Raw genomic sequence first — 130050 nt, forward strand, 5'->3', positions numbered from 1 at the left:
TGCAGAAAGCAGCTCTTGTATACTACCTGGGAAATTGGATAGTCAGGAGGCGAAGCTCGACTCGGTTACGATAAAATTGAAGTTGATGGCACGCAGATTGAATTCGATGATGCCCAGAATAAAAGATTCTCTATAAAGAAACAGACAGGCAGCCACACGGAAGGAATCGAAGCAGACGCTGGAAAGCGCTCCCCGCATTCTAAATAAATCAGAGGACGTAGATATCACTGCCATAACACTCAAGCCGCATACCTTATTAGTCAGTGAAACTCGGCTCCTCTTCGACATTAGCGAGGACAAAATAATGCCACCAGACTACAAAATTTATTGTAAAGTTAGAAATATCCGAGGCGTTGGAGTTACGATAATAGATAGATAGATAGATAGATAGATAGATAGATAGATAGATAGATAGATAGATAGATAGATAGATAGATAGATAGATAGATAGATAGATAGATAGATAGATAGATAGATAGATAGATAGATAGATAGATAGATAGATAGATAGATAGATAGATAGATAGATAGATAGATAGATAGATAGATAGATAGATAGATAGATAGATAGATAGATAGATAGATAGATAGATAGATAGATAGATAGATAGATAGATAGATAGATAGACAGACAGACAGACAGACAGAAAGACAGACAGACAGACAGACAGACAGATAGACAGATAGATAGATAGATAGATAGATAGATAGATAGATAGATAGATAGATAGATAGATAGATAGATAGATAGATAGATAGATAGATAGATAGATAGATAGATAGATAGATAGATAGATAGATAGATAGATAGATAGATAGATAGATAGATAGATAGATAGATAGATAGATAGATAGATAGATAGATAGATAGATAGATAGATAGATAGATAGATAGATAGATAGATAGATAGATAGATAGATAGATAGATAGATAGATAGATAGATAGATAGATAGATAGATAGATAGATAGATAGATAGATAGATAGATAGATAGATAGATAGATAGATAGATAGATAGATAGATAGATAGATAGATAGATAGATAGATAGATAGATAGATAGATAGATAGATAGATAGATAGATAGATAGATAGATAGATAGATAGATAGATAGATAGATAGATAGATAGATAGATAGATAGATAGATAGATAGATAGATAGATAGATAGATAGATAGATAGATAGATAGATAGATAGATAGATAGATAGATAGATAGATAGATAGATAGATAGATTCAGCGTTTCGTGCTGCATAAACGTACTAGTTAAGTTACAGTCTAGCTCACGGCATGGATGCGAACCGGCGACCTATGTTAGGTGTGTTAGCGCTCGATTTTCGACCGCTGCCTGAGTGTCGGCTTAATTTTTAATTCTTATAACTGAAAAACATCACCAAGCAGCATTTAAGATAAAGATAATTTAGAAACACTACAGGGAAGAAGACATCGTGAAAGACTAAAATGCGTGCATCTAATCTACCGCAGTAAGCTAAAGCTAAAAAGAGATCTATATATTGAACACGTCAGACGACGCCCGACACGATCGCATCACTCTGAAAATCGATAAAGACTTTGCATGTAGGACTTATAGTTCAGGAACTCCTTACCACGATGTGTTCGGGAAGGAAATAGCCTGAGCCGGGATGCGATGGAATCTTCAGCACTCCAGTATTTTTCTGATATGCTTTGAAATACTCTGCTACAAACACGGCATGTACTCTTCTTTACATTTTGATTTCTTCTCAGCTTTTATACTTGAATTATCTTCCTTTCTTTATCTTGCCTGGATAATTTCACCGATTTCTTATTTTGCTGCTACCCGTGCGCGCCCGCATTCATAACGTATATTGAAATAGCGCAGCGCTTTATGGGCTCTCTGTCGTACACGCGCTTTTGTGCCTATGCTGTATGCATGAGAAGTGGTAATCTTAATTGTGCACATTGGCCGTTTCACTCGTGCACAAGGCCTAGCCCTGTGGGAGGCGATATTTTCCACTTTTCATGTATGCTGTTTGCTGGTGTTCTGTTATCGCATTTTCTGCTTTGTTATTGGCTTTGATAGTGTGCTCCTTTCAATTTGCTTTTTACGTAATCCCCAATGCTGTCAAAGGCCGGCGGTATTCCTGAAAGAGGTCAATATTTAAAAATAAATAAATGGTACAGGAAATCCCAGCCATAGCAAGAAGACTAGGGCGACGTCATAACGTGGCCGTATAATGCTCATAGCAAGCCGTGCACTGGCAATTTAGACGATCATATACATGTCATTCGTCTGGCCAACCTCAATGTGGCGCTAGGTATCCCGACAACAAGCGTGCCAAGGGAGAGAAAGACGAACGGAAAGATAGGGAGGTTAACCAGGCAGTGCCCGGTATTCTACCCTACACGTGAGAAAAGGAACGGAGGGAGAGATAAAAAGGGGAGAGAATAAATAAATAATTCAATAAATAATTGGTTTTTGGGAACAGGAAATGGCGCAGTATCTGTCTCATATATCGTTGGACACCTGAACAGCGCCGTAAGGGAAGGGATAAAGGAGGGAGTGAAAGAAGAAAGGAAGAAAGAGGTGCCGTAGTGGAAGGCTCCGGAATAATTTCGACCACCTGGGGATCTTTAACGTGCACTGACATCACACAGCACACGGGCGCCTTACTGTCCGGACCCGTAGAGTATCTGTTACGGGTCCAAGTTGGACTTATTTTTGGAAATGTGGCGGTGAGTTTGAAGGATGCTTCACTCCCGCCACCGGTTGGCCCGGTATTGCACTACCTCCGGGATCGGCCTTGTCTTTAGCGCGTCTTTACTATCCTGTCTTTCTATCCCATCTTTCAACTCTCCTACTCTCTGCACGAGGTAGCGATTGTGGCTCGGCTTGAGCCAGTGAGCAGGCCTGTGCACTTTCCTTTCTTTCTTCTTGGCAGTAACAGACAGACAGCGTTTTGCCTCCATAAAAACGCAGCGGCCGCGGTCGGGCTCGATCCCGGGAGCTCCGTATCAGTAGCCGAGCGCCCTAACCACTGAGGCACTGCGGCGGGCAAAAGAACAAAGGCAGATGATCACTTTTCCACATGTCCGTTGGCCATTACTTGCAGGGTGCACAGGGCACACACTGATAGTGCACAACGTTACACTCAGTCCCGAGTCCTTTAAGAACTTGAAAAGTGAAAAAATATAAGGTAGCCAAGTGTGGTACAGCATTCCTGGTGGTGTCACACGATTTCTCTTTGCATATAGCTTACATGTGTTAGTCATGATGTAGGATAGTTTGCTACAGAGATTGCGACCGAAAAATATGCACTTAATTTATATGACTTCCCAGCGTTTCGTATCGAAATTGTCATGCGACCATTCGTAGTACAGCGTTCCGGGTGTATAAGGGTGTAAGTAGTCAACGGCATTCAAAGACAAACGCAGCCATAAGGCTACAAAGGAAAGCTATACAGCTCTCTCAGAAACTTCGCAGTTAAAGACCAATTCGTCCTGATCCGGGCTCGTACCTGGGGCCACCACTTCAACGGAGTAGTCGCTCTGCCAACTGAGCTAAGCGGCATGGAAAGCTTATGGTAGGGCGAGAGTGATATGATCAATAACTCGAAGTGGGAACACTGTTGCTAAAATTTATGGTTTAAGAGAGTTTAGCTTCCCTTAGCAACTCAGGCTATGAAGGACGCCGTAGTGAAGGGCTCCGGAAATTTCGACCACCTGAGGTTTTTTTGACATGCGCTGACATCGTACAGTACACGGGTCTCTAGTATTTTGACTCCATCGAAATTCGACTGTCGCGGCCAGGATCGAACACGCGTCTTTCGGGTCAGCAGCCGAGCACTACAACCAATGAGCCACCGCGGCGGCGGTCAAATTCTCTGTTGGTTTAACACTGTTGGTGCGTGCGTGCGTGCGTGTGCACGTGTGTATGTGTTGGTGCGTGTGTGTGCTTGTGTGTGTGCGTGTGTGTGTCCGTGTGTGTGCGTGTGTGTGCTTGCGTGTGTGTGCTTGCGTGTGTGTGTGTGTGTGTGTGTGTGTGTGTGTGTGTGTGTGTGTGTGTGTGTGTGTGTGTGTGTGTGTGTGTGTGTGTGTGTGTGTGTGTGTGTGTGTGTGTGTGTGTGTGTGTGTGTGTGTGTGTGTAAGCGCGCGCGTGTGTGTGTGTGTGTGTGTGTTAATGCACCCGGGGACAGTAATGCTTTCACATACCTACACGTGTGCCTGCCGAATTTGTTTCTTCGGCTCCCTAGGCGCACATGTGGGTCCCCTTGTGTGCAGAAATGGTTAAAATTTCCCCATCTCCGCTCTGCACACCTTCTGGAGCTCTCCCTAGTTTTTCCAAAGTGCGTCGCCGAAGATTTCGTCCTGGTCGGCAAATATATCTATTCTGGATTCCTTGCGTACATTTGCGCCTCTTCAGCGTCACGATAAAAACGCGCATACGCGTGCCGCACCTTCTCTACGGCGCATTAAGGAGGTCAAGGAGTAGTGAAACCAAAAATTTTAATGCACGTTTTTCCTTTGAAGTGATGCGCTGGACCATGGTGTACGTGAGACACGACACGGAATTCACCTCCTCTTGGTAATAATTTATAACTGATTTTTTTCTCCCGTAGCTTCGGTTTCGGTTTCAAATGCCAAACGATGGCTGTGACGACACAGATAATACGAGGTTACTCGAAGCATTCAGAAACTGCGATGCAATGGCTGCTTGTTCATTTTTATCAGTCCAACACTTCGCGAGGCTTGCGTAAGAGTTTATGGAAACGAAAATGACCAAAGCAGCGACCCTAATGCAATTTTTATTGTAATTGCAATTCGGTTGTCGGCTGGCAAGAAAATTTCTGGCTTCTTTGTCATGAAATTTCCTGATTGGTCGTGTGGGCCGTGACATCATTAGCACTGCCAAATTTGAAATTATGAGAACCTTAAACATTGAAACCTGGCCCACTCCTTACCACTCCAAAGAACCCCTAAAGCTTTGGAATATTGTCCACCCTAGAAAATGAACTGAAGTGGATTACTGTAAGTTAGCGCTTGGATTAAGGTGGATTTGCGGTTTGGAATAATGCAATCCCATATCATAATCCAATGCAAGCTACTCAAATATTCTTGAAGCTTACGCCTAATGCATACAATATAAAGAGAACGGAACGGGTCCCTACCAGAGTTTTGGCGCCAAAATCGCAAGAACACTTGAGGCTCATTCTGGACAACATAGCAACCTGCTTAAGCGCTATCGTAATTTCTTCTTTAAGATTTGGGTTGGGAAGGCCCACAAGTTTTTATAGCGTCACGTGACCTGAACGCTTCTTTTACGTCCCAGCTGTCTTTGGCTGTTGTAACCAAAATGGAAACAGCATGAGAGCTAAAAATTCAGTTAAAAATTGTTTTGCGCTTTTTGGTGCAATTCACCTTACAGTCTATCGTCCAATGCGCTGTGCATCATTCTAAAGGAAGAACACAAAGTTTCGTGTCTCCCTTTCTTTTAATGGTTTCAGTGATGCGTTCGCATACGAATTGGGGTTAATAAAAAGAATTTCGTCAAGCATACTGTATTTGCTTGTTATACAAAGAATGATACCCACGCAGTGCTAAGCAGCTTGAAGCGTCACCGTGATATCGAACAGAAGAAACGGCAACGCATTTTTCCGACTCCAAACTTCTGATGCAGACTGCAAATGCATGGTATGACTCGCGTGGAGGCCTCTAGACAGTGCGAGGACTGGCTCCATGATATATTGATTTTAGTTTCTTCCTTCCTTTATTTCTTTCTTTCCTTGTTCCTTTCTTTCCCTTCTTCTTTTCTTCCTTTATTTCTTTCTTTGTTCCTGTATCTCTCTTGTCTGCACTTTTTTTTCATGCCTGACATCGTACAAAACAGTTCTGCTTTACGAATAAACCGAATATATAAGGCTTTTTTACTGTTTGGGGCGGAAAATTTAAAACCTACCACAGAAAGTAAAAAAAATTGCGCCCATAAATCTTCAGTGAAGGAAAGAAAAGAACTGGCGGGAAATGCGACACCAACCGCTTTGGCGCGTGTGCAGCCCAACGCGAACGTCACCCGACAATGCCTGCCGTGCAGGTGCGATTACGCAAGGTAAGAGAGCGAGGCTCAGCAATTGAACAGAAATGGCCATTGAAATACGATAAGTGCCAAGGGTAAATTTCCTCCTGTAATTCTGTCCGGAAAGGTATTGCGAAGAGAAAGAAAGAAACAAGTGGGCACAAGAGATTCCACGCGATGATTGCCCCTGCAAAGGCATGCCGATTCTTTTAAACTTGATTCTCGCGTAGAACTTATTGGCACGGTGCTAAATATGTCCAGATGATTTCTCAAATATTGTTCTTTGCTTTCGTCAAGCTCCACAGAAAAAAAAAATACCTTTAACTTTTGACATATATAACTCTGCTAAAAATCCCAATGACACTGAATGCGTCATTTAATGATGAGAAAGCTCATGGAAAAACTGACCCTCTGCCGCTACTAATCTTAATAATAAATAAATACAATTCTGCTTTGGGGATTAAAAGAAACAGGCGCAAAGCTTCCTTCATCCGAGAGTGCTAGAGGAAATGGAATCGGGGACATTTTTACAAAATAGATACCCAGGAAATGGGACAAGGCCTGGAACCGTGTGGAGATATTTACGAAACTGGGCTTTCGTTAGAAGGATGTTTCTCAAGCCCATTACTTTCTGAAAAAGCATGACATGGAAGTTTTAAGGTTCTTACGTAATCACGGCTAAGTGCATTTTCGAGTGAGTAAAGTTACAACACCATTGTTGCAACACCAGGTTGCAGTACCCCGCCGCTATCACCTAGTGTTTCTATTGATTCGGTTGGAGTATTGCACCCCGCTGGCCTGGACCGATGTCCTGAGCCAGGTTCCGGTGACTACGTAGGAAAGTGGTAGGGAAGGTTGCGCGTATACTCTTTACCAGTAGAGCAGTTTATAGTATTAATTTAAAAGAACTGAAAGTGAGATACACAAGTACAACAAAGCGCCGAGGCATAGTAAACTTCATTGTAGCATACGCGCATTCCTGCTTCATTCCCTGTCCTTTTCAAGAGAGATTGAGGAAGAATATAAGGTGATGTGTATCGATAGATTAGAGCACCTCCTTGACAAATACGCTACTTTCACGGAACTCGCTGTTTTGAAAGAGAAAACCTTCCTTGACTCATGAGTGGAGTGGACGGAAGTTGTCCGCGAGCGTGGCTTAGAGGGAAGTTGTAGACAGAGCGGTCCGCAAAAGTGTCCGCACTAACTGTCAGTCATAATTTGTATGGTAACTAGTATGAAATGTAAAAGGTGATTATGCAACACTTGATAAGCAACGTTCGAGTAATGATAGCAGTGATAGTTACTAAATAATAAAGTAGTGGTAGATAGTGATAAAGATAGGACGGATAGCGACCGTGCTAGAGATAGATAGTAGTAGTGATGGTGATAATGATAACTGCGGATAGTGATAGTGCTAGAGATAGTGGAAGTGATAGTAGTGATAGTGATGGTATTGATAGGAATAATGACAGCCGCCGATAGTGATAATGATAGCCGCCCATAGTTATGATAGCTGCTGATAGTGATAGTGCTAGAGATAGTGATAGTGATGATAGCGATAGTAATGGTGGTAGCGATGATAATAATAGTGATGATGGTAGTTCGCGATGGTGATAGTTTGTGACAGTGGTGGTGTTAGTGGTGGTCGCGGCAGTTATTAGGATGAAAGCGGTAGCAGTAAAGGTCATTGGTTCGAGTCCCGTCAAGGTCGTTGGTTCGAGTCCCGCAAAGGTTGTGGGTTCAAGTACCGCAAATTGCATTAGTTCGAGTCTCGAAAAGGTCGTGGGTTTGAGTCCCGTGAAGGTTCTGGATTTAGAGTACCGCGAAGGTCATCCGGACGTCACGATAGCCATAAACGTAGGCATAGTTAGCCCGTCTCTGCAACAGATGTCACAATAGCCATGGACGTCGACATAGTTAAGCCTACTCCCCATAGCATAAATGTGAGAAAGGGAGGGAGGCAGGATACAGAAATACTTTCGCATTTCCGCTCTTAAGCAGACAAATGCAATGCTGTCGTTTTTATGAGCTAGAAGGTATACATAAATGAAATACAGGTTTCCCCACGCCGGCCGTTCCAGGAGTAAACTGCGGTCCATCAAAACATTTTTTTTTTTGATCGCGGGACTCTGAGGCTCACGTGCTTATAACGGCATTTAATTTCCTACGGATTTTTTACGCGGTGATTTTTTCGGCGTTGACGTCACGTGTTTGAACACACTGGCGAGAAGATATGTAAATGCAATTTTCTAAGCAATATATTCGTGTCTTTCTCCCAGACCAACATCTGCATAGCCATAAAGAAATAGGGGATCAATTTTTATTTAGAAAGAAAACGGGATAAAATACCTATTGGGGTTTCTTTAAAGTGGCGATATTATTAGAAACACTATAAGTGCGTAGCAAGAGCTAGACGCAGCCGTAATTGGTAGAACTTGACTTGTTTTCAACGTGCTTCAAACACTCAGAAGAAATGGAGAACACCAACATACAAAGCGGATACCAAATCGGCCTCCTTTCGTGAGGCAATATCTCACGGCACTGGTGCTAAAAGCACAACTGGAACCGAGTGATGGAAGCCAAGAGGCGGCAAGGTGCTTGTGCAATAATCTTGCGCGCAGAATTGTGAACAATGATTCAGTCCGCTCTTTATCTTCAGTGCATTTCTTCGCTCCGTTTTTGTTTCTCCTATGGTACACAACACTTAAAAAAACCGTGTCTATTGAGTTCACACCAGCGCATAACAACGTCTACACTCTCATCACTGGCCATACCACACAAAGTAGGTGACCTCGGGTGTAAGGAGGACGCTGTCATCATCTTGGAGTGCAGAGGATGCAATGATCTCCAAATGCCTGTTAATATTGTTACCGCCTCTCCGGTTGGTCACAGTGGCCCAAGACTCCGGGAACACCACCTTGGAGGCTTACTCATAAATTGCGCAGTTCGTAGTCTGTGGTATGCGTACGTGTTTGAACGGCGGCGTTTGTCGCTGCACCTAGTCTAATAATGAATGTTTTTAATGGCCTCACGCGATAATACAAACATTTAGAATAGGTGTCCCCAAGGGCCGGACCCTCAAATACTTTGGGCTTCGACATACGGGTGAGGCCATCGTCATGCAGAGGACGTAGATGGGCTGATTATAAATGCACATGCGCAGAACCCGAAGTACTCCTTGGGTTACCGTTTGCGAACTAGCATACGCCCCAATCCGCGTTGTGTTTTTGGCAGCATGGCGGCGTCCGACGAAGCAGGGACCTCTTTCCCCAGCAGTGCCGTTGCCGCTTTTAGTTTTTCTTGGTTTTAGTTTGAGTTTTTAGTTAAGTTTAAGTATTCAGTTTATTGAACAGGTTTTTGTTTAAGCGGTTTCTTTTTGTTTTTATTCACGCGGATGTAAAGAAAACAAAAAAAAAATAAATTTAATTTGTGCGACTTATCATTGTGCGTTTCTAGCGAAATGACGCTGCACGTGGCACAGAAACCAAAGAAGTTCAAAGGCATTTCTTCCGTGTGCGGTGTGTTTGCGTTATTCCGCCCAATGAATGCTGAAAATATTTAACCGAGAAAAAACCTTTTTAGACGTTCATTTTTATCTACTTAGCATTTCCATTCTTAGCCGCAGTGATCTTGACGGCTTTTTGAGAAACAGAATACAGTACTTAGGACACTAATACAAAAGAGTGTAGTTAGATGTTAGAAAGAGAAAGAGAAATGCCCGGGGAATTAAGCAGACGTGGAGATTTTAGTTGCAGCATAATAGAACGGCGGCGGGACGGCTTGCCGTAACGTAGAGTACTTTCCATCCCACAATGTTGCAAAAGTGAAAAAAAGAAACTGGCTTCTTGCACAAGGCTTTCGCATCGCACTAAGCCCAGGTGTGCTTATGTATAATGAGAAGCCTTGAAATCAGTCTAATGATAAGAAAAATAATTGTTTGTATCATTTAGCGTGAAATGACTAAGCTGCAGAGCATGAATGAATGAATGAAAAACTTTATTGGTTCCTTTAGGAAGTAGTAGCGGTAGAGGACGAAGTCTTCGTCTTGAAGCTTTGGTCCTCCTTGGCGGTGGGTGGGCCTCTAGTCCAGGGCTTCACTGAGTCGGGCCACCTCGCTTGCGTGTGCTATGAGGGCCCTTTGGACCCCTAGCTCGCAGCTGGTGAGCCGGCTCTCCCATTGCTCCGCACTTGGTGTTTTGTGTTTGTGAAATGCTTGATTTCTTCCGCACTCCCATGTGACATGATATAATGTTGGTTTTGCTCCGCACCACGGACAGTTGGCGCTATACTGTGTGGGGAACATCTTGTTTAATATGTATAAGTTTGGGAAGGAGCCTGTTTGCAGTCTTCGCCATCCTGTGGCTTCCTCCTTGGATAATGCTTTATGTGGTGGGGGGTATTGGAATCATAGCCCCTTATATAGGTTTAATAATTCCTAAAAGCTGTCCCCGCAATTAATCTGGGGCCCCTCCGGGGTTAATGACGTTCCTGCTCGGCTGGTCATTCCTCGAGCTAGGTTGTCTGCCCCTTCGTTGCCCCTGATCCCTGCGTGACTCGGTATCCAGATTATGTTGTGTATTGGTCGTCCCTCAGGGAGCAAAGCTGTACTGAGGATTTTGAGTGCCGTGCTGCTAATTCTGCTTCTAGTATAGTTCCGGTACGCCTCTTGTGAATCCGTTAAAATGTTAAGGGATCTCCCTGTCCTATATCCTTCATTCGCTGCCAGGGCGACAGCAATCTCCTCTGCCTCCGTTATGTTAGATACTTCGGCTTTGAGGCTTGTGATGTGTTCTCCGTGGTAATTTACAACTACTGCTACCGCGCTATTTTTGTGTGTTTGGGGGTATAGGGAGGCATCAGTGTAGACTGTGTTGTCCTGATGCCCCATGTTCCTCTCATAAAATTCTGCCCTAACCTGTCTCCTGTTAGCATGGAGGTTTGGATCCATGTTTCGGGGGATAGGTTGTATGCATAGCTTCTTTCTTAGCGGGTCAGGTATTGCGGCCCTGCTATTTTGTGGCTTTTCTATTTCCCGACCTAGCTTTGTCAGGAGCGCCCTTCCAGTCGTTGTGTTGCTAAGTCTTCGTATTTGTGCCTTGAGCTGACATTCTCTTAATTCTTCGAAGGTGTTGCTGATTCCGAGTTGCATGAGCTTGTCGTTGGATGTATTTCTTGGGAGATGAAGAGCTGTTTTGTATGCCTTGCGGAGTATTGTCTCCGCTTGCTCCTTCTCTGCTTTGATAGTCACATGGTACGGTAATTAATATGTTACACGGCTGACCACTAGGCTGTTGACTAGCCTGAGTGTGTCCTCCTCCTTCCTGCCATACCTCTTGTGCGCTACTCTGCTAATCATCCGGCCTACTTGTCCTGCCGCTTTGCTTAGCAGGCTGAGTGTATGACTGCACTTCCGGCTTCCTTGCAGCCACATGCCGAGGATTCTGATCATCTTTTGTTCCGGGATGTTCTGGCCCTCTAGTTTTATTTCGAGTGGAGCATCCGTAGGGTGTCTACCCACTCTGAGGAGCTCAGATTTTTCCGTGGAGCATTTAAGTCCTCTTTGTTTTGTGTATTCTTCAATGCAGGTGGCAGCCTCTTGTAGCGCCTCCTGCTTCTCCCCCAGTGAGCCTTGGGTGGTCCAGATGGTGATATCGTCTGCGTACATTGCATGACTAATCCCCTGGACTTGGCTGAGTTTCTTGGCGAGGTTGACCATCGCTATGTTAAAGAGTATTGGCGAGATTACTGAGCCTTGCGGAGTGCCCTTGCATGGCGTTTGAAAGGTGTCACTCCGCAGTTTTCCTAGGCCTACCGTCGCTGTTCTGTCCGTGAGGAAGCTTCTAACGTAGTCATGGACCTTCTTCCCGCAGTTGGTGGTGTTAAGGCGTTCCATAATGGCGACATGGGATACGTTGTCAAAAGCCTCTTTAATATAGATGGCCATGACAACGTTCTCCCCGTTCTTTGGCATTGTTTCGAGTACCTCTTCTTTTAGTTGTAGCAAGATGTCTTGGGTTTACGAATTTGCCCTGAATCCGAACATGGTGTTGGGGTACCATTCTCCGTCTTCTAGAGGCGTTTGTATTCGTCGGGTACTAATTTTCTCGTACAGTTTGCCTAGGCATGATGTTAGCGAGATCGGTCTGAGGTTTTCAATTTGGAGTTTCTTGCCGGGCTTGGGGATCATGACGGCTACGGCGTGTTTCCACTCCGCTGGGACCGTCCCTTCTTCCCATTGTTTGTTTAGGTATACGGTGAGTTGGCTGATTGCTTCGTCGCTTAAATTTCGGATTAACGAGTTATGAATCTTGTCCGCCCCTGCTGCCATATTTTTCGTTGTTGCCCTTATGGCCTCGACGACTTCTTCTCTTGTAATGGGTCTGTCCGTGGTTGGGTTTTCTTCTCCCTGGTAGTCGGCTTGGTAGTCGTCTACCTGGTCCTTCCCGTAGCATTTCTCTCGTACTGCCTGGAGCAGCTGTTCTTCTGTACCTTCGTACTGATGAATTAGCCTTTGGATGGATTTGCTGCTTTCCGCCTTGCTTTTGCTCGGATCCATGAGTGTTCGGAGGATCTGCCACGTTCTAGCCATGCTGAGGGTTCCATTCAGCGAGGTACTAAACTGCTGTCACCCTTGTCTTGCCAGCTGAGTTGCATATTCCTCTGCTTGCCTGGTGATTTCGGAAATCTTCTTCTTTAGCTTTCTGTTTAGCTTTTGGCGCTTCCACCGCTTGGTCAGGCCTCGTCTTGCCTCCCAGAGCCTGAGGAGTCGCTTGTACACTTCTGGTGCTTGTTCTGTTCGATCCACTTCTTTAGTGTAGAGATCCCTGATTTGTCTAAGGTGTTGTCTCCAATCTTCTGCCGAAGTTATGTCGTCCTTAAGTTGCTTGCAGTGGGTGCGAAAGGCATCCCAGTCAGTTAGGTTTGCCTTGCCGATCTTCCTTTTGATGCTTTCTGCCTCTGTGCTGACCCTAATGATGTAGTGGTCGCTGCCGAGATTTTCTTGCAGGTTCTCCCATTCGACTTGCTTAGCGCCCCTGACAAAGGTTAGGTCGGGACATGTGTCCCCGCTTACGCTATTACCCTGTCTAGTAGGCTGACTTTCATCTGTGAGTAACTCGCAGCCTATGTTTTCCGCTGCTGTGCAGATGCCGCGCCCCTTTTTATCTTCGATCCTGCTGCCCCATTGTGGGCTTTTCGCATTAAAATCCCCTGCTATTATTAGGGTATTCTGCCCTGCAAGCTTCTTTGCTTCCGCAAAAAGCTTAATGAAGGCTCCTTAATTTTTACGTGGGCTGTACAAATTTACTACAAAAGTGCTTTTAGCTTTTCTTTTTCTCTTGGGAATCACTTCAGTTATTATGAGTTCTAGCTGTGTGTCTTCAAACTCCTTATGAGCTATGGTTGTGATTTTGTTGCTAATGAGAGTTGCTGTTCTTCCGTTCTCCTGACATGAGTATCCTTTTAGGGTTGGAGTGCAATTTGTCTCTTGTAGAAGTATTAGATCTGGTGGTTTTCCTCTAGTGTTAATGAATTGCTGCAAGAGCCCTTGCTTACGCCTGTAGCTCCGGCAATTCCACTGCCATATCTCTAGTTGTTGTTGTCCTGCCATGTTATCGTATTGGTACTGTTGTTTGTTCCCTGGGATTCTGATCCAAACCTGCGCTCATTTTAGAGGCGGTCCCTAGCGTCATTTACTGTCTTCTGTGTGTTTTGACTCTTTACATAGTTGCGGAAGCTCAGATCATGCAGGGCTATCTTTTGATTTAGTTGCTGTATCTGCTGCTGCATCTGCTGCATTTGCTGCTGCATGAATGTCTTTAGATCGTCTATTGTTGAGTTTCCTCCTTCATTAGTTTGTAAACTTTCTACACTCTGTTGTGGGGGTGAGGGTGCCTTGACAGGCGAGCAGCCTGCCTTTTGCATCTCTTGCATTTCCGCTATTAATTCGCTTACTTGTTTCTTAAGCTGTCTGTTTTCCTCTCGGGTCTGCTCTTGTTCCTTCCTGATGTTATTAATTGCGGCAGTAAGCCTTTTTTGATTTTCTGTTTGTGTGTTTGTGTTGTTGCGCGGAGCAAAAAGCGTCTTGGGAGGGCCGGCTCCCCAGCTCACCTTGACTCCGCCGCTCTTCTGTTGCTGCTTCGGCTTCACCCAGGACTGCTGGCCGCCCAGGGGTGGGTAGGACTCGTCCCGCTCCCGGCTCCGGCCCTGGCCCTGGCTACTGCTGCGCCCCCGGCTGCGACTCCTGGATTCGCTCCGGTAGTCACCTTGCCGCTCCTGGTACTCGTTCCGGAACCAGCGCGGTCTCCGTGCCCCGCCTCTGCTTGGGCTGTGGCCGCGTCGCTGCTGGCTCTGGGGTCCCCATCGCAGTTCGTTGATTGGCTTCAGTCGTTGTGCACAGTCCTTCGTGCCCGCCGCGTGGGAGCCCCCGCATAGCAGGCACTTGGGTGTACATTGATGTCATTCTTCCGGATCTTTCTGGCCGCATTGTCTGCATGCCCTGATTCCCGGGTTTGGACAGACGTCCGATCGATGTCCGTGTTGGCAACAAACGTAGCATATTTGCCGCGTCAGCCTATAGGGGTAGCACCACATCTCTCCCCGTAGTACAAGACTTGCTTGGGGAGGATGGGGCCATCAAAGGTGATAACGGCTGTGCTCGATCGGCCTAGCATCCTTGCCGCCAGGATGTTCACCCCTTGTGTGCGGGTTCGTAAATTCGCCTTGAGTTCTTCGGCCGGGATCCCTGGGTCCACTCCATGGATGACCCCGCGCAGCGTTCCCTCCGGCGCCGCCACGTGTGCGTTGATTCCGTAGCTATGCTCTCCAAACTTCAGTTGCGTGATGCGCCTGATTTGTTGAGCAGCGCTTTCGTTATCGGTACTGATTATTATGATATTCGAGCCGGTGCGCAGTCGGATGATGAGATCTTCTGCTTTGCATCCGTGTCCGGTAGCCGCGGCCACCGCCCGCGCCACTTGGTGCGTCTGCAGGTTCTTCACTGCCAGTCCTTTCGGCCGAAGGACTACTTTTAAATCATCCCTGGGAAGCGGAGGCAGCCTTCTCCTCGGCGCTCCTTCCCCCTCTCCTCGTTTAGGTGAAGCTGGCGTGCCACCTGTGCTCTTCGCCGCGCCTAGGGAATTTTCGTTCCCTAGCGCTTTTCCCGCCAAGTCTCCTGCTTGGCTTCCACGTTGGCGTTTCTTTTGCCGCTTGGACATGGCTATCTCCCAGTCCGCGTCCAAAACGTTGTTCTGACTTGCCTGTAGCGTTGTTGTCGCTGGGGTGCTGCTTTTTAGGGCTTGAAAGGCTGTCGCTGGTCCGTGGGCGAGGGTCTCCCCGGTAGCGTCTTGATAGTCTTCGTCCATATTTTCTTGGGTTTCCGCCATAAAATTCGTCTGGTCTTTTAGCGGCGCGCGTTCTACGCTGGGATTTAGTGCATGGGTCATCGCTCCGTCGCCTCTACCGCTGGCCGAGGCCGGGAGGGCCGCAGAGCCCCGCTACTGTGTTAGGCCTAATAGGCCTAGCTTTGGTCGGCCACGTGGGAGATCTTCAAAACCGTATAAATCCAAAAATATTGGACCCACCGGTTTGAAAGAGGTGTCCTCGTGGCCCGCTTCGCTTTCGGCGTCGCCTCCCACCAAAATTTTGGCAGTCCAGCCGAGTTAACCGGGTCAAAAGTCCCGAAAACTGCAGAGCGCATGTGAAGTGAGTCCGCTCTCCTCGGCTGCTCGCAGCGCCCTCCGCAGAGCATGAAAGACTTGCTCGTCGATTAACAGCATGAAGGCACTGCATCGCATCTCTTTCTCTTCGCGTAAACTGCTCCTAGGTGCAGTTTTTCACTCACGAATAGCGGTGCTTCTCTGCAGCATGCATTGCCTAATTTCTGAAGTCTTCTCCGGATGGATGTATGGGAAATAGGAGCGTCCTCTTTTAAACGGGTTGGTGGCAGTTGCCTCCATTATCGACTTTTTTCTTTATTTTTGTTTAACTGTGTTGTAAATTTGTCTTAAAATTCGCCATTTCTTTTAAATTTGTTTCCATTCCTACACTTCTACCTAATGTCACCTTTCTGTTTTTGAGCTATAGACCAATCTTCCAATCGCTTTTCGCTACCTTCAACCACAGATTTATTTACAGACATTGTTATCTCTACACCCTAAGGGCGCAGGGAGAGTAACTGGGCCTGCATCGACATCCGGATGGATACCATCACATATGAGCACAAGGTGTTCAATTGTTTCCACATATTTACTATATACAGTACACGAGCCATCTTCTTGGTTACATTTTTTATAGCTACGCGTTCTACACAACCTGATCGAGCTTCAAGGATTAGGGCACTGCCTCTTGAGTTATCATTGAACGATGTGTCTGGAACTGTTATTAAGCGCCATTAAGCGGATAACCTCGAAGCATCCACCCTCTTCGCGGCAACCGCATTTCGTATTTCTATGGAGGATGAATGCAGAATCACCAGAGGGCTTTGTGATATTGTTGACGTTAAATACCTCCAGGTGATCGAAATTAATTGGACCCCTCCACATATGGAGTCCCTCATAGTTCATGTGTAGCCTCGGCACGTTAAACCACACATATCTAACAACGTACATATGCCACTAAGTGACAGCGTGACGAGCTATCGACGTCGTTCTCGAACACTATTTCTCCATTCTGAACCTGTTGCCAGGCGTTAGCTGGTGAAAGCCACAGTCCTTGCATAGAATTTGCAATTCCCAACTGCACCAGCACTGCTATCAGATAGCTGCTACGAAGGAGTGTGAAAGTGGTGGGTGAGTGAGCACCTGTGGAAAAGTGTCTCCTCCAGAGACGTTCACCTGGGAAACTCCGTGAAATAGCAGCTAATAATAACGGTGATTAAGCGGGAAAGAAGCGACAGTTACAAATCGAACGCTGCGATCGTGCTGTTGTGTTAACGCAATATCGCGCAAAACAGCCAAATTACACTTTTAGGTAACTAATAGCCCGCCACCTTTTGCATTTGCCAGCCGTCACGTTTTAACGTATTGTGAAGTATCGCATAAATGTAACCCTTATATTATCTCGGCTAAAATTTTGCCGTGGATATGCATAACAGGTAGACGACTGAGGACTTGAGATATTAGCTCAAAGAAAGTTTATAAAACGGCCTAGAACACTCGAACCTTCTCTTTTTTCTGAACTGGCAGACGGTGGCAATCTAGGCTAATTGCTTCATTTGAATCAATGGAAGAAAGCAGTGCAACAGGCGAAGAAAAAGGAACAGCCAATGCGAGCGATCAGGTCTAGTTGGTTCATTCTCTATCACTTTGCGCGTTTTTTTCCCATTGCTCCTTTGTCCACTCACGGGTAGATTCGCCGTCACGCTTTCAGATAGATCACGCATTTTTGGATCATCCCAGCGTCTGAATTTTTCTTTATTCCGATGAACCGATTCCTTTTAACTGCCTGGACAAGTCCGCTCAGCGCCCAACGTGAGTAGTACTCCAGTGTTCTCGGCAGAAGTTATTCGCGGCGAGATGGAAGCAGCAAGCCTATGCATACGCTTCCACAAGCTCGCTGCTTGCACGTGTTGGGTGCCAACCTCAAAGGACTGGAAGCCTTCCCTTCGTACCATGGCTTGCATTCGACTGCCAACTATTTGTGAAGCGGAGTTCATCTTCCGAACAACGCACATATCAACATCCATGAACGGATTCTGCTGAAAATGGCAAATGCAGAAAACTTTATATAATGTTTGCGCTCAAGTCGCCAAGAACACGAACGTATCTAACTGTTATGAAAAACAAAGCAAAGAAAAGACCTGTGCATGTTATCTCGTACAATTACTGCACGATGTAAGTAGTCAGCTATTAATAACAGACTGAATAACAAGGCTTAGAAGTAGCGTACTTGAAATCTGGACTAGTCATGATGGATTCGGACATATCCAACCATTTGAATTATTGTTTAGGCTTTGCTTATAATCTTCCTAGTGCATGCGTTTAAACTTCGAGTGATAAAGTTCCGTTGTACTGCGTAGAGCCTCAAACGAAAGGTACAGCTCGTAATTCAGCCTCAGGCAACTAAAACGGAAGCACTCATGCGAACATACCTAGCACGAAAAACTGACTCTAGCGTATACTGGGCACGTCGGCAGCGTCGTCCTAACGGACGCATGGGGAGCCGAACTGAGCATAAAGCAGGGCACGCTAAACAATGCAAGGGCAAAAAAAGGCGACGAACGGGGAACACGGACCTCACCCATACGACGCGAAGTGCATCTAGCCTGCGCGGAAGCCGGGTGCGTGGCATGCAGGTATTGCATGGAGGCTGGCGGGCCCGCAGGAAGCTGTGGTGGGCGCGCAAAGTGAGCGCTTCTGCATGGGTGCCTCGGATGGTTCTTCGAATCATCGCTGCACGACCGGCGACGTCGCCTCCGCGTGCTGAGCATGCAATTTGCGAGGCAGTGTGGACAGCTGCGGTGAGGACGTGTCTCGCATGCGCCATCCCAGCCATAACTTGGCCAGCGGGCTTTCCAGTGCGGCTCAGCTCCTACTCGGCGTCGGGAACGCGCGGATAGTCGGGGTCTGCAGATTAAAACTGATGCAAAAGTAATATCGTGTCGAAAAGTTCGGGGAAGGCGGACCACACAAATCTGGTGAGACGACGTAGACTAAAGCTTCCTGAACCTTTCCACTTGCCTGAAGGGGCAAAGAACTGGGAGCGAAAAACCTACACTCACCTCCCACAACCGCACCGCACTCTCTACAGAAGTGGGGCTTCTAGATAACATCACCACAAAGCATATATTATCCAGTGCGTCAATCCCATCCCGAGCCGACTTGCGTGGACGATATTATGATTATCTCCATATGCTGATGCTCGCACATACCTGGATTTTGTAATTTTGTTTAATGGGGTACTATTAAGGCAACGTCAGTGCACTGGACCCTGCAGCACCACTACCACCCCTCAACCTCGTGTACTCTGATCAATTCGTATTCCGATAATGTTTTGCGCGAAAGCGCTACTTCGCTAGCAATCCTGGAAACGCCGACTCCTCTCTGAAGCCTCTTCGATACCTGCAGAAATAAAATACATATTGTCGCGACTGGGTTTCGACCGCAGAACGTGTCATTCGAGGCAACAGAAGATATTCTATCGCCACCCCTACTGACGAGGGTGGTGCTAGTGAGCAAGGTTTGCTTACATGCAGCAAGAGTAGTCCCGAAAGAAGTAATGGATTCGGATCCCACTGGTGACTGTGGCGGCATTCTAATTTCTTGTCAGTTGTAATTAGTTTTAGCCATAAAGTCTTTATACTCTTAACTTCCCATTACTAAACAGTATATTACAAAAACAATTTTATGCTTTTCTTAGTTTTCATGGCTGTGCGCTTCCTTAATGCTAGTGTTTCATTCATTTTTCCGACTAGTTACGTGCACTTGGGTGCTGCTTTGCCTGCGCGCTGTCGAAAGCTTATGTATTTTTTAACGATGAAGCGAAAATTTTGTCGAGCCACTGCGGTGAGGGTACTCGCGTTTTCGAAATTCTAGAAACTGTAATGGCTATTACTAACGACCGGCTACATGTCTCGAATTGCAACCAGTAGCCTAACCGTTATAGTTAAATGGGTAATTATCGAAAATTAGTTCAACGGCTAACTAGTTAACATTATTTATATGTTTTTGATGTCCGTCAAAGAAAGTGTTATTGTACCGTAAAAACCGCCCGTATGCCTGGAAAAGCCTAACTTTAAAACAATTTGTTTCACCTTCGCTTTAAACTCCTTGCGCACGCACGCACGCAAACACAAACACACACGGACGCGCGCGCACACACACACACACTATATATATATATATATATATATATATATATATATATATATATACATATATATATATATATATATATATATATATATATATATATATATATATATATACCACCAAGGATGATACGGGAAAAACTATTTACATTTATTTACAAACGTCATGGGTTCCGAGCAGGGAGCACCAACGCGAGCAGGGAGGCACGTCAATATCTCCGCCGTTTTTCCTTTTCATGCGACAGGCCACTTCGTCTTCTTTTTCTATGGGGCCAGTATATATATATATATATATATATATATATATATATATATAAAATCCTGTTTTCACATTCTGGTGACTTTATATTACATATATATTTAGTTACAAAAGTAGGTTCCGTTGGCTTCCGCAGGAACAATGTTAAGTTCAGTAGGCACTTCTACAAAGGCACATTTATTGAGCACGTTTCGACCGCAGTGCTGTCTTTTCCAGGACTGCAGTGGTATCGCGTCAGATTTACGTGTTAAGTTTGTGAGCTGCAGAGGAGAACTGAAAGGAATGCAACATGGAAACAGCGGCAACAGTTGAAAAGCTTAATTAAAAATTGGGGGGTGAGGGGAGCAGACAGTTACATGATTGGGGGAAAAAGGAAGAAAAGAGGTGGCGAAACGAGAGAAATGAGGAGGAAGGCGCTGCGGGGGACGTGGGCATAGCGGCAACGACGAGCGTAAGAAAACAAAACGGTGCCCGTGTTTGAGTTTTGTTTTTGTATTTTACTTGTATGTTACAGCGTCTGTTCGAGCTGAGCCTACGGCGTCCGCGTCCGCTACCCAGCCGACTTTCAAGTCTACGTACAGACCTCAACAAGGACAGCTGCGTGTGACGCGTAGCTTTGAAAGGAACCATAGAACAACAACTCATGCAAGCCCTGCATGTCAGTGCCACTGGCCGTACCGTCATCGCAGCCAGCGGAATGGGTAGGACTCATTCCATACTGATCAACTTTGCGCACGAACCAGTCCCCCATAACATACGCTACATGAGTATATTGTACAGACACACGCCATACAAGGAAGTCCATAGGCGTGCACGAACTGTCGTCGGCCGGGCCACAGGTATGACGTGTGCCCATATCCCAAGACTGGTCTCTGCACGCTGTACGGATAAGCAACCGCAAGACGTGCCCTCCTGCACCCCGACCTGCATTCTCTGTGGCGGTCAGCACCTCACGGCCACGCGCTCGTGCAAGGCAAGAAAACCTATCGCCAAACCACGCAATCCACCGGCCCAGAAGGCAATGCCCCCTAACAAGAAGGACTTTCTCCCGTTCCAAACGACCCTCCGATCTACTGCAACATGGGCCTCCAAGGCTGCCGGGACGAACGCCAGGGCCTCCCAGGAATGGGACGTGAATGCTCTGTACGTGGGAAGAGGTAAACCAGCTCGGGGCAGTAATCTGTACCGCCACCTCTGCTTTTTCTCTCCATCCCCCACCCCCGTCCTCTTCCGCCACTCAAACAGGCCAACCTCCCCCGAAAAAAAGGAGGCCTGATGAGAGCCAAGTCCATCATATAGAACTGGAAGCCAAATTTCAGGACTTTGCCCAAATCTTGAAAGCCAGGCTCACAGAGCGCCTGACTGCGCAGTGCCAGCTTATGATTGAAGCTACCATTACCCGCTTAATGGATAGTGTCATCCCTAGTATCATGTCCAAGGCAAAGGAGCGTTTAACTTACCTCATTCCTGGACTATCAGCGGCCTCTCCTCCAGCAGTCTTCACTCTCGACACCCTTTTTTCGTCTCACTACCCTACAATGTGGCTCCTGCGACGGGCCGTAGTTTTTTCCAGATTATTCAATGCAACTGCAGGGGCTTTTGCCTAAAGCGCGATCCTCTGCAGTAAATTATAGCCAGTTCGTCATCTTCACCAGACATCATAGCTGTTCGGGACGGCAATGTTTGCAGGAAACTGCCACGATACGCTTTTATCCCCTCAGACACAACTGATATTCCTCGGGTGATCACATACGTCTGTAAATCCTTGCATTACGTAGAACACACAATTAGCTCCCCTATCGTTCACAACCTTATTGAAATTTTACTGCCAACCCCTGCAAAATCCCCCCTGTTCCTTCTTAACTCATATCTTCTCCCACGTGAGCCAATTAACAACTCCCCTCAATTCTCAATTCCGCAACCCAATTGGCCGGATCAAACCCCTTACTCACTGCTGGTGATTTTAATTGCGCTCACGTGGACTGAGGCTATCGCCGCACCAACAACAGAGGCACAGTTTTATGCACTGAAATGCTGGTGCTCCACCTGACCATATTTAATCATTACAGCTTACCTACACAGGTTGGTAACAATGTTACTGTCGATACTAGGCCAGACCTCGCGCTTGGTAGAAACTTGGCCCACCTACCGCGGGAAAGAATGCTATTCAGATTAGGCAGCGATCACCACCTCATTCGCATAACCCTAAACTATTGCCGATCTTAGCGCAAATTTACCGTTAAGCAAACTAATTGGGACGAGCTCCACAACTTTAGGCAAGCGCAGCCAACAGAGGCCCCCTTCTACCTAGACACCTCGATTATCCAGTTGCAGAAAGACATTCGCCAACACACTCAAACGCTATACTCGACCCCAGACACCCCTGTTATTCACAGTAAGCTCGCCAACATCCTCCAAGCACAAGGCAACATAACGCAATGGTGAAAACCTGGAAAGCACGATCGGAAACTAAACTCGAACTTGCCGAGATTCAATCCCAACTAGAATGCTGTATGCCACTCTTTCCAAAGCTAACGGGGCACAGGTTGGTGACGGCCTCCACGGCAATCTCTCCATAACCAGCGCTTGGCACCTGTTACGGCACATGCTATAGATCCCACGCAATCCAAATCCCTGACGCGCCTTAGCATTCGCCGCCTCACTCACAACCATCGACAGGACACCGATGCCTTCATCGCGCAGGTAAAATCCACTTATGCCAACCCCGGTCTCCCTCGCAATTATCCCGATTATGTGGGCCCACACCAGCCCTTGCTTGATGCCCTTACTACAGGATCATAATTTCGCCCTGCCCTAATGAAATTGCGCAATACTGCCCCCGGATACGATCAAATTACCAATGCAGCTATCCGAAATCTTAACAATGCTTCCATTTCTAACCCAGTCAACCACTTTAACAAATGTTGGGAGGCAGGTACTCTCCCTGCCTACAGGAAGTACGGAGAAATCATCTTTATTCCACAACCCCAAAAGCCTGTCACCCTAGTAAACATCCTCCCCATTTCTCTTACATCCTGTCAAGGCAAGGCCTTCCAGCAGATAATTTTTTCCCGGCTAAGAACGTACATGGAAGACAACCATCTTTTCCCCACAGTATGCCCGGCTTTCGTGCGCATTTACCTGTGAAGGATGCCCTACTCCAAATCACGCATTACATGCTTGATGATAGCATTCCGCACCACACTAAAGGTATCCTGGCAGTTCACCTCACCAAGTCATTTGACAGGATTCGACAAGATGCCGTCTTACGGGAACTGCAGGCGCTAGAAGTAGGCCCTAAAACCTAAAACCACGCTCACGCCTTTTTCTCGGGCGGACTGTCTCCCTGCACATAGATTTGCTTAGCACATCCCCTTATAAACTCGGAGAGCTCGGAACCCCTCAGGGCGCGGTCCTTTCTCCCCTATTCTTTAGCACTGCTGTCATCTCCTTGGCTCACGAACTGTCTATAATCCCACACCTAAAGCATACCCAGTACGCTGATGATATTACCACATGAACCACTCATGTTGCTGGCGGGGAAATTGGAGAAACTCTTCAGTTAGCAGCAGACACCATCTCCGTGCAAGAGTCATCTATGGGGCTCGAAAGTTTTCCCTATAATTCCGCGCTCTTCCTAATTAGGCTGTGGCTGGGAGTGACGTTCACAAAAGCCCAATCCCACTTAATCGCAATGGCAGATCCTGCGTGTGAGATCTGTGGGTGCGACGAAACTGTAGAACACCTGCTTTGTAACTGCCCTCAGTTTCAGCGCGAGCGTGCACTCCTGGCTGCAACACTGCGCCGTTTAGATCCTCGGCCCCTCACTGAAGCCAAGATTCTGGGTCCTTGGAGTAAACCTTCATCGCAGAGGACAGCTTTGAAGTCACTTTTCAAGTTCTTGAAAGATTCGGGACTGAGTGCGCGGTTGTGAACTATAAGTGTATGCCCTTTGTACCCTGTAAGTAATGGCCAACAGACATGTGGAAAAGTGATCATCTCCCTTTGTTCCCTCCCTTTTCAATCTCTCCCTCCGTTTCCACGTCTAGGGTAGCATACAGGGCGCTGCCTAGTTCTGACTGCTTTCCGTTTGTCTTTCTCTCTCTCCTAATTAGACCAAAATGTGGCGCTAACTCCTGCATCCAAATCGCTTTACAAGGATTCCCTATCCCGATTACACCTGCCCTCCGCAACCTTGGCCTCCACATGCAGGATTCTGGACGAAATGAACATAACCTTAAAACACTCGAGGCCTCCAAGCAATCCGTGTTGCACCTTCTACGCCGAGTATCCTCCCTTAACAAGTGTTTAGACGAAGTGGACAACTTCAAAGTAGTGCATGCATTTACGCTTAGCCGCATTGTACACGCTACTCCATACCTGAAATTAAAAAAAACACGGAAACCGAACGCGTGAACGGCATGATCCCCTTTTTGACTAAGGCAGCCCTAAATCTAGCAGGTAGCAATAGCACAGCCAAACTCCTTGCACTAGGCATACATAACACGCTTCAGGAACTAGTTGACGCGCACCTTAGGACACAGTACCTTACACTTGCCATGAGCGCCACTGGTCGCCATATACTCTTCTTCGTTCGCATCAACATGCCCGCTAACCAGTCAACCCTTATAGCCATCCCTCGACACATCTATACACCTCCCGTTGTGAAACCCCCTCGTCGAAACGTCCATCCCAAAAATCGTATCCCTCGCCGCGTAACTCGCGCTAGTGCCCTTCATAAGTGTTACGGGCAAGACAACGATGCCATTTGGGTAGACACCACATGCACAGCGCACGAAGCGGTAGCAGTTGGCTACAGTCCAACCCTATTCCACCCTCTAACCGCCTTCCATCGGGCTCTACGCCTGAGGAGGCAGATGAGGCCGCCCTCGCCTTAGCGCTTGCACATTCGGACGCTCAATACATCTTTAGCGACTCCAAAACGGCTCTGTCCAACTTTGCCAGAGGCAGGATTCACACCCCTGCCTGGCACTTGTTGAACACCCCTACCTAAAATTTACCGCGCAGGTTAGAGCTCCAGTGAGTGCCGGCTCCTTATGGGAACCATGGAAACTAGGCTGCCGATAATCTGGCCCGAGGATTGATTTGCCGGGCTCAGGACAGTCTCGATCCAGGTTTCTTGAGGGAGCGGGCGCACACCTTTCCAGAGCTCACTCAAATACCACGTTCGGACCATCGGACATACCCCGTCCCCACCCCTCTCTTACGCACTTTCAACAGATCCGCTTCAGACGCCTCCAGACCCCCTCTCAATCATCCCCTGAGCTATTATCCCATTACTGTGGTACGTCCCCTTCATGCTCCCTATCGGGTGACCCTCACGCCACCCTCTCCTACATCCTTTACTGCTGCCTTGCTGATCCTGCCCCGCAAAGACAGCACGCCATCTCGAACTGGGAGGACTGGGAGGTCCTGCTCACGCCTGCAAATCCGACATCGCCGCTTGCTGCTGTGACTCGGGCTGCCGACGTCATGTCCAGATATGACCAAACTGAGGTAGTGCTGTACCGCGGAACGGCCAGTGGCCCAGGGACCCAGCAGGCTCTAAAACCGATTTGCCAAAATTGATGTTTTTCTGTTTGTCTGTCAAGATGGTCGATATTATTCAGGAACCCTCCACTACGGCACCTCTTTTTTCCTTCCTTCTTTGACTTCCTGCCTGATCCCTTTCATACGGTGAGGTTCTCGTGCCCACCGAGATAAGTGAAATAGTTACTGCGCCATTTCCTTTACTCGAAACCAATTTTCAGTTTACATTTTTATATTATAATCAAAACCAGTTACAATCGCTGGAGCGTTGCAAGAATACGCACAAGTAGCAACGAGGTTTCACTGCCAATGGAAACTGGAGGGTGAATGGCCCACGCACACGCACACACACACACTGCACGCACAAGACACCAAAAATTCGCACAATACGCCGAGGACCGCTCTGTAGCGCACGCCGTATTGAATCACTGGTGAACGAGCAGCGCGAATGCACAGAAATGAACAGCGTTGTCTCCCGACGGCGCAAAGCAGTGCCGCAAATAAATACGAGACGTCCGTGCGATCGTTGTTGCCGAGCGCGTTTAAATCAGTGCACGCAACGACGAGAGTTTCGCACTGAATTCCACCTTGAGAGTTGAGTGAACGGCGTGAACGTCAGCGTGTGAGCACAAACTCGAGAAGTTAACGAAAGTACAGCTACGGTGCCCTTTTTGATTGGTACGCCGCGGCCCGCTTCTGCCACCCTGTTTATAAATAGCAGCTATGACGCCGTTGCTAAGATGCGCCGGGCAAGATGGTCTGCCGAGCGAGAAAAACCACGTGATATCTTCCACACTTCTCTCCCAGGGTGTTTTAATGCGCAGGGACTCTCCTGAGTTTTCCTTCCTCCATGGTTTCGAATCTCGAAACAGGCTACAGGGCTTTCACGCTGGAGCCTCCAGCAGCCCGCCAATTCCGATAGTGAATATGGTATATTACGAGTGGCCAAATTATGGGTCATTCTTGCCAGGGGCATTACCATTTGAACCATGTAGTTGGACAATTCTCGTCGAAAAAATGAAGGCAGCATGTTTGTGCCGTGGACAGAATGAAATGCAGCATTTTATTGTGTAAAATTTCTTGCTTGGAGGGGGGGGGGGAACAGTCTCGGCTGTACTCCATTGTTAATGCAGAATAACAGCTTCCTTCTGAGTCGTCACAACCCTTAAGCGGTTGTAATACAAAAGCAAAACATTCCACGCACCTTAAGCCCGTACCGTCACACTGATGTATGCTTTATGCACAGAGACGTAATTACCAGTAGTTTGTTCGAAAAAGGCATCAGTTAACAAACGAGAGCTCTACTGGTCATATCTGTGGCTTCCGATGTCAGCTCTCCACAGTCAACACACTCAATGCGCAGTGTAGTGCGGCAAGACACTGAAGCAGCTGCCGCCACCATCCTCTAGGGTGCATAGTCCTTCGGGGACAAGGGAGACTTGACGCTATTGGAGCGCTGTTTCTGCGTTACCGTCGGAAAGATCGCCGCGAGAGGCGCCCTCTTGAGAGGAGGCCGTCGCGCGGCCGGAGAAGTGGCTTCACACTATGCTTTCGGCGGCCGCTTGCTTGCCGCTAGAGGCTGCGATGTCTGGCACTGGCGGATATATGGCGACTGTGTTCATACTGCTGCCGCCCGTACCTCCACTCTTGGAGTCATCCGTAGTTCCCTCATTGGCCTTGCCAGAGGGGGCGTCCACTAAGGTCGTGGGCCAGGCAAGTGGGCTGGAAAAAAAAGCTAGGAGCGTTCGCTGAAACACTAACTTTGCAATTAATAACACTATATGGACTCGGCCAGACAGTTACAGCAATGGTCACTATACAGAAGAAAAAAATAATGCTACACTGTTTTATATTAAGCGCCGGATGTTTGTTACTTGCCGTGTTCTTTTTTATTATCTGTCGGGCACACAGTCTCTGCAGCGCAGAAGCGAGCATTAAATTTCTACATATTGAATAATGCCATCAGTTTGACTGACAGTCTTTCTGGCCTCAAGGATACCTTCAGTTGCCAGAGATTTCAGAGATTTTCTTACCGTTTGTCTATCACAACGGAGTTCATCAAGAGTCTAGCAGTACAGCGTCATCTCACCGCGCGCACAACTATGTAAGAAAGCCCTTTTGCGCGGATATACAGAACTCTGCTGGTAATGTGGAAGGAGCTATGAACAAGGGTGACGCTACAGAGGAACAATTTAACCCATATGGAGCACAGGCATTGAAATCTCAAGACCGGCGTTACAAGAAGATGCGAAAGCTTGCAGACCTAATTCAAATCCAGGCCTCTTTGATGAACTAACAACGGCAGTGGCTCGATGAAAATGGATATCCACGAGACATCCTTTTTGTCTGAGTATTTCTGTGAAACTGGGCGGTTCAACGTTGCAACTTTGCATGCTTATGGTAGTCAACCAATTGTGCTCGTTATACCACTTCGAAGAGACCTTTGGTAGCACTGATGCTACAACGAATAAAGGAAAAGTTGCCCCTAATACTCGACTGTTGCTTTGGAAAAACGAAAGAGTATTAATTAAGCCACGAGATCATACGAGGCTTGCGCGAAAATTTTCCTGTATAGACATTCCGTATTCTGCTGTCGGTTGAAGTGATTTGGTCGATCCCCTAGGCACTCGGTCCCGTTTGGTTAGTCACTCTGTTCCTAGAATTCGCAAATATTCACCTGCAGGGGCAAGGAACAAAGATCACAAGCGCTCGAGTGTCCTCAGTTCCAATACAGTGCCTGCTCGCACTAGGCAAGGCGACATTTCGCCTTCGCATGGAACATCGCGTGATACCTGCCAAATGTGACAGACTACGACCACAGCTCTAGTCCTTTCCAACATATGTCTCGTCCTGCCGGCGGTTCTTGTACACCGCCTCTGCGCCGAGCAGCGCGCCAAGCGTCAAACCAAACTGCCAAAGATTCTGTAGTTTTGAAATTCGGCTGCCGGATGTAAACTAAGTTGATAGAAGTTTTGGCTCCCGCTCCCTACCGACTGTCTGGTGAAGAGACTGCAAGCCAGCGAGCAGGGCAATGGACAAGCATTTTCCTATTCTCGATAGTAAAACTGATTTCCATATTAATTTACTCTGTTTGCGCACACATGGAGTTACATGCTTTCTGGCGCTAGCACACACCGGCGCTGGACGCTTTCAACCCGCGGCCTGGGCTATATATTTTGGGAAGATCATTTAATACGAAAGCATCAGGAGGTCAACGAGGCGTCGGTCCCCGCGCCTGCGTGGAGCCTCTACCTACCACCTTACAACCGTCCCGCAATCCCTGCGCCCGTCTCCTCCTCCCCCTCTCCCCTGGAAGTAAGAAAGATACATCGGACAAAGAATGATTTAGCACAAATTGACGCAGGTTCGTCGCTGTTGAGCCGACATTAAAGCAGAGCGAACGCTGCTTTTTGAAATTGTTTTTGCAATTCTTTACACATTTCCCCCCCCCAGGAATTCTTTCCGCAATTTCCTTCTGCAATTATTTACTCTTATTACGCGACAGCGTATATAGCTCGTTCGGTCGAAAAACCGTTGGCGTAGTAGTAGTCGACACCGCATGTCATAACTGTGGGCTGCGTAAAGCAAATCGTATCATGGTAATTTGTGGTTCTAGTGATTGATGACTTATTGGTGTGTGATTGGCGATGACTAGTTAATGGGATCATTGCAATTGACTAATTAAAGAAATGAAAAATCCGTTCATAGGTGTTTCCAACGGAAAAGGCGTCGCGCCGAACGGGCGATGGCGTTCCGTGGACTTCCTGACAGCGCTGCAACATACGGTCCCGTTCCACTTTTAACAGCGAAGCTTTAGCGTCCTCCAAATTTTTCAGCTGTTTATGACCGGACGCTCTCCATTCCCCTCAACAAACAGCCCGGGCTGCTCGTCCTACTAAGACGCCACCAGAATACGCTCGAAGGTCTCGTCTGACTAGCCTGGACGCCCATCGAAACCTCAGCAAAGCTTATGCTCGTGCGCAGGCGTCCCCTAAGGCGGCTCGCTCAATTGTCTCTTTTCACCACGGCGCCAAGCTGTTGCGTCGATACAGGGGCCGTTACCGCATCGTCGCCCGGCATGTTTCGCACCTCAAAGGATGGGTCTCCGGCGCCCACGATTACTGGTCCGCTACCAGACCCACATTATCGAATGCGCCGTCGCAGAACCCGTCCAAAGATTGACACCGATCAGCCCACCCATCTTCGTCTTCATCGGCGGTACTGCCTGTTCGCTGCGTCATGGCGACCTCCAAAGATGTCACCACGATCACTGCCGGGAAGTCTGTGTAGTGATGTGACGTGAATGTCCTCACCTGTTGTACAATTGCTGCCTGTCTTTGTGCCACAAGTACAAGTACACACAAGCTTACACAAGTATATACAAGTGACGCAAGCTGTGTCAGCATGCCTGGATTGTGCAACGCGTCGGGATCTGATTGTGTGCAGCTCCTTATTTTCCCAGTGGTCCATTCGTCTTCTTGCATTTGTAAAGGTGGTCCCACCCCTTTAATCAGCCAGTTAATTGTGCACCTGCCTCCCTCCTCCTCCTACTACTACTACTGACTAGGTCGGACTGCCACGCCAAACTGTTTCATACGTGACCATAGACTTGCAGCCCCTGCTTGCCGCACGCTGAGGAATCGGCTTTCCACAGCCGCACCCGCAGAGGACCTGCTATCATCCGGTTTGTCTTTTTGGCTCCAAGCAAGCTAGGCGGTCTTTGCCGAAAAGTGATTTGCAAAGAACAAAAACGCTCGTCCTGGACCAAAAGTTACGGAACCCGCTATGTTCCTTGCCAGAAAGGTGTTATTTACGATATGAATGTGGTCACGCGTATGTCGGTCAGAAAGGACGTTACCTTAATGATGGGCTGCGTGAGCACGGTAATTCAATGAAGGCTAGCACAGGAAGCAATATTCCGATCCACTGCAAGCGGTGTGAAAATTGCGGCCCGAAGCTTAATCAGACGCGCGTTCTAAGTTATCTGGAAAAACAGCCAGAGCAATTGACCCACCGTGTACACGAGGGTAACCAATTGCGTATGCACGCCTTCCATCGCCCTTTTGAATAAGGAACTGTGCTATCTCACCTCTCAAGTCCTTTAATTTCTGCAACAGAATCATTTTAGTTCTTGCGACACGTGGCGTTTGTAGTCATTTCCTTTTTCCCATCGGTGTATATTTACGCGAATAAACCGTGCTTCAGTTGGTAGTAGTAAGCGCATGTTTTTGTCTTTTTGTCATTCTTTTGTTTGCACTGCTGTGGTTTCGCTGTGATGAACGAACTAGCTCAAATTTCCACTCTTTATCAATCCTGACATTGCCTACAAGTTATATGCCGATGAAAAACAATTGTTACACCTGTGGCTCCTCATTTGGCAAAAAAGTGCTCTCTAAACCACAATACAAGAAGTCGAATTCACCGTCGGCAGAGGAATAAGCTGCGCACCAGTCTGATCTGACATCACACGCATTCATTGCCGCACCTACGTCGGCTCGAGCATTTTGACCTCGAAAAACACGGCCACCCCATAGTCTAAAGTTCTATCATCCGCATCCTCGGCTTATGGGTTCAACATGATGAACACCCCACACACTAAACACAAATCAACCCAGATGGGTGTTTTTGGCTTGTCCTCTAGCGTCCTCCCAAATCGAGGATCGATATACACCGTCACACTCGGGGTAGATTTCAGCACCAAAAAATACGGAGGACTTACGGTTTGCGAAGGGAGCAGATTGGGTGTAAATTTTTGCACCAAAAAATACGAAGGACTTGCGGTTGACTATGGGAGTATATTTGGCGTAGATTTTTAAACCAAAAAATACGATGCACTTCCGGTTTGCAATGGGAGGTTTCAACCGCGGCGATACGCTGAGCTGTGGCTGCGGTGTCGTGTTTATGCAGGCGCCGATTTTGCCACGCCGGCATCTAGGAGGAGGAGGTGATGACAGCGCTCCGTTTTTCTATATTGCATTTTTTCTCTTTCTTACAGGTATACTAGAACTGCTAACTATATAGACGGAACGGTGCTAGTTAGTTAATCACAATAATCAGGTTTGAATGCGCTTTGTAATCATGAACAAAGCCCAATGGAACTTCAATTTTGAGATATAACAACGAGCCCCGTTCCGTCCATGCCGATACGAAGTAGTACTGTAAGGAACAGGGCAAGAACGCTGGATACAAAGTGCATCGGACCGCTGTCTTCACCTCCTCCTGGATGCCTGCGTTGCGCGATCGTGGCGCCATGCATACACAAGACGTCCCAGTCACGTCGCAGCGTACTGCCGTACATCGCGGAAACAAAACGAGACCAGCGGTGGCGGCAAGGAAACGTCTTTAATCTGACTCCGCTGAGTATACGGCAGTTCTGTAAAAAATACACAAACCATGGCTCCGGCGCTAGCCGAAAGTATCTTGACGGGGTGGTTCGCAATGGGCAAGAAAAGCAGTTGGAGAGACGACAGGCAATGAAACTGAAAACAAGACGTCGTAACGGATCTACGTGCCAAATTCCTGCAACACATTTTTCTTCTCGTAAAAGTATACCATCTCTTCACTGTGGTATAAAACCGAATCCCTGAAGTTAAAGAACCTGAATGGTGCACAAGCCACTTGCGGGCAGCACCACATTGGACAAATAATGTTTGCCATCTCTCTGCCTTTAGAAGTTTTTAAAAAGAATGCATTTGTATATTGTATCCTTAAAATCCGTTCATTACTGTTACTTATGATTCCGGAGCCCTCCACTACGGCACCTCTTTCTTTCACTCCCTCCATTATCCCTTCCCTTACGGCGCGGTTCAAGTGTCCAACGATATATGAGACAGATACTGCGCCATTTCCTTTCCCCCAAAACCAATTATTATTATTATTACTGTTGCTTATTTTTGCAGCCCATAACGGACGTTTTTAAAGAAAATTTTGAATTCCGTGCTCCACTCGCGCATAGAAAATATTTTTCGAGCCCTATTTTCATCCAGTCTATAAATCCTCAAAGTCGATATAAGCAGGATTCGCAGTAAGGATTACACAAAGACATTGCATATAGCTTGTGCTCCGTGGTTTTATTTTCGAACAAAAAATATACAGTTCTTGGATTTTACCTTCATAGTGCAAGGTAGGTGTGTAAGTTTAACAAACTTTTTTTTTCGAGACTGCAGTTTTAAGCACTTTACAGAACATTGTTACTAGCACGTCCTCAAAACACTGCTCGCCATTTAACTTGCACATGCGACTTACATTCATTCCATTGGATGTTCGAAAATACTGAATTACGCAGCCCACAACTACAAATAGCACTGGATTATCACAAATGTCAGTTACTAACCTACACACATATCTGAAATATTAACACCAGCAGCATTAAAAGGCTGCTTAACATGTCAAGCTTATTCAATTGAAAAGAAATTGAAGAGCCTGCGTAAAGTAAAAAAAGGTCACAAAGACCTGTAGATTAATTTTATTTTTTAAATGGATGACAATAAACAACATTTAAAACCACAATTCTTGGACAGATATTAGAGATAAGGACTAACTTGAAATCAGCACCTAAATGTAATCGAAACTATACAGTAGCAAATCTTGAAAATCAATGCAGAGTTGACTTGAAAACTTCTTCGCTACGCTTCAGGCTGACTGGTGCTGTCAGATAAGATTAGCTAAAAAATGTTATGCACCAGACAATTCCCAGTGGCTAATTCCAAGTGGCTAACTTCAAGATGCAGATTACAAACTACAGTAAAAGAAATACTGAACAGACATCCTAAAGCAGCCCACTAAATCTACAGTAAAATATCCCAGGTATCCAACCTCTAATGTTTGTGTTTGTTCTTGAGAAACACATAGGATGAACATAACCTTAGAAAACGTATACAATACATTCAATTTAGCACAATCACATAAAAAGAACACAAAACAAAATTTTACCCTCAATATATGGAGGCCTAAGCTCTAGAGAAAGTTTACGTGCCCCGAAAGATATGTTAGCCACCAATTTGAAGGAGCCTGTCGGATATAAAATGCAGCACTCATAACTTAGATGGAAAAAAATTAGAATACAGAAACACATGCACACATGCTTTTCAATCTAGCTAACAATGACTAATGCTGAAACACAAGGAATTAGTCAACCTGGTATTACGTGGCTGTGCACACTACAAGCAAAGCAAAAGCACATGGGCTAAGGTCAAAGCCCTCAGGGCACAGGCATTCCCTTTGATCGCGAGAAAGGTATTCATCACCTTCACTTAAGGACGAACTTAAGAAAAATTCCAGAAAAGTTCCCATTGCAACTGATCAGACTAAGGACTATTCACTTTGTGATTAAATAAGTAATTGAATTTCTGAAGACCTGTGTCTAAGCACATATTTGCTTGAAAACTTAATTGTTCACCAAATCCATTGTCACCATTATTTTTTTTCTAATTAAAGGTATGTATAAATGCTAGCAAATGTGTCATGTGGCAGAACGGGAAGTCCATTAAAAAACAAAAAACTTACAAAATGCTGACAGTGCTCCCAGGAAGCTGTCCGAGCTAGATGCAAAACGATAAAAACCATGACTAGCCCATGCAGGGAGAAGAAACCAGTGGGGTGATGAATCTTAGGGTCAACGAAATGTTGCTATTCCTGTTTGTCACGTCTTTCCATGCTGTCACATAATGCGAGTACAGCATTTATCGAAGATTAGAGCCCAAGGAATTCGCTTCTGAGCCTTGTTGTGCATCGCTAGCATTCCAGATCTCTTGAAGGTACAGAAAATGTTGCCCTGACCACCGTGAATGTTGGACATCCATGGATGCTCAGAGGCCTTATTACATGGCTTAGAAGCCAAACCGTTTGGCTCTGTACTTTTTGACAGAGGCTATACATCAGTTTTCTTACAGATTCATGCTGATATTGTTTTCCTTTTTCTTCACTCTGGCCAACTGTATCATGTTAACATAGATAAGTTATAGCAGCACAGTTTGTGTTCCACTACCAGTATTCCAAACAGTACTAAAAAACTAGACATGTAAAACCTGTACAGGCAGATAGAAGAGGCTACTGTGAAGGAAAAACACTGGCAGCGCGTAGTTAAGAAAAATGCGCTAATGTTTTGCTCCATTCCGCAGCACAGTGCTTCAGCGCTCCACACAAGCCTGCTCACGCCTTTATCGTACAACGATATTTAAGACGCAAAATCACTTACCATGACGGCGAGACGGATGTGAGACGGCAGGAATTCAAATATATCCTTCCGGGCAGCAGTGTGGAGGTAGAAATTTCTCTCCCGCTGGCCAAGGGCGCGGCAAAGCCAGCGCTTGTCTCAATTCGCTCGCAACGGCGCCATATCGCCATTCGCAAACCAGAGCGAGGGGCAAGCTCAGCCGTCGTTTACGATATCCACTTCGGTGAACTCGGTTAAGCATCCATCTTCCCTTTCTCCGTCGCGCATCGAAAAGCAGCAGCGGCAAACGCACAGTCGCCGCTCACGATATCCGTTCCAAGAGAGGCTACAGACAACCCGCCGCGCTCACTTCTGCAACGCAATCCGAGACGTCCCCGCTGGCGCTGCTAGGCCTAGCGCCTACGCCGCTTCGGTCACAGTATAGTGAACTAGAATACTTTCTAGTGGCGCGAACGGAAGGGAAATGGGCGCTCTTGACACGCCGGACGCCACTGACGGACGCTGGTGGCGCTGCAGATCTCTTTTCTAGGACCGCGCGCGCGTCGGTCGAAGTCTTTGCGGCTTTGCGTTCGGTACGTTGCGCACGTTTTTCTGCTTGTGGCCTTGAAATTTCACGTGTGTTTCGCGTAGCACCAACGAAGACGTCTTATATCTCTTCGAAAGCACCATGTGAAGTACGCAATGGCAAAGAGAAAGACGGACTCTCACTGTTTTGCTCCGGGATGCCGAAGCGGCTATCCGGGTGCTCCCAAAGCATCTTTGTTTGCTGCTCCGAGGGACGAGATGCGGGTTTCTTTAGCTTTCCAGCTATTCAGTGACAAAGTTGTCAAGGGCCTGCAGCTCTACCGGGAAAAGATTGAAGAACGGTGCGGTGATATTGCAGCAACACTGCATTTCTTTGAGTAAGTACTCCAATAATATAGCACTAGTAATTCATATTAAAAATGTGATGACAACTAGTTAGCTGCATCACCTTTATTGCACAGTAAAAATTGTATTTATGTCGTCTTAATTATGCAGGATCATCCGTGACCTCATCTTGATGACTTCCCGGTTTCCTGCCGAAGCATTGAGACTTTCATCACCATCTGCGGACAAACTGAAGAACATGCTGGTACTGCTGGACAACTGGGAACGTCACACAAAAGGACAGCGTGGCTTCCTGAGCCAGTCCACTGCAACAGGGCTCCGAGTTACTGTCTCAAGTGTATTGTCATTGTTGAAATACCTTTGTGAAGTCGTAGGTTTTAAATACCTGTTAACGAGCCGGACAAGCCAGGACCCCATTGAGCACCTTTTTGGTATAGTGCGGCATTCATGTGGATGCAATGCCCATCCGACGCCACAGCAGTTTGTTGTTGCTGTAAACTGCCTATCGTTCAGTAATCTTGTTCACTCGGTTGCGAAAGGAAATTGTGAGCCTGCAATACTCAGTTCCCTCTTAGGCCCTGATGTCAGTCATCACAGCGGTCCTTCTGGTAAGCAGCAGCTTGTTGATATGTGTCTTGATGTGGGCAATATTGATGCTGCAGATACTTTAATGCTCAGTGCAGAGTCCGACCATACATCGTGTGCTGTGGCATCAAGCGACAGCACACTTATATTTTATATGGCTGGCTATGTAGCCAGAAAATGTATTCTCAGGACTAAATGTGAGGAATGCCTCAATCTCCTATTGATTAGCAAAGAAAAGTCGGAGGTATTAAATTTAGCTCAATTCACTCTCCTTAAGGACAACGGGGGCCATTTGTACCCTGCAAGTGTGCTGTATCAGTTTGTGGCTGACCTTGAGAAGGCCTTTACAGCATGTTTCAGCTTAAACGAGCTGCATTCAGACAGCATTTTGGATGTGCTGAGTACATCAACAGCTAAGCGAAATTACAGCCTTGGGTGCGCGGACCACTGTCAAAATGTTGCAGCAGAATTGAGTGCTTTCTACGTAACCACTCGCATGCACTTTTTCACAAAGAGTATTAATCAAAGCAATGCAAGAGGCGTCAGGCTTCAAAGCACCTGAAGTTGAGTAGATGCTCTTAGATCATGCGATCTTTAGTTTCACTCTAGAAAAAGAAATTGAAGCATTGTTAACTGATAACGTTGGGTCTTGCCTTGTTGTTCTTGCCTTTTGTGCGATGCTACTAAAATTTGCCGGCGTGAAACCTTGCCGTGTGCTTAAACACAAATTTATTGCCCTCCTCGTATTTTTTGCATGTTGTGCATGATCATCACAAATGAAAATAATGTTGGTGCGTAGCTTGTAGAAATGGTGTATAACAGATGTTCCTTGAAAAGAGAGCACTTATATGACACCACTAAAAATCCCCGGGTGGCTAGGTCCGAAAACGTACGTTTTGTTTGTGATCACTACCTGTCTAAAAAAAAACGTAACATCTCAAAGCAGCTCTTGAGAGCAGCTTTGCAATTGCCAAGCTGCCTAACAATATGCAGGTATCCTGCTTAATGAAGAATTCGCGGATGCTGGTCTGAAAATGCCGAATTTCATACTACAATAATAGGCTTTATTTCCAAAAAAGGAGAAAAGAATGGTACTTGAACCGACGCGCGCGGCTAACGAGAAAAGCGAAAACCCGTGCGCCTGTCAGCCGGCCACTGTAAGGAACCGCGCGCCGCCAGTTTCTCGCTGATACTTGAGTTTGCCCTCTAATAAAGCGGGTCCTGCACGGCTGGACAGAATGCACTGCCTGTAGCACCTGCCGTGGCCAGGATGCTTTGTAGTGTGCGATCACTCGTCCGATATCAGCCGCAGCTAACGCCAGTAAATTACAAGGGGTGAGCACTTCCGCAGCTAGTGCAGCCGTGAAGGCAAGCTCAATTTCGAATTTAACGCGTTCTAACGTAGGTGCAGCTCCAAATAAATCTCCATAAGGAAGGAATCGCCGTTTCGTACTAAATAAGCGCACAGAAACATCGGTATATGCCAGATAATAGCCGGAATGCATTGAAACCTTTGCTAGAAAAGGTTGCAGTGGCGCCACCTCGCGGCGTCAGTGCGAAACGGCGTGCCTGGGCGTCGCCGTTCGCGCCACTAGAATACTTATTCTAGTTCACTATAGTCACAGCGTCCGCACTCACGAGTCGCGTCTCTCTCGCCGCCTTCCGATCCTTTGCGCCGCCTGCTGTCGATTGCATCTCGACCGAAACCAAAACTTGCTGCTTCTTTCCAGAACTAAGCGAAACAGATAAAAGTACACAGTTCCACTGGCTCTTTTGAATAGCAGCAGGAATTCGACCTCGCTCCGTCTCAGTTGCCGTACGGTGTTTTTTTCTACACCGTTCGGAAGGTTCCGAATGGCGACAACCACGCCGTTAGAGACGGCGGATGAACGATTGCGGACCTCGTTAGCACACCGTCAGTTCCAGCTGGTGTTGCTTCGGTGTTTATGATATGTGCACCGTTTGACCGGTGTTCTCGTCTGGCAATGCGGTGTTCTAAAACGTACGAACCCGGATAAACCTCCCATCTTGTGTCATTCGTGTTAAGTGTGCACTCACACCATCAGCACCCACCGCACTACATCTCTCGAAATTTCCCACTAATTTCGCCGCGTAGCAGGCCACAGTCAGGGCATGCGATAAGAGCAAACACTTGGTAAACACTTTCCCTTAGCCACATTCAGTACAACCTCCCTTATAACTTACAACAAAAGGACCGCCCTGTACCTCCACCTTTGTACAAACAACCCGCGTTTCTAGCACTGGACATCCATAACATCCTAAGAAGAAATTTAAGATGCTTAGGGCGCTCGGCTACTGATCCGGAGTACCCGGGTTCGAACCTGACCGCGGCAGCCGCGCTTCGACGGAGGCGAAGCGCTGAGGCGCCCGTGTGCTGTGCGAGGTGAGTGCACGTTAAAGCACCCCAGGTTGTCGAAATTATTCCGGAGGCCTCCACTACGGCGCCTCTTTCCTCCTTTCTTCTCTCAGTCCGTCCTTTATCCCTTCCGTTACAACGCGGTTCAGGTGTCTGCCGAGATGCGAGAGAGACTGCGCCATTTGCTTTCCCCAAAAAACCCATTCAAACATCCTAAAGAGCTCGCCTTCACTCCATGCCAGCCGGCAGGGTTATTTGCACATGGCAGGTGACCCTCGAGCTCAATAAACTATGGCTCTGATGAATAACCTCCCCTTCGCCATTCGTTCCCTCCTGCACAACGCCCCATTCACAAGTTACATGAATCTTGAACTCCAATCCACCCGGCGCCAAGCACGTATTCGCTACCTTAGACGACAGCTACATAACCAGTTCGGGGTTTACGTGGCTGCAGTGTCGAAAATTCTCACACAAATACGTCATGGCGACAGTGGGCCACCAACAACAGCCTCATTCGCCACACCAAATCCTCGCTGCAGTAGAACTCATTGCTATCGCTCGTACCATTAAAGCTCAAGATATGCAACACCGCAGCATCGAGTCAGCCCGAGCTACTGGAGTCTCGGAATAGGGACCCCACCCATCCCGCTCCAATCGCCCCCTTTTTCTCTCTGCGGAGACTGTCTGGCGGCAAGATGGTTCGCAGCAAACCATGGAACCGTAGCAGAGAATCCTCTTCACAGTGCGTGCTCAGAATATGACCACCACATCTCCGATGAATTTACACGTAACAGTGGGCAGCCGCAGTCTTTTATATGACTGCAGAAAACAGAAGCCTCAAGAGGAAGAATACACGAAGAATAAGCCCTTCTCAATTGTTTTTACCGCCAAGGATATTTTACAAGCAAGAGCGGAGGGGTCAAGCATAGTTAAATGGAAGTAATAACTTTCAATAACTGCAGTAAGTTTTACCAAATTTCTGGCTTATGTTTCGCAAGTACGAATGCCTTAATAATTTTGACAACCCTTCGGGATGCGTTGAGATTCGATGGCCGTACAAGAACAAACCATGAGTAAGATAAAACGAAAAATTCGTTGGAGGCACTTAAACATCCCTTGACTGCGGGAAGGCGAAAGCCGTTTGCGACTCATTGCACTGATTTGAATTTGGCACGCTTGAATTCATTTTACGACAGAGAAGAAGAGCAGCTGGCGCGAGCGTGGCAGAGAGATCACGTGATATCACATGTTCATGTTACCTAGGTGACCTAAAATGTAACGGACGGACGCGAGTATCAGCCATTAAAGGTTATCGCTTTAAAATTCATGATGAACAAGTACGCGCCTATGGCGTGCATGCCACATGTGCGGTCACGGCGGCTCGAAGACTGTGCATGCGTAGGAATATCGCAACAAATTACTTCACGTTAAGACATATACTTTTAAGACTGTGATCAAACGAGAGAGCCAGAATTGATTGCACACATGGCCGCGCTGATCTGGTTCCCAATAAATTTAATTGTGCTAGTTGTGTAATAAGAGTTCCAACGCCAGCAACCTTCGCAACCGTCAACCGCCTTGTGAATTGAGCAGAACAATACATTTCTTAAGGCCTATCACTGAATTTCTCGAGAACAATACTGTTACACCATCGCTCTGCGTAGTATATCGAATTCCTCCATATAGCTCGCACTTTCAGGTGAGTGTTACTTCATAGTGACAGCCCAACAAAAGCAAAAACCCCATCGGAAGTACAAGAAATATACACTCGGCAAAGAAAAATATTTAACACATGACCCCAGCATTCATTAGAGTGTCACAACACTTTCCACATATCCCAGGAACTGCGCACTGTGTTAACAAAAGCGACTATGCACTCATACCATTAAGATAACCAGCCACTTTCCAGAAAGAAATGCTCACGCTGTTCTGGCATTCCTCGGCATGAGTAATTAAGCTACTACCAGGTGCATCGATGTGGTAACAGTATGCTTGGGTAGCCTGCAATGCACACCATGCGTTTTACAACGGCAAGGACGTAGGTGCCTGATCAGTGTAAAACCAAGTACCGAGGATAGTACTGTTAGCCAGTTGAACGAAAGCGATGATGCACTCCCAATATAAAGTTTTACAGCCATTATAACAAAGCCATACAAAATTTTGGCGAGGCGGAAAGCGCAGAGCAGCATCTTTGTGCAGTAAACGTTTTATGGAATAATATTGTCTTTAAGCACGCGATCGGCCTCCAGCTTACAAACCCGTGCTGGATGCGCGATATAAGATCTCGTTGAGCGTCAGTCTCTACATAACTGGAATAGTTTTCTAATAGAGACGAATCGAGCGCCACAAGCTTTTGGCGAGAACGTGATTGACAAGCAGCCCAGAAGGACTCCAACGTGGGCGGTGTCCATCTCGCAAGTATTGCGCTGCGTATTCCACCAGGTATGCAATAACTCCACCTTGAACTACAACACGGAAGGCGCTACGCACTAGATAAAGACACTCATTACAGTCATGCTGGCTTTCATGCGCACCGCTAAGCTGTAGTGCCCAATCCCCAAAAGTGTCCAGATTTAACCGAAAGTTTTAATGTGAGCAGAAGACAGAAGCTATAGTCGTAAAGCTGAGAAAAAAATGTGAAAACACACCTACCACGCCTATTTCAACACATCAGATTCTAGAATGTTCCTAAATTTCACGATATAGTCCTAAAATAAGCCCGACATGTTCAAACGCGTGAGCCCGCACACTAATATTCTTCCAGTGTTCAATATATACGCTCTAAAACAATTTGTTCCTCCAGCTCCTTCCACCTAACCCAATTAGCGAATATATAATTCTTCAATTAGGTCACGTGTCGTCCGCAGTTCCACATATAGAGGACGAGTGACAGTGGAACGAACGAGTAGCTGGAGTCACGTGACCGTACACGCGGGCGCCGTGTGGCCACATTCGAACGCCGCCGAGAACTCGGGCATGTTGAGCAGCGGCAGTAGGCAGGTGACTCGCGCTGGCACGGCCGCCCCCGACTTGAAGTTGACCGGCTCCGGCTTCTGGTCTTCGGGCAGCGGAAGTTCGAGCTGCGGCCTGCACGAGAGCAGGCACATGCGCCGGAAGAAGGTTCTCTGCGCCGCCAGCCAGAAGCTGTGCCAGTTGGAGGCCCTCCGCTCGGCCGCGTACGAGGCGCTCAGGGCGTCGTAGGCGGTGCGCGCCCCCTGCAGCCAGAAGTAGTACTCGGGCGTCTCCTTGTCCCGAGGCCTCTCTATGCTCACGTTCATCGCCCTGAGCGCCAGAGCGTTCACGCATTGGTCGTAGCGCAGGAAAGCCACCTGCGTTAGGACGTCACGCGTAACCAGAATGAGACGCTTCACGAACAGGCCTGGGTGCTGTGCGAGCGAAACCGCACCAGTTTAAAGTTATCTTTCACTCGCGCGTTCCGTTTTGCACAGCTACGTGCATAGTGCAACGTGGCTCAGTTTCACCCCGTTCGTTGCCCGATTTACACTGACATCACAGGGCAACAGCGTGCATGGTGCGTGGTGCGTATCTCGCGAGGGAGCAGCTATCCTTTCACTATCCACCATGGAATAATGACAGGTCACCCGAAGCAGTACTCTTATCTTATTAATAACGCAAACTACGCCTCAAAGGCGAGCACTAGAGCAAGGAATGATCGCGGGGAGATCTAGATTTGGATGCCCGCGAATCGGAACGAAGCTTTCGACAGCGGCATGCTGACGTTCGAGCGCGGTGCTGATATCAAGAGACAACGAGGCCATGGGCAGTGAAAGGTGAATCACAATGATGCCAGTGGGGCGTTTTAGCGTGTTAACAACCCGTTCATCCTAACGTGATTGCTCTGCGACAGACCCCTCAAAGACAATGCTAAAATTAGCTGTACGCTTAGCCGCCTCCCTCATTAGTACCATTTAAGCGGCCAGCTTCCACTGAAGTTCAGACGGTCTTTGATAAACGCTTATAATATTTTTTCCCTGGCATGCGCAATCAATTACTGGATCACTTCTTTTCTCTGTATTTTCAAAGCAGCCACAACGAAAAACATCGTGCGGAACTTCCTGATAGCTCAGGAATTTTCTGTTCAAGACACCATGATAATCTGAATGTTGACTTTGGCACCTCCACTGTTTTAACAAACACGGCAAGTAAATCTCTGAATGTTCCTTTGTAAGATAAAGCGCTTTTCAAAATCAGAGAAAAAGTGCAACACCAACGCTCCAACGTGAAGTTTCTCCAAAAGCCTTTGTTATTTCGCCCTGAATGTCATTAGAGGACCGAAAAAAGATGTACGCATCTCACCTGCTCTTGAGTCGTCCACAAAGCTGGCGTGCTGCTTTGCACTGCTGCTCGGAGGAGTTCCCGAGCCATCACCATTCCTAAGGTGCCCAAGGCGAACTCGAGCGGCACATCCTCCGGATACAGGATGGGCTCTCGCCGCACAGCTTCGGGTACCCTGAGCGAATGGGAGGCCGCGTCGTATGCAACTCGACTATCGAAGAAAAACTCGTTGCTTCTGTATGCTTCGGTGCTGACGCTCACCAGCGGAGGGTCTACCAACACGCCCTTCTGGCGCGCCTCTCTCAGATCCATGAACAGCCCCGGAAAAAGGCTCAGCGCCGAAGAAGAGGCGATTTTGGGGCCTTCTTTGTCTGAGCTCGTGTTCAGCGCAGTGGGAGGGAAAATTCGAAGGCTGACGCTGCCAACTTCGACTTTGGCGTTTTGCCTAATAAGGTCGCTCATCCAGGCGGATCTCTCAACATCCAGCAGCACGGAGGATAGCACGCGCCTGAAAACTGCCCTTGCCGCGCTTCCATGAGCGCCCAAAAATGCCGACACCATTAGGTCCCTCGAACCACTCAGAGCGCTCCAGGTGGCACGCAGGCATGTCTTCACGGCACCTTCTGGGCCTTGAGGACTGTGGCGGCGCAGGTAGTCGAAGCGCATCGCCTCCATCAGCACCTGGACATATATGTACGACACGCCGCGGTCGCTGTGGCTCCCAAAGTAGTTCAGTACTTGGCTTATGGAGTCTGCGTTGTCCACGAGTATTCGAGAGCTGTTCTCGACCCGACTTTTGGGAGGAAGGGCAGCATTAAGGGCTTCCAGCCACTGCTCACTGCTGACGCCCTTGCTCAACGACTTCAAAATTGAGATGTTATAGTGCCGCTCGTCGTTCTGCGCTATCAGCAAAGGGTGGATGTGGCGGTCCTTGAGCACGATGTCAGTGGCGTTCAGAGAGGGTCTTCGGCTGCCATGCTTCTCAGCTAACATGGCAGTGGTGGCGCTCAGCAGGCTCTTCAGGTAGAGGAGGAGCTGGTTTGTCGAGTTATCGCAGCATTTCTGCGCGAGCGACCGACCGCGCCCGAAGCGCAGCCTGACGACGGCGTGTGAAACTCTTACGAGCCGGATGTCCAGTAGAGTATGCACACCTCGCAGTAGCGACAGGTCGACCAAGCGCCGGATGACCTCGGGAAATGTGGAAAGGGCGAGCAGGTCATGATATCGGCTGAAATATCGAAGCATGTCGGACAGCTGCAGCCCACGCGCGACGAGAAACCGGTGGCAAAGCTGGTAGAACTGTGCCAGGCTGAAGAAGCGGGACGACACGCGATGCGGCTCGTTGACCTCGTTCAGGCTGCTGTTCAGATCACGCAGCAGGTTCCGCGCTGCCGCTTCGAGGTACCCGGCGTCGGTACGTCGGATCCAGCGGCGGCAGACGTGACCGTAGAAGTCGTGGCACGGATCGATGGACGCGTCGATGAGTCGATCCAGGTCCCACATGGCGCGTTTGCAGCTGAGCGAGGAGCAGGCATCCAGGTAGGGTGCTGGAACTTGGCGCAGGGCGAAGAAGAGCAGAGCTCCTCCGGCGGACAGGAGCGAGCACAGGAAGGCTACGATACACACAGCCATCACCTGCTTGTGGTGCTCGCTGAGGGACGCAGTCAGGTGGGAGAACTCGCGGATGCTTGTGCCCCCAACTGCGAAGAAAATTTAGTTGGTACTTGGTTTTTTGAGGAAACGAAATTGCGTAGTCCTTGTCTCGCATCTCGGTGGACATACGAACCGTGCCGTAAGGTAAGGTAGGAAGGTGCCAGTGAAAGAAGAACGAGAGAAAGAGGTGCCGTAGTGGAGGGCTCCGGAATAATTTCGACCACCTGGGGATCTTTAAAGGGACACTGAGGAGAACCCTATCAATTTTTTTTATTAGCATAATCTGATAGTTCGGCATTTCATGGCTTTGTTGCCGCTTGTCCGGGAGCCAAAGATGCATTTATTGCATAGAAATTTGAATTCGAAGTTGAAAAAGTTTTTCCCGCCGCTCCGATTCAAACTCGAGAACCCTTATGACGTCACGGAGAACTCTTATGACGTCCCAGGATGGAGTGACGTGAAACGTGACGTAAACGGAGACTCCGTGATTTCTGATGCCTAGCGGTGCGGTCTAGCAGCTGCCGAAATGAAAGCTGCCGCCGCCGCACATTGAAGGCTTCTATCGGGGATCGCTACCGTCGCTTCGTTTACGTTTGCGCCGGCGTATTACCAGTGTTACAATGGATCCCGTTCCCGAACCCGACGACGTAGTTCTCGCAAAAACTCCGGCCTGCATTTTAGCGACCTCAGCCCCACAGAGCGTGCGATGCTTTTGATGGAGCACGGTTAGGTTAGGCGCCGGCGGGTCGTTTCCCCCTTCCTCAGTAAGCACCCGTTGCAAACTAAATATCATAACCCCGGTGCGGGGAGGCGCGAGGGGCCAGGAAAAGGTCGGTGCATTGCGCCCATCGGAGGCTGGCCGGGGCTTTGGGGCCAACGGATTGTGAATCCTTGAAAGGCGCGGTTGCATGTCCCAGGAGGCGGCGTCGATGTCCCCCACGGTTGCAAGGGCCAAGTTATTTATTTATTTTTTTGTCCACAAAAAAATGGATGGCTGCTCAAAGGCGGTCACGTTTAAAGTTGGCGCCTTGAATCTAAAGCCGTCGTACGACGCTTCAACGGCTTCCGCTAGATCCAATGGGCCCACTGGATCGGGCTCTCTCGACCACTCGCATGTACCTTCAGATACGAACTGTGAATGGATTAAATTAGCCGAGCCAGAAAAGAACAGCACCGCCCAACTGCCGAAGCTATTGAATTACGTCACAACGCGCACCTCGCCGCGGAGCCGAATCAGTTTGGCCGGGCCGGCGGCGCACTCAACGCGAAATAGAGACATGCTCCAAGTCATGCTCCAACCGCGCAACCTTCCTTTGTCAGCCTCAGAGATTCGCGCCACCGTGTAGGAAGCGAAATTCCTCCAAGGTGGCGTCTCTTTAGTCCTATGGCGTCACCACGATTGTAATTGCGAGATTGGCCTGTGGCGGCGATACCTGTTTTTTGGTTCTTGCTATTTTCTACCTTACAAGAGCTTTGTTTTCAGTAAGAGCGGCGTTTTTGTGATCAGAAAATGGTATTCTATCGATACAAGGCAACTTCAATTTCTCCTCAGGGCCGCTTTAACGTGCCCTGACATCGCACAGCACACGGCCGCCTTTGCGTTTCGCCTCCATAGAAAGGCGGCCGCCGCGGCCGGGTTCAAAGCGCGTACGAGCATTCCGTCCTCTGAAGCTAGCCGTTTCTCTTTCATGTGAGGCAATCACAAGCGAACAATAAGAAGGCACAATTTTTTGCCCTTTAGTTCCATTCAATTTCTGCGTTATACTTCGTTTATTTGCTGTTTAGAACCCTCTAATGTCTTATTTTTTGTCGCATCTCTGCTCAAGTCGTCTTTAGTGTGTGGTAGTCTGCCGTAGATTAATATCATCCCGTTTACTTCTTATCTTTTGGCTTACATTGCGCTTCATTCGATAGTGTACCCTTTCTATTTCGGAGCTGCAATTTTGCACCGCGACTCAGTGAAGACCGTTTGCCGTCCAGATGACTCATCATTGTTACTGTATTTTCTTACTTTCTTGCTTTTACCAATGGTGCTTAGCTGTTTTAATTTTTTGTCACATGTCCATTTTCCTACAATGATCCCCCCTCCCTCCCTGCAATAATGCACTTGTGGTGCTGCAGGTACTTGTATTAAGAAATAAATACAGTGATTTCCTTGCGGATAGCCTCCATGCATTTCAGAGCGCAGCTCTTAAACGCCCGTTCCTGCTTTGAGCGGAATGCCTCGGCGACGGCCTCGGCGTAACCAAGCGAACGAGCGCGTTGGTGGATAAGCGAAGTCAGATAGCAGCGGAAGACGAAAAACAGCACTAGCGAATTGAGCGCGAGGAGGAAAGCGGAGGGACTTGAAACCGCGGTAGCAGGCACCAGCGTGAAAGGTAAAAAATTTACAGGTTCGCACTTGTCTGCTTATGAGGGTAATGCAAATGTCTTTCCCTGTCCTTTCTCCCCCCATTTTACATTGTTTGTTGCTTTATTTTCACTAATTTTTATTTTTATCTCTGGCTTTTTCTGATTTTTGCCTTTGTGTGTTTATTTGCTTTTTGTTTGTATTTTGTTTTATTTATTTTGTGGTTATTTGTTTTTTAATACATTTTTCTGGTTCTTTTTTTCGTCCGTTACACACATTCTGCTTATCAACTGTTGATACAGTTCATGCGGGCAACTTCTGTCTACAACTTGTGTCCACGGCACTCATGAACCAAGAAAGGCACGGATCGCGCCTTAGATTTGGGCCAGCATGAACTTTGGGACACAAACGAAGAGAGGCACGTGGAACACAGCAGTGTGTTCCGTGTTCCACGTGTCTCTCTTCATTTGTGTCCCAAAGTTCATGCTGGCCCAAATCATGGATTCATACCAACTGGCCCAGAAATGCTATTTCGCGCCTTAGAGCAGCACGCACCGCCGCCTGTTCGCCGATGACGTTACCGATAATGTATGCATCGCTCGCCAGAGATGGCACCACTCAGACAGTTGGAACCTATTGGTGACTTCCAATCGCAGAGTTTGAGCACTTCTAGAGCAACGTTTCCTGCTCTTTTCGGAGCAACTGTATTCCAAACGCAGATCTGAGGCAGGGATCGTGTCTTTCAATCGTAGACAGGGAGCGGTTGCCGAGCCGAGATTGCTCTGTGGAGCAGTCTGGACTGCTCCGCCGAAATCGGCGGATCCGACCGGAGGTTTCCGTGCCGTTCTTTTTCAACGGCGCCCTACATGCTCTGGCCTGCATGCTCTGGCCAGAGCAAGTGTACTCCAATCACAATTTCAGGTCGCGCGCTCTACGCCGGATTCAGGCGCTCTGTCACAGAGCGTGCAAACCGCTCCGGGCTTGCGATTGGAATTCACCATGTGTATTTTGCGGTCAATGCCGCCGGATTTCTCCGACTACGGCGATGGCTAAGAGAGCGCGAGGAAGAAAACGGAGGAAGGAACGCCGGCACTTTGAAGACTAGAGCAGAGTAGCGCGCTTAGTTCGCCCGAGACGACGCTCATCGGCTGCGGAACGGTGTGCGCATGTCGAAACGCAGACAGGGGTAGGAAAGTTCTGTATATACCATTGTCCAGCAAATACAGACGTCAGCGCCAATTCGTCCCATAGCCGCTGGGGGGAAGTCAACTACAGCTTCGTATCGTCGTCATGACGTCATCATCATCATCATCATCATCATCAGCCTTACTACACCCACTGCAGGGCAAAGGCCTCTCCCATGTCTCTCCAATTAACCCTATCATTTGTCAGCTGCATCCACCCTTTGCCTTTTTTTGCATATCGTCGTCATGACGACGATATGCAAAAGAAGGTTGGCAGTGGCTTAGCTTTGATTAAACCTGGAGTAACGCGATAGCTACAGCTGGCCGAGTGGAACATGGTCAGATGACCAACAACGTCATATGACCAACCACGTGACGAACCACGTGATCAGCCACGGCGCCGCACCGCCGGCAGCTCCTCCGCACCACGTGACCAACCACGTGACAGCGTGGTGGCGCAGCCACCTTGTGGCTGCGCCGCCACAAAAAAATAGGCTACAAAATAGGCCGCTACAAAAAAATAGGCTGTGAATTTGCTCAGCTAATACAGGATACACAAACGAAAGATTTCGGCATTCAGTGTGTTCATTGGCGTTGGCATTGACAACCTTCTAGAATCCTATGGTTTTGAGGAAAGGGAGGGCGCATAACTGGCTCCCTGGGTCACGGGAAGCCTCAATAGCGCTTTAGGTATACGTGCTGGTGGTGAGAGAGAGAGTGATGCGGGCTGCATGCATTAACGCTGACAACTTTGTGGCAGACAGGCAGCAGTGCAGCAATAGACCCCAGCCTTCATTGGGTGACCAACTTCTCGCGACAATCATTAAAACTACTTTAACCTGCCACGGTGGCAGGGTGGGAGCGCTGCCTATCCAGTGTGCGGAACGCACTCCAAGTTACAGACGACATGCCGCGTCTACTTGCCCGATACACCACAGCTTTCGCTCCATGACCATTTTCAGCGAAAGTTAAACCACAGCTAATTTTTTCATCGAACTGAGGCTCGGCTAGATCCCGTGAGATCACGTGAGGCGGCGCGTTTCTATGACAGCGGCGCCACGTCAATTGGCGTCACGTGGTTGTGACGTCAAATTTCTCGGAGCCGAGTTTGCTCGCTTCTGCTAGGCCAGTAAAGCTTTCGCTTTAGAACTCGCAGGACGCCTATGACGCAAACGGGATTTTCAGCGATAGCTGTGGAGGCGTTTAACTTTGGGGATATATTCCTGGTGCACTGGTGAAGCGGTCAAGTGATACACCCCTGCACTGGCAGATGGCTGTTCCAAGCAGAGCCACCCGTAGGTTTATGCGACCAAGGTTGATCGTGACATTAGATGACGTGACATTAACGTCACGTGGCATGAATGTCACATGACCGTAACATTAACGCACCCACCGGCTACGCAGACGGCGATGAGAAAGCCAGGGATGGCCGCCTAACAGCTATCGCTGTAAAAAATTTGCTCCGGTTTAGGTACATTTTTAACAGATGCCAAAAGACAAGACCAACCACGAAGAAGATAGACCGGTGCTCCGACAAGCAGGAAAATGAGGGACGCCGCAACTTTTAAGCCGATTGAACATGACAGGAATTTTGACAGACAAGTTAACTCAGCGTTGAATTTTGTTTTTTTTTTTCTTAGTCGACTTCTCCACGTCCCGGTCTGCCTCCTTCTTCGTTGGCCTTGTCTTTAATCGCGCGTGAGTAACGACCTTATATGGCTTGTTCCTGGAGGCGCCTTCTGAAAAGAATTAGCTGCGGTTTAACTACTGCTAAACGTGGTTAGAGAGCGAAAGTCGTGATGTATCAGGCAAGTAGACGCGACTTGGCATCTACAACGTTGATTGCGCTCCGCACACTAGATAGGCAGCGCGTCCACTCAGGCACCCTGGCCGGTGGCAGCTAAATAAATGGTTGACCGCAGGAGGTTGGTTACTCAATGACCGCTGCGGCCTAATCTACCGCCCTCTACCGGCGAACCGAAAGGTCCAAGGTCAAGGTCAAAGCTTAAGTGGCGCGACACTTTGGTGGACCACATATGGTCTGCAGAAGAACCGACAACTGAGCTAGTTGGTGCATCTTTAAGCCGTGGTAAAAACAGCGCAGCGACGACAGACACAGAGAAGACAGAAGAAGACGGACAAGCGCTTGTCCCTATTCTTCTGTCTTCTCTGTGTCTGTCGTCGCTGCGCTGTTTTTACCACCACATATGGTAAAGCCTATAGCCACACTTGACCTCTGCTCACTTGAAGGTCAACCGGCAGCGCACAGCGAAACCGCCTTTACCTAGCGTAGTGAAGCTTTCGCTTCAAAACTTCATCTCCGATCGGGATTCGAATTACCTCCGCAGAAAAAAAGAGGAGCTCAGTAACCCGGTCGCTCAGACAAGTCGGCCATGGCCACAGCCTTATCATGCAACGTGCGCGGGCAAGAATGATATTTTATGTATAAATTCACATATAGTCCACAGGTGACTTGATGTAATTGAAACCGAAGCTAGCTGGAGTTTCCTACCCCTGTCCCAGAGCCACCGCCGTCCGCACTGTGTGTGCCAATGCTAACGCCTACGGTTCAGGCACCCCAGCTGTTGCGCTCAGAAATCTCATTACGAAGAAGCGTAATGGCGCGCCCAATATTTTTATTAGCTGTACCTGCGCAGCGGCTGCGCCACGCCATCACTTGTGCAACTGGCATGGTGTTAGTGCTCGAGCACCAAAACTGGTCCTGCGCAGCCTGCGCAGGATGGCCAACCTGCTCAAGTCAGAAGCGTTGCATTATATCGCTCGATCAGGGGCTCCACTGGTACTGCTAATTTATAAGGGCCGCAATCATTTCCTTAGCGCCATGTGGCGATAGCCCTCAATATCATCAAAGCCAAAGCGGTTCAACAATTCAGATAGGAATTAACGGAATTCATGTCGACAAATGTCATCATCATCTTCAGCCTGACTACACCCACTGCAGGGCAAATGCCTCTCCCATGTCTCTCCAATTAACCCTGTCTTTTGCCAGCTGCGCCCACCTATGCCTGCAAACCTCTTAATCCCATCCGCCCACCTAACCTTCTGCCGCCGCCTGCTACGCTTGTCTTCTCTGGGAATACACTCCGTTACCCTTAAGGATCAGCGGTTATCTTGTCTTTGCACTACATGCCGTGCCAAAGCCCATTTCTTCGTCTTAGTTTGCACTAGAATGTCATTAACCCAAGTTTGTTCCCTCACCCACTCTGCCCGCTTCCGGTCTCTTAACGTTACACCTATCATTTTTCTTTCCATGGCTCGCTGTGTTGTCCTTAACTTAAGCTGGACCCTTTTCGTTAGCCTCCACGTTTCTGCCCCGTAAGTGAGTACCGGCAAGATACCGCTGTTGTACACTTTTCTCTCGAGGGATATTGGTAACCTGTCATTCATGATCTGAGAGAACCTGCCATATGGGCTCAACTCCATTCTTATCCCTCTACTTATTTCGCTCTCATTATACGGATCAGCTGTCCCTACCGGCCCTAAGTATTCCTCTACCACTTCCAGCACCTCGCTGCCAATAGTGAACTCTTTGTTCCCTTGCTAGACTGCTGAACATTATTTTGGTTTTCTGCATGTTAACTGTAAGACTTACCTATCTGCTCTGCCTCTATATATCATTTCTCTTTCTTTTAAGCTCATCTCCTGAGTGACTTAGCAAGCCAGTGTCATCAGCGAATCGCAGATTACGGTCTTATTCCCCATTAACTCTTATACCCAAATGTTCCCAATCAAGGGCTCGGAACACCTCCTTTAAAAAGGCGGTGAATAATATTGGCGAGATCGTGTATCTTTGCGTTACGCCATTGCTTATTGAAATTTTATTGCTGACTTTATGGAGGACTTTGGTATCTGCGCAGCTCCGATATATATCTTCCAGAATTTTGATATAAGGCTCTGCTACACCCTGATTCCGCAATGCCTGTATAAGTGCTGAGGTTTCCACTGAGTCAAATGCTTTCTCGTAATCAATGAATGCTAAATATAGGGGTTGGATATATTCTGCACATTTCACTACCTATCTGATTGATAGTGTGAATATGATCTATTGTTGAATATCGTTTGAGAAAGCCTGCCTGATCGTTTGATTGATGAAAGTGTAAGGTTGCCGTGACTCTATTGGCGATTACCTTAGTAAATACCTTGTCGGCAATGGACAGCAAGCTTATCGGTCTAATTTAAGTACTTGGCATCTCATTTCTTATGAATTTAGATTACGTTTGCGTTCTTCCAAGCTTCTGGTACCGTCGAGGTCATAAACCATTGTGTATACAGGGTGCCTAGTTTTTCTAGCACAATCTCCCCTGCGTCCTTCAACAGATCTGCTGTTACCTGATCCTCACCAGCTGCTTTTACGCTTTGTATTGCTCCTAAGGATTTGTTTACTTCCTCTTTCGTTATTGGGGGGATGACGCATTTCTGTGCGTTACTGTCGCTATCATTAACGCTCAGACTACATTGGCTTCTGTACAGAGTTTTGGAGAACTCTTCGGCTGCATTAACTATCTTATACATATTGCTAATGACAGTACCCTCCTTGTCTCTTAACCCATACATCTGGTTTTTACCTATGGCTAGTTTCCTCATCGCCGCTTTTAGGCTACCTCCTTTCTTTTGAGCATGCTCGATTCTCTCCATATTAGACTTTCTTATGTCGGCCACCTTGCGCTTATTTATTAACTTCGATAGCTCTGCTAGTCCTATTCTCTCTGTAGGGTTAGACGCCTTCATGCTTTCAGTTTCTTTATCAGATCTTTCTTCTCCTGAGATAGCTTGCCGGTGTCCTGCCAAACTGTCCTACCGCCTATTTCTACTGCGCACTCCGTAATGATAGCTGTCAGGTTATCGTTCATTGTATGAACATTAAGATCGTATTCCTCAGTTAAAGCTGAATATCTATTCTGCAGGGATATCCTGAACTCCTGTAATTTCCCATCTTACGGCTAGCTCGCTAATAGACTTCCTCTTCACAAGCTTCTTCCATTCTCTCCTCAAATCTAAGCTAATACGAGATCTTACCATTCTGTGGTCGCTACAGCGCACCTTTGCGAGGACGTCCACATCTTGAATGATGCTAGGTTGAGAGCACAGTATGAAGTCGATTTCATTTTTAACCTCACCATTGGGGCTCTTCCAGGTGCACTTCCTGTTCCGTCTTTTGCAGCAGAAGGTATTCTTGATCCGTAAATTATTTCTATCAGCGAACTCTACTACTAGCTCTCCCCTGCTATTCCTAGAACCTATCCCACAGTCACCTACCGCGTGGTCGCCAGCCTGCTTCTTGCCCACTTTCGCATTGAAGTCGCCCATCAGTACAGTGTACTGTGATTTTACTTTGTTCATTGCCAAATCCAGGCCTTCATACAAGCTTTCAACGGTCTGGTCATCATAGCTGGATGTATAGGCGCGTAGGCGTGCACCACCTTAAGCATGTACATCCTATTGAGCCTAATTACGAGGGCAGCCACCCTCTCGTTAACACTATGGAATTCCTCTATGTTGCCAGCTATATCATGATTAATGAAGAATCCCAAACCACTTCTCGTCTATCCCCTAATCCGCGATAGCCCAGTATGTGCCCGTCCTTTATTACTCTATAGGCATCACCTGTCCTAAGTTCACTAAGCCCTATGACATTCCATTTAATGCCCACTAGATCCTCTTACAGCAGCGGCTAGCCTCACTAGATAAGATTCAAGTGTTAAACGCTGCCTGGTTCAGATTCAAATGGCTCCCATTTCGGAGCTAGAGATTCTTAGCACCCGCGCTGCGTCACAGGTCTAACCGCCGCCTTGCGTCATTTGTTCCGCAGCCGCTGGGGACTGAGGGCCGAGGGTGAACAGGTTTCTTCGTAGAAGGTTGTGGCCAAGTATTACATCAGGTTGGCCAAAGCCTGTTCTGGTGAGGGTGTACGTTGTCGGTTCTTTTCACCGAGATCAGGCCACACCCCTTGCCTGCTTACGCAATTCCATCGACACGCGGAGAATTGCGCGGCACTGGAATTCGAACTTCGGTCCTCTTTCACGCGAGGCAGCGATGCAGCGATCGCGTAGAGGCGGTAAATGTATGAGGGACATAAGGAAGGTTTACCGGGTAGGTCTAAAAGCGTAACATGAGAACCCCAGTCTACATATCGTGCGCCTACCAGTGCGAATCTTGAGAAGCAGGCTTTCCGGTTTCGATCCAGGCCGCGGATGCCGCGTTTCGATGGAAGCGAAACCCAAAAGACGTCCGTGTACAGCGCGATGTTGACCCGCCACGGCGGCACAGTGGTTAGGGTGCTCGACTATTGATCCGGAGAACCTAGGTTCAAACCCAACCGCGGCGGCCGCGTTTGATGGGGCGAAACGCAAAGGTGCCCGCGTGCCGTGCGATGTTAGTGCACGTTAAAGATACCCAGTAGGTCTAAATTATTCGGGAGCCCTCCACTACGGCACCTCTTTTCTCAGTCCCTCCTTCAATCCTTCTCTTAACGACGCGGTTCAAGAGTCCACCGAGGTGTGTGACATTTACTGCGCCATTTCCTTTCTAATAATAATTAATAATTGGTTTTTGGGGAGCGGAAATGGCGCAGTATCTGCCTCATACATCGTTGGACACCTGAACCGCGCCGTAAGGGAAGGGATAAGGGAGGGAGTGAAAGAACAAAGGAAGAAGGAGGTTCCGTAGTGGAGGGCTCCGGAATAATTTCGACCACCTGAGTATCTTTAACGTGCACTGACAACGCAAAGAACACGGGCGCCTTAGCGTTTTTCCTCCATAAAAACGCAGCCGCCGTGGTCGGGTTCGAAACCGGGAACTCCGGATCAGTAGTCCATTTCCTTTCTAATAATAATAATAATTGGTTTTTTGGGGAAAGGAAATGGCGCAGTATCTGTCTCATTTATCGTTGGACACCTGAACCGCGCCGTAAGGGAAGGGATAAAGGAGGGAGTGAAAGAAGAAAGAGGGAGGTGCCGTAGTGGATGGCTCCGGAATAATTTCGACCACCTGAGTATCTTTAACGTGCACTGACAACGCAAAGAACACGGGCGCCTTAGCGTTTTTCCTCCATAAAAACGCAGCCGCCGTGGTCGGGTTCGAAACCGGGAACTCCGGATCAGTAGTCCATTTCCTTTCTAATAATAATAATAATTGGTTTTTTGGGGAAAGGAAATGGCGCAGTATCTGTCTCATTTATCGTTGGACACCTGAACCGCGCCGTAAGGGAAGGGATAAAGGAGGGAGTGAAAGAAGAAAGAGGGAGGTGCCGTAGTGGACGGCTCCGGAATAATTTCGACCACCTGCGGATCTTTAACGTGCACTGACATCGCACAGCACACGGGCGCCTTAGCGTTTTTCCTCCATAAAAACGCAGCCGCCGCAGTCGGGTTCGAACCCGGGAACTCCGGATCAGTAGTCGAGCGCCCTAACCACTGATACGTTTCGCCTACGACGCGCGGTATAGCCGGCGCGGATGCAACGGACGCCGGGGCTTCGTTCAAAGTGGCGGTCATTTTGACCCGTTCATCGCTGCCGCAACGCCTCCCGCCAAGCGCGTCCAGGCAGGTTTCAATGCCACGTGTCTTCGTGTGTGCGTGTGTGTGTGTGCATGTTGCTGCCCACGCTTGTCAAAGCGGGGCAGCCGGGGAGAGGAGCTCCCCAACTGGGAGGCGAGGAGGTCTGACCGGCGCCGGCCCGGCGGACGCGTCACGTCACGTCTCAACATGTCCGTGCGTCGCCGTCTCGTGCGCCTCATCCCGAGCCGTTCCTTCTTGCCCTCGACTCCGAGGGTATAAAGGCAGCTGCCCCGGACGCCAAAGAGAGGCTTCGATTTCTTCCGTCGAGTAACGTGGTCGCCCTGACCGGCTGCTCTTTTGCGATGCTAGAATAAACAAGTTGTTCTGTTGGCAGTCGACTCATCCTTTGCCAGGACCTTCGGATGTTTCCAGCTGTGCCTCAGGCCACCAGGCCAGCGCTACCCTTGGGGCTTGCGACCCGTTCGCAACAACTGGTCGCCAGTGGTGAGATCGCGACAACGGAGGCCAGCAGCGAAGATATGCGGTCAACTGTATGCTGAGCAGCACAACGACCATCCGGGAGCAGTGCAACGAGCCCTGTGTGATGACTGGTTGCCTGCAGCGGAACGACTGTGCTGAATTCTTGGCTGCGAGGTTTGGTGAGTGCGGGACTTTCTTCTGAGTTTTGCCAGGCTTTTGTTAGTGTCAGAAACAGAGCTGGTAATTGTGGTTGTCGTTGCTGCCGGGTTAGTTTGCGGCAAGACTATAGTAGGCAGTAGAGAAAGCAGCATTCGGAGCAGCCATGGATTTGAAGCCGTTGCGCAAACCGAAAGGGAGTTGGGTCTAAATGTCTCAGACAAACTCAGAAAACCAGAACTGCTAAGGGCTATTTTTGAGTTGGAGGCTGAGGATGACGAGCTGTCGGAATGCCTTGAGACCATTGAGGAAACGGAGCAAAAAGAGAAAGACGAGCGCGAACGTAAAGAGCAAAAAGAGAAAGAAGAGCGCGACCGTCAACACGCTTTGGAAATGAAGCGTCTCGAGGTAGAGATGGAACGCGCTCGTAATGGAAGTCAGGCACACGGTGCAGGAGAACGAGTATCCTTCAAAATGACTGACCTGATGCGGCCGTTTAAGCTTGGAGAGGACATTGGTTTGTTCCTGGTTAACTTTGAGTGAACGTGCGAGAAGCAGGGGTTCTCTCGGGAAACGTGGCCACAGCGCTTGCTCACTTTGTTACCCGGCGAGGCGGCCGACGTAGTCGCTCGCTTGAAGAGAGAGGAGGCAGAGGATTTCGACCAAGTGAAATCGAGTCTGCTAAAAAAGTACAGACTGTCAGCGGAGGCGTTCCGTCGGAAGTTTCGGGAAAATGAAAAAGGCAGAAGTGAGTCATATACAGAGTTTGCCTACAGGCTTATGTCAAACATGCAGGAGTGGCTCAAAGAAGAGAAAGCGTTTGGTGACCACCAGAAAATTCTGCAGTGTTTCGGGCTGGAACAGTTTTATAGTCGGTTACCTGAGAACGTGCGGTACTGGGTCTTGGATAGGCCAGACGTTAGTACAGTGGCTAAAGCCGCCGAGCTAGCCGAGGAATCTGTGACGCGTCGGGCTCGCGGAGCTAAGGACGGTCAAAAGGGTGAATTTGGCTCCAAGTCTGAGAGGCCGAAGTTCCCACCCATGAGAGCAAGGGGGGACACACGTAGTGCGGATGCGAGTGAAAGCAGTCCGACCGAACGTAAGGAGACGGCGGCAGCCGAAGCCGAACGCAGTAAGCGGTTCGAGACGAGGCAAGCGCGCGTGTGTTATACGTGCCAGAAGCCTGGGTCACTTTCGGCGCAGTGTCCAGAAACAAAAACAAAAGTCGTGTTTTTGTCAGTATGCAGCACTGACGAGAACATGAAGCTTCTCGAGCCTTACATGCGAGACTTCCTCGTGAACGGGAAAGAGTGCCGAGTGCTTCGTGATTCCGCAGCTACAATGGATGTAGTTCACCCCTCTTACGTAGAACCCGATATGTTCACGGGCGAGTGCGCATGGATCAAGCAAGCCGTGGAAGCTCATAGCGTGTGTCTGCCCGTAGCAAATGTGCTTATTGAAGGACCTTTCGGAGCAATTGAGACGGAGGCCGCAGTGTCATCTATGCTGCCCCCCCAGTACCCGTACCTATTTTCGGACAGGTCCGATCACCTCCTGCGCGAGAAGGGGCTTTTGTTTGGTGAGGCTAGCGTTCAGGCCTTAACCAGATCGAGAGTTCGGGAGCTCGCTGCAAAGGCGGTAGTTGCGGGGCCGACGTTGTCGAACCATGAAAAAGGGTCGGAGGCGCGGCAAGCTGATATTCAGAGCACGTCCTAACTGAATAAAATTGAGCCTGTAGCGTTGAAGGCACCAGGTACTGGAGAGGAAATGCCCGATACGGGAAAGTTAGAAGAGCTATCTGCAGATTTGCTCATCGAGCCTACGTCAGATGGACTTAATAGGTTGCTAAAAGTCAGCCGGTCGGCTTTGATAGCCGAGCAGAAAAAGGATTGCAGCCTAGAAAACATGCGCTGCAATGTCAAGGAAGGTATCGCCAAGAAAAATGCTCGTTTTGTGGAAAGAGGTGGGGTCCTATACTGGAAGTATCTAGACCGCAGGGGAGTGGAGTTCGATCAGCTGATCGTGCCTCAGTGCTACCGTAAGGATCTGTTGCGCTTGTCGCATGGCGGTTCGTGGTCCGGACACTTAGGAGTTAAGAAGACTAAGGACCGTCTCTTGCTAGAGTACTATTAGCCAGGGTGTTTTCGTGACGCAGAACACTTTGTGAGGACATGTGACACCTGTCAGCGGGTTGGCAAACCAGGGGACAAATCGAGGGCGCCGTTGAAGTTGGTACCTATCATTACGGAGCATTTTAGACGGCTCGTTATGGATACAGTGGGACCTCTGCCGGTAACAGCCACGGGGTACAGACACATTTTGACTGTGATCTGCCCAGCGACAAAGTTCCCTGAAGCAGTGCCGCTTAAAGAACTCAGCTCAGTTGAGATAGTCAATGCACTACTGTCCATATTTGCGCGAGTTGGTTTTCATGCGGAAATCCAGTCAGATCAGGGCACAGTGTTTACTAGCGCTTTGACGACAGCCTTTCTCGAAAGGTGTGGGGTAAAGCTGTTACACAGCTCAGTGTACCACCCACAGTCGAATTCCGTTGAGAAGCTCCACTCCGTCATGAAGCGCGTGTTGAGAGCATTGTGTTTTGAACAACAAAGTGATTGGGAGTTGTGTCTGCCTGTGGTGATGTTTGCATAAAGGACCGCGCCGCATGCGGCTACGGGGTTTTCGCCAGCTGAGCTGGTGTACGGTCGCTCGCTGCGGTCTCCGCTTCGCATGCTTCGAGATTCGTGGGAAGGCAGGGGCGACGACCCAGTCGTGGTCGAGTACGTGCTTAGGCTCCTCGAACGCTTTAGAAGGGCACAGGAGTTGTCAGGTGAAGCAATGGCAAAGGCCCAGCAGAGGGCCAAGGTTTATTATGATCGGACAGCCAGGGCCCGTCGTTTTGAGGTGGGCGATGAGGTAATGATATTGCGCACATCGCTAAAAAAAAACTCGACGTGCAGTGGGAGGGACCAGCACGGATTGTTCAAAAACTGTCGGACGTTAACTACGTGGTGAGTCTGCCAGGAAAACGGAAAGCACAGCAAGTTTACCACTGTAATCTGCTCAAACCCTATAGACAACGGGAAGCAGTGGTGTGTATGATGGTAAACGTTCCCGAAGATCTTCCGGTCGGGCTTCCGGGACTAGGCTCAGTGACGAACAGGGAAGACACCGATCAGGTCATTAGTGACTTACTCAGTAAAGCACCGCTGTCGCCTGAGCAGAAAACCGAACTACACCAACTCTTACAAGAGCTTCAAGGTCAGTTCTCTGAGAGGCCTGGTAGGACTTCTGTCCTTACTCATGAAATAGAACTTACCTCCCCAGAGCCTGTACGATCCAAGGCGTACCGGGTGTCACCCCGCCAGCGCGATATTATGGAGGATGAGGTAAAGAAAATGCTACAGCTCGGTGTTATTGAGGCGGGTGAGAGTGATTATACCTCCCCTTTGATTTTAGTTGAGGTACCGGGCAAGGAACCTCGTCCTTGCGTCGACTACCGCAGGCTTAATTCCATCACTAAGGATCAAATTTATCCGATCCCTAACATCGAGGAGTGCCTTGAGAAAGTTAGTAGCGCTCAGTTTATTTCCACCCTAGATCTTGTCAGGGGTTATTGGCAGGTTCCACTTACAGAAGAGGCTAGTAGGTATGCGGCGTTCATTTCACCAATGGGAACATTCCGTCCTAAAGTTTTGAGTTTTGGTTTGAAGAACGCGCCATACTGCTTTTCAAGCCTCATGGACAAAGTGTTGCGGGGACAGGAAGAATTCGCTTTACCGTATTTAGACGACGTAGCGATATTCTCCGCATCCTGGTCTGAGCATATGGCACACTTGCGGGCAGTGCTAACCCGCCTGCGCGAAGCGGGCTTGACAGTCAAGGCTCCCAAGTGCCAATTAGCACAGGCCGAGGTTGTCTACCTCGGTCACGTGATTGGACAGGGTCGTCGCCGCCCCTCTGAAATAAAGGTGGCCGCTGTGCGAGACTTCCCGCAACCGCGTACGAAGACCGATATTCGGTCGTTCTTAGGTGTCGCCGGCTACTATCAGAGGTACATCCCCAGGTACTCCGATATCGCGGCTCCCCTGACGGATGCTCTAAGAAAAACAGAGCCCCAAACAGTCGTCTGGGGCGAGACAAAGGAAAGAGCTTTCAGCGCCCTAAAGAGCACCCTAACAATCCAGCCTGTGCTACGATCGCCAGACTACACAAAAGGGTTCGTTGTTCAGTGCGATGCTAGTGAGCGAGGCATGGGCGTTGTACTGTGCCAACGGGAAAATGGAGAAGTGGAACACCCCGTCCTGTATGCTAGTCGTAAGCTGACCTGTCGTGAGCAAGCGTACAGCGCCACCGAGAAATAGTGTGCGTGTCTCGTGTGGGCCGTTCAGAAATTGTCATGCTACCTAGCCGGCTCGAGGTTTATCATTGAGACGGATCACTGCCCTCTCCAATGGCTGCAGGCCATTTCTCCCAAAAATGGCCGCCTCCTGCGCTGGAGAAAAATGGCCGCCTCCTGCGCTGGAGCCTCGCTTTGCAACAATATTCCTTTGAGGTGCGTTACAAAAAGGGGAGTCTCAACGGTAACGCCGATGGCTTAAGTCGAGGCCCCTAACGTAGGAATCCGCCTCAAAGTTGTTTGTTACTGATGTTTTCTTCCTGAGGCAGGATTTTTAACATATTGCTTTTGTTTAGTGTTTCAAAGTGATGACGTGCTTTCTAGTGCAATTTTCCCATTTGTGGACGCGTTCTGAGTGCTGCTTGACTACTGTAAGGAACTAGGCAGTAGTATAAAAGGGGAAAGAGCCTGGTAGAGCTTAGTGAGGGTTGTGTCGTGCTTGCTGACTGAGCGGTTGCGTTTCGGCGTAGTTCTAACGCTTGCTGGGAACGAGAACAAAAATGGCAACTCTCCCGAAGTCACTTTGCAATGTCCTGTGTGAACCTGAACCTGAGAACGAGGCCTTCTTTGTGCGCTGCGCTCAAGCAACGCCGACGGACGACCAATTTCGATTACGAGCATTATCGAGCGACATCCCTCCGGACAGCGGATGCAGTCCCCTGACCATCGGGATCTCCTCCTCCCGGCGGGGCGGTCTGTTACGTTTCGCCTACGACGCGCGGTATAGCCGGCGCGGATGCAACGGACGCCGGGGCTTCGTTCAAAGTGGCGGTCATTTTGACCCGTTCATCGCTGCCGCAACGCCTCCCGCCAAGCGCGTCCAGGCAGGTTTCAATGCCACGTGTCTTCGTGTGTGCGTGTGTGTGTGTGCATGTTGGTGCCCACGCTTGTCAAAGCGCGGCAGCCGGGGAGAGGAGCTCCCCAACTGGGAGGCGAGGAGGTCTGACCGGCGCCGGCCCGGCGGACGCGTCACGTCACGTCTCAACATGTCCGTGCGTCGCCGTCTCGTGCGCCTCATCCCGAGCCGTTCCTTCTTGCCTTCGACTCCGAGGGTATAAAGGCAGCTGCCCCGGACGCCAAAGAGAGGCTTCGATTTCTTCCGTCGAGTAACGTGGTCGCCCTGATCGGCTGCTCTTTTGCGATGCTAGAATAAACAAGTTGTTCTGTTGGCAGTCGACTCATCCTTTGCCAGGACCTTCGGATGTTTCCAGCTGTGCCCCAGGCCGCCAGGCCAACGCTACCCTTGGGGCTTGCGACCCATTTGCAACACCACTGAGCCACCGCGGCGGGCCATTTCCTTTCTGCAAAAACCAATTTTCATTTTTCTGTGCGATAGCAGCGCCTGTTAAAAATCCCCACGTGGTCGACGTTATCCAGCGGTGCTCCACTACGGCACTTAATTTTCCTTTATTCTTTCCCTCCCTTTAAACCTCCTCCCTTACGGCAGGCTTCAGGTGTCCTCCGAGATATGACTATACTGAGGCATTTGCTTTTCTCAAAAACCGATTTTCAATTTTCAGGTTGAAGGCAGGCTGTCATCGTTGGAGGGAACAAAATTGGAGGTATGATATATATGCAGAATTACTCATTCTCTACTTAACATTCACAGATCCCTGGGAGCCCTCATACCACTCCTGGTGCAGTGGTGCTGTGGTTTTAGCGATGCGCCACTGCCCCGCGATGGCAGATGCTGCCACCGGTGTGACTTGTGCAACCCAGGTTAGTTTACCCAAGCAACCTCTCGCGACCAGTCAAATTTAACCGCCACGGTCCGCAGTTTGCTCCCAATTTGGGGGGGGGGGGTGCAACGTCACCGCAAGCATACGTCACATAGGTGGCCCAACTGCTTCCTAGGTAACTTCGCTATTTCACAGCGAGAGCTTTTAGGAGCCCGTCCCTGGCTTCCTCGCCGCCGTCGCTGTCTACGCAGTCAGCGTAACCGGTGGCCGGACAATCTGGGTCACATAAGCCCACTGGTGGCTGTTTGCAACAGCCACCTGCCAGTGCAGGCGTGCATCACGTGATCACTACACCAGTGGTCATGTGACTAAACGCGGACAGCTGTCGCTGAATCTCGCGCTACATAGTCGCAACCATCCCGCGGGCTACGTGAACGACAGCGACGACGTCGAGTTTCTGCGACACGAGCTCTTAATCTTCGCGCGTTAATATAACACGTCGCGAACTTGGACGGATAAAACATGCATGGAGCAATTAAGCATAGCAGGAAAGGGCAGAGTCTCAAGTGGGGAGATGAAATTCAGAAGTCTGCGGGGTAGGGTGCTTGCATCCTACGGAAGATAGTGTTAGAGATAATTGGAAGAACGTATCAACTGTGACTTGGAGAAGCTTAGCGAATGATTACTAATAAGGGAAAGTGTATATATCGTCTTATAATAAAACAGTAGGGTGCCGAGCTAAAGTGCGTCTGAATCTTGAGTGTGAAGTTTTTTTAGTCTTTTCTACTTCGAATCATTTGACCGCTCACCTAATTGCTCAGCGCTACGCCATTGTTTCTAACTAGCAGCGTGAAAGGTGTCGGAACAGAGGAAGCCTAGGCCTCATTCCGAGCGTAAGTCTATAGCGAATGTTTGGCGAGTACTCACATCGAACGGAAGACTTGCGTCGGGTAATCTCGGTGTGCACGTCATCCGAAGCCTGCGGACGAAATTTTACATGAGAATTACGCGCTCGCTTGGGCGTCTGTGCATGCACCGCCATCGTCAAACTGAGGGCAAACAAAAATAATCCAGGATATACAAAGCGAAAGATGGCGTTCACGGTGTTAATTGGCATTGGCGTTGACATTGTTTTAGATGGGGATGGTTCTGAGGAAAGGAAGCGCGCATAACTGGCTCCCTGGATGTGCGGACGCCTCATTCGTGCTTTGGTACATGTGGTGGTGGTGAGAGAGCGCTGTGGCCCGAATGCAGTAGTGCTGACTGCGTTGTGGCTGACATGCGGCACTGCAGCAATAGCTAGGCCGCAGCGTTCATTTGGTGATCAATCTCTGGCGATCAACCGTTAACTGCACGCCACCTCCCAGGTTGGCAGGGAGGGCGCGCTGCCTATCCAGTGTGCGGGACGCAATCAAAGCAGGCTTTTGCAGTTTGACACCAACGCCACGTACATGAAAGCGAGATTGAGGTTTCCACTGGCCCTTGGAGCCGGTTGTGCGCGTTTCCTTTCGTGAAAATTAACGGCCTTTGTAGAGTTTTCAACGCCAATGAACTGTATGAACGCCATCGACTAACTTTTATTTGGTTTTTGAGGAAAGAAATGGCACACTAACCGTCTCACATATCTCGCTGGATACCCGAAACGAGCCGTAGAGGAAGGGATAAAGGAGGGAGGAAGAGAGGAAGAGAAAACTAAAAATTGAAAGTTTGATTTTGAGGAAAGGCGCGGTGCTGCGCAGCGACGGAACACATGTGGCTCGGTGCTACTAGTGGCGCATGCGCAGTAGTGACTAGAGAGCGAGAGAGAGAGGGAGAGAGAAATACCCGCGGCGAGGCGCCTGTTGTGACTTCATGTGCCTCCTCGGAGTACCGCCAAGGCGAAATCGCAAGTTCGCGGCCAGTAAAGCTTTCGCTTTAAAATATTCGCCGCCGGAGAGGCTAGTCTGACTGAGTGGTTTGGCCACTGGCTCAGTGGTTTGGGCGCTCGGCTACTGCACCGAAGTGCCCGGATCCAAACACGGCCGCAGCCGCCGTGTTTCGGCGGAAGCGAAACGCATAAGGCGCCCGTATGTTGTGTGATATCAGTGCCGGTAAAGGCCCGGTCGTTGAACTATTCGGAGCCCTCAACTCACCACATCTTTCATTCTTCGAATCCATGGCGCATTTGAGGTGTCCACCGAGAAGAAAAAGTTACTGTGCCAATTGATTTCTCCAAAACTAATTTTCATTTTTTAACGCCAATGCATTTCTAGCCACACTACTTGGGTTTCAGCTTGTCTGTGTCCTCTGAGTAGCAAGCTTAACTGGCTCACCGGCTAACTGGACACCCCAATCGCACTTCACTAGGCGGTGGCGTTCACCTTAATTGTGGAGTATAGCGAGTTTCATTTTTTAAAAATCAGCAGCAGGTTTGAAATGATAATAGCAATTGGTTTTATGGGGAAAGGAAATAGCGCGGTATCTGTCTCATATATCAGCGGACACCTGAACCGCGCCGTAAGGGAAGGGATAGAGGAGGGAGTGAAAGAAGAAAGGAAGAAAGAGGTGCCTCAGTGGAGGGCTCCGGAATAATTTCGACCACCTTGGGATCTTTAACGTGCACTGACATCGCACAGCACACGGGCGCCTTAGCGTTTTTCCTGCATAAAAACGCAGCCGCCGCGGTCGGGGTGAGGTTTGAAATGCAAATTTGGTTTTCGAAGGAAGGAAATGGCGCAGTAAATGAAGTCAAGTGAAATTTATTTCAGCTTTTGTCATACAAAAAGCATGGGTGGGGAAAAAAAGCGTTTCCCAATGACCGCTTGACAAGCTTCTTCACCCGTAGAAGTCGGCAGCATTTGCAGAGACAGTAACACAGGAGAATCATTATACATTGTTAGAGAAAGGAGAGAAAGAAAAGAAGAGAAATGACAGGTAAACACATTTCAACGCAGTAACAAAATACAACCCAGTAAATGAACAGTTCCCTAAGTGCAGAAGTCATTTTTTGTTAGATTGCTATATAAAGGGGTCTTCAAACATTTCGGTAGAATATATTTTAACATCGCAGAACCGTAGTTTGTTCGAAATCTGGGTATTGCAATCATTCCATGGTCCCTAGTTGCATAGGTTGTGCATATGGTAAAAGAGGAACAATGCGGCTCAAGAAAGGGTAATTTCGTGCCGTGATTTTTTTATAAAAGCAGGCAAACCTGTACTCAAATAGCATATAAACCGGAATAATTTTATACTTTTGCCTTATTGGGGGAGTCGGGGCGTCATAGGACACATTTGTAATTATGTGTAGTTTTTTTTCTGTGGAATAAAAAGTTTTTGTATATTTGACACAGTAGTATTTCCCCATACCAAGTAACAATAACCTATATATGAGAAGAAAAAAGTGTCATAAAGGTCGAGCATCGTTTTCACGGGCAAATATGTTTAATACGGGCGATAATACCTATGAATTTAGACAGCCTGATGCATATCTTGCTAATGTGGGTATTTCAAGACATTGTGGGAGTAAAATCTATGCCAAGGCAGGTCAGTGCCTCGACGTATAGTAGCTCTGTGCCGCTGAAAAAGATTGGTGGTGAATTCGCGATTACCCTGCCCTTAGAATGAAACATTATTGCCTTTGTTTTCTCTGGTTTACTGATATTGAATTCGATGAAGACCCTCAAGTTATCCAGTGCTGTGTTCGCGGTGTATGTCAGTTGTTTTATATGTGAGGAGGAGCAGTATAAACTAGTGTCGTCAGCATAAATAATATATTTTTTCTCTTTGCTTATGTTTACTATGTCGTTTATATATAAATTAAAAAAGTATAGGACCTAGAGGACTGCCCTGGGGCACACCATTTGAAATTTGTAGAACTTCAGAATGGCAGTTACTTATGGAAACATATTGTCATTGCGAGCACATATATGATTTGAAAAGATTAAGGGCATGACCACGTATACCGCAATGTTCAAGCTTTACAAAGAGAGTATTATAGTTAAGCGTATCAAAAGCCTTATTAAAGTCTACAAAAATCTCTAATGTAAGCCTCTGGGATTCAATGTCACATATTTCGGTGGACACCTGAACCGCGCGGTAAAGGAAGGGTGGAAGGTGGGGTGAAAGGAGGCAGGAAGAGAAAGGTTCCGTAGTGGAGGGCTCCGGAATATTTTTGACCACCTGGGGATCATTAACGTGCACTGACATCACACAGCACACGGGCGCCTTAGCGTTTTGGCTCCATTGAAAGGCGCCCGCCTCAGACTCCGTTGAAGAGGAAGCGAAACGGAAAGGCGCCCGTGTGCTGTGCGATCTCGGTGCACGTCGCACAGGCCACGTTTAGATAGAGGCGAAATGCAAAGGCGCCCGTACGCTGTGCGATCTCAGTGCAGGTCGCACAGGCCACGTTCCGATGGAGGCGAAACGAAAAGGCGCCTGTACGCTATGCGATGTCAGTCCACGCTAAAGATTCTTCCGCTCTCGTAGACCCGCGCGCCGGTTCGCCACGCGCCGAATGAGACGGGTGGCTTGCTGGGCTTGGGTCTGGAGAGTTTGGATGGCGTTGCCATGCGCGCCGTGGGAGTGAAGGAAGAGGCTCAGGATGCGAATCTGGGAGACCAGGGGAATGGGGTGGTTTTCTAGAGTGAGTGAGATGGGAGGGTTGGCGGCGTCGTGCGGCCTGGGGCGGTAGAAGAAGAGTTCTGACTTAGAATGGGAGCAGGCTAGGCCCCGCGCGCGAGCGTATGAGTCGATGATGTTGAGGGCCGACTGTAGGTTATGTTCCATGTCGGCATCACTGCCTCGATTAGCCCAGATAGTGATGTCGTCAGCATAGAGGCTGAAATGTATGTCGGGTATTTGGGCGAGTTGGTGGGGGAGTTGGAGAAGGGCTATATTAAAGAGCATAGGAGACAGTACAGCACCCTGAGGGGTTCCCCGTGCTCGCAGTGAGACACCGGACAGCCGGTGGTCGCCCATGGTGAATTTGGCTGTTCGTTCGGAGAGGAAATCGCGGACGTAACTGTACATTCGCGGGCCTACGCCTAGGGCGTGGAGGCCCTCTAGGATGGCTGCGTGGGTAATGTTATCGAAAGCTTTTGTTAGGTCGACGCCGAGGATAGTCTTGGTGTCGCCCGCGGGGGAGTCAAGGATGTGGTATTCGTTCCCCTACATCCCCCTAAAACAGAAGGAGCGAGACCGCATCAATGCGCTCCTCAGGAGCTGCACGAAGGTTGCCCTCCGACTACCCCCCAGCACCTCTACTACCCGGCTCCTCAACCTCGGTACCCACAACACGTTTGAGGAGCTGGCAGAGGCCATCCTAGCAGCACAGCTGACTCGCCTGTCGAGTACCGCGGCAGGCCGCACTCTACTCTGTTAGCTAGGCATCACCCCGATCACCCATCCTACCGAGGGGGTTCCCCTACCTCCAGACCTACGCTCCCATTTCATCATCCTTACAATCCCTAAGAACATGCACCCCGAGCACGACGGAGAACGCAGGACAGCCCGCGCCAAAGCCCTGCACAAGCTCTACGGCAACAATCCCGAGGTAGCCTACGTGGACGCGGCAGCGCACTCGTCGGGCTCCCGCATGGTTTTCGGCGTCACTAATTTTCAGGCCCGACTAATCGCATCAAGATCCGTCACCACAGACTCATCGGAAATTGCAGAGTAAGCGGCCATTGCACTCGCTCTTGCCTCCACCTCTGCCAGCAAAATTATGTCCGACTCAAAATCCGCTCTATCTAATTTCACCAAAGGCCTGATATCCCGCTCCGCGGCTCGGCTTTTGCACTTCTGGCACCCCACCCACCCCGTAACCCTTATCTGTACCCCCGAATACGCAGGCCTCCCGGGTAACGAGGAGGTCCACTCCCTCGCCCGAGGTCTAGCTTTCCGGGCCGGAGTTGGACCTCCTCCGCCATCCCGGGAGCGTCTGCTTACGTTCAAAGATATTCTTGGCTACTACCGAGATACCCGGCGCGTTTACGCACCGCCGACTCCCTCCCTAACCTTAAGCCAGGCCTCCCACTGGCGCCGACTCCAGACACGAACTGCTCCCTACCCTATTCTCCTTCATGTCCGCTACCCCGATCAAATCCTTTCTTCTTGTAAGCTCTGCGGGAAACCTGGAGACTTCCTTCATGTCCTCCTCACATGTGCTGCGTTCCCACACACTCCATCCACCACCACGGCAGAGTCATACTTGGAGACTCTCCTGGCCAGCTCCGCTGCTGCTGACCAGCGCCGGATAACTACCAACGCCCTGAAGGAGATAGCCCTGAAAGGGCTGTCCTTTGCCTTGTAAGGAAAGCCCCCTAATGGTTGTCTCGTGCCATGTTAGGGGTTTGGCCCCCTCTGTATTTGGGAATAAATGTTTCCACCATCACCACGTTAAAAATCCCCAGTTGTTCAAAATATTTCCACAGCCCTCTACTAGGGCACCTGTTTTTTCCCTTATTCTCTCAGTCCCTCCTATATCCCTTCCCTTTCCACGCGGTTCAGGTGTCCGCCGAGAGCGAACGTGCTCCGCATTTTCGGCGAAACGCGCTGTGCTTTGAATTTACTTTAAGTGGAATCATTTACGGGAAGTTGCCCTTTTCTTGCAGACACCAAATTTCGGAAAGTTTGTCCATTTTCAGGGGTTTTTCTACGGTTTTCCCACTCAACCACGGTGCGGCAAGGTAAGGCCTAGTCATTAGGCCGAGCCGACGCCGGCGGCACCGGGCCCCGGGGCTGTGACATGAGGTTGTGGGCATCTGCGAGGCTGAAGACAATGGAGTACACCGTTCAGCGAGAGTCTGTAACGCCCGAAGAGTTCGAGACGGGAGAATGGGCCTGGCTTTTGAAGGTTCAATACTGATTCAAGAAATCTGTGTATGGGGACCACCCAGAGAGTAGGCCTAGCGAGAAACAGGCGCGCAGCGACGGGCGCACGGAGCACGGAGCAGAGCAAATAAAGCGCGGGAAAGCGCCGGTGTGGAAGAAACGGGACCGTTTCTGAAAATGCCAGCCAAGGATTTCAAGGTTGTGTGCCAGCCCAAGAATGGAGACTTGAGTATGGTGACGTCGAGGTAACTCGGATATGCCTTGAGAGCGGCAGGGGGGCTGACCAATGCAACTGCGGCGGAGGAAGACCTGGTGCGGGTCAACGAGACAAACAACACGATGACGGTGAGCACACCGTGTATGAACCGTTGTGGGGCATATGCGAATGTAAAGACGCTCAAGCTGGGCGGTCATGAGGCCCAGGAAACGATCATCCATCGGTGCGAGAGGCGATAACAAAAGCAGCAACCAGTCGGGTTCCTTTCCGTTCCTGCCCGGACTCGAGCGTGGCAAAGGAGGAGGACAAGGTTTCAGTCATAGAAGTCCAAGTGGAACGAGGAAAAAGGTGATCTGGCCCAACGCGGGTTCCCAGAGTGGGACTGTTCGAAAGAAGGAGCTGCAAAGTCTGGTGTACCAGCAAGCTGAGACGATTAAAAAGAAGGAAGCCAGGATTGCAGAGATGGAACGGGTGATTAAAAGTGGCCAAGGACGAAGGGTACATACAATGGCGGTCCAGGCCCCGCTGAACGCGTCTCAGGCGACCGCTTCTCGTGAGGTCGAGAGCACTGCTATGGAAGTGGAAGTGGAGAATCGGGGGACGGTCAAAAGGCAGCCGCCGGCGGATGAGCGAGTTAATGCAAAGAGAGTTGCAGAAACTTCGACGGCGGACATACCAACACCAGTAGTTAGAGTCACTAGTCTTAGGGGGACATGTCCGCCCTTGCGGACAGAGTAGGAAAACTGGAGGAAAGACAGGATAGGTTGGAAGCTCGGGTCGAAAGGATCTAAGCCACACAAGACAAGATTGAGGAGCGCCTTGAGGCCTTCACCAATGACTTGCTGGCTTTCCAAAGTCAGGTTTTGTGCATGTCTCAACAGCTCAATGCAACGCTAGAGGCTAGATTGCCTCCTGTAGTCAGCCAAGTGCCGATGTTAGTGAACCTAGTGCCTAGTCATGGCGCCTCGCCAGCATATTGAGGTTTGGCAATAGAACTGCAGGAGCTTGCGTCGCAGGTGGGGGAACCTGCAGTTGCACATACAGAATCCGGATAGTAAGCCGAACATTATAGCTTTGCAAGAGGCTAGTGTCTCGGTGAAATCACCCGGATTTAAGCCATTTACACCACCAGAGATTGATCGAGGGGGGGGGGCGTATCGAGCGTTTTCACGGCCGTGCTAGTCCATCGCAACACCACAGCGACTCAGCAGACCATATATAGCAGCAGAGATGACTACGTCCTAATAGAGATTCTGCCCAAAAGAAAGGACGATAACAGTCTCTTTGTTCTTAATGTATATTGTTCTCCTAAAGATAATGCGGCGGGGGGGGGGGGGGGGGAGGGGGGCTTGCCAGACCTCTTGATAAAGACGCAAGGGCTAGCGGCTAGGGCTCAACTCATCGTTGTTGGGGATTTCAGTGCGGCTCATCCAAAGTGGGGCTGCATCCGAGCCAGTCCAAAGGGAAATAGGCTTTGGCAGGCAGCTCAGGACCTGCCATGGACGATCTCTACAACCTGCTAGATCATACGAGGATAGGCAACGGCGTGAGCATAGACACCACTCCGGAGCTCGCGTTTGTGAAGGGTATTTGGGATGCAAAGTGGGTAAAAACGGAACAGTCACTGGACAGTCAGTACTATGTCCTTTCCACGGTATTCAGTGCTGCGAAGCACAAAGACAAGGTGTATGGAACTAGAGTGATAAATTGGGACAGATTTCGTAAAGTCAGTAAAGACACAGTGAACAAGGAAATCGAGGACTTGGGAGCCTGGGTTGAGGCGCTCAAGCAAGACATGAAGGGTACCACAGAAGAGAGAAGAGGTTCCGACGGAGGAGGAGGGTTTCACGGCAGACTAGCCTGTTACACATGTGGGAAGCGCATGCGAGTCTCGTTCGGAGGTGGAAGAAACAAAGGCATAATGGGGTCCCCCGTAGGAAGGTGGCCAAGCTAGAACAATAATCGAAACCTATACATTGGAATTTCAGCGCGACAGATTTCAAACCTGATGAATAGGCGATTTGGATGAAAAAAAAGCATGGCAGTTATTGAGGCACCTTTCATATCCAGCGGCAACCAAATCCGCGAAGAAGGGGCAAATGGCTAGATTAGCGCACCGGTATCAAGGCGCGATTAGGGTGTTCATACACGAACTCCGAGGTACTTACATAAATGGCGAGGCGGGCGGTTGCTTGCCGGATTACTCGGGAGAGGAAAACCTAGAAATATATGCGGACTTCTGACGAAAATAAGGTTTTTCCTTCCGTCCTTCCTCGGTTGATTTGGAGAAAAGAAAATGAGCATAACTGGCTCCCCGTATAAATGGATACCTCAGTCACGATTTGACTACGTCGCAGTGGTGTCGGACTGAAAAAACCGTGATTTAGCACATTTTATGCATAGCAGTGCTAAACCAACAGCAATTTTTTTCTAACTGTGACATTCAACTGGGGGGGGGGGAGGGGGGGGGGGAAATCCGACGGTGTGGCCTGCTCCTATCACTCCCCTCCACCGGAAACGGGCTGGTGTAGTTTCTGTAGTTTCGGCTACTAGGCTTTGTTCCATTGCAACGCCAGTGGTGGGGATGGGTGGGCCGGGGCCCACCTTCCGGGGATGCAAAACCCCATCGGAGTGGCAGCGACTCCCACGCAGCTGTGAGGGCCAGCTGCGCCCGTGAGGTTAGATGCCTGAGTGGATACAGTCCTGGTTATATCACCAGGCTGAACCCATGGAATCCGGCACGGAAGGCATGTCAAAACTCAAAAGGTTTTCCAATACATGCAACTAGTCGCTGCACGCGAGGGCGTGCGCGGCTGGCGACCGACGCGCCGGTTTCTGGCTACGGAGGGACCAGGTGCGCGCGGGGGTTTACAGCAGCCAGGCCTCTCCGAATCGATGCCTCGGGGAAGCAGCCTCACGGCTGACCGCGAGGCTGTGATAGCCGTTGCGTGACGCCCAGCTAGGTGGTGCGTAGTACGACCAGTGAAGAAACCGTGGATGTTGTGGAGTACTGGCAGAGTAGGCCCGGATCATCTCACACTAAGCTATGTTCTTGGTTTGCGGCCCCGGTCAACCCAGCCTTGAACACTCCCCCCCTCAGTAGGCGTGGAGCAAGCTAGGGGAGGAAATAAGTGCATGGTTGGTTGGCTGGAAGCACAGGTGGGTCCCCTCGGAAGTCTTAGGCCATGGTGCCGAAGGCCGGAGGGCCGATAGGCTGACGACCTAAGCCTCTACTGGCCGGATCGCACCACAACATACTTCCGGTGTCTCAAAAACTGCGAAAAGTACTCAACGGCTAGTAGCTGGTCGGTCCCCAAACAAACCCTGAAAGTCGTGGAGGGGCAGAGGTAGCTGACCCTGTGTTAGGTTTTCCTGTCTCCGGCGGTCGGAGCCTGTTGCGTTTGCGGGGGGTCGGGCATCCCGTGAGTGGGGCCGCACCATTGGGCAATCTTGACGCTTTGTTCTGGCCAGACAGGCCAGTAATGGACTCGAGACAAATGAAGGATCAGAGCAAAAACTCGCTGTCCCCATTCCCATCCCAATTCCCATAACGCATTCATCCAGCCCCTTCCGCTACGTCCCAGGGGAGATCAGGGGAGTCTCCCGGGTCCGCTCCCCCGGCACCTACGGTTGGCAAAAGTATACTATTGCCTTCTGGCCTTTTCATTTATTTTAAGATTAGATTAAGCCTGTTATATGTCAGTGGTGCAGGCAGGGGCTTATTATTTCTCATTCTTTTTAGTTTGCCCCAACCTAATATCTCTGACATTGAACTGTGACTTTGCCTCCGCTGTTACACCCTCTAACCTCTAAGTTATAATCTTTAAATTTGTCTTCTTAAGCAATGCAGCTTTCGCTGGAAAATGAGTTTTGCTACAAACTGGATTTCCCGCCGCGGTGGCTCAGTGGTTAAGGCGCCCGACTACTGAGCCGGAGTTCCCGGGTTCGCACCCGACCGCGGCGGCTGCGTTTTTACGGAGGAAAAACGCTAAGGTGCCCGTGTGCTGTGCGATGTCAGTGCACGTTAAAGATCCCCAGGTGGTCGAAATTATTCCGGAGCCCTCCGCACGGCACCTATTTCTTCCTTTCTTCTTTCACCCCCTCCCTTATCCCTTCCCATACGGCGCGGTTCAGGTGTCCAACGATATATGAGACATATACAGCGCCATTTCCTTTCCCCAAAATACCAATTATTATTATAACAGACTGGAGGCACTAAATCTAATATCAAGTGTCATTGCGCTGTTAGAGAAAAGATAGGTCGGAAAAACAACTGTTGTAACACGTTTTACGACCTCAGTCCTTGCGCCACTGCACAGGAGAAACATTCTTATCTAGAACGTGAAGGCGCAGCTCACCTCGACTGATGACGTCGCCGCTGTCTTCGGCACTGCTTCCAGTGAGGGCGATCGGACGTCGACGTTCTTGGCGTGCTGCTTTTGAGTTCCCACCGTAGAGGCCGCCGCGGTAGACGCTTTCTTGAGCGAGGAGCGTCGCATCGTAGGAGAGGCGGCGGCCGAAACGTGGCCCAGTGCTTTTCCTTCAGATGCCGCTTGCTTGCTGCTAGCGACTGCGGCGTCAGGTGGCGGCGAAGACTTGGCGGGAGCGTTGGTAAGGCTGTTGCTCGTGGTGCCGCTTTTCAATTCGCCTGCCTTGCGGAAGAGGCGCATGATGCCGTTGCTGCGTACGGACGGGCTGACGGTCTTGCCGCCATTTGCTTCAACCTGAGCTGAGGCTGCTGATAGTGCAGGCGTATGGGCTGCAAAAGCGAATACTTTGGCTCAGCTTGTACACCTGGGCAAAGAGGATGGAAGTGGGCGACTTCACTATTCCATTAAAATAGCTGTTGCCACAAGAAAGCAGTCTATACTAGGACCATCAGTTTGAAATACGAAATTGATATGCTTGCGTCCATCGGGATGTGCGTGCGAAGTAAATTTTGATTTGGAAAACTCCCCTACAGCGGAAAACCTCGCCACAAATCATTCGATGAAGTTCACACAATACGTACAACTCATTCTATAAGTAGACCACATGCCTTGTGCAGGCACTCAGGATACTTGTGAATTTCAACAGCCCTTTCCAGTACCTTCATTTCCTAGCCATGGATGACGCGCAGCAAGAAAGATGCAAGCCTCAAAGAACGGCTTTCATGTTCTGACCGAGGAGATAAATATGACACAATGACCGCAAGTTCTGTTTCTTGTGTGTCCCGTCCTGTCCATTGCTGCTAAAGAAAGGTGTCGCAATGCAAATACTAAAGGCCCCCCCTCCCCTCGTGCACTACGGTCAGTGCACGTTACAAAACTCACCTTCCACTTCCTCGGAACTTCCGGCGCCACTGGAGACGGGCGAATCGGCGGGGGGCGGCTGCCCATGGCCGACCGCCGAATAAGGCGGCGATGAGTACGCTTCTTGCCTGGAACCCCGTTGTGAACGGTCCCCTTGCGCGCTGTCGGAGATTCAGCACGCGACGAGCGGGCGGAAACAGACTTCTTGCGCGGAGAATGCCCCGCGGCCACCCTTTTGGCTACTCGCAGCCGTTCTCCATTAGGAGCAGCCTTAGAGGCCTTGGATTCCCTGTGAGAGAAAATTTCCGAATCGCTGAAGAACTGAAGAGCCGATCTGGAACGGTGAAGCTTCCGGGCGCAGCACGAGCATGCACGCGCGATAGAGGCACCCCCTTCTTCTTCGTTTGTAATTGGTCGCGCGAGCCCGTCCTGCTTTTAATTTGTTTGTAACAGAAAAATATTATAAAGATTGTTACAGGAGTTCACATTTTTTCTTCTCCTAAGGCCGTGTAAGGTATGACTTTTACTATATATTCAGTGCGTTATTTAATGCAGTTCCGAAGACTGAAGATTTAAAGCAGAGCTTTCCGTTGCATCCTTAATTCTTGAGATCATAGGTTTCCGTGAAACCTAATTTGGGCTGTGCCGCCGGCATTCTGTGGCTCCTTGCATACTTTCCGCAAGTGGTTCCCTGCATTCTTTCTAGTGCGTAGTAGCATAGGCGATGCGATGTGTATTACTTTCAAAGCACATTCTACTGCGTATGTATACTTTCGGTAGACATAAAAAATTATTAATGATAAATATTTGTTATCAAAAATGCCCCCTCGAGATATTATTTAATTCATTCCTTTTCAAGTATATTCGATGGCTCTGATAATACCAGCACGAATTCGGACTTCACCATGTTAAACAGAATTCATGTAGTAATCCTCTCTCCGAACTAAATGAAGTCTAAGGTCTGACGAAATCTCAGCTGTTCGGGTAGTAAGTAATTCATTTCAATAGAAAAAAGAAGACGCTGAACAAAGGTTTGTGTCAAATTAAGACGCTTCAGCTTCCATACGGAAGGCTTGTTCACTGAAATTTACTCAGAAGAGCGACGCTTAAATACGCTTCAATAATAGTCCCAAGCAACTTGCGTAGGTTGGCGGGAGATTGCCGGTATTAGGCTTAAAGGGACAGTGAGGAGAACTCTATCAATTTTTTCTTTGTTAGCAAAATCTGATAGTTCAGCATTTGATGGCTTTGTTGCCGCTTGTCCGAGAGCGAAAGATGCATATATTTCAAAGAAATTTGGATTCGAAGTGGAAAAAGTTTTTTCCGCCCTCCTATTCAAACTCGATGCACTCTTATGACGTCACGGCGTACTATTGTGACATCACAGGACGGAGTGAAATGAAACATGACGTAAACGCAGACTCAGTGATTTCTGGTGGCTAGCCGTGCGGTCTAGCAGCAGCCGAAATTAACGCTACCGCCGCCGCACGTTGAAGGCATCTATCGGGGGTCGCTACCGTCGCTTCGTTTGCGTTTGCACCGGCGTCTTACCAGCGTTACGATGGATCCCGTTTCCTTACCCGCCAACGAAGTTGTCGCAAAAACTCCGGCCTGCATTTCAACGACCTCAGCTCCAAAGAGCGTGCGATGCTTTTCAGGGAGAACGGTTAGGTTAGGCGCCGGCGGGTCGTTTCCCTCTTCCTCAGTGAGGAGCCGTTGCTAATTAAATATAGTAAACCCAGTGCTGGAAGTCGCGAGGGGCGAGTACAAGGTTTGCACGTCACGCCCATCGGAGGCTGGCCGAGGCTTTGGGGCCAATGAATTGTGATTCCTTGAAAGGCGCTGTTACACGATGCAGCAGGCTGCGTCGAGGAGGTTTCTCACGGTTGCAAGGGCCAGGTTAATTTCTCTTTTGTCACAAAAAACAGATGGGTGCTCACGGACGCTCGCATTTAAAGCTGGTGGCTTTAAAGTAAAACCGACTCACGACGCTTCAACGGGTTCCACGCGTTTCCAGAGGTAGAGGGTCCACTGGATCGGGTTCTCTTGCTCACTTGCATGTACCTTCAGATATGTACTGTGAATGGATTAAATTATCCGACAGCTCGAAGAGAAAAGCTCGCCCAACTGTCGAAGCTATTGAATGGAGCCGCAAACAAATCAGTTAGAGGAGAGCGGTGTCATGGTCTCTGCAGGTTCCAAATCTCTTTTAAAGCGAAAGCTTTACTGGCCGCGAACTTGCTACATCGCCGTGGCGGTGCTCCGAAGAGGCACATGACGTCTCAACGCGCTCCTCGCCGCAGAGCCGAACCAGTCTGGCCGGGCCGGCGGCAGCTGGCGCACTCGGTGCGATATAGAGACGTGCTCCGAGTCTCCGCCAGTGCGGTCAGAGTACACCGAAGCCGCAAAACGCGTCTGTGGTCAAGCGCAGTTGGAGTATAGAGGGTCTCGCTTTCTTTGGTTGTTACGCCAGAGTATAAGCGCGCCTTAACAGAGCCTGCGCTTCCGATAACAGGGCCTCCGCTAACCAACGTATTCGTTGGCGGCATTTATGGGAGCCACCGAAATTTCCGGAATAAAAAAAAAATCCTGTGCCAAGGATCGGAATCGAACCAGGGCCTTTGGCGTTTGAGGCGGAGACGCCAAAGTGTGAGCCGTCGTTTGAGACGACGGCTCAAAATTTAGCCATGAATAAAGGTGTATCTTGTGAATGCGCTTTTCCGATGCAGATGTCTCCGCGCATTCGCTACGTATATTCTGGCCTAACAAAGCTAGGCCATCAGCAATTGTTTTATGAACTGCCTTGTATCTTGCCTCCCGTTCCTAATAAACGATTTCCGTTAGTTAAGTAAATCGAAGTTGACTGGCACAGTCGGGAACATTTCGCCGGTCAAAAATACGAATACAAAAGTGCTCTTTATACTGCTAACTGCCTTGCACGATCGTCGACCATCATGCTATAACAGTTTTTATCAATCGTGACGATCATCTGACCAGCCTTAACAGGCTCCCTCAAAGGTTAACTAGCACTTGAAGCAGCACTTGCAGTTCCTCTGCTGTTCGGCGCTTGTAAATCGAGGCGCGTCAAAAACAAAACCACGGGGCACGCAAAGCTGATAGACGCGAAGCGCCATAACAAACCGGAACTCTCCTGACCGCCTGTGGCGCCACCAAGCATCGGTTTTCGTCGGTTCCAACATTCAGGTTGTCTTTTGTCTGTCTTCCTCATGTGATAAAAGTGGACTATCGGTTTCAAAACAAAACTTACTTCAATATTGAACCGCGCAACCTTCTTTTGTCAGCCTCAGAGATTCGTGGCCTCCATGCAGTAAGGAAAATTACTCCAGGGTGGCGTCTCTTGTCCTATGACGTCATGACGCTTGTACTTGCGAGATTGGCCAGCGGCGGCTTTACCTGTATTTTGGTTCTTGCTATTTTCTAGCTTGCAAGAGCTTCGTTTTCAGTAAGAGCGGTGTTTTTGTGATCAGGAGCTGGTATTCGAACGATACAAGCCAACTTTAATCTCTCCTCAGTGTCCCTTTAAGTCTTTTTTCAGTAATCTCAATCACCAAGGACTCGAGATACTGGCATGAAAGCCAGTTCTTTTCTGTGGCAGGGATAGAAGCCCCTTCCCAGCAGATATCATGACCTGGCGATGCGGCGTGCTCCGCAAGCGCGTCGGAAGGAACTTCACACCCAAGATGTGTTCTTTCAGATGCCTTTCAAAATTCCCGCTTTCGCCGATGTAAACATAGTCGCACTTGGAGCAGGAATTCTGTACACAACACCAGGAACTGGAAGCCAAGAAAATCTTGACTATCAAAATAGTGGCAGACCTATGGACAAGAAAATGAGTGACATTATGTTGAAGGCAAGCATTTGTGTAATGTGTTAATGGCAGAAGAGAGCCAGCTAAATTATTGCTTGATAAGAGAGAGGTAAAATTGAGTGTAGAGAATTTTGTTAATCGGGCAAACTGGACGACCAGCATACCCTGGTGCTGCATGCCAAGGATCTTTTGAGCGCTTAATATGTCGCTCTTTAATAAAGCGTTTCTCTCTCTCGTTGTATTGCGCCAGAGACTAAGAGCAGAGAGACTCGTTGTTGCGCGCAGGCCCCGTTGGCTCCCGATAGTGCGCAGTAGTGGTCGGTTGTGTCTGATAAGCACGGCTTAGCAAAAACTGCACATTCCTGCAGGGGAGGACTCCAGACGCAGGGCTTCGCAGGACCGTTATAATGAAAATTTGAACAACCTATGACTAAAGTGCTCCCTCTTGCATTTAGCAAAAATGGGTTAGTTGTCGAGCACCCACGTCGAGCGCGAATTTGCCCGACGGAAGAAACGACGCGACGAGAAGAATTTGGCCTTGGGTAGACAAATCAGCGGTTCATTTCACCGTCGACAAATGCTCACTACTGGGCTGGCCACTTCTTGGAGCATCCACATCATATGAGGGAAGTATTGAGTTACAACTTGCTTACCGTCAGGCTACTCACCGCTACCCCTAAAAAAGAGTACAAGGGTCCCTGGAGCTGGTACTAGGTTTCGAAACGCGAGATGTGGCACAGTAGTATTGCTGCTGAATGTTCACGTGTTCTTCGTTTTCTTTTACTATTGTCAGGCGATGTTGAAACTAACCCAGGCCCAGACCGTTACGACAGCATACTTTCCGAGCTCCATAAACTAACTACCGGACAAGCTACATTAATTTCAGATCTGCAGGACATTAAACACCAACTGAAAACTACCGAAACAACCTTGGCCAACTTAAACAAGCGCATGGACACTCTAGAATCACACTACGCCACACTTTCTACTCTCCATTCTGAAATCGACGCCCTGAAAACTTTAAACACTGAACTTACCTGCAAGGTCGACAAACTGGAGGCACGTATGGACGATGCAGAAAATCGGTCTCGCCGTAACAATCTCATTTTTTACAATATTCCTGACACTAACCCCACTGAAACGTATGCAGACTCGGAAGAAACAGTCATTCGCCATTGCTCCACTCAACTCGGTTTTGCCATCGAACCCAATCTAATCGAGCGTGCTCACCGCCTCGGACGCCGCTCTACTGATCGCACCAGGCCAATCATCGTTAAATTCACGTCATCGAAAACTAAAGAAAGCCTCCTTTCCTTAGGCAATAAGCTGAAAGCCACCAACTAACGTATTGGCGAAGACTTCTCCCTTCCCGTCCGTAACGCCCGCAAACATCTTGTAGCCTATGCCAAATCGGTATCCGATAAGTCCTCTTTGCGCTTCAAAACATTACACATTGGTCCTAAACGCTACATATTCGATGAATCATCACTAACAGTCAAAGAGGTAAAATAGCAACCATCTCAGCCCCTGTCGACAGATCGTTCTAGGCATGTACACCAAGAAGCGCTTTCATTGTCAGCAATCATTACTAACGTGCGAAGTTTCATTTCAAAGCGCGACATTGTTTCCCATATCGCCACTTCATCTGCCAGTAACATAGTGGTCTTGACAGAAACGTGGCTTAACAGCGATATTTCCGATAGTGAAGTGCTTGCTGACTTGCCAAATTTCTGTGTTTTTCGCAAAGATCGCCCAGATCGAAGGGGAGGAGGGGTACTGATTGCCACCGCTCGAGACCTATCATGCTCAGCCATTAACCTTTCATCAGATATAGAAATAATATGGGTTTTATGCCATGCTTCGCCTAAATCAGTTGTGATCGGCGTTTGCTACAGGCCTCCTAACAGCCCAGATTTCCCGCGAAAACTTAATAACGCATTGAATGAAATTAAAGCTAAACACCCTAACACATGCACTCTCCTATTCGGAGACTTCAATTTTCCGAGTATCGACTGGAATAATCTAACCGCTACAGATAATAAGGATGCTAATGAATTTCTAGACGTTTGCTTTAATTTTAATCTCATTCAAACTGTATCCGAGCCAACTCGTGTAACCGAAGACTGCGCAAATATTCTAGATCTATTATTAACGGATAACCCTGAATGCGTTCATTGTATCACGTATCTACCAGGCGTCAGCGATCATCACGTCATACATGCTGGCTTCACGATTAAACCATCCTTACGCGCCACAACTAAAAGAACTATCCGATTATACGATAAAGGAAACTATACAGCAATAAATAATGAACTTCGCGCATTTTTGCCAGCATTTCAATCTAACTTTAGTCAAAGATCCATTGATATTAACTGGTCCTTGTTTAAGAGGAAAATCGACGATTTGGTCGACAGGTTTATTCCGAACATAAATATACGAACTAACCCTCAAAACCCATGGTTCACAAATACACTCAGACGCCTTGAAAATAAAAAGAAGCGTCTTTTCCGATCGGCCAAGTTGCTTCCTAGTCAGGACGCTTGGAACAAATATTACGCAGCCGAAAAAACGTACTTATCAAGTATTCGAGAAGCCAAGCGCACCTTTTTCAACTCCGATCTGCCTAAAATGTTGTCAACTGACCCCCGTAGGTTCTGGCAAGTCATTAACCCCCAGCACACACGAACTATTTCCCTCACCGATGATTCGGGTGAAATTGTATGGAAAAAAGAATGCGCCAATATGTTCAACGCAGCCTTTTCTTCCGTGTTTACTAATGAAACAGATCCGACATTTCCTCCAAACGCCCCAGTTATTCAAGATACTATGCCTTCTCTTACATTTTCTTCAGCAGGAATTTTGTCACCAATTGAAAACATTAAACTTTCATCCTCTGCAGGAACTGACAATATCAACGCTAAAATACTTATTAATACCAAAGATATATGTTCATCTCTGTTGTGCTTGTTATTCGCTCAGTCACTCTTCACAGGTCAACTGCCCATAGACGAAAATTCGGAAGGTTGTTCCAGTCTACAAATCAGGTAACAAGAACTCGCCACTTAATTACCGTCCCATCTCTCTAACTAGTATTCCCTGCAAAATCATGGAACACGTCATCTATACCCATATCATGGCATTACTTGATTCGAACAACTTTTTTCAACCTGCTCAGCACGGGTTTCGTCGGGGTTATTCCTGCGAGACCCAACTTGCTACGTTCATTCACGATCTGCATGCTAATCTTGATTGTAATCTACAGACTGACATCCTATTTTTAGATTTTGCAAAAGCTTTTGATAAAGTACCCAATAAACGCCTCCTGATAAAACTTTCCCAATTAAATTTGCACCCCTATATTTTGAAGTGGATTGAAGAGTTTTTAACTAATCGTACGCAGTTTGTCTCCGTTAACAATAAGAACTCTAACTCACTCCTAGTAACGTCGGGCGTTCCACAGGGATCTGTGCTTGGCCCACTACTGTTTCTCGTGTACATTAATGATCTGCCTTCAAACGTAGCATCTAACACACGCATGTTCGCTGACGACTGTGTACTTTATCGTGCTATTCTCTCCACTGCTGACCAATCTTCTCTTCAAAATGATCTCAATGCTGTTCAGGAGTGGTGTAATAAGTGGCTAATGGAACTTAACCAACGTAAATGTAATCTTTTGTCCATCAGCCGCCGCCGTAATCCTCTAATTTTCTCTTACGAAATATTAGAAGTTCCCGTACAACTAGTTCAGTCATACAAATACCTAGGCATAACAATTTCTAGCGATTTTCTTGGAGCTTGCATGTTACTAACATAATATCTTCAGCAAACAAGACAGTAGGTTTCCTCAAGCGCCATCTTCACCATGCTCCAAAACATGTCAAGTTGTTAGCTCACAAATCATTCATCAGGTCCAAACTAGAATTTGCATCGCCCATTTGGAATCCTCATCAAGCTTACCTCATCAATTCCCTCGAATCTGTTCAAAATCGTGCTGCTCGCTTCATTCATTCATCGTACTCTTATGACATCAGCGTTTCCTCCTTAAAAACTGCATCCGGATTATCACCCTTATCGCTCCGCCGTCACATTGCCAGCCTGTCTTTATTTCACAAATTCTTCCACAGCCCTATGCACATCGCACCTTATATTCTTCCCCCAGCACGCATATCTCATCGCACCAGCCATCACCTACAAGTTGCCCGTCCACGCTCACGCACCGTCACTTTTTTCTAATTCCTTCTTTCCTCGTGCAGCCGCAGACTGGAACGGCCTTCCAAACAACGTTGACGTCATCACTTGCCCAAGTCTTTTCGCTGAAAATGTAAAAACTTTCCTGTTATTGTGAATCTGTGCTTTTAATTGTTGCCACCCCTTATGTAACACCCCTCTTTTGGGGCCTTTAAGGTAATAAAATGAAATGAAATGAAGTTCTCTTCATGGATATGAAATGGAATGGAAGCCCTTGCATGAAAGGCCAACAGGAAGGAAGCTTTCACCCCGTCAAAATAATTTCTTCTAGCGGTGCCTCTAGAGAGAGTACTAACAACAAAAGATGGTATTCTTAATCGAAACGAGTGTGTCAGGTATCGCTAATAAAAACTGCTGTTTTTTCAAACCTAAAATGGAAAAATGGCGGCGACTACCCAGAGCCGCAAATGACATAAAAGAAATTGGCGGTGGTTTAGCTCTGGTTAAACCTGGTGTGACGCAATAGGTACAGCTGGCCGAGTGAAACTTGCTCAGTTGAATTGAAAAGTCAGTCTTTCGCCGCTTCGTTTCGCTGGGCATTCCTTCTTCATCTTCATCCCACTTGACACGGCGCATGCGCACAGCTGTGGCAGCTCGGTTTCACTGGCGCACCATAGAGAAACACATGTAAACAGCGGACACTCCTGTAGGGCCCTGCGGACGAGCTACTGCACTACCGGTCGCGCCCCGGGCGGGTGGTCAGACGGCTAATTTCGTCCTCCGAGATTTCAGACGTGTGCTTCAGCTCTGTATCAGTTTCCGTTTTGATAGCAATGCTTTCGATTCTGAATTACCTTTGGCTATTAAAATATTCAACTACATCGTCTAAGTGGAGCACAAGCTTGTTTAATATTTCATTTGTAAGCATGCCATACATATAGACGTAATAAACTCTGGGACCGCAGACTTTTACTGGAATTGCTACCAAGCTTCTCGAAGAACCTACGCAAGCTGAATTAGTTCATGTGGTTGGAATAATGCAATCAGAGCTGTTCTTTAATTTTTTTGCCGTCATTGAGCCTCCTCTTTCAGTTGCAGGCATAGAAGGGAGTGGCTTCACACCAAGAGTTTATTTTTTATTGTTTACAATTTGAACTATACCGGAAAAAATACTGGATCTCACACATTTTATAAAATACATCATTATACAAAGAGCAACAAGAAAGAACTTATGGTGAAGCCGGTGGCACCATGTCACGAACGAAAAAATATTGCACATACGTTCTGCGGGTTTGTCGTCTAAAACATCGCCCGTGCGAACAACACACCAGGAGTTGTGAACAGCTAGAAACAAGTAAGGTGTTAAAAAGGCACGTATATAGCACGCTCGATTCCTGCACATGACCAGCTTTGAGCGATAGGTTCATAGGTTGTTCAGAAATACAAGCACAACATATTCAATGCATCATAATAACACAATAGTAAGCTTGTGCTATTCGTAAAAGGCGATTATTGCGATTTTTGGGTCAAGATTTTGAGACCACCAAAACAGGCACCTTTAGCGAGCTAACAATCTCAGTATCTTGTAGGCTGAAGAGTAGGAATAGCCATCTTCTTCAGCGACGTCATCCAGGGGTCCATGGAGTCATATGCGGTGAAATTGTGCTCGCAGATGCGGTACGTGGCGTATAGCTGGGTCGGCGACTTTTCTCACTGTACGCCCTTGCTCTTGGCACACTCGATCAAAGCCTTCGACCAGATATAATTATGATGCAGTATAACCTGTTATTATTCGCTTCACTGGCTGGCTAAAAAAAAAATGCGCATAGTAGCCGGTTCTAACAAGAGATTGGTAGCACTGTTTTATATTTTCATTAAAGTACACAGAAAAGGCGTCAATCACCTGCTGTCACTAGGAATGCGGAAGAACTTCGTCCCTGGCTTCCTTTGTCGTCGCCCGTTGTTCCCACACCATGCAACGCTGTAGTACCTCCCGTAATTTAATCCGCTCCGTGGCATATTAGTGTGGGCTTGGGTACAGACTGTAAAGATTATTGCAGTCATCAAACGGAAAAGGGAAATATATTGCAGCAAAAAAAGATAGAAAAGCCGGGAAATATTTTAGCTAGGTGAAAAATTGGGCTGGTTGGGCATGATCTCGTCGCGTCCCGCCTGTCCCTTCTTTGCCTCGTGCTGCGCTGTTCCTCCCAGAAGGGAAATATATCGTAGCAAAAAAAGATAGAAAAGAAAAATAAACTCGCTGATGACAGTTATTTATAACATGTTTGCAGATAAGCGTGTTAACATATCGTTCATGCAACATTCTGCCTAACTAGCCTCAACCCCTTGCTGAAGCGAGCTGACGTAAACTGATTTTTTGGCTATAAAGCAGTGACTGTTGTCAATAGTTGTCTATGGTTTTCTTCCAGACCGTACCTATATGCGGTGCGGACCAGTGATAAACTTTCACTTGACACTCATCGCACACTGTCGTAATGATTGCATAGATAGCACTACCCGCCACGATTTTCTTATACCCCTTCACGTGGGCACTTTCGATTGTGTTCGAGCCCTCGACCTGGATCCGACTTTCAATCGCGATGGAAAATGATCGCTGATATAGCGGTCCAAGGATCGGGAATAAGAACAGCCTTAGCGCAATAGATGCCACTAAGTAGGTTTGAAACACCCAAAAAAATTTACCAAGTTGGCACAAAAAATTCCTTGTATATTCCTTATTCCAGAAAAAATATTTTAATTTGGTATTATCGCTAAGAAACATACCTGTCAGTGCCGATCACACGAAATTCTCTGAAACACATGTGGGCGGTATTGACACAGATACAAGAAATTATGTCTGAATAAAACGTATTAGCATTTGTTGTACTGCAGTCTAAAACAACCTTTCTTGTTTATATTTTAGGCTTCTCTCTTTTGCTGTTCGTTTCCTAGCACTCTATACCACCTAAAAAGCACATAGTAGGTTTCCAACGCAATCGGGCAGCTCGATTCCGATGCTCCGATGGCAGTCAACTACTCCTGATCGCGGCTCAAACGCAATCAGGCTGCTTGATTGTGCTGTTGCGATGGCAGTCAACTATTTCTAAATGCGGCTGAAACAAGATCGGGGATATTGAGGCCCGATTAGGATCTGTCCGATCGCGATCAAAACTGGCCGCTCCCCGTGTGAGAAAGGCATTTTCACGCGGTCGATATCAAATGTGCATTACGGTGTTCGACCCTCGCCATATAAAAGGTTTGTGTTAGGATACGGGTGAGCCATCGATAAATTCTGTGTTTTAAACCTAATGCGTCGCGAGTGACTTTTGGAAAATTACGCTTTCGAAGTAATTCACATGCTCTTCCGGAAAAGGAAGTACAAGAACAAACAGATGGCTCACGGCATATTATATGCTACACGTGCAAAATACGTTCACGCAGCACAAAAAACGACTTGCTACAATGTTCTAAGCTAAAAAAGCATCAAATTAATCCTGCAGGAAATTCGGTCATTCCAGCTCCTATAAGTGGCGCGGCGGCTGTACGACATGGCGGACGAGGCGGTGATGGCGCCGATGCCATAACGTGCGTCTCTATAGAAGCATTGCGGCTCATTGACGTTGTAGCACCTTTCGTGTGATTTTTAGAGTGTAGATAAGCAGCAGTAAATGATTGTCGGTTGTTAATAAGAACCTATGCTTACGTTTGGCTGCATTACAGTCTCGAAATAAATTTTTATCGATATGAGCGTGGATTTGCTTCTTCGCAAGTGCCGCAAAAAACTCCGTCGGCGCTGAAACTGGTGAATTGAGCATAGTACAGTGTGATAAACACTTTGAACTGTAATTTTTTGCGCGTTGGCTTTCTTGTTCTTTCGGCACTTACCCGAAAGCTGGAAAAAACTTCTTTACTGAACCAGACAGTCTGACGCTATATTTCGTGGGGCCCTTACCCGCATAAATACTGCGTGTATTGATTGCGCGCTGATCTGGTAAGGACACAGTTCAAAAGGAAATAAACAGTTCGTAACACTGGCCACGCTCCGCGGCGCAATATAACTACACTTACCGATTACAATATCAGATAATAACAGAGATCAAAATCAACCTTTTAATGTTGGGCTGCATCAAACAGGCCGGAAAGAAAAAAATCCTTGAGCCTACAATTTCGACTTGTGATTGGCTGGTTGTTAAGGTAAACAGAAAAGTTTTACCAGTGGTATACATTTTCTCGCGGAGGAATTCTGTTCGGTGCTCCACAATGTAGGCGGAGCTTTGATGCAGTCTTAATTGTGTCCTACTATAGTCCACCTGCAGCGTACGTTGGTCGCATATACGCGAAAATAGAAGAGGCAATGTAGCTGTTGTTTGAAGCGGCAGCCAAGGGGTCATTCGAGCTTTAATTAGTCGAGTCGAGTCGAAATAGCGCTCAAAATGTGTTTTTGACTAGCGAGGGAAAATGCTGTAATCAGGGAGCGTTTGCAGCTATTCATCCACTTTGCGCATTATATCCGAGAAATGAAGGCACAATTGTGAAGTTATTTTTATTCATATCGCTATTTAGGAATCACGTTGTGGCCAGAAAGCCGCGTTTAATCTAGGCCAAAATAGACTAGAGTTTGATGAAAAATGCTTGTTTGCTGCAAACGTCTGCCTTAAAATATGATCAATATACTTCATATCAGCTCATTGTACGAGCACTGCACTGCTTTCATGCAGCTGTAATACGCTACGTTTGTGGCATGAACAAAGCATCGAACAGGAATGCATTGACGACACGGTATCATGGCATCAACAGAGTACGTCGTTGTAACGGGTCATTGGGCTGAAACTCGTTACCAACCTGCTGAATGCACTTGATCACTGCTTTTTGAACTCTTTACGTGTTTGCAGAAACAACATGTTTGCTGTTTGGAATGCTTGCACATTGTAGAAAAACAGAATATGTTCATTTTGGTGAGTATCTATCGCTCAAAAACACTGCGATTGCACGCGCCGCGCAGAGCGATCACCGGCTCGCCGCTTCAGGAAGAGGCAGCGTGGCGCCGCCACCGCCACTGGAATGACCGAATAGGAAACAACTGACCGGAAAAACGAGGCGACGCGTTAAAAAGCGCAGTGAGGTGGGCGTAACTGGCGGCACATGACCGGCGCAGCACCAACTTCTATATGGAAATGGAACGCTTGAATGTAATCCGGTGGACGCGTAATAAGCTGTCGACCGTTGAAGTAGAGTGGAAGCAAACAGGCCGCCTGGCGGGTGGTCAGACCCTTTCTGCTCGGCCGGGAAACAGCTTGAGTGTCCGCTCTTTACGTAAGTATGTTTCTATATGGGCGCGCCGCGCCGCCGGCAGCAGGAGCTGCTCCGCACCACGTGGCCGGTGACGTGGCCAACCAGGTGACGAACCACGTAATCAGCCACGACGCCGCGCCGCCGGCAGCTGCTCCGCACCACGTGACCAACCACGTACAAGCGTGGCGTCGCAGCCACGGTGTGGCAGCGCAGCCACGAGGTGACGGCGCCACCACGCTGAAGGCTCGAAATGCTACCGTAATGTAGCTATCGCTACAAAACAGGCATATTCGAAGCAACTCGGGCGCTGTACTTTTTAATGTTACTATCGAGTAACGTGGGTGGTGGTGGATGTGGTGGTGCAGAAATTTATCGGTAATAATGTAGGGTTGATAGTAGTGAGTTTTTTGGTACCCACTGCTGCTCATAGAAACCGCTGTGTGGGATTGGCAGGCGTTGCAATCCTGTATTGTGAGAGACGCGAACGCCGGTCGCATGAATTTGCTGCACTTCGAACGAACGGCCGGCAGTCAGGAACACTTGGTGGTTTGCAACGTCTGCTTTCTACATTCTCTCAACGACAAAATATTTTGCTGCGCATAGAGCTTTTGTGAGAATTCTGTTTTTTGTCGTGAATATCCACAGACGATCCGAAGTTTAGATTAGTTTTGGCCAATCTTAGGGCGCTATGTAGAAGGCTCGAGTTCTGCGCTCGTGCGAGTTCCCGAGACGGCAGCCAGTGAATTTTTTGCAGCCCAGTCATGATCCTTAAAGAAAAATGAATTTACGAATATGTTCCTACCATTGGAACATAATTCACGCCTGAAAGGGTTAAAACCTGCCTCCTTATGTAATGCCATCTCTGATACTGAAGTCCTTCCTACAGAATTAGCGTTGAAATGAATGGATGTCCATAGATTATCTGTGTTTTATAAAAATGACATGACTTTTATTGTGCATCATCTGACACTTGAACAGTTTTACTGTGAGGAGAAGTTTGTTTGCTAGGTGAAACATAGGCTGTCATCGCATCCTGTTTGCGAGACCAAGCTCAGTTTGCTTTGACCTGAAACATTATGTTAACACCATAGTCTGTTGCCCATTCTGAGTGAGAATTGCTACATCCCATTCCTTCAGAGCAGCTCTTTGGGATGTACAGCGAGACCTTACTTTTTTATAGCCCCTCATTCAGCGCATAAACCACCTCTGTTTGGCTTCCTCAAATAGCTTTATGGTCGGGATCATGTGTCAGTAAATTCGCTCTTGTCAATGCGAGGCATCACATGATGCTAGAGAACCTAAAGGATGCACCTTAAATGTATTGCAACACACAAAAAAAGAAATGCACGATTATTTTTCCTTGCTTATGAAACCAATACTACACATGAGCCGCGCAAGGGCCAAAGCGAAGGCCACTGTATGAGAAGGAATACAAAACTGTGACGTTGCCGAGAGTAAGACATGGTATTTTGAACCTAAAATGGCATCTCATGATCAGGAAGTATTCAATAACATACGCATCACCTTTCCGGGCTCCAAAAGACACTTTATTGATGAAACTCATCAGATTGTACGGCTGCTAGAGAAATGGCATTTACTGCAGCGTTTCAAGTCTTTTTATGCTAAACATTTGTGCTCCATCTGTTGGGCTACTTTTATTTTTATTCTAAACATGCGTGTTTCATTTCTTTTGGTAGATAGTCGTTTTATTGCAAACATGTGTGCTCCATTCATCTAGTTGATCTTTAATATGCACTTAATTTTTAAACATAGAATGAACAAATAGTACAATGAGATGGTATGTCATTGTCAAAAGTCTTCAGGAGGCAGGAAAAGCAATCTTGGCAGCATGAGAGTGAATAAAAATCTAGTTTCACTGCCCCGTATTGGAGCGCCCGAATCAGATTTCCACTTCCATAAGTATGGCTTGGATCAGCTGCCTAATCACGAAGCTATCGGCTTTGGTTCCTGGTTATGCATCCTGGAGACTTTTATTCTCGATAGTACATCCTACATTGCTTCCTTTTTTCATATCCGTGGTTCGCAGCTTTCAAGAATATTACAGGGTACATTTTGTTCTAGACACCTACACACATATTACAGCAGTCTCAATATGCACAGTTTATTCATTTTATTCAAACCTTGAATAAAGAAAAAAACAATTTTGACGTCGTCAAGTTTGGGTGCTACGATTGTGATGTGTCAGCAGCACATTCACAGCAGGGATCAATTTGTCGTTGAGCAGCCCTCACTATTTCAGCCAAGCTTTTGATGGCACGTGCCTGGCGCTCGCTTGCGACTGTCACTGCTGCTGCTAGCTGCGGCAGTGCTGGCTTCAGTGCTGCTGTATGGTAGGTTATAGCCAGCAAAAGTGAAAGATTGGGGTGCAAAAAATTATGTAATTGCGGAATGATTCAAGCACGTATCAGACCTTAAATTTAGCTTCATTTACAGAAACTGAAAGGGGGTTTATTAGCTCAGGCACCACCACAACGAGGAAGGCAGAACCAGGCGCAGATCGAGGCCTTCTAGGCGTCTGCAGTTATTCTAGAGCCTGGCAGCAGCACGCGCTCAGCGATTGCACTGCCGCTACCTCGTTGTCACATCTTCGTCTTTACAATGGCCCCCGGGGCTGAAAGGAGCCATCCTGGCGACTCAAGGCGTAGTGCAGATCAAAGGGTCATGGTAAGGCTTGAGGCGACTGACATGCAGCGTTTCACGGCCACGACGGGGAAGGTCAGAGGAGGGTGTCAGTGGTTCGACGACATAGTTCACAGGGGAAGGTTGAGAAAGAACACGGTAAGGGCCTTGATATTTGGCTTGGAATTTGGACGACAGGGCAGTTCAACCAGCAGGGATCCAGAGCCAGACAAGTGAGCCGGGGGAAAGGGGTACGTGAGTTTGACTACCGGAATCCCGACGCTCTTTTTGTCGATTCTGGTCAGCGGACGTGAGGGAACGGGCGAGCTGGCGGCATTCCTCGGCATACGTGGCAATTTCAGAAGCAGTTGCGCAGTCAGATGCATCAAGATGGTAGGAAAGAATGGTGTCAAGCATGCTTGTAGGTTCGCGGCCGTAAAGATGAAAGAACGGAGAATAGCCTGTGGTGGACTGGACGGCGGTATTATATGCGTAGGTGACGAACGGAAGAACGAGGTCCCAGTTGGAATGGTCGGGACTGATATACATGGTGAGCATGTCACCGAGTGTCCGGTTAAACCGTTCGGTGAGGCCGTTGGTCTGAGGATGGTACGCTGTGCAGGTTCTGTGAACGATGCGGCACTCTTGCAGAAGCGCCTGGACAACCTCGGATAAAAACACACGGCCGCGGTCGCTCAGAAGCTCACGAGGGGCGCCGTGGCGGAGAATGAAGAAGGCCACGTCTCGCGCCGTAGCCGCCGGAAGAGCCGCCCTTTCAGCATAGCGCGTGAGATGGTCTATGGCGACTATAACCCAACGGTGACCTGAAGGGGTAGAGGGCAGGGGCCCGTAAAGGTCGATGCCGACGCGATCAAAGGGACGGGCAGGGCAAGGTAATGGCTGCGATGGGCCAGAAATGCGCTGTGACGGAGACTTGCGGCGTTGGCACGCAATGCATGAGTCAATGTACTTGCGTAAAAAGCTGTACATTCCACGCCAGTAGTACAGGTGCCGAAGTCGAGTGTAGGTTTTCAAAACACCAGCATGAGCAGTCTGGGGGTCGGCATGGACAGAGGCGCAGACCAGCTCGTAGTTGGCGAGGGATGACGAGGAGCCATTTTCGACCGTCGGGCATGTAATTGCGACGATAGAGGAGACCGTCATGCAGAGTGAAGTGGCGGGCTTGTCGCCGAAGTGAGCGAGAGGCAGCTGCCGTAGGGGGCCCAGACAGATGGTGTACGAGAGATGTAATCCAGGGTTCCTTGCGCTGTTCCACAAGCATGTTTACCGGGCGCAACGAGGACAGCTCGGAGTCAATGCTCGAGATGGTCGTAGTGTCGGAAGGCAGCGGAGACCGGGAGAGGGCGTCAACATCAGAGTGCTTACGGCCAGAGCGATAGACGACTCGAATGTCGTACTCCTGGAGGCGCAGAGCCCAGCGGCCAAGGCGACCCGATGGATCCTTCAACGATGACAGCCAGCACCAAGCGTGATGATCGGTGACTACGTCAAAGGGGTGGCCGTAGAGGTATGGTCGGAATTTGGTTATCGCCCACAAAATGGCCAAGCATTCTTTTTCTGTGACGGAGTAATTGATCTCGGCCTTGGACAGCGTGCGGCTCGCATAGGCGACAACGTATTCTGGAAATCCAGGTATTCGCTGGGCGAGCACAGCACCAATGCCCACGCCGCTAGCATCCGTGTGTACTTCTGTCGGGACGTTAGGGTCGTAATGGCGAAGGATGGGAGGTGAAGTAAGGAGTCGACGTAGAGTAACAAAAGCTTCATCGCACTCAGAGGACCATGACGACAAGGAGTTCTTGGCTTGAAGCCGTGTCAAAGGCGAAATGATTGTAGCGAAATTTCGGATGAAGCGCCGAAATTAGGAACAGAGGCCAATGAAACTCCGCAGTAGAGGGCTTTGGAAAGTCGGCAACAGCGCGAAGCTTTGCCGGATCCGGAAGAATGCCCGCTTTGGATACGACATGGCCGAGTACGGTCAGTTGGCGAGCGCCGAAGTGGCATTTCTTCAAATTTAGTTGCAGGCCGGCGGCGGTGAGGCAGGTCAACACTTGGCGCAGACGAGTCAGATGTGTGGAGAAGTCGGCCCAGAAAACAACGATGTCGTCGAGGTAGCAAAGACACGTCTTCCAGCGCAAGCCGCGCAAGACGTTATCCATCATGCGTTCGAATGTTGCGGGGGCATTGCAAAGACCAAATGGCATGACGTTAAATTCGTATAGTCCGTCGGGCGTGACGAAAGCAGTTTTTTCACGATCGCATTTGGACATGGGGATTTGCTAGTATCCAGAACGCAGATCCAGGGACGAAAAGAATTCCGCACCTTGCAGACAATCGAGGGCGTCATCGATGCGTGTTAAAAGATAAACGTCTTTCCTAGTTATTGTGTTTAGGCGGCGATAATCCACACAGAATCTTATGGAGCCATCTTTCTTTCGAACCAGCACGACAGGGGATGACCAAGGGCTGTGCGACGGCTGTATAATCCCACGCTCGAGCATGTCGTCCACTTGCTCGTTGAGGACTCGACGCTCTGTCTCTGACACGCGATATGGGCGCTGTCGCAGAGGTGGATGGGAGCCGGTATCGATGGTATGGTGGACATGTGAAGAACGCCCGAGGGGAGACTGGTACGCGTCAAACGATGAACGAAATTGGTGTAATAGGTGGAACAGCTGGTCACGGTAGGGAGAAGTGAGATCTTGATCGATGATGCTATACAGAATGTCAGAGGGCGGTGGGGGTGACAGGGGAACAGGAGTAAGAGAGTACAGCGATGGCGGGAGAGCAGTTTCTCGGTCGTCGTCAAGTTGCAGAAGTTCAGCCGGTTTGACGCACCCAAGGCATTCACCATGAATCGGGGTGACTGGAGATGAGAGAGGGTTGCTGACGAGCATGGCTGTCGTTCCTGAGGTCACCGTCAGGACAGCGAAGGGTAGCGGCATGTTCTTGCGGCGAAGAAATAACTCCGAGGGGTAAAGAGTACAGTTACAGCAGGTTGGTTGCGTGGTGATGCGCACGAGAGGGATACAAGGACAGAGGAATTTGCCGGGAGCTCGACATCGTGAGACAGGTGTACTTTGGCCGGATATTCAGAAGACGGTGCGGCCGGGTAGGCGTTAGGCAGGGCAGAGAAAGTAACTTCGGCGCGGGCACAATCGACGACGGCGGAGTGCTCAGAAAGAAAGTCCCATCCTAGAATTACGTCATGGGAGCAAGAGGAGAGGATCAGGAATTGAATGATGTACAAGACGTCTTGAATAACGACTCGCGCGGTGCAGGTTGCGAGCGGCTCGACCTGTTCGGCGGTAGCAGTGCGAAGAGAAACTCCCGAAAATGGCGTCATGACTTCAGTTTTCGACAAAATTTCGCGTCCATAATTGAGACAGCAGCTCCGGTGTCCACGAAAGCACAGGTTGCAACACCTTCGACAAAAACATCAATAACGTTTGTTGGTGAGAGCAGAGGCCTTGTAGAGTTCTCAGGGGACGCAGCTCTTGCCTCGGGAGCTGCGCTCATTAGTTTTCCGAAGCGGAAGGGCTGGCCCGACGGCGCATAGGAGATAGGGAACAGCGCCGCGGAGAAGAGGAACGATGAGAGGTGGCAGCCTGGCGGTTGGTGGAGAAGGCAGGAGGCAATGGGTCCGCTTGCACGCGGGGCGGCGGTATGTAAGACCCATACGCAGATGGTGGCAGGACGTCAGCAGGCGAAAAAGGACGTCTGCGGCAGTAGCGGGCTACATGGCCGGCGAAGCCGCAGGCAAAGCAAATAGGCCTATTGTCGCGAGTATGCCACAAACGACCGTAGTGCGAGACTGCCGGCGTGAAGCGAGGCGGCGGTTGTGCCACCTGAGCCCGATACGAGAAATCAGGCGGGGGCGTCGAAGGTGGCGGCGCTTGAGTGGCGTCTTGAAAAGGGCTCAAGGAATGGGATGATGGTCTGTCAAGAACGGCGGCGTACGTAAGAGGGGCAGCCACAGGTTGCTGGGGCAGGGGTGGCAGGGCCTCCGCGACTTGGTCTCGATCGTCTGCTGAAGGGTGGGAGACAGCGCTGGCGGGGGGTTCCGAACTCCAGAGATGAGCGCTAGTTGGCGTGCGATCTCCTCTCGAATGAACTTCTGAATGTCATGTCTGAGCTGCTGCCCTCCTGCGGTCTCGACATCAGCGGACAGGACGTCGGCAGGCTGTACGGTGCGACAAGTGAGGACGCGTTGCTTGCGGAGCACCTCGTAGCTCTGGCACAAGCTGATGACGGAGGCCACGGTGGCCGGCTGCTTGGCTAGAAGCATTTGGAACGCATCTTCATCGATACCCTTCATGATATTTTGGATCTTATCAGCCTCGGTCATATCGCTGTTCACGCGCTTGCAAAGATCCACCACGTCCTCAATATAACTAGTAAAAGCCTCTCCAGGCTGCTGAGCCCGTTCGCGTAAGCGCTGTTTGGCGCAAAGTTTGCGCACGCCAGGACGGCCAAATACCTCAGTGAAGCTCGTCTTGAACGTGGACCATGTGGCGATATCGGCTTCGTGGTTACGGAACCAGAGGTTGGCGACATCAGACAGGTAAAAGATGACGTTGTTTAGTTTCATGGCGTCGTCCCAGCGGTTGTGCGTGCTGACCCGCTCGTAGGAAGCCAGCCAGTCCTCGACGTCAGAGTCGCCGAGCCCACTGAAGACAGCCGGCTCCCGTTGTCGAGGTGTGCCGGAGCAGACAAGCGGAGCAGCCGGTGGCTGGGGAGCCAGGGGGCGTTATTCAGCATTGCTGATGTTACAGTGCCGCTGCGGAGCTCCAGGACGGGATCAGGAGCAACCTCCACCACTTGAAAGGGGGTTTAATAGCTCAGGCACCACCAGAACCAGGCGCAGAACGAGGACTTCTAGGCGTCTGCAGTTATTCTAGAGCCCGGCAGCAGCACGCGCTCAGCGATAGCACTGCCGCTACCTCGTTGTCACATCTTCGTCTTTACAAAACAAATACTATACCACAGCCAAACACTTTCTGCCAACGTACCAAGGTATATTTCAATGCTGGACAGTACACATATGTGAAAATGTGTGGGGATGTCGCATGTTGCATAAATTTTAGAAGTGCTTCTCCCTTTCGTTTACTGCAAATCTCATCAAAAATTCCCTCATGAGATGAGGCATTCCTACACACGGTTCTCCTAATACGTCTAGATTAGTCTCAAAATTCCACTTGTTTGCTGGATAATACAGAAAAAATTGCTTATTTACAAGCCTGTCCACAACTTGCGATAGTTAGGCAGATATACAAATGCAGGTTACGCAAGGTAACATATTATCAAGCTCGAAACATTCTCTTGATTCGCCTTTAGACCTCACTGATGCACTAGCGTTCATCTGGCATGACTGTGCCGAGAGAGCAGCAGCAACGGCTTGAAGGCCAACGTAGTACAACTTGTAACAATAACCACTAAGTCATCAGGCCGCATAAAGGCCTCGAATCATTGTTTCAAAAGCCAAATAAATTGTTTGATTACAATTTGGTCGGCAATTAAGCATGGTACATGCCTGCGCAGGATTGATCCAGAAACCTTCCGCTGCCTCAGCCAAACTCTTCAGGACTTAGGTTGTCGTTTCCTAAGTATTGGCCTTTGGTGGTGTGGATGCGGGAGTCCGACAGCTCTTAGTTGCCATGGTTACAGCCCGTGGCACAGCAGTAATAAAGAATTGAAACAACAACCATAAAGAATTACACGGCGCAATATCACGACCGTACGAACCCTTCCAGTGGCGTGGTACCGCGGCCGCACTCTATTACCTGGCTCTTGGAAAGCCTTGGACATTTACGGGCTAGAGGTTTGTAGTCTTCCTCTCTCGAGACCCCTGCTGTCTTGCACGATCCAGTGCGTGTAAGTAAACCAGTCTTGTGTACGTCAGCCGTTTGTCAGGGACATATTTGGTGGAGCAGCTGGGTAGCGTCCCATGTAGGCTGACTTCGAGGACACCCTTGACGCCAGTTATCAACGCATGGACTCTACGCCTGTCCACAAGGCGAACCGCCGTCTGCGAGGCCTACAACCGCAGTTCGGCCAACTGGCAACGCCGGTAAGGACCATGACGTACAAGGCTAGCCAGACAACTGAGCATTCCGGGAATGCCCCGTCGTTCGTCCTTCACGCAATTTGGCCGCCACCACCATTCCACGGTAACATGCAGAGGACGCTAAACACTGGATGGCGAGATTTGATTGAGTGGGGGGCTTCAATGAGTGCGACGGCCAGCGCAAACTGCACAACGCCTACTTCCCGCTGCACGACTTGGCCAAGACGTGGTTTGAGAACCACAAAGCTTCCTTCAGCATCTAGGAGGTTTTTCGCCGACAGCTGCAAGATACATTTAGCACCAGCGAAAAAGCAGAAGGCTGAAATTGTCCTGCACTCGAGGTCGCAGCAGCCAAACGAGAACGTCGCCATGTTCATTGCGGAAATGACGCGACTCTTCAGTCGGGCCGACCGCGCTATGTCAGAAGTCAAGAAGGTACGCCAATTAGTGTGCGGCGTAAAGGAGCAGGTGTTTGCCGGACTGCTCCATGACCCACCAAGAACGGTGTCCAACTTTACTAAGGAGGCAACGGGTATGGAGCGCTTTCTGCAGGGACGGGGTGCACACTTCGGTCGTCAGGCTACAGTAGCAGCCGCTTCCCAGTACACGCCTACATGGCTACCCGCCGAGGAGCTTCGGGAGCTTGTGAGAAGCCTTGTGCGCGATGAACTGGCGAAACTTCGATTTGAAGCTCCACAGGCCAGCGTCGCTGCCGTAACGGATGTGGTCCGTGATGAAATTTGTCGAGTTCTGCAGCCACCACAAGCTCCCCAGCCAGCGCCCTACGTGATGACCTACAGTGACGCACTACGATGCCTGGGCTAGCGATGCCAACCTTTTCCCCGTCGCTCTTGTACCTTTTCTGCGGTGCCCAATCGCACCTGTACCCTCCGTGCCGCAGGAGTCCCGGCCCACAATGAGGAAATCGCAAAACCACACAATCGGTCGCTCTGTTACCACTGCGGGGAGCCCGGCCACGTCCTACGCCACTGCACCAACCGCAGAATTGGTTTAAGGGGATTTTCACCTCACGCACCTCGAGAGCGCTACGGTGAACAGCCGTGGGATGTCGAGTAGTTCGTGGCCGAAACGTGCAGCCCTCGAGCTCGTAGCGACGCCAGTGCCAATCACCATCCCCAAGACTGTTCTCTTCGCCCAGTCGCCCTTCGTGCTCTGGCCAGTTGAGGGGTACGTGCTCACATCGGGAAAACTGAAGACTGCGTCCTCCGGGGGCAAGGCCACCGCTACTGGACCGAGTCAATAGCCTCGATCCGACGATTCGCCACGACGATCCAACCTACGATGACCTGACCCGATGACCTCAACGATGTGCTGCGACCGACTGGTTTTTGACAAAATTCCGGTAGCCATTGACAACCGCGACGTTACCGCACTCATGGATACTGGAGTTGATTTTTATTTAATGAGCAGTCAGCTAACCACGGCCCACAGAAACTTTCTGACCCTTGGGTCTGGACCGCAGATCCGCACAGCCGCTGGCCATGTGGTAACGCCGATTGGCGTCTGCACTTCACGAATACAAATTCGCGGTGTTACTTTCCCTGGTTGTTTTGCTGTGTTACACGAGTGCTCCAAGGACTATGGGTTCGGTTTGGATTTCACTCAGGAGTACGGTCCATCATCGACCTTCAGGAGCTAATCGTGTCGTTTTCCACCCAGTGCGCTGTCGACGACGATACCGAGCCACGCAGGACTAAGTTACGCGTCTGTGACGACCACGTACTTATCCCGTCTAGAGCTAGCATGTTTGTTACCGTAGAGTGCGATAGCAGACCCGGCCCTCGCGGAATCGCTGAAACCAACATGCAGCTGCTCTTTGGATGGGCGCGCCGAGCTTTTGGTGACGAATTCTGATTGTGGCAATATTTCCCTCAGTGTCTGCCTGGCAAAACAGATATTGCGTATTCCGAAGAAATTAGCGAATACTCGGGACAGCACGCGTTGTCCGAAACTCCGGAATCAGTGGAGGCGCTGACCACTGCCATAAAAACCGGCGCGAACCTGAATCTCCCGTCTAATAAGAAACGCTGCCTGGAGAACATTATAGAATCTTTCGGCGACTGTTGTGCCCCGTCTTCCAAGGTTAGGAAGACTCAGCTCACAAAGCACCGCATTATATTTGGCTCACAGCAGCGACCGTTATGTAAGGCACCTTATCGGAACTCTTCGAAGAAATGTGATGCCATTCGCTGACAAGTTCAAGAAATGCTCCTGGACGACCTGATAAAGCCGTCGACGAACCAGTGGGCGTCGGCTGTTCTTATAGTGGCAAGAAAAGATGGAACCTTGCCGTTCTGTGTTTATTATAGATGTCTAAACAAAGTCGGTGAGAAAAATGAGCACTGGCTTAGCTCGGAAAATTCCAGGATATACGTAGCGTGAGCTACGCTGAGCCGCTGAGCATCAATTGCCGCTGAGAAGCAATTTCGCTCTCCTTCTCCATGGCTATACCGCCCTGGCAAACGCCTCGCTATATGTATACCCCCACTGATACCTCTGCGCATGCACACAAAATGAGAGGCGCTGTGAAGTGGTTCCGGCGCACCGTCAGACTTGGCCACTGCGCAATGGAGGCGCACAGCTGGGAACGCGCCGGGGCCAGCGCGTCTGCCGCGACTATGACGAGCGAGGCGCGCGCGGCTCCGACGCGCCAGCTGTGCGTCATGTGACGTCACTGCTCCTCGCGCATGCGCAGCACAGCTCTCCAGGAGCCACGCGAAACTGCTCAACCTGGTAGAGTGTAGCTCACGCTATAAAAATACGTTTATCCTTTGCCACGCATTCATGGCCCCCTAGACCGGCTGTGCCACGCAACGTACTCTTGATTGCTTGATTCACGCAGTGGCTATTGGCAAGCCGAGGTGGGCGAACGCGTCCGTGGAAAGACCGCCTTTATTGCATTGGATGGTCTCTACGAATTCCGAGTGCTCCCTTTCGACCTGTGCTCGACTCCTGCAACCTTTCAGCGGGTGATGGACACCGTGCTTGCCGATCTGAAATGACAGTCCTGCCTCGTGTGCCTCGATGACGTTGTCATCTGCGCCATGTCCGAAGAACACCTGAAGCGCCTGATCGCTGTGTTTAAAGCAATTGTTTCGGGTGCTCTTTCCGTCAAGCCCGAAAAAATGTCTCTTCGCTTTCCAAGAATTGAAGTTTCTGGGCCACATCGTGAGCGCTAAGAGAGTAAGCCCTGACCCCGATAAGACAGCTGTCGTGACTGCTTTTGCTGTGCTTCCTGTGCCGCCCGATAAGCGAGGTTTGCGCCGTTTTCTTAGTCTCCGCGTCTATTATCGGCGTTTTGTGCAAAACTTCTAGATCGCTGAGCTCCACACCCGCCTCAGGAAAAATACCGAACCATTCTTCTGAGGCCAGGAGCAACGACGAGTTTGAAGATCCCCGAACTCGTCTGCAAATACGCCCATCCTTGGACACTTCGACGAGTCAGCCGACACTGAACTGACACAGACGCCGGCGAAATCGGCCTCTGTGCGGTCCTTTTGCAGTGGCAGGATACTCTCTAACACGCAATCGCATACGCAAGCCGCACCTTGTCACGATCTGAGGCGAGCTATTTTACCACTGAAGAAAAAATGTTTGGCAATTGTGCGGGCAGTGAAAAAATTTCACCCGCATTTATATGGCCGCCATTTTAGAGTCGTCAGTGATCACCACTCGCTGTTTTGGCCGGCGAACCTCAAAGATCCCTCGGGACAGCTTGCACGCTGGAGCCCTCGGCTTCAAGAATTCGATGTCACCATCGTCAATAAAGCCGGTAGGAAGCACAGTGATGCCAACTGTCTGTCTCGTGCACCTATTGAGGTCATCCGTGCTGATCGATTTCATTTTTATTGGCGCCATCTCCACGTCCATTCTCACTCAACACCAAAGAGATGATAGGGAACTGCGGCCCCTCATTCAGTATCGTCAAGGAAGCGCTCAATGTCCCCTGCGATTCTTCTCGCTCGGACTGTCAACGTTTTGTTTATGCGACGGCGTTCTGTATAAGAAAAACTACAGCCCGAGAGAAGCAGTCTATTTTGTCATCGTACCTACGGCCTTTCGCGACGAAGTCCTGCAGGCGTGCCATGCTGTACAATCTTCTGGTCACCTGGGTTACTGCCGAACTTTTTGCACGTATACTACTGGCCCGCGGTCGCTGCAGTTGTGAAGCGTTACGTCAGAACTTGCCGCATGTGTCAACGTCGCAAGAGACCGCCAACTAAGCCAGCCGGACTATTGCAGCCTATTGATCCGTTACAAGTACCCTTCCACCAAGTCGGAATAGACTCACTCGGCCATTTCCGTAGTCCTAGCTGGGTAACCGCTACATTGTGGTCTCCACCGACTACCTCAGCCGTTACTGTGAGACGAAACCTCTTCCCCGTGGTACCGATAACGAATTTCCAACTTTTTCAGTCAAAACATTATGCTTGTCAGGATGCACACACCATCGTTCTAAACGACGTTCACCTCGGCTCTTATGGAGGAGGTTATGCGTCTTAGCAGCACAAGTCACCGCAAAACAATCTCTTCCACCAGCAAACGATCAGACTCACCGAACGGCTAAACATCTGCGACATGATTTATATGCATGTCGACACGGACCACAGGAACAGGGACGCCATAGTCACTTACGTCACATTTGCATATAATACAGTGATGCAAGAAATGACGCGCTTCACTCCATTTTCTTTAGTGCATGGTCGCGAAGCCACAACATTGCAGGATGCAATGCTGCTTCCAATTGGCACTACCTCGTCTTTTATACGTGCTTCCCGATTCGTTAGCCGCCCATCAACTCGCTCGACAGCGCGTCCGGTAAAAACAAGCCCACGACGCTCGCCGGTAACATCCACCACAGAAGTGTTAGCTGCGAGCCCGGAGAACAAGTCTGGGTTTGGAGTCCAGTCCGCCTGCGAGGGCACTGCGAAAAGCTTCTACACCGAAATTGTGGCCCCTACGAGGCGCTTCGCCAAGTCAGTGAGGTCAATTACGAAGGTCTTCCCCTAGGAACAGTTCGCACCTGTAGACGGCCGACCTCCGAAGACGTCCACGTCGCCAGGATGAAGCCATACCGCGCCTGATAGCGTCTCAGGCGTGTCTACACCAGACGGCAGACACATACAACGGCGACATCCCTTGTCTTCCTCCTTCCCTTTGCTGCGACCCAGAGTCGGTGTCAATCAGAGAGGGGGAGTAATGCGACAGTACGAACTCCTCCAGGGGCGTCATACTACCGCCAAAATTACCTGGCACTTGGCTAGCCTTGGGCATTTTGGCGCTAGAGGTTTCTCGTCTTCCTCTCTCGAGCTCCCTGCTTTCTTGCACGTGCCAGCACGTCTAAGTAAACCTGTCTTGTTCACGTCAACATTTTGTCGGTGTCAATATGCTATGTTGCATGCACTGCTGTTACTGGTCACAGTGAGTTTGCAGTACAACATAACACTGAGCACAGGTGCTTGATTTCTGTGCGCAGTCACAGAGATCAAAATATTAAGGAATTAGCTAGTTTGTTCCTGCCACTGCCAATGAACAAAGAATATTCAGTTGTGGTTAGTCAGCTCTAACTCTTAAGTACTTGCTTACTAAATTCCATTACATGCCTGAATATAGTTGCTGCAATGGACTGCTTCTGCGTTCGACCGGTTAGCCGGGGGCTGCGGCTCGTGCAGAACGTTGTCAATGAAGTACAGAAGATGCACGAAGAAATGTAAACGTAGCAAGCTGTTTAATACACGCAGCGGTATTGTATGATTTTTATTTTTCAATTCTAGTTGTGCTGTGACGTGCAAATTTCTCTGTGTTACTTTAACGGAATACAGAAACGGAAGTATATATGCGTATAGAGTAACTGAAGAGTATATGCTGTCTACGCATTTTGCCTGCACGCTGAATTTTAAACAAATACAAAAATTGGGCAGCGCCTTAACTTCAGCTGAAGTCTACGTGATGGGAAACATTAACGTTTCAGAGGGAGACAACGATGACGAGGACAACTTCTAATAGACAGTCGTTAATTTCCATGCTGTCAAGCCACTGTCGTCACACCACTCCCATCAAATCGTCCTCACCAAGACGCTTTCATTACGCCAGTCGTCACATATTGGTGAAAGTATTCCCGTGGAATGATCGAATGTAGTAAAATTCTGAGAAAATCCATGGTAGAAGTGACGTCTTCACCGCAAAGATTCCATTCAACAGGATAGGCACCAAATGGGCACGTCCAGAGAAGAGACGCTTGCACAAAAGCTCACGTGTTCACGTTGAGCTCACGTGCCACACTGTTGATGCCACAGTCAACATCATGAAGTGCAACCTCAAATATGCAGCAAGGGTGCCCAGCCTTTGATGCAAAGCAGCTTCTCAACAGGCGGGCTGACCAGCAGCTCCACGCACTTTGTCTTTGGGTACAAGCTTTTGATTTAATTTGTGCAGAACTATTGTACGCTGATTATCGATACAGCTGTATTAATTTTATCTGTCTGCTTCATGAAAATGATTCGATGCCCGGCAGTTAAAACCACTCCACACTCGGCAAGAATATGTTCATTCAAATTGCAGCATACACCGTTCTGCACTCAATAGTGTAGGCTCCCTCTACAGGAGTGAAGGCCCACAGCCCACGACCGAATCACGGCTGATTAGGGAAAGTACCTTCTCCCCAAGGCCTGCAGCTTTCCACCACCTGTTGTGGGGTTGAATTGGGGAGATAAATACGTTCTCCCCACTCAATCGCGGCTGACACGGTTCAAAGACCACCGGACCCCACTCCGTGATCGCGTACGCTACCGAGCGCTCGCCGACCACGGCGGGCCTTGCTCTGGGGAACAAAGGAACGACACATTGGCTGACGCAAACAGGCATCTATTGGTACAGAAATAATAACGCCAGCTAGCAACAAGGTACGCTAATGAATCAAGGTCGTCCGACTCACCAGCAAAGCTCCGAGCGAATGTTCGCCCGCGCCAGGTCAAGGGATATATACTCCGAAGGCTGGACGGGACGAGTACGGGAGCCTGTCTCCCCGTCGCTTCCTCGCCCCGCCGGCGAAGAGCGGAGCCGCGAGCGACACGTCCGCCTGAGCCGACGATCCCAGCCGAAGCCCCCATGCCCCCTCTCCCGCGCGCGGGCTTTGGCAGTCTCGCGCGCAGCGATGCTGGCGCCCTCTCTTGCCAGTTAATGTAACTGACAAGGGAATGCGCTCAGCCTCGAGGTGAGACTGTCGCTGCACGGCGCCTCGCGGGAAAGCAAACTCAGGGGGCTGCAGGGCAGGTCCCCACACTGTTCCACTGCAAATGAGAATAAATCGTATCCTTGTGGGCGTCATGCAAACACAATTAATTCCCCAGCTGCAAAGCTACTCACGCAAAATTATAATTACTCGCACCACCATCATCACTACCGCCACTTCTACTACTACTACAACTACTACCACTACTACTACTACTACTACTACTACTACTACTACTACTACTACTACTGCTGCTGCTGCTGCTGCTGCTGCTGCTGCTGCTGCTGCTGCTGCTGCTGCTGCTGCTTCTACTGCGACTGCCTACTGCTTAAATACCTACCAACATACCTACCTAACCATTTACTTCAATTTATGGAAATAAAAATTGCTAAAAGCCAGTGACAGCTCTGCCTCCTGACTGTATGGTTGTCCACAGTAATAGTTATAGCATGTCGTTACCGTGTTTACGTAACTGTTTGCCAGGCTAGTTTAACGACTTCTGCGCATGCGCGGACATTACCGGGCCGCTAGCACTTTACGCGATCTCTGTTAGAGTTGCGGAGAGTAAGCGTTCTCTCGTAAATGAATATGGCAACGGATTGCGCGGCCGCTTCACACTAAATACAGCATCGCATCCCCGCCGCAGTCTTCAGCGCCATTTCTCGTTATAAATGAAGTCATTCACTTTTAATTCGCATACTATCACTCACACGTCCAGGTTTAAGTGACAACTAGCTGATGTTTTTGAGATAATATCGCGATTTCCGAGCAGTTAAGCCTAACTATGTGTTGTGTATATTGGAGCGGGTAGATGACGACGGCAATGAGCGATCGAACTAGTTGAAGGAGACGAAGACGACAACGAAGTTGCGGCTGTGTTGTGGTGCCATATTACTTGAGGAGAAGAAGAAGAAGAAGAAGAAGTTCCCGGTGCCGCTCGCAGCTCTTCCCTTCGCTTGTGTAAATAACTGCAAATGTTTTCCCCGCGACATATTTGGTGGAGGTGCGGATTTCCACTACTCCTACCGATGATGGAGCTCCGCAGCGGCCGCCAGCTGCCTTCGCTAACCATCACCCAAGGCGCCTCCCAGCAAACATCAGCACCGGCCATGACATCACTCTTTCTTTTCCCCCTCGTGATCCTGGTACATTTTCTGGCACCGACAAAGTTGACGTCGACGACTGCATACACATGTACGAACGCGCGAGTACATACATCCGCTGGGATCCGGCCCTTATGCTCGCAAATGTCATCTTTTATTTAAAAGACACCGCCCGAGTGTGGTACAAAACTCGCGAAGATGATTCGACCAGCTGGCACGTCTGCAAGCAGAAAATGCGCGAACTGTTTGGACGGCCGCTCGGCCAAACACTTGCAGCTCAGAGGGACTTTGCATCCCGAGCTCAAACTTCCACGGAATCTTCTGTTTCGTACATTCAGGACGTGTTGTCCTGCCACGAAGTTGACAATAACATGCCCGAATCTGCAAAGTGGGCCACGTGTTGAAGGGGATCCCCGATAATGCCTTCAACTTGCTCTTCTGCAAGACCTGCACTACAGTAGACGGCATTATTAAGGAATGTCGCCGCTTCGAGGAAGCCAAAAGCAGGCGTATTAGCCAGCCGTACACGCGCCTTCCAAACACAGCTGCGACTTCTTCATATGAAGACCTGCTGCACCGGCAAACAGCAGCGCCTCCAGAAAATGTGACCCGCATCATACGAAGCGAACTCGAAGCTAGGTCCCCTGCCCCCCTGCATCTATGTGATGGCGACAACCACTTGTCCACCATCTCTCTGGTACAAGCCGTCGTCCGTGAAGAGCTTGCAAACCTTGGTCTCCAGCCCGTCAGCCCTGTACGTCCTTCACTACCGCCCGAAATCACTGCGATTCCTACTGAACGACCTTCGTACTTCACTCCACGTCGACGTAACCCTAACTACTGGCGGAGAACCGACGAAAGATCCATTTGTTTCCTCTGCCACCGCAATGGCCACATCTCCCGTCACTGTCGTAATTATTGGTTCCGTCTTAGCACATACAGCCCTCTAAGCTCGCACCCTCAATGGCGAACAGCCCAGCCACTTCACGCCCCCTCCCTCCCAGCACAGTGCTACCGTCGACGGCCAGATTCCCCACTCCAGGCGGAACGCCTTCTGTAGGGTGACTATGCACAGCCCGTGTGATCATATCCGGCCTCCATACATCCGTTCTATTCTCTGCTCTGGACCGGTGCCCTCATGAAGTCATCCTTGGCCTCGACTTCCTGTCTGATCATTCAGCCCTCACCAACTGCGCCACCAGAGTTGTTCAGCTTGACCTTTCCCCTTTCTGCTGAGTCGCCGTCCCCACTTATACATTGTCTTTGTGCTGTCAGCTTTGTCCGTCTACCGACCTCAAGCCGCAACTTACATTTTCTTTCTCATCTGTTCGCCCTGTCCCTGATGGTCACTACGTTGTCACCCCGGAACTTCATGTCGCCCTCACGCGAAGCATTGGGCTTCCGCACACTGTCTTTACAATGTCGGCAAACCGAGCGTACCTTCCGGTCCTGAACTTTGGCTCGTCTATCCAACTGCTCCCGCAAGTCATCTCACTCGCCACGCTCTGCCCTGCTGCCGAATGTGTCATATCAGTGGTATACAGCTGCTTACCTTCCACTCATCAATGCCTGTTGCCCGCGGCCACATCAACAGAGAAACCAACGGACGACTACGCCGATATGATCGCTTCTGACCTACCGCCGAGGCAAGCTCGCGATCTTAGGTGCCTCTTGTCATCTTTTCGCGACATCTTCGACTTTGATGCCCGGGGTTTGGCTCGTACCTCTGTTGTGACGCATCGCGTAAACACCGGTCAGGTTACTCCTCTCCACAGGCGTAAGTAGCAAGTGTCCAGCGCTGAACGCGCCGTCATAAGTCAAGAGGTGGACAAGATGCTTGCTAAAGACATCATCGAGCCCTCGTCAGGCGCTTGGGCTTCACCAGTTGTCCTGGCAAAAAAATGAAGGACGGCAGCTGGCACTTCTGCGTTTATTACCGGCACCTCAACCGCAGCACAAAAAAGGACTTATATTCTCTCCCGAACATCGATGATGCATTAGAATGCCTCCACGGCGCCAAAAATTATTCTTCAATTGATCTTCTATCGGGGTACTGACAAACTGCCATTGATGAAGAGTACCGCGAAAAGACCGCGTTCGTGACACTTGATGGCTTATACCAGTTCAAAGTCATGCCGTTCCGACTCTGTAACGCGCCGGCTACCTTTGAATGAATGATGTACTCCCTTTTCCGCCGTTTTAAGTGGTCTACCTGCCTCTGTTACCTAGACGATGTTGTGGTTTTCTCGCCAACCTTTGCCACGCACCTCGAACGCCTCTCCAGTATTCTGACAGCGTTCCGTAACGCCGGAGTCCAGCTGAACTCGTCAAAATCCAAATTCGGTCGCCACCAACTCACTACTCTCAGACACTTTGTTGACGCTTCTGGTGTACGCCCAGATCCAGTCAAAATTCAAGCCGTGAAGGACTTTCCTCTTCCTATGTCGTCGAAAGATGTGCGCAGCTTTGTCGGCTTATGCTCGTATGTTCGCCGTTTTATCAAAGATATCGCCGGCATCACTCGCCCCCTCAAAGACCTTTTTAAGAACGACACCCCCTTTATCTGAGGCCCTGCTCAAGAGAACTCATTTTCCTCCCTCGTACATTTGCTGACCTCTCCACCCTTCTTAGCCCATTTCGTCCCGTCGTCTCCCACAGAGGTTCCCACCGACGCCTCCATATATGAGATCGGCGCCGTGCTAGCCCAACGTAAACAGGGTCAAGATCGCGTTATGGTTATCCCTTTGTTGCATGCGGAATTATTACGCGCGCGAACTGTGATTTTTTTCTTGTTTCGTGTCTTTCTGCATCAGAAAAAACGGGAAAAATTTTTTTCATCTCATTCAAATTTTTATTTTGGAAGATACAGAATGTCCACTACAGTGGACAACATGAATACAAGCTCCGGTAGGGGAAAGTAAAAATGTTTATGTTTGCCTTTTCTACCAGGCAAAGTTCTTCCAATAACAAAAGGGCACTTTACTCTTCATTATGAAATAAAAAAAAAACAGTCACTTTTGCCGTCAATGCACAAGAACACTTTGCACTTCCCGCAGAGGTATGTTGTCTTCCGCTTGCAGCCATTCATTTTGCACCTTTGTGCTGCACACGTTTGCTGGCGGGGGAAGTGGCTTACGCTGTCGTACCGCACGTCTGTGGACACCGAGCTTGCTTTCGCAGGCGACCTTCGTTTCGCTGCGGCTGAGCATGCTAGTGCAGTAGAAATATCAGTTTCATCAACCGCGGTCCTTGATTCTGCCTTGATCAGTGCTATCGCCACCGATAACTTGAAGTGGCTTAGCTGCATCTTACACTCTGCTGCAACACAGCGGTAAAGCAGCCATGCGTTTACGACAGCCAAATCGGTCAGGTGAAAAATTACTCTTTTGTACCATTTTTTTGTCTTGAGGTGGGTCCGGTACATAGAAAGCAGCATGTCGCACTTGTCGACGCCGCCCATATTTTCATTGTAACTTGCGATTAGTGCAGGGCTTTCGACCTCAACGTGTTTTTTTTTGTTTTCGGTCAAACCGCCTCACTTTTACAAGTGGGTTGACACCATGCACATTTGAGGCCACCATTACAAGCCTGTTATCGTACCACTCACAAACGATGATGCCATGCTCTCTATCGACTTTGTAGTCGAACGAGCCCCTGCCTTGTTTTCTCAGCTCTTTTTCAGGCATCAACGGGCATTTAGCTGTCCTGTTTCTGCGCAGGGTGCATGTCGCATGCAGTCCCTTATCCTTTAGGTGGGCCAGGAGCTCTGGGGACGCAAAGAAATTGTCAAAGAAAAGGAATGTACTTGGAGGTACAGCTCTGGCAAGGCGCAGCACTACGCGTCCCGACGGGCCAATAGTCTGGGGTGCGTCAGGCGGGTCGGACTTCAGGTTGTCTCCGTGAAACTCTATTTCGTGAACATACCCGGGCTGACCGGCCCTTACCCAGACTTTGTATCCCCATTTTTTTTTGGCTTGTTTGCCATGTACACCTTTAGCGAGTGCCTTCCTTTGAAGGGGATGATCTGCTCATCTATTGCCTGGCAAGACTCTGGTTCAGCCAAATTCTTGAATGAAGCATTCAGTTGGTCGATCATTGGACGAACTTTCTGGAGGTGATCGAAGCCTTCCTCAGAACTCTTCTTTTCTAAAGCAGCATCGTTGAGGTGAAGAACTGATAATATCTCCTCCCATATGTTCACCGTCATTGCGTCAGCAACCATGTCCTGCCTAGTGTTTGAGGACCAGTACGAACGCCTAAAGGAGATGTCGACTATTGACATGTACAGTACTCACGGATTGAAATAGGACATTCGGAGCGCGTGGCCGTCGCTTCATGGAGCGCCGCCTGTAGATGCTCATAGAACCAAAGTGGTGCATTGTGGTATGGCGCGAGGGGGAGAACATCTACAAAGCAGAATTGTTCCTTCCAGTAGCCAACGAGCCGGACTGTGGTTTACCACATGCCTGCGTGGCACTGCAAGGCTTGCGCTCAGAATGTCCTATTTCAATCCGTGAGTACTGTACATGCATATGCCTAAAAAAACCTCCATTTCATTCTTTGTTATCACCTTCATTTTTGGACGATTAAGTATTCTGTGCCTGTTAGATTCAAATGTTAGCAGCTCAATGAGATCCTCACCGTACATGAGCTTGAACATTTTCAGTGGAGTTTTGCCTTCAGCAGCTGCAGCCTTAGGCTTCAGCTCGTTGTGCACTTTGGTGCAATGAGGAATATCTCTCTTATCCCAACGCCCTACCTTCGGCTTTTCCTTCTGAATGCGACGCTGTTTTGGTGCGCCCTCGCCTTCAGCATCGCTGTCAGTGTGAACGTCTTCCTCCTCACTCGCACTGCTATCGGTTATATCACTCCATCTGTCCACCTCTACTTCGTTCTGACCATCATCTTCAATGTCAAGGCGATCATCATCACTACCAGATGGCAAGTCTTCTCCAAGTAGCGCATTCACCTGGTCCCGTGGCAACGGGACATCCAATAGTTTAGCGATTTCCGCATCGGTTAATTTCTTCTTTGAAGCCGGAATCCTCCTAATGAGAACAAAGTAAAGCTGCGTTAAAAACTATATCGAACATAATAAATAATGCACTCAAATCTGAGCAGCAGCAGTAAACCCTTACGAAAAGCCTCACATGGGCATGTCGTTTTCCCGCCATGCATGGTGTCCACCACAGTGGACATTTGAAAGAAGTTGTTCGGAAAACCCACCTATGTTTTACTCAGTCGTAATATCAATGGCGCGTACCTAACAGTAACAAATTAGGGAAATGTGCGAATGGTAAGCCAAAAAGTGAAGACAGACGTCACTTACCCGCTCGAGCAGGGGGCAGCCATCTTCGTAGCAAAATTTCGAGGCAGCCGCAGTATGGTGGCGCCATCTAGCGCATCGAAAACGTACCTTTTTTGTCCACCGTAGTGACCAGCATGCACAGGAGCACCTGGCATGCACTGAACTTGCTCTAAAAATCGCAGAATTTTGTCCACTACAGTGGCCAGCATGCAACAAAGGGTTAAGCCAGCCGCCTACTTTCCGACGCAGAGCAAAATTACTCCAATACTGAAAGCGAGTGTCTCGCCCTTGTCTGGGCAGTAGCTAAATTCCGATCCTACCTGTTCGACCGCTCATTCGCTGTGGTTACTGATCACCGCGCTCTGTGTTGACTGTCTTCGCTAAAATATCCCACCAGTCGCCTTGGCCGCTGTGCTTTGCGCCTCCAAGGATATTCATACTCCGTCGTGTACAGGTCAGGGCGTTATCGCCAGGACGCTGACTGCTTTATCCCGATACCCTGTGAAGCCACCTGATCTGGCAGACGCTGAGACCCTGCCCTGCCTCTTAGCTATTTCTGATCTCACCGATATAACCAGCGAACAGCGCCACGACTCATCTTTACGTCCTATCTTTGATGGCCTGCGCTCTGAAAATCGATTTCCGTCTCTTAAACTTTATGTGCTCTAGAATGACATTTTGTATCGCCGCAACCTACGATCCGATGGTCCTCCGCTGCTGCTCGCCATACCCCAACATCTACGCTCTTCTGTCCTTTAAGAATTGCACGATCTGCCGACAGCCGGCCACCTTGGCGTGTCCCGCACGTACGCGCGGGTGCGGCACCGCTTCTATTGGCCTGGTTTGTATCGTTCGTCAAGCGTTACTTTGCCGCTTGCGACCTGTGTCAACGTCGGAAAAGGCCCTCCACTTTGACTGCCGGTATTCTACAACTCATCGACGTACCCCCGGAACGTTTTCACCGTGTTGGCCTCGACCTTCTTGGTCCTTTTCCCACGCACCTCTCCGGCAAAAAGTGGATCGGTGTCGAAACTGATTATTCGACTAGGTACGCCATCACGCGTGCTTTGCCTACCAGCTGCGCTACCGATGTCGCCGATTTTCATCTACAAGACGTCATTCTTCACCATGGCGCCCATCGTCAACTGCTCACCGACCGAGGCCGTGATTTTCTGTCCAGAGTTGTGAATAACATTCTTCGTTCGTGTGTCACGCAGCACGTCGTCCACGTATGCCGTCTTAAACCTTATCACGACGCTCATACGTCGCCACCGTAACGCCGCGACGGCGCTTCATCAGCCGGGGGTCCTGGAGCTGGTGGACGACGACGGAAATGAGCGATTGAAGGAGTGGAAGGGGACGTAGACGAAAACGAAGTTCGACTGTGTTCTCGGTGCCACTCGTGGTGTTCCCTTCGCTTGTGTTAATAAATGTAAATATATTCTTTCCCGCAACAATATTTTGCTCGGTCGTGTACATATAAAAAAGAAAAACTACAACAGAGCAGTTCTCCAGCTTTGTGCCAGCGTTGACATTTTCCGACGTTTTCATATTTTTCTTCGTTGAAAAAAAAAACACTGGAAATTCTGTAACCAAATTCGCCAGTAAGTGCACACAGAAGAGTTTTCCGCAGCCCCAGAATTCACACGCTTTGGCTTACTGTCACTTGATGGCGCTACGGTGTTTACATTTGAACCATGCATCTAAACATCTAAAGAAAAGACGCTGTGGCACGGCAAACAGAAGGTGCCGTAGTTGCGCTTTTTACAGAATTCGCAGACAATGACCGGTGCGTAGGCAAGCTTACTGTATTATGCATAGTAAAACTGTCTACTGACCAGGGTAGGTAAGCTGCCTAGCTTCACAGGCGCATTTGAAAAGCTCCTCAACCGGCTGTTAGCTGAAAATATTGTGTACGTCTTTCTATACAGAGAAAAAAATATTAAAATGCATTTAGCATCTCAGTGCATATAAATGTTTGGAATGCGTGCGCATTTTTGTTTGTAATAAATGCTGGGGCATCTGTCATTATCATCAGTCGTTTTCGACTTGCGGTAATTTATTACAGGGGGATGGCATGTTAACACGTCTTCGGCATACGCAGCGCTAACCGAAAAGTCCGGTATCCGGTAACACTGTAAACGATAAATTAAGCACGGTAACAATACGATATAGCTCTCTAATGAGTAGAACGAATAAAATGAACTCCATCGCACACGTGACGCAGACTGGCTAATCTTTTTAAAAGGTAATGGCAGTGTAACTTGGAGGTCAGTGGGCGACCCGACGCTTCCAGCGTTATTAATTTGTACTGCGAATTCCAACCAACATTCCCGTCAGCCTGCTGCGTCCTTCACTGCGGGGCGCAGTTATTTGAGATCCACAACCTCTTGCCACAATCTTTGCAGTAGAAGACCGTAAAATGCCGTCAGAAGTCGCTGCTCAGCCCAGGTATACCGGGGCGCTGCTCCAAGAAAATAACTAACTGTTCTTATTGGCGAATAGAAGCATGCCTTTCCGTCCCAGCTTTTTTCGTCGATGGTTATGTAGAGCTGAAGTTGCTTTCCGTCATGTTACTACTAGCCTATGGTATAGGCGTGACTTCCATTCGATGCACGGACTAACGCAAGCACTTTAAATTTTAGAGGCCCGCTTGTACTACGTTAAAGCTCGAAGAGACATTTGCTTATTAACGCCTGTCTAAACTAGCAGGCTTCGATAGCTGTTGCGAAACTGATAGAGCACGTGGAATTTCATAATGTTTATATAAAACAGCACAAATAAACTTACCGTTAGTTTGCTGATGTCTTCATTACGTTGCTCAGCGAGATCCATCGTCAGCGCCACTTCCTTTTGCATCGTTGCCATACAGGCTATCTTCCTTGTGCACACTGTATGCAAACCCTGTGATGCTCACACTCGGGCAGAATGGAACTTCGCACAGTCACAGCTATCATACAAAGAAGCATCAAAATTCTCAAAAGTAGGCTTTTCAGCACTGCAACTTCAGTTTACGCGCGTTGCACGATGCGATCTGTGAGCATAATCGCCGGAAACACTTGCTATCTTACGTGGTGCACGTGGTCAGTGTTCTCGTAGGTATTTAAGAGCCCGAGAAATAGCTGCGACCTTTGGGTTCGATGTTTAAATCACGCACCCCCACTTCGTTGACGCTATTGGTCGCATCGTTTACAGTGTGTACCTCGCCGCCACGACAGTCGGCTGATGATGCGACCGTAGCGCTTCTTCGCGGTACAAGGCAAAATATAATCAATCACGAATTATTTTACAGCGCAATCAATGCAAATTTTGCACGCTATAGAGTACTTATAATGTTCTACTAAGTTATCAATAAAAATGCACTAATACCATCGTTGTTATAATTTACTTGCACAGTTAATGGACTCCGTGCAACGATAAACAAACGAAAGAACTGTTCCGGTGGTCGGATCACATGACCCGTGCTTGGTCGACTGCCCATGAAGTTCTAGAGGTGACGGCCATATGATGATCGCCCCGCAGTATATCCAGATAACCCAGCGAAAGTAGAGGCGTGCCCGGGGTTGAATTTAATACCATTAGTTCATTTGAGGGCGCCTCCAGAGCTCACTAAAATCATGAGTTTCGCTAAACTCGGGCCTTCCAGCATAGCGCCCCATTTAAGGACATCACCAGAATACCACGCGGCAGAAACCAGGTTGCTGTATGAAGCACAAAGCTTGCTATATGCCGCACTTTGGAAACTCTTGCGGCGTGCGCGTTCATCAGTGGCATGCGTGTTCATGCTCCTGACGGCTACACAGCCCTCCGGCACAATAAGCTTATCTAAAATTTCGAAACACTTTTCCCCATTATCACAGTAGGTCATCCGGGTCGCATTCCGCTACTAGTCCCTGAAGCTCGCTGTCTGTAAACCATTCATTCGCAATAGAGCTGGCGTAAGAACGATCTCTGCGGTAAATACATAGGTCTTCTGCCGTAAATTTCCTAACTCCGCAATACGGTGCCAAGTGCTCGCGTCGTCTGCTCTAGAGGTTTTTAAACGATTATAAAAACAAAACAGCTTTTTAAGAAGCCTAGATCATTGTCACGATTAGGTCTATGATGTACTACCCTACATAATAAAACATTCTAAAGCCGAGGTTAATTTCGTTGCAGTTGGCCTTTAAGAAAAAGTATTCTATTACTATTTTGCGCACACTAGCACACGTTGTTTCTCTGGCAGTGAGGCGCTCACGGCTTTCTATTTATTTCGTTGTGCAAGTTATCAGAGTTTACAGCGACTGTCCTGGAATTACAAAAATTGGGAAAGATATGAATTATTCTGCATAGAAATCCGCAAGTTACCATCAAACATGGCCGGCGCATGTCAAACCAAAGAGCCTGCTTTTAACCCAACTTGTCGACATTACTTTTATCGTCAAATGCGGCATAGTTATTTCACACACCCTTCGGAAGAGACTGGGCCGGTGCACGGTCAACGCTGCGACAGGTTCTGGTGAGAGCTTTTCTTCTTCCTCGGCTGAAATCCGTGCAGAGTCATGGTGGAAGATGGTATTGCGCTCCTGCAATCACGTTTTTCAATGTGTTTCGTCGGGGCGATGCCATGTCCCGATCCCGATGCCTTCCAGGTGCGCAAGCTTGAGTGCTGTCTTACGCACCAGCCATCATGTGAACGGCTGTCCGAAGTACTAGTTCAGCTGCTGGCCGACAACCGTCCGCTCCAATGACGGGAACACCTCCGACTTGGCCACATATACGCGGAGTCCTCCTGGTGACTGCTAGCCGGCAGCACATACGCGTACAAGGTGCAAGCGCGTCACCCGCCCGCTAACTGGTCCGAAACAGCGAGCATGGCAGGCATGTGCACGTGCGTGCCGCCGGTGACGCAAAGCACAAGCTCCGAGCACAGCGCATTCCTGGAAACCCAATGGATGAGTAGAGCAGCCTTCGAGACTGGGCGCTCTTGCATGACCGGCACAGCTTCGTGGGCCACGATGTGCTTGGTCGCCCGGTACTCTGCCTGTGAGCAGCATGACTGCAGGAAGAGAGATTTGGGGCTAAACACCTGTCTTGAAGGGGTAACACTCACGGGCTGTGCTGGCGTTCGATATCTCTGATGTAGTCGATCAAAAGGACATTTCCGGTAGCCTTTTAGTGGAAGTCAGCTTCCCTTCCTTCGGCGTCCTTTTAGTCGTGCTTTGCATGGTACGCAACGTACGGCTTAAGAAATAAAGAGCCTTAGGGGTTTGTTTCCAAGCCGTCGAGTGGTGCGACTGTAGCATTCGTGGGAGTCTCAACTCTCGGAGGCGTGAGGGCTAGGGTTCATTTCACCTCCAAGAGGCTTGGAATGCTGATGACAGATATATAGCCCCACAACGCGGCCCAGAGCAAATTCTTTGGGTTCTGAACTTTCGCCAATGTTGTACATAAAGCCCAGGCAGGAGGCCGAAAGGCCAACTCTTGACAACGAACTTCCTCCTTATTTTACGTGTGAAGATATGAAAAAAAAACTTATTCAAGTCTGTGTTTTTCATAATTCTTTTTCATGATTCGAACGGACGCTTAAAATCTCACACTACAAAACTGCATTATTTTATTCAGTTTTCCGTCACACATCGCGCACATCAGTGAAACAGGCTCCGTCTTTTGTCGAAAAGGACGGAAAACGAAGAATAAACCGGCAGATGCGGTTAGAGATTGGAGATGGAAGAACCAATGTATTGATCATTTCGGGGCATGATATGCCGGCCTACTCAGAAAATAGGAGATTACGTCCCATCCCACTTCTAAGATGCTAAAACCTCTCTACTTTGTGCGTGAATGCCACTTCGAGCAACTATATCCCGATCGGGACTGCACATTTTTCATAAAAGGTAACTGTTGTCGGCTGTCGATGTCATACCCGCGGTTGTCGAATGACTCCGAGCCTCCTACTCTCGCATGAGCTAAAATGCGATTTAAAAAAGGGACCTGTTCAAGGGAATGCTGATATGTCGTCTACTAAACGCTACCAGAAAATGGAGGCTTTTCCAGCGTGAGCCAGCTAGTTGCTTCATTATACAGCGAAAGTGTCCCAGAACGAATTACCTCAGCCTCCGACTGATTCAGTCATCGATGTCTGCATATTATGAGGTGCGCCTTTTGTGCTGGCTTCAATAATTTCAGTACTTCACAGTGGCTGGAGATGTCATTCTAATCAGGGATCTTAGTTGATACATTTTCTGCATACGTAGATCCTGAGTATCCTAGTTCGAACCCGACCGCGGCGGTCGCGTTTCGATCGAGGCTAAACACTAAGTCGCCTGTGCGCTGTGCGATGTCAGTACACGTGAAAGATCCCCAGGTAGTCAAAATTACTCCGCAGCCCTGCACTATATCATCTCTTTCCTGCTTTTTTCTCTTAGCCCTTCCTTTATCCCTTCCCTTACGGCGCGGTTCAGGAGGTCGCCGATATGCGAGACAGATACTGCGCCATTTCCTGTCCGCGAAAACCAGTTTTCAGTTTTCAATGAAGGCCAAATAATGGTTTTGCTCCTCGAGCCCCATGTATTGGAAGTTCAAGATGGTATGTGCAGGACAAAAGGTGCAAAGATATATTCAGCGCGATGATGTGAAATAGCAAGTATGCCTTGTATGACGTTGGTGTTCTGGCCGGCGCTTGAGAACCTCATTTTGCTCGTATGCTTGAAACTGAGCACAACAGCATGAAGGGAGGAAGGATTAGCTCGGTGATCATTCTTTGCACGGCGAGCTATCTCAAATGAGAGTCTGTCACCGACGCTGTATGGGCTGAGTAAGGCACGTAGCCAGGAATTCTTTCGGGAGGGGCCCAAAGTAATTTTTATAGCTGGCGGGGCGGGGTGCAGGGAGATGCTGGCTGCTGGCTGAACACTGCCAAGAGAACGAGGGTGGTGGCGGTCCCCCTAACCCCCCCTGATTACGTGCCAGAGCCGAGTGTGCTTCTCATTTGCTGCTATATTTAGCCGCTGATCCCAAGGTCGCGTGTCGATCCCAGCCGCGGCGACCGTAGTTCGGTGGAGGTGGAATATAAAACGTTTGTGTGCTACGCGATGTGAGCGCAGGTACCCGAACCCCATTTAGTGTGAGCTAATCCGGATCCTGCGCTACGGCATACCTCATAGCCATAGTCGGTTTGAGATGTTAAAAACTTAATAATCGAATCCTTTGCTCGCACTTCCGAAAATTTTTCCTATGGCCGTTAGCTGCCAATTCTCCTTTTTTAACCGGATGCTTTGAATAACCACGCGACACTTCACTCACAGGCATTCGTTCGGCGCTATAAGACAAGCATATATGAAGAGCGCAGAAACCGCTTCATCAAGTTTTGATCGAATTCATGCGATCACTATCAGCAGTTCATTGACAAGGTTCTACCGTCTGCCGCGCAAAAGCGCAACGCTTGTAATGAAGCGACTCTCTGATATCTGTGCTTGAATGGACGGACACATTTTCTAAAGACACTTTGTAATGCAACACTTCCGTAGTGATGTAGCTACTCCAAACAATGGTTAGTCCAACGAAGTAACCATATATTATGTACTTTAAAGGAATGCTTGCATGTCATGGGTCACCAATTCCCCGCATAAAACACGAGGATAATAGGGAAGTCTCTCAATGAGATGTGTGCTTCAATGAACTGACGCGTTTTCTAACGACACTCTCTAGTCCAACGCTCCTGTAGTGTTCACGCTAATCCATGGAATGGTCAGCCCAGCCGCCGACCTTCGCCTTGGAGAACCCTCCGTCACCATGCGAGGCAGTAAATGGCTGAGAGAGAGACGATGAGCTGGTTGCATACTGCATAGCTGCAGTCTTCTGAACTAAAGAGGCATGTGCTGCAAAACTGGGCATATCATCATCAACCATGTGTGCGCTCATTTACCTTACTTTTTCCTGTTAAATGGTTGCTTCAGTCAGGGTATCTTGTTTTGAAATTTCAATTTTGCAGTGGTATTCCATCGATCAATCGTTTCCTATCATCGAAGTGCCTGCTTAGATAAGGCGCTAGTGAATGCCCTGTGAGCATTCTGTTTAAATATATGACATTCGGTTTTTGGATGGTTACTTCATTCTCGAAAAATTGTCATGGGCCGTTTAGAGTTGTATCCAGGGGCGAAGCATGGCGTTTTTGTTGCCAAAATAGAGCTTAAGAAGACTGTGAAGACTCAAATCATAAAAAAAATGTGGACGGCCACAATCTTTGTAAGCACAGCGCAGCTCAGTAGTCAAGCGTTCATGAGCGCCAAACTGAACCTCGTCAGCCTCGTCTTCCGTCTGCTTTTTCTTATTCGTCGGCACTAACCGCTTGGGCATCAAAGCCCAATTGGCTGTCTTGCAATACCCCTGGGGTGAAAAGGCGCCATCCTGGCGGCCTAAAGGCACGAGATGATAGCGGGGTCGTAGTAGGGTTGCAGGCGGTCGAAGCGGGAAATTTCACGGCCGCGGCTGCGATGATCAGGCGAAGGCGTGAGAGGCTCAACAAGATAATTACCTGGAGATGTCTGCTGAACTACGCGATAGGGGCCCTGGTATTTCCTCAGCAGTTTTGTGGACTGGTCCGGGCTGAAGGAGGGCACCCAAAGTGAAACCGAGGATTCAGGAAGGTAAGCCGGTGGCAGACAGGTAGAAGTGGTACGGGTACTTTTCTGACAGTGCTGGTCGTGCGAAGTAAAGGAAAGGGCCAGTTGACGGCATTCTTCGGCATCCGCAGCAGCTCGAGAGACTGTTGTAAATTCGGAGGAACCCGGCCGGTAAGGGAGCATGGTGTTCATAATGGAAGATGGCTCCCGGCCGTAGAGAAGAAAATATGGCGAAAACCAGTAGTTGCTTGCGTTGCAGAATTGTAAGCGTAGGTAACGAATAGTAGAATGCGGTCCCAGGTTGAGTGATCAGGTGAAAAATACTTAGCAACCATGTCGCTGAGGGTCCGGTTAAACCGCTCGGTCATGCCACCCGTCTGCGGATGGTTTGAAGACGTTGTACGGTGAACAATGTGAAACTCCCGAAGAACGGCCTCCAAGACGCCAGGCAGAAAGACGCGACCTCGATCCCTGAGTAATTCCTAAGGCGCACCGTGGCGAAGATTGATGTTCTGATGTATAAAACCGGCTACGTCGGAGGCTGTGGTAGCTGGTAAGGGGATGTTTCCGCATAGCGCGTGAGATGATCTATGGCGAAAATGATCTAACGGTGCCCTAGAGGACCATAAAGGTCGATTCCTACACGGTCGAATGGCCGGGCTGGACAAGGTAAAGGTTGCAGAAGAGCAGGCGAGTGCTGTGGTGGATCCTTGCGACGCTGACATTCCAAACAAGAGCGGACGTACTGACGCTCAAAACGGCACATGCATCGCCAATAATACCGATGACGTAGGCGGGTAAAAGTTTTCAGCCAACTGGCATGAGCGCATTGCGGGTCGTCGTGATAACTGGCACAAATAGCGCAGCGGAGACGCTGTGGAATCACAAACAGCCATTTCCGACCATCTGGTAGGTAGTTGCGACGGTTCAGCAGCTGGTCACGCACAACAAAGTGATGGGCTTGACAACGTAGTGCTCTAGAAGAGGAGCTCGCTGAGCGGTTGACTAAGACATCCAGAACAGAAGCTATCCAAGGATCCTTGCGCTGCTCAGAAGCCATGTCAATGGCATTAAGAGGAGGCGTGAGGCAGGAAATAGAGGGTTGGTCAGGATCAGAGGGCACAGGGGAGCGTGAGAGGGCGTCAGCATCGGAGTGTTTACGTTCGGAGTGGTAAATAACGTGAATGTCGTAATCTTGTAAACGGAGAGCCCAACGAGCAAGGCGGCCTGAAGGATCCTTGAGTGAAGACAGCCAGCAAGGGGCATGGTGGGCTCTTATGACAGCGAACGGGCGCCCATATAAGTAAAGGCGAAATTTTGTGATCACCCAAATAATCGTCAAGCATTCTTTTTTCCGTGACAGAATAATTAGTCCCCGCTTTTGTGAGTGCACGGCTTGCATAAGCAATGACGTACTCAGTGAAGCCAGGTTTCCGCTGAGCAAGAACGGCCCCCAGACCGATGCCACTGGCGTCCGTGTGGAGTTCTGTAGGGGCGGAAGGGTAGAAATGGCAAAAAATCACAGGGAAGGTGAGAAGATGGCGCAGCGCTTCAAAAGCTTCGTTGCATGCAGTGGACCAGGCCGGTAAGTCGTGGCCCCCGGCGAGTTGTGTCCGTGGGGCGATAATTGCAGCAAAATTCTTGACGAACCGACGAAAGTACGAGCAAAATGCAATAAAGCTTCTAAGTTCTTTCAGGAAGTGTGCTTCGGGAAATCAGCAACTGCTCGGAGCTTGGCAGGGTCCTGGAGGACACCATCCTTTGACACGACGTGACCTAAGATAGTCAGCTGTCGGGTGCCGAAGCGACACTCTTTCAAATTAGGCTGCAGGCCCCCGTCGCTGAGACATCGAAGGACACTCTGAAGACGAAGAAGATGAGATGGAAAATCCTGGGAGAAGACGACAACATCGTCCAAGTAGCAGAGGCATGTCTGTCATTTCAGCCCGCGTAGCATGTTGTCTATCATGCGTTCAAAAGTGGCTGGCGCGTTGCGGAGACCGAAGGACATCACATTAAATTCATACAGCCATGACGTATGATGAAAACTGTTTTCGGGCGATCAGCTTCGGCCATCGGCACCTGCCAGTACCCAGAGCACAGATCCAACGAAGAAACGTACTCCGCTCTCTGCAGGCAATCAAGCGTGTCATCTATACGAGGCCGGGGTAGACGTCTTTCCGAGTAATTTTGTTTAGCCGCCGGTAGTCTACACATAATCTAATGGAACCTTCCTTTCTTTTGACGAGTACAACCGGAGAAGCCCACGGGCTGTGAGAGGGCTGGATCACTCCACGGTGTAGCAGGTCACTCACCTGTTCATCAATGATGCAGCGCTCAGGGGAGGAGACGCGGTAAGGGCGCTGGCGCAAGGGTCCATATGTTCCAGTGTCGATGTGAAGGCGAACCGCTGTTGCACGACCCAAGGTGTCTTGATGAGAATCGAAGGACGCACGTAAGCGCTGAAGCAAGGCGACAAGCTGAGCGCGTTGGAGAGGTGGTAGAGCGTCATCGACGTAGTGTGCAAGCCGGCCGGGTGAGGTCTGGTCGGCTACCTCGACGGGAGGAGTGAGGGTGTTGATGTCATGCGCGGCAGGGTCCTCTAGAACAGGAGAAGCGTCGTCGAGATCGATGACATCAACTGTGACAAGCGATTCTCCCCTAAGTAAAGTTGTGGGGATAGGCAACGGATTCGCAACGTACAGGCGCTACAACCACCAGAAATTGTGAGCACATCATGCGGAACCATGACAGTTTTGCGGTGCGCACAAAGGGGTGAGGGCGAATAAAAGACACTAGCGTCAGAGAGTGCACCAAAAGTCAGGGGCACATGAAGAAAAGAGAAAGGCGGCCCGGCGGTGTCGGCAGCGGCGAGAATATGCGCAGCGGTAGCATGGGAGGCGTCTACACGAGCATCACACAGCAGCGACAAAACAATTTGAGCACGTGCACGACTCAAGTTGCAGTCGTAGTTCGTCGGCACATCGTTCTCGACAAACCCGATGCCACGAACGCCAGCATAGCTTCCGCGCCGAAGGAACAGGCAGCAAGTCGCAAGCTTCGTAATGAACTCGCCTTGGACGTGCGCTGCGTTGTTCGCCGCTCACCGCGTGATTCCTGCGTGCCCGCACGGCCCCACCGCGCCCAAACGTGACGAGCGGGAGGCGCTGCTGTCGCGCGCTATCTGTCGGGGCAGTGGCGTCAATGATGGCGTGATGCGCGGACAGAAAGTCCCAACCGAGGATGATCTCTTGGGAGGAGCGGGCAAGAACGAAGAATACAATGGTGTAGGAGAGGCCTTGGATGATGAGGCGAGCGGTGCACCCTGCGAGAGGTCGAATAGGGTTAGCGCTGGCGGTTCAAAGGGAAGTTTCAGAAAGCGGCGTCATCATTTTTTAGTTTTCGGCACAAGTTGCGACTAATGATGGACACGGCAACACCAGTGTCAATAAGCGCATGAACAGGAACACCTTCAACCAACACTTCATTAACGTTCACAGGAGCGGTAATAGGGCTTGAGATGGTCGCTGATCACGACGCAGTTCTTGCCTGCGGAACTGCGGCGCCTAGTTTCCCGCTTGGAGGGGTGCTGACCGGCGCAGCATAGGAGAGACGGAACGGCGGCGAGGAGACGGCGACCAGTTGGTTCGGTGGTAGGAGTCGGAGCGATAGGTAGAGGGATGCTGGGTTAGAGGAGAAGAGACAGGTGCGGAGGGCAAAAGAACATGTACGTTGACGCTCGCCCGCAGTCGTGAGGACGGGATCCGCGCGTGCGGCACCAACGGGCCGCATGACCAGCGAGGCTGCAAGCATAACAAATCGGGTGGTTATCCTGCGTGCGCCACGGATTCATAGAGCGTGGACCGGTGCGAGGCAGAGGCTGGTGAGTGAGCGGCAGTGTAGGGGCGAGTGGCGGCGGAGAGAAGACGGTGCCAGGAGGCACTAAAGCCGGAACAATCAGCTGAGGTAGTGGCCGGACGACAGTTTCAGCATGTCACCAGAGCAGTCACCAGAGGGGGTGGATTAGCGGGCGACAGGACTTGTGAAACCTGCTCCTTGATGACACGCTGAATGGAAGGCGACAGCGATGGCGTTGGGGCGGGTGGGCAATAATAATGATAATAATAATTGGTTTTGGGGGAAAGGAAATGGTGCAGTATCGGTCTCATATATCGTTGGACACCTGAACCGCCCCGTAAGAAAAGAGATAAAGGAGGGAGTGAAATAAGAAAGGAAGAAAGAAGTGCCGTACTGGTGGGCTCCGGATTAATTTCGACCACCTGGGGATCTTCAACGTGCACTGACATCACACAGCGCACGAGCGCCTGAGCGTTTTGCCCCCATAAAAATGCAGCCGTCGCGGTCGGGTTCGAGCCCGGGAACTCCGGATCAGTAGCCGAGCGCCCTAACCACTGAGCCGCCGCGGCAGGTGGGCGGGTGGGCAGGTAGCCAACGATAACTGGCGGGCAACCTCTTCCCGCGCAAACTACTGGATGTGCTGAACAATAGTCGACTGATCGTGAGCAGGACAGCCTACAGCCAAGCTCGAAAGGGAGTCGCCTGGGCAAATGATACGGCGGGTGACAAGACTCTGTTTTCGGAGCTCGTCATAGCTCTCACATAAAGAAACGACGTCGGAGGCGGTTTGAGGAATTTGGAACATTAACATCTGAAATGCGTCGTCCTCAATCCTTTTAAGAATGTGTTTGATTTTTTCAGCGTCGCTCATGGATGGATTCAGTCGCTTGCATAAAATTGACGGGACCCTAGATATAGCTTGTGAAATTTTCGCCACTCTGCTGGGCCAGACTGCGCAGCCGCTGTTCAGCACGAAGTTTTCGGACAGCGGGGCGGCCGAAGACATCGGTCAGGCTGGTTTTGAGGGCAACCCACGTAGAAAAATCGGCTTCGTGGTTTTGAAACCATCGGTCAGATAAAAGACGACGTTTGTGAGCTTAACGACGTCTTCCCATTTGTTGTAGGCGCTCATGCGTTCGTAGAAGGCGAACCAGTCTTCTACGTCGGTATCGTCCGCACCGCTGAAGGTCGCTGCAGGTTCCCGCTGACGCAAGGAACTGGAACAGACGACGGCGGCGAGAACAGTTGGGCCAGGTTTGGTCGGGTTGTCAGTCATCGTGATAGAGCCTGGTAAGGGGCGTAGGTCCGTAAGGTCCATAGCTCCAGGGTGGGAACAGGCAACACCTCCACCAAGTGTAAATACGCAAATTAAACACGGAATGTGGAGCACAACGCAGCTCAGTAGGTAGGTACGTAGGTAGGCATCAAACAATGCTTGCACATACCCACCTCGAAGGAGTGGCCAAGGCACAGGCGATTAATTGCTGGATACAGGAACGTTTTGACGGGAAAAGGAGTAGCAATAACATGCAGGCTGGTAGATTGGAAGACACAAGGACAGGGGCTCTGTTAACGTGGAGATCGAAGACCACACAATGGCTTAATGTGCATAATACTGTACAATGCCTGTAATGTTTCAATGTCGTACTGACCGAGAGCGGGTAAAAGAATTTAGAATGGGAGTCGCTGCGTTTCTTGAAGGAAACTTTGCACAGCACAGCGAACACTCTTGTCGCTTCGTCCAAGAAAATTGAAGCGCCATTGGAAAGAACAACCGCAGAGGACGCAGGCAAACTCAGTTAATAATAATAATAATAATAATAATAATAATAATAATAATAATAATAATAATAATAATAATAATAATAATTGGTTTTTGGGGAAAGGAAATGGCGCAGTATCTGTCTCATATATCTTTGGACACCTGAACCGCGCCGTAAGGGAAGGGATATAGGAGGGAGTGAAAGAAGAAAGGAAGAATAGGTGCCGTAGTGGAGGGCTCCGGAATAATTTCGACCACCTGGGGATCTTTAATGTGCACTGACATCGCCCAGCACACGGGCGCCTTAGCGTTTTTCCTCCATAAAAACGCAGCCGCCGCGGTCGGGTTCGAACCCGGGAACTCCGGATCAGTAGTCGAGCGCCCTAACCACTGAGCCACCGCGGCGGGGCGGCAAACTCAGTTGATGAAATGTAATTTGCAAAAGGTGCTTCCTCAAATGAAAGAAGCGGCGGCAGAACAGCAGGAAGTGATCTATTGTATCATGTTCGGCACAAAAAGGGAACAATGGGGAAACCGCCAGGCCAGATCGGTGAAGGTAGAAATTGAGAAGGGGAACCCGGCAACACAAACGCGTGAAAGATTCCTCTGGTCTGCGCGAGCGCCCGTCTTTGCTGCTCCAAGGATGCAGAAGATGCTGATGTTTGGGAGATGATGTAAGAGCCGAGGCAGCAAATTCCTGAAAAATTGTGTAGCTGCGAAACCTTACCGCAGCTGTAAATGCACACGTTGGCAGGACAGCAATAATTGGGCCGCAGAAAGAGGCTCTTGCTAAGGAATCTGCAACCTCATTTAAGTGAAAGCCCATGTGACCCGGTACCCAAAGCAACCTTACTGAATTGCGATAGAGCGGAATCAGGAACTTAAAGAGGCGTAATGCGCGAGACTAAGTTGGTGAGGATAATAAGGAGCAATTGGACAGAGAGCCCGTAATAACCACGACCTGGGAAAAGGTAGCTTCTAATATTCTTAAGGCTAAGATTACTGCTAATAATTCAGCCACATAAACTGGAGTGAAGTCAAGAAGACGGAGAGAAAAAGACCAACCCAGCGAAGGCGAAGAAATTCCCACACCTGCCTTTTCACGATCCTGCTAGGCATCGGTAGCAATAAGAACAGGAGAGGAAAAGACCTTTGGTGGTTCCGCAACAAACCCTGGGAAGAGGAAAGGGCTGCAGCTTTGCATTCGTTGGGAAAATGTCATCGACTTCAATCTGGACCGAAGATGAGTGGGTATGCATTTGGCGGACATCTGTGAAATGAACGTTTATGGGATCAAGGAGGGACTGCGCGAAACATATCTGCGGAGTATGCAAACGAGACCAGGCGGCACTAAAAAAGGCTGAAGGTTGACTAAGAAATATTATACTGGAGGCGTGAAGAGGTGAGTCGCACCATTTTAATAATATTTGAACTGTTAAAAGGCGAAACCTAGCTGATAATGATTGGATTCGCGCCTCAAAGTGCAGAACAGCATTGGGGATATATTTTGGAAGCCCCAGACAGAGGCGCAATGCCTAACGATCCAAGAGCACAAGAGGGCGACGTTTATAGGCAGGAGCTCCTGTGATTAAAGCACAGCTGAACTCCAAAATCCGGCGGACATATATTTTAGAAATCATCAGAAGTGTATGCCTCCTCATGCCTGACCTAGCACTACAAAGCCTGCTTAGGATGCCAATGGCCCGAACTCCTTTTGCAGAAACTTGCTCAATGTATGGCTGCCAGGGTATAGTAGTATCGTATATTACTCCGAGATACTTCCCCGTCTGAACTTGAAGAACTTGAGCCAAGCGTTCATGAGCACAAAATTGAACTTAGTCAGCCTCGTCTTCCGTCTGCTTTTTCTTCTTCGTCGCCACCGGCCGCTGAGGCATCAAAGCCCAATTGTCTGTCTTACAAGACAAAAACATTTCAACCTCGGCGTTTCGGACGTTATAATATATTTGCAAGTCTCTATCTTCCCTTCAGGCATTTTAGTCTCAGTAAACTCAAGCACCCAGGAAAATAACTAGAGTGAGTGGCTTAATGCCTGCGCATTGCCGGAGGCATCGGCTGGGAACGGGGCTTTTCTCGGTGGCGCCATTACAGTAAGCATAGTTAACGTCACCATGAGCATGCTATGGAGAGTCCTTAAAAAACCATCGCTTGCAAAATGAAAGGTAGAAACAAGACGCGGCTGTACATAGTAGATGAAATAAAGGTAAGCTAAAAACAATCTGTTTCTTCCTTGTCAACTGCTTTTCCTAAACCTAAAACCTGTGCTTTTCTTTCACCTTGCTTGCGTGCTTCCGGAATCCCTAGCTCTTACCTGAGGCATGCCGAAAACAGGTGCCTGGAGCGGCTTTATAGACGCGTAGTTGTCTTCGCAGCAACGTCCAGAAATGTTATTGTTTTACTTTATGTCGGCGCCACCATAAGCTGGGTATCGCGAGGCCTCTCGGTATGTGCTGCCGGTATGCTACGCAGGTTTGCTTTCTCCCAAACGTTCATTGTGCTTTGAGTTCACAGAGCTGTCACAGTCTCGCTCTTATTTTTCATTGTTCAGTTGGATGAGGCAAGGTCGCGTTCTCGTTGTAGTGCAAACGCCTGCGGAGCAAATTTTTTATTTTCATTATGATGTTGTGATTCAACGCGCGTTTCTTTATGCTTACATTTTATGAGGTTTAACGTCTCAAAGCAACTCAGGCTACGAGGGCCCCCGTAGTGAAGTGCTCCGGAAATTTCGACCACCTGGAGTTCTTTAATGCGCACTGACATCGCACAGTACACAGGCCTCTAGAATTTCGCCTCCATCGAAATTCGGCCACCGCTGCCGGGATCGAACCTGCGTCTTTCGTGTCAGCACCCGAGCGCCATAACAACTGGTCCACTGCGGCGGGGCGCGTTTCAACATAAGGCTACTGCTGGTAAAAGCGTCTATCTTTTTGCGGCTGTGCTACTACTGCTGTGGGGAATAGAGAGACACGGTGAAGCATTGGGTGGTAAACAACGTTTCATTTTCAAGAACTAGGAGCCTGTCGCGAATACTTTCCTTAAATTATACTTGGTTTTTCTCACAGTAGAGAACGGCCGTTTTTGTTTCTTGTTCTTGTGTGCGCTTGTGCTCACCTTCAAGCAGTGCGCTCAGTTCTTCAGCTGTTTTTCTTTTCTTCTCTTTTTTTTACCTAAAAAGCATATATTGTAAGATGTCACTATAACGATCAGTATTACCGCATATCTCCACTCAGCAGGCTTGCATTGTTTGCTGTTAACATTTTTGCTCTCGTCAAAAACCTTCTCATACCCAATAATTCTGGAAAACAACATTTTTGAGTGGGAAACCGTTTATGAACTCAATTTTTCCATAAAATGTAAAATTTCACTACAACAGTTATTGTACCTGCTAATCACTCGACGAAGCCTTGTGCTTCTTTCTCTATTCACATTTTTTTCTATTGCTAACTGCGTTCCCCTTTGGTTTTTTTTATGGCAGTCTTAAATGTTCGATGCGATCGCTGAAAACAGTTTAAAAGAATGATTTTGCTGCATATCTTAATAATGAACAATTGCCTTCATTATTTTAATAACATTGTCTACCAACTTTCCAATTTTCAAAATATTTCCCCGAGAAAGCTCGGCATATACCTTATACGATGCGAGCGATTGAAAAAATTCAAAAGGAATAGTTTGATATGCATCGAAAGAATTTACCATTACCTTCAGTAATTCCATAGTAGTACTTACAGTATTCGAATATAGGAAATTTTTGACCAAGAGTGCGGGTCTTGAGGTGCTGGTGTATCAGATTTCTGTGGCATGAATTCCAAGAAATAAATTCTCGCTCATTTAGTTGTCCCTTTTTGAGCACAAATATTACTAAATAAATATGATTAAATAAAAAAACTTCGGAGGCAGTGTAGCTGAACTTCTACAGTTCACATCCTCGGGCGATCCGGTGTTTCAGGTCAATAATTTCGACCAGATGACAACGTGGCGCCTAAGCCCTAGCGTACACCAAAAAGCCTGCCTTGCCTGAATAGCTACAGGAAAGGTTGATAGCATATTGTAACGTATAGCAAGAAGCCTGAAGCGCCGAAGTCGACAACACTGCTGTGGGCCGGCAGTGGTCAGAGAGCGCGAGCCGGAGGCAACCAACCCTACTTGTACTAATGATTGAATCGACGCCATGCGGCGCACTTCAGCTAGAATTGAAAGCTCATATAAAAGGTAGACGCATGTTGTGAAAGTGTGATACCCCGGCATTTAACCACATGCTAAGTCATGCAGTTTTGTCGTCATAGGGCTTGATCAGAATCATATGCAAAGTATGGCTCGACAGCTTTTATGAGCGACCAGGTGCTGCAAAAACCTCTGCGTACTTGACATCGCTGATGTGGCGGGCAGCTTTCTAAGGGCTGAAGTACATCTGCGCACTAAATTTTCAGAAAGCACCCACGTCGGCTTCGGGAGGTGGTGCATTCGACTCCCGCTGCCGGCCGGTTACCGACCGGTTTCTTCAAAATGGGTACAAGTTTTGCCTCGGCCTGGTGCTCGGCTTGCTAGAGTTGCATTGCTTGGCAAAGGAGCCTGCTCTTCAAATCCCGTCCCGGTGGGCTTAGAAGAGAGACAGCGGCGAACATGTGTCGAAACCCACACGAAGTCGCCTGGCACGTAACTGACAGGTACACCTCCGAGGTCATATGGATTCGAACGATGAATTCGATGATCTGCTAGTTGCAGCACCTCTCAGCACGCTGAACAAAGGTGTGGACGTGAGGTAAATATCAGTGCCTTGAAGTGGTCAACGGGCAACATAGCGGACAACGGAGTAGTAGCTTGGCGACTGAAGACGAGCTGGAAGGGGGTCAGTCACGTCTCCGAAACACGGTGTTGAAAGCAAACCTCACATAAAGAGGACGTGTTTCCCATGTTCTATGCTCTATATCAACATTCATCGCATGCATGTCGGTCAGCGATCGGTTGAGTAGCTCCACCAACATGTTTTCCAGCGGGTGAGAAAGCATCGCGCGTCCATAACAGGTGTGAGTCAGTCACTACGGTCTAGATTAGGCAGGCCGTGAAAGCAGTCCCACCACTAGCAACGACCACGACAGGAGGCCCGTGATGAAAGGCAGTGTTGTGGACGACACACTGCGTCGCTTCGGCAGCAGTGCCTTTGACAAGGCACGTGTCCTTAGAGCACCGTGTTAAGTGCTGGTCGCGACGATTACCAATCGTTTGCCAGACGAAGATGTAGGGAAAGGATCCAGTAGGTCCATGCCCACTTGGAAAGAAGTCTTCGGTGGGTCGACGGTCTGAAGAAATCTGGCCGGTTTCAATAGCACGTACTTCCGACGTTAGCAGTCACATGTTCTTAAGCCAGCCCGTACTGTCGTGAGTAATCTCGGCCAATCGTGGT

The 130050-nt window shown here is 49.0% G+C and overlaps 2 protein-coding genes and 1 pseudogene across 2 annotated transcripts; 1 reads left to right on the forward strand and 2 right to left on the reverse strand.

Annotated features, from left to right (window-relative positions):
* Nucleotides 1–2649: 2649 nt before the first annotated feature.
* On the forward strand, nt 2650–2792 carry LOC144126425 (U2 spliceosomal RNA; annotated as a pseudogene).
* Nucleotides 2793–41249: 38457 nt separating this feature from the next.
* LOC144122968 (uncharacterized) lies at nt 41250–43067 on the reverse strand. Its single transcript, XM_077655910.1, has 2 exons — nt 42994–43067; nt 41250–42005 (listed from the first exon to the last, which is right to left on the reverse strand). The coding sequence occupies exons 1-2, from the start codon at nt 43060–43062 to the stop codon at nt 41592–41594; spliced, it is 483 nt and encodes a 160-aa protein (XP_077512036.1). The 5' UTR covers nt 43063–43067; the 3' UTR covers nt 41250–41591.
* Nucleotides 43062–121523, reverse strand: LOC144123731 (uncharacterized). Its single transcript, XM_077656505.1, has 6 exons — nt 121327–121523; nt 74730–74869; nt 73776–74176; nt 63318–63369; nt 43234–44672; nt 43062–43070 (listed from the first exon to the last, which is right to left on the reverse strand). The coding sequence occupies exons 1-6, from the start codon at nt 121521–121523 to the stop codon at nt 43062–43064; spliced, it is 2238 nt and encodes a 745-aa protein (XP_077512631.1).
* Nucleotides 121524–130050: the final 8527 nt, after the last annotated feature.

This window comes from Amblyomma americanum, chromosome 3 (genome assembly GCF_052857255.1).
Source record: "Amblyomma americanum isolate KBUSLIRL-KWMA chromosome 3, ASM5285725v1, whole genome shotgun sequence".
NCBI classification, from domain to species: Eukaryota; Metazoa; Arthropoda; class Arachnida; order Ixodida; family Ixodidae; genus Amblyomma; species Amblyomma americanum.

Excerpts from the sequence above, each read along its gene's own strand:
- LOC144123731 (XM_077656505.1), bottom strand. The coding sequence starts at position 121,523 with ATGACGCTCTACCACCTCTCCAACGCGCTCAGCTTGTCGCCTTGCTTC. Across the intron at positions 74,870-121,326 it reads GCTGCATCATTGATGAACAG|CGCGCAAGGGGACCGTTCAC; the intron begins GTGAGTGACCTG and ends AATCTCCGACAG. Across the intron at positions 44,673-63,317 it reads ACGCAAGTCTTCCGTTCGAT|TTGGGGGCACAAGCATCCGC; the intron begins GTGAGTACTCGC and ends TTTTCTTCGCAG.
- LOC144122968 (XM_077655910.1), bottom strand. The coding sequence starts at position 43,062 with ATGGCTCGGGAACTCCTCCGAGCAGCAGTGCAAAGCAGCACGCCAGCT. Across the intron at positions 42,006-42,993 it reads TGTGGACGACTCAAGAGCAG|GTGGCTTTCCTGCGCTACGA; the intron begins GTGAGATGCGTA and ends GTCCTAACGCAG.